Below are 107,016 nucleotides of genomic sequence, written 5' to 3'. Positions count from 1 at the left end.
GGGGGAAGGGGGGGAATATCTGAATCGCACACTCTTATTTAAATAGAGTGTGCTGGAACATGCAAGCAACAAGACAAGGAAGAAGGCAAGGTTTGCACTCTGCATTACAGAGAAGGTTCCTACCAAGAGCCGTTTGTAAGGCACCAACCAATCCTGCAAACTGGTACCTACCGGCTAATCCATTTAGTTGCCTATATGGAGCCCATGGGTTTGTCCCCAGGAGCAGTTTGATCCTAGATAAACATTGCACAGACCTAAGTAGAGGAGAATAACCAAAAGCAAGGTGGGTTTGCAGTAAAATTTGGTATATATTTTAGTTGTATAACTTTTGTAACTTCCGTAAGTTGGCCAATGACAATTGCTAACAAAAAGAGACTCGAAGCTGCCCACCGCCAACTTCTGCCAGTTCTTGCTTGACTTTTCTCGCTTTCTCTCTCCTCCCACAGGGAACCAATTCAATGCTTTCTACTTAGCATGTCTCCCATCTTCCACACAGTGTCACGTCTCAACCACCTGTGTCTTCTTTCTTTGCTAATATTTTCTAGCATGTCCTGCTCTGTCAGCTCCCTTACTCTCTCATTTGTTATTTTGTCTTCCCATGAAATGTGTCATGTCTTCCTTAGCCATCTATGGTGGGCAGCTTCCAGTCTCTTTTTGATAGCAATTGTCATTGGCCAAGTCTCTGCTCCATACAGTAGCATGCTCAGTATAATTGTATGGTATAATCTGACCCTTAGTTTGGTATAAAGATCGTTGTCAGGCCAGATGTTGTTCATCCTTCCAAAAGTGGTCTTTGCTTTTCCTAATCTCGTATGAATCTTTATCACAACCACCTTCAAATGTCATCATGCTCCCCAGATAGCAGAACTCTTCTACCTGTTCAATTTATTTTCCATCAGTGTACATCTTTGTATCGGTTGTCCAGTTTCCTACCTTCATCATCTTGGTTTTGTATGGATTTACTTTCAATCCAATTTTTGCTGCTTCCTGTTTTACCTCTGATGTAAGGGTAATCCTTCAGTTCCATGTCATATTTAGTAAACCAATGTTGTCGGCAAAGTCAAGGTCATGTAAACTCATCTCTGCTAACCCATTTTACGCTGTCCATGATGCCTTTTGTTGCTCGCTTCATCACCCAGTTTATTGCTAATGCCAAGAAGTTTGGTGATAACATGCACCCTTGTCTGACTCCACTCACAATATCAAACCACTCACTTAGGCCTGTATCTCATCTTAATTTATATCTCCTTCCATCATATTATGTTGATAAGCTTGTCTGGTATCCCATAACTTCTAGCAATATTCCACAGGGTCTCTCTGTGGACACTGCTTTCTTTAAAATAGATAGAATTAATTAAGAAGGGGTGTTACCAACCAGTAGCTTTTTCGATAATCTGTCAAAGAGTGAATATCTGTTCATAGTATGACCTACCTGGAGAGAACCCAGACTTTTCTTGTAATCTTTCATCCACTGCCACCTTCATTCTATTCAGCATAAAAGTAGCCAATTCTTTGCCTGGGACTGATAGCCATACAATATCTCTCCAGCTTGTGCACTTAGATAAGTCTTTTTTGGCAATGCCACAATGGTACCATCTTTCCAGTCTTGTGGCACTTGTTACTTTACCCATATTTTGTAACAGAGTTTTGTTAGCTGCTCAGTCAGAATTTTGCCTCCAGCCTTTATTACCTCTGCTTGCATCCTGTCAACCGCAGGATCTTTCCCCTGTTTAAGACCTTTGATGGTTGCTTTAATTTCATTGGATGTTATTGGTCTCTTCTATTTCTAACTTATCATTGGCATTTCTCTCCAAGCTGTGTGTGATCATCAGGTCTGGACAGTTTAGTATAGAATGGAAGTGTTTGTTCCATTGGCTGGCTTGTTCTTCACGCATTTTCAACACATGTCCATGAGAGTCCCCGCTGGGCACTACCTGTTACAGTCTGGTTCTTCCTTAAATGTCTTTCGCTATTCATAGAATCATAGAATATCAGGGTTGGAAGGGACCTCAGGAGGTCATCTAGTCCAACCCCCTGCTCAAAGCAGGACCAATCCCCAATTAAATCATCCCAGCCAGGGCTTTGTCAAGCCTGACCTTAAAAACTTCTAAGGAAGGAGATTCTACCACCTCCCTAGGTAACGTATTCCAGTGTTTCACCACCCTCCTAGTGAAAAAGTTTTTCCTAATATCCAACCTAAACCTCCCCCACTGCAACTTGAGACCATTACTCCTTGTCCTGTCCTCTTCTACCACTGAGAATAGTCTAGAACCATCCTCTCTGGAACCACCTCTCAGGTAGTTGAAAGCAGCTATCAAATCCCCCCTCATTCTTCTCTTCTGCAGACTAAACAATCCCAGTTCCCTCAGCCTCTCCTCATTAGTCATGTGTTCCAGACCCCTAATCATTTTTGTTGCCCTTCGCTGGACTCTCTCCAATTTATCCACATCCTTCTTGTAGTGTGGGGCCCAAAACTGGACACAGTACTCCAGATGAGGCCTCACCAATGTCAAATAGAGGGGAACGATCACGTCCCTCGATCTGCTCGCTATGCCCCTATATATACATCCCAAAATGTCATTGGCCTTCTTGGCAACAAGGGCACACTGCTGACTCATATCCAGCTTCTCGTCCACTGTCATCCCTAGGTCCTTTTCCGCAGAACTGCTGCCTAGCCATTCGGTCCCTAGTCTGTAGCTGTGCATTGGGTTCTTCCGTCCTAAGTGCAGGACCCTGCACTTATCCTTATTGAACCTCATCAGATTTCTTTTGGCCCAATCCTCCAATTTGTCTAGGTCCCTCTGTATCCTATCCCTGCCCTCCTGCGTATCTACCACTCCTCCCAGTTTAGTATCATCCACAAATTTGCTGAGAGTGCAATCCACACCATCCTCCAGACCATTTATGAAGATATTGAACAAAACCGGCCCCAGGACCGACCCCTGGGGCACTCCACTTGACACCGGCTGCCAACTAGACATGGAGCCATTGATCACTACCCGTTGAGCCCGACAATCTAGCCAACTTTCTACCCACCTTATAGTGCATTCATCCAGCCCATACTTCTTTAACTTGCTGACAAGAATACTATGGGAGACCGTGTCAAAAGCTTTGCTAAAGTCAAGAAACAATACATCCACTGCTTTCCCTTCATCCACAGAACCAGTAATCTCATCATAGAAGGCGATTAGATTAGTCAGGCATGACCTTCCCTTGGTGAATCCATGCTGACTGTTCCTGATCATTTTCCTCTCATGTAAGTGCTTCAGGATTGATTCCTTGAGGACCTGCTCCATGATTTTTCCGGGGACTGTGGTGAGGCTGACTGGCCTGTAGTTCCCAGGATCCTCCTTCTTCCCTTTTTTAAAGATTGGCACTACATTAGCCTTTTTCCAGTCATCTGGGACTTCCCCCGTTCGCCACGAGTTTTCAAAGATAATGGCCAATGGCTCTACAATCACAGCCGCCAATTCCTTTAGCACTCTCGGATGCAACTCGTCCGGCCCCATGGACTTATGCACGTCCAGCTTTTCTAAATAGTCCCTAACCACCTCTTTCTCCACAGAGGGCTGGCCATCTACTCCCCATGTTGTGATGCCCAGCGCAGCAGTCTGGGAGCTGTCCTTGTTAGTGAAGACAGAGGCAAAAAAAGCATTGAGCACATTAGCTTTTTCCACATCCTCTGTCACAAGGTTGCCTCCCTCATTCAGTAAGGGGCCCACACTTTCCTTGGCTTTCTTCTTGTTGCCAACATACCTGAAGAAACCCTTCTTGTTACTCTTGACATCTCTTGCTAGCTGCAGCTCCAAGTGCGATTTGGCCCTCCTGATTTCATTCCTACATGCCCGAGCAATATTTTTATACTCTTCCCTGGTCATATGTCCAACCTTCCACTTCTTGTAAGCTTCTTTTTTATGTTTAAGATCCGCTAGGATTTCACCGTTAAGCCAAGCTGGTCGCCTGCCATATTTACTATTCTTTCGACTCATCGGGATGGTTTGTCCCTGTAACCTCAACAGGGATTCCTTGAAATACAGCCAGCTATTCTATGGAGCTGCTTGAAATCTCCCCTCTGTGCTGTTTCTTCTGCCTCTGCAGCCTTCTCCTGAACCGAGGCATTTCTATCTTGCCTGCATCTCTTCTTTATTTCTATGTCCTTTTCTCTGTATCTCGTAAACTCCTCTAAGAGTTCTGCTTGTGTCTTGCACTGTTCCTTTTTTGCCTTCAGAGCTTTCAGCTCATCAGTCACTGACCATGTTCCAGATGTAATCCATGTATCTTTCTTTGACCCTCTCTGATGGCCTACTACTTCCTCTGCTGTCTCAAGTACCATCTTCCAGTTTGACCATCTGTCTTCCAGGCTCTCATCAGCCTGATATCAGGGGAGCTGGAACAATTTATATAGTGGGGGTGCTGAGAGCCAAACTATAAGTCTTGTATGTGAAGGAAATCACTTCAAGCGAAGAGGTGCTGCTGCACCCCCAGAATCCCTAGTTCCAGCGCCTATGCCTGGTACTTTAAAACATTAGAATGGTTGCTAAGTGCAATCTGGAATCTGATCTGCATTTCTTTGTCATTGAACTTCTCTGTTGCTATAACATTCTTTTGACCAGCTTCATGGTATTTTTTAGTTTAAGATGTAACATGGCCACTAAAAGATAATCTGAGCTAATATCTGCACTTCTGCTGACTCTGACATGCCTCAAAGAAGATGCCCATCTCTTAGATATACACACATGGTCTGTCCGGTTGACAGTTACATTGTCTGGTGATCTCCATGTAAGCTTGTGAATCCTCTTGAGTTGGAAGAGACTACCTTCTATCTTTAGGGTGTTCGTGCCACAGACTTTCAAGAGCCATTAGCCATTATCGATTCCGATGCCTTCCACTACTGTGCTTATGATTCCTTCCCAGCCAATAAAGTTGTTGCCGATTTGTGCATTGAAGTTGCCTATCATCAGCTTGATGTCGTGGTTAGGCACGTCATCTGATACTTGCTGCACCTGCTCCTTGAATGCATTATTTTCACTGTCATTTGCTGCATTTGTTGGTGCATATACTTATTATTGTACACTTGACATGTCTTGTTTGCTGCCCTGGCTATTATTAGTCTGTCCTTCACTGGCTCCCAAGTGTCTTCTCTATGATGTGATCCAGCGTAATTCCTACATCACATTTGTGTGTTCCTCTTCCTGAGTATAACACCATCAGACGCCATCTTGCCATTCCCTGCCAATCTTGTATCACTGACACCAGGTATGTTCAGATGGTATTTTTTCATTTCTCATGTAACCTGTGCCAGCTTTCCCATACTATGCAAAATATGCACATTCCACGTGCTGAATCTTGTTACAAATGTGGTTTTCAGGATTCAATGTCTCAAGAACTCACTTTCCTTTCTGCTTTCTCTGAGACCTGTCTTAGTGCATATGGTGCTCAAAATCCATTGTCCTCAAGTTTTTGTTTGACTGAATTGTTTCTGTTGCAGTAAGGGTCTTACTTGCGTGGGTCGCAAACCCTGTAAGTGCAAAGCTAAGGGAAAATTCCCAAGTCTGATAATTTTCACTGGGAAGTCCATTGCTCTGATGCTTCTGGAGCACCACAGGATCTTTGCTGTGGCAGCGGAGCCTAGAACCAGAGAGTGGGGAGCAAAAACTAACTCGAGAAAATTAGAGGCTTATTGGGGAATGGGTCTGTAATATGGGGTAATACCACCTCCGGTGGGAGGCTTGGTAGACCTGTACTGTGGTACACCTTTGCACAATGGTTAAGTTAAGGACAAACAAAGAACCTTAACTATGAATTTCTACATCCCAGGCTTCTCTTTAATGTATGCACAAAGGGCTTACACTACACCATCTCCGATCCAGCTTTATTTCATATAATATGTGTTATCTAACCTGCAACTGCGTTTGACTCTTTGAAGTGTTTGGGGATAAAAAGTAAAAATAGCAATAGAGCGGGGAAGAAATGAAAAGTTATAGGCAAGGGAGAAAAGGTTTATTTTCAATTTTGATTTAAAATGAGAAACGGACCTTAACTCTGCTCATAGTTACCTCAGAGTAAATCATGAATCCACTGCAGTTACTGGCATTATGTTGGAGTAAGAGGATGTAAATTGAAAGAGAATTGTCTCTGTGGAGTCAATGAAACAGAGACCCGCATGATAGCAGTATTAGGTGGCAGAAGCTGCAAAGGCACTTGAGCTAGCAGTGGAAAGACTGTGTAGACAGATAAGAAGTCTTACCTGAGGCAACAGGCACCACTGCTGTGTGAGGGTAATTCTTCAGCACCATATGGAGGGGTTGTTATGCCATTTCCCCTTCCTGCTGCTGGGTTGCACTAGCTGCTTTTGTGCTATGTCAGGTTTCAGAGTAGCAGCCGTGTTAGTCTGTATTTGCAAAAAGAAAAGGAGTACTAGTGGCACCTTAGAGACTAACCAATTTATTTGAGCATAAGCTTTCGTGAGCTACAGCTCACTTCATGGAATGCAAGTGAGCTGTAACTCACGAAAGCTTATGCTCAAATAAATTGGTTAGTCTCTAAGGTGCCACTAGTACTCCTTTTCTTTGTGCTGTGTGAGTGCTTGGTTGTTTTTTGGCCTTCTATTTGCCATTGCCCCCTGGTGTAAGTTAGAGCAGGGAGTGCAAAAGTGAGCTTTAAGTCCCTTTGCACATCTACACCACTGGATTGTGCTTGCTGCTGTTCAGCCTTATCCCAGGAGCACACTCCAAATTACAACATTTTAAAATAATAATAAAAAAGCCCCAACCTACACTTGACTTATACAGTCTTTCAGTGCAAGCGGCCTGGTGCACATTTGCAAGAAAATGTGCCTACAGCAGCTTAGAACAATTTCAGTGCAAGTATATGAAGTTTAAGCACCTTGACAGTACTTCTTTAGTACGGCCGTGATGCCCAAACTTTATCTGTCGCACCCTTCCCTTGCCAGTAATGGAATCTGTCCGCACCCCCACCCCGCTTCATACAGTTGGCTCAGCAGAGGAGCTTGAGCTGAAGTCAGAGCTGGGCTGGGGACGGAGCAGAGTGGAGCTGCAGCTGGGGCCGGAGGTTGGCTGGGACGGAGCAAAACTACAGCTGGGGAAGGAGTTGTGACTGGAGATGGAGCTGGACTGGGTGGAGTGTGGCAGGTCTGAGCCTTGCCCCTGTGGGGGCTGGCCTGGGCTCCACCACGTGCCCCCATGAATGTTCCTCCTCCACCCCCGTAGGGGGGGCATGCCCCACAGTTTGGGGACCACTGCAGTAAGGTATGTGTAGAGCAAACACCTACTTTTATAAATGTTCTACATTTTCTCTGTGTGAATATAATTAACATTCTTTTCCTTTGGGAGCTGGTAAACCCTTTGTTTTGTCTTACTTCACCCCTAAGCAATGTTGCTGAGGTTAGATAATTCAGGCTAGCTGTCACTGGAGTTCTATTTGTGGCATAGCTCAAAATGGGCTCTCAAACTCCACCTGTGGACAAGTTGATCATTCCGTTCACCTTTTTGGTAGTTGCCAAGGGTCCGTTCCCCTTCATGTGTAAATAACAAGTTTGGAAAAACAGCCCCACCTCTTTTCATTTGATGATTTAGATGTCAGACACAGGAGAAAAATAGGCTTTCCAACTTGTTTGTGGAGACACATTGTAAATTAATTTGCAGCCACACCAGAAGAGCTCTGACATCCTTTCACAACATAGATATTTTTCCATGGCCATTTTCTACTGATAGCTGACCTGCTTGACTCACTATTTTAATGAACATGGAAACTATAGACTTTCTGACATTTGGCAGCAGTGGTGCAAGTAGAAATCATTTCTGGCTGGTACTGCACTCATTGGAGGGATACAAGGGGGGGCACGTGACCTCCCCACATGACCCTCCATGTGACTCCTCCCCACCCTGCTCCCAGCCCAGGGCCCCCACGCTCTCCCCGTCCTCTCTGACACCCCCCTTTATATATACAAACATCATCATGCTTAACTACTCACTTAACTACTCACAAATATGTAAAAAGAAAAGGAGTCCTTGTGGCACCTTAGAGACTAACCAATTTATTTGAGCATGAGCTTTCGTGAGCTACAGCTCACTTCATCAGATGCATACCGTGGAAACTGCAGCAGACTTTATATATACACAGAGAATATGAAACAATACCTCCTCCCACCCCACTGTCCTGCTGGTAATAGCTTATCTAAAGTAATCTTCAGGTTAGGCCATTTCCAGCACAAATCCAGGTTTTCTCACCCTCCACCCCCCACACAAATTCACTCTTCTGCTGGTGATAGCCCATCCAAAGTGACAACTCTTTACACAATGTGCATGATAATGAAGTTAGGCCATTTCCTGCACAAATCCAGGTTCTCTCACTCCCTCACCCCCCTCCAAAAACCCACCCCCATACACACACAGACTCACTCTCCTGCTGGTAATAGCTCATCCAAACTGACCACTCTCCAAGTTTAAAACCAAGTTAAACCAGAACATCTGGGGGGGGGGGGGGTAGGAAAAAACAAGAGGAAATAGGCTACCTTGCATAATGACTTAGCCACTCCCAGTCTCTATTTAAGCCTAAATTAATAGTATCCAATTTGCAAATGAATTCCAATTCAGCAGTTTCTCGCTGGAGTCTGGATTTGAAGTTTCTTTGTTTTAGGATAGCGACCTTCATGTCTTCAAATCCAGACTCCAGCGAGAAACTGCTGAATTGGAATTCATTTGCAAATTGGATACTATTAATTTAGGCTTAAATAGAGACTGGGAGTGGCTAAGTCATTATGCAAGGTAGCCTATTTCCTCTTGTTTTTTCCTACCCCCCCTCCCCCAGATGTTCTGGTTTAACTTGGTTTTAAACTTGGAGAGTGGTCAGTTTGGATGAGCTATTACCAGCAGGAGAGTGAGTCTGTGTGTGTATGGAGGTGGGTTTTTGGAGGGGGTTGAGGGAGTGAGAGAACCTGGATTTGTGCAGGAAATGGCCTAACTTCATTATCATGCACATTGTGTAAAGAGTTGTCACTTTGGATGGGCTATCACCAGCAGGAGAGTGAATTTGTGTGGGGGGTGGAGGGTGAGAAAACCTGGATTTGTGCTGGAAATGGCCTAACCTGTTGCTCACTTTAGATAAGCTATTACCAGCAGGACAGTGGGGTGGGAGGAGGTATTGTTTCATATTCTCTGTGTATATATAAAGTCTGCTGCAGTTTCCACGGTATGCATCTGATGAAGTGAGCTGTAGCTCACGAAAGCTCATGCTCAAATAAATTGGTTAGTCTCTAAGGTGCCACAAGGACTCCTTTTCTTTTTGCGAATACAGACTAACACGGCTGTTACTCTGAAACCACAAATATGTAGTATTCAGTCTATTTATATGGAATATGAGATTTGGGTGAGGAGCCATTTCAGCATTTGTATGACTTATTAAAAGACAAATTTTAAGTAGAACTGTATCCTAAACTGCTTTATGGTATTGTACCCAAACATTGCATTTCAATGGGGGATTCAACTTCCTTTATAGGAGCAGACTCCTGAAACTCTTACCAGTTCACAAAAGTGGTCCATAGTCATGCAAATAGTCCCATTGTCTTCAATGGGTTTGATCAAATGATTAAGGGTTTACAGGGGATTAGGTTCCAAGTTTGTAAATTGTTCTGGATGAAACTGACAATGCCTGAGCTGTCAGATCAGAAGGCGCTTCATTCGAATAAAGGTGGGCAGATGTGTGATAAGTCTTAGCTCCATTGCTAAGAAGAGGAACATATTTTTCGGCAAAGTTCTTGGCAGATTCCTGAGACAGCTGGTTTAAGGCCATCAGCATTATAATCTTCGCTTATATTTCTCAGGTTTCAGAGTAACAGCCGTGTTAGTCTGTATTCGCAAAAAGAAAAGGAATACTTGTGGCACCTTAGAGACTAACCAATTTATTTAAGCATAAGCTTTCATGAGCTACAGCTCACTTCATCGGATGCATACTGTGGAAAGTGTAGAAGATCTTTTATACACACAAAGCACCACAAGTACTCCTTTTCTCCTTGCAATGTGTGTGATGGTCGGGTTGGGCCAATTCTAGCACGGGTCCAGGTTTTCTCGCCCCCCCGCACGCGCACTTGGACCCACTCTCCTCCTGGTAGTGGCTTGTCTGAGGTGGCCACTCTCCTTGCAGTGTGTGTGGTGGTTGGGGTGGGCCATTTCCAGCACAGGTCCAGGGTTTGACAAGAACGTCTGAGGAACCCCCCCCCCCCACGTTCTTGTTAAACCCTGGATTTGTGCAGGAAATGGCCCACCTTGATTATCATACACATTGTAAGGAGAGTGGTCACTTTAGATAAGCTATTACCAGCAGGAGAGTGGGTTTGTGTGTGGGGAGGTGGGGGGTGAGAAAACCTGGATTTGTGCTGGAAATGGCCCAACTTGATTGTCGTGCACATTGTGGGGAGAGTGATCACTTTGGATGGGCTATTGCCAGCAGGAGAGTGGGGTGGGGGGAGGTATTTTTTCATGCTTTGTGTGTATAAAAGATCTTCTACACTTTCCACGGTATGCATCTGATGAAGTGAGCTGTAGCTCACGAAAGCTTATGCTCAAATAAATTGGTTAGTCTCTAAGGTGCCACAAGTACTCCTTTTCTTTTTACTTATATTTCTCTCACCCACAAAGCTGGAAAATGAGGCATTTGTTTTCTTTGTTTAGCTGCTCCAGTCCCACTTAACAAAATGCATGTTAGACTAGTTTGGCTGCAAAGAAGAATTCTGTGTATACTGGGAACACCACCAGATTCCTGTAAAGCTGCAGAACTGGGCTGACAACAGAATCCAAACATCCTCTGGTCAGTGCAAGCAGAGGCATTCCTCTAATGAATTGGACTTGATGTGATGCAGTATGGATGTCATGGATAATTCAGACCAATGGGGAGAAACAAAATCAAAAACGCTGTTTAAACACCTTCCGTCCCCCCCACCCCTCCCGTCTTGAGGACTCCTGACCAAGGTAACAGCACAATACATATGCTAACAAATTTAAACAAAGCCTTTGTTTAAGTTTGTTAGCATATGTATTGTGCTGTTAAAGCCATTTAAAGAATGAATGCCCTCCCTAACCCCAGAGGAGCAGAGCGCAGCCGCACCCACCCTCCAGATGCGGGGCTAGCCCCAAGTCTTTCCAGTACCCCATATCCGCTAAAAATCGCTTGCTGGTACTGCGTACTGGAGGGTACCGCCCTACTTGCACTCCTGTTTGGCAGATACTGTAGTACAATCTGTGTGTGTATAGTGTTAGATTAACAATATAGAACTGTTTTTTTTTTTAAAAGCCAGGACTCCAGTAAGATTGCTTTACTAAAATTAATGTACTAACAAACAGAGGATGGTAACTTTTAGGGGATGAGTTGGCTACAATGAAACCTGGGGTGGTTAGAGGTAGGCTGGGACTGTCATTGGCTGACTGGAGTAAGTTTGCTTCCTATTCAATTTTCAGCCAATCTATTATATACATCAGGCATACCTAGAACAAATATATGCTTGTGTCTAATTTTATAGTGAGTGCGGGCCCCTCCACAGTACATCCCAGCACCTGATTGCCCTTTTTCCCATTCCAGGCTCTAGCAAAATTATGCCATCAGAACTTTTTTTTTTTTTTTTTTTGGTCAGGGGGGAGAGAGATGTGGTTGATTTGACAGCGTGTGATGAACAGAACCAGCAGCAGGACAAAACTTTCACTTGCCAGAAGCTCAGAGGATTTTAGAGCAAAGGCTGACTCTTTCTAGTAGAGACCTTCCCAAACACCTAAGGCTAAATCTTGCTCTTTTCCCCTTAGTTACTATTACAAATAATGATAATATGCCCAATATTGTTGCATCTGGGTGCAATGACAGGATAGATCAAATGCAAAACAGGCTTTTCCCAATAAGCAGGGGGACATACAGAACAAGCCCATCAAAAGAGCAAATAGCCTTCCCTGAAACGATTAGGAATTACTACTGTGAGAGGTGGTGAGGAAGAGTATTTGCCTGATAAGCACTTCTGTGATATCTGAGAAAGGAATGAACAGTGACACTAACATACATTATGTCCGCCTCTGCCAGATCTTACAGTCAAGTCTCAGCACTTGTGATCAACAGTATACAGCTGCTGGAACATCTAATAGTATCAACATGGATGTCTGACATTGTCTTCTGGTTAAAGGAAATCTATCACTGAGACTAAGATGATGTTAAAATAAAAAAAATGGTACAGAGTTTAAGCATAGAAGTGTCTAGTTATCAGAGAATAAGGTACAGATTATCAAGGGGTGCAAAGTTCAGTTTAGAATCAGATGGCATAAGGAATACATAATCTGCAATATCCCTGATTGGGGTTAAAAGGTTAACGGGTCAAAGTACAGACATTGAGATAGGAGGATATGTTGTTCATATAATGGCTATGTTCAGGTGTGGAGTATAATGAGTGGATACAATGATGAGGATGGATTTACCGTCATTTGGTGAGATTTAATGTTCAGTAAGTTTATGGTTCCAGTTCATATGGTCCAATGGAAAAAGTCTCTCAGTCCCTTTCTCGTAACTGATGCACGATGTCGTTCCAGCTCAGACCTCCTGGTACTGTCAGTGGCCGGTGATGTGTTCAATGTTGATGTCCCTGGACCATCGGATGGTGTCCGAGACCATGAGGTACCGCATGAGCTGTGCATAGCATCGACCGATCCCACAGGTCTGCAGCACACGTTCATTGCAGGGGTCCCAGGCACCTAGGGCTCCGACGATCAGGGCACCCATCTGCACCTCATAGCCCTTCACTCTCAGGGTGTCCGCCAGGGGGGCATATTTTTCCAGCTAATGAGCTCGGGCTTTGCGGAAGGCCGGGGTCCTGTTCTCAAAGGAGACCGTGACGTCGACGAGGAGGATCTTTTTCTGGGCCTCGTCGGTGACTACCACGTCAGGTCGCAACTGGCTGTCAGTTCCGGGGAGGGCGCAGTTCACAGCGACCTCCCCCAGGCGCGGTGCAGTGGCTTTCACCAGGCAGTGCTACTGTTATATCTTAGCCCAGTCCTAAACTAGATTGATTGGGGATAATAAAAAAAAAAAGAGTGATCTTAGCTGTGACTGGCATTGGCACATTACTTAATGATTTGCATTACAGTAGTTGCAGCTGTGAGGGAATCAGGTCCCATGACCCAACGTGTTGTATAAACGTGAAACAAAAAAACAGCCTCTACGCCTAGAATTTATAATCTTGGGGCATATCTACACTCTAACTGGTGGTGTGATTGCAGCATGTTTAGACATACCCAAGCTAGCTTTGATTTAGCTAGTGTGACTACATAGCAGCAAAGCCATAGTAACATGGGTGTCAGCTCAGGTTGTAAAAGCTTGCCCAGAGCCCTTGGTACTTAGTCAGCAGCTGGCGTGCACTGAAGCCTATGCTGCTGTGGCTTCATTGCTGCCGCTGTTGCGCTAGCTAGGCTCTGTCTACATATGCGGCAATCACACCACCGATTGTGGTGTAGACATACCCATGATTGTATAATGACAAGCCACAATAAGTGGATAAAACAAACATCAGTGCTGAAAGCAGGAGAAGGATGTAACCATGAAATAAGGTTTGCATGGTAAGTACGAGTCACATGTGCTGTTTGAAAGGATCTAAATACAGTCCAAAAACAAGGCCTGTCAATAGTAAGATGGGGGCATTTCCAGTTCTAAAAAGTAACATATTAACTGTGTGAACATCACCACCACCTTCTCAATGCCCTTCTCCAGAAAGGGAAGGTTTGCAAATGGGCAATAGGTGGCAAGGTTCTTATTGTCAAAAAATGTATTTATTTTTAAAAGGGCCAGACCCACAGCCTGTTGGAAGGTTGCCAGCAGTGCAGAGGCACAAGAGAAGATTGGGTCATGGGATAAGTACAGGAGCTCTTATATGCCGCCCCCCAGTTGCTGCTAATTTAGTTTGCACCGTATTTCACCCATAGGGACAAGCTGTGCCAGAGGAAGGCTCATCCCTGGCCCTACAGGATGGCTGCAGGGAGATTAACTCTGCTCACGTTGTGGGGTTCTGCTGGGGATGATAACTATAAATTCTGGTCAGGACTCAGTAGTAGCCCCACCAGCCCAGGCCTGGGAGAGGTGCTGAATCAGTATATTTCACAGCCACACCCACTCCTGGGATATCCTTACCCACTTTGTGTGCTAACCTGTCAACTCTGGAGCCGGGGTTGGGTGGGGTGGGGTAAGGAGAGAGAGAGAGAGGAGATGGGGTATTTTCAGGTATTTTACCCTGCTGCACCCACAATCGAGGCAACCAGCAGCATGAGTTCTGCCAGTGGAAATGAGGTGATTCTAACTCAGAAGGAAAAGCAAACCCCTCCCAGCCCAGCTGCTTAAATGATAGATTATGTATATTTCCAGTCAGAACAAATTAAAAGTGCACATGATTCTTACTGTCTACTTAGTTACGTGCTTTTAATGAGGAGATTTATTAACACTGCCTCTGCAGGCTGTAGTTCTATTGCCCATATTCTCACGTTTTGCGATAAAAACAGTTCAGTAAATATAAAATAAGGCTCTGTCTTGTTGCATCATTAAAGGGTATTTCCTAGGTGTAAATTGATTTGTTTCTTAAAACAGCTTCCTCTCCCCACTTTAATTAGGCACATTCATAATACTCCTTCTAGTCTACTTTTTTTTAAAAAGCATGTTTTTTTTTTTAATCAGTAGAACTTGGTTTGTCTGAAGGAAATAGAATTATTTCATTCACTATTTCTCCTTATTTAAAAAACTAAACGAATTATTTCATTCACTATTTCTCCTTATTTAAAAAACTAAACAAAAATCATTTTTTTTCTGCTGAAAAATCCTTTTCATGCTGTTCTCTTCATGGTTGTCTTCACACCCTTCCATGCCTGAAATGCTGCCCAGAGTTTTGGTTTTGCTATTATTGTGACTTCTTGGCTAGGTCCTTGCATTCAGACTGGTTATGTAAAGCACTGAGTACATTTTTGGTCACTAAATAAATAACAGTTTCAACACTAAGTGAAATGGAATAAACATCAGCCAGTTGAATTCTTTTCATGAATTTGCATTTTACAAGTCAATCAATTTGGATGTTACAGTGAGAACTTACGGCTGACCTATAGCTGTTTATCTACTGTTTTGTTGGTAGGAAAAGCAGAGGAAATAAAACCAGTAGGATGGGGTGGTATGTTAACTGTCATGACTGATAAACACACTTGTCTGTAACCTGACTCACATATCCACTATCCTCTCTTCTTTCAAATCCTGCCTTAGGACCCTCATGCACAGCAATGCCTAAATGAAACTGCCAACTGATAAATGGATGGGTAGAAGCCTGAGGTGTTATTTACGTAAATTATTTGGCATTATGGAGTTATGCATATCGCTGGCTTATGCAACCAACCATGCTTACTAGTGTGCCACTCATCCTCTCTTCCCTGATCCCCTTGTTTTGTTATTTCACTCATTTTTCATGTTTGTTTTAACTAGACTGGAAGCTGGACCAGGCAGGAGCCTGTCATATTATCTGTGTACAGTGCCTTGCACAATGGGGGCTCAATCCTGACTGGACTACTGTAAAATAAATGGTGATACTAGGCCAGTACTAATCTACTGCACGCTGCTAGAAAGCACTGTAAAGAATGAGGTACTGCTGATCACAGGCTGCCAACTACACCACATTATGTGGCCGTTTTCAATCACTAGAGACTAGATAGAGATCAGTTTTCAGAGCAGCCGTGTTAGTCTGTATCCAGAAAAAGAACAGGAGTACTTGTGGCACCTTAGAAACTAACAAATTTATTTGAGCATAAGCTTTCGTGGGCTACAGCACACTTCATCGGATACATAGAATAGAACATATAGTAAGAAGATATATATATATATATATATACACACACACACACACACAGATAAGTTGGAAGTTGCCATTCAAACTGTGAGAGGCTAATTTAGTTAAGATGAGCTATTATCAGCAGGAGGAAAAAAATAGTTTTTTTTTCTCCTGCTGATAATAGCTCATCTTAACTAATTAGCCTCTTACAATTTGTATAGTAACTTCCAACTTATCTATCTATCTATCTTTTTACTATATGTTCCATTCTATGCATCTGATGAAGTGGATTGTAGCCCACAAAAGCGTATGCTCAAATAAATTTGTTATTCTCTGTCAAGGTTCCTTCCCCACTCTGAATTCTAGGGTACAGATGTGGGGACCTGCATGAAAACCTCCTAAGCTTACTTTTACCAGCTTAGGTTAAAACTTCCCCAAGATACAAACTATTTTACCCTTTGCCCTTGGACTTCCACTGCCACCACCAAACTTTATCTGGGTTCCTGAGAAAACGTTGTTTGGAAACGTCTTTCCCCCCCCCAAATCCTCCCAACCCTTGCACCCCACGTCCTGGGGAAGGTTTGGTAAAAATCCTCACCAATTTGCATAGGTGACCACAGACCCAAACCCTTGGATCTTAAGGACAATGAAAAAGCATTCAGTTTTCTTACAAGAAGACTATTAATAGAAGTAAAAAAGAATCACCTCTGTAAAATCAGGATGGTAAATACCTTACAGGGTAATCAGATTAAAGACAGAGAATCCCTCTAGGCAAAACCTTAAGTTACAAAAAAGACACACAGACAGGAATATTCATTCTATTCAGCACAGCTATTTTCTCAGCCATTTAAAGAAATCATAATCTAACACCTACCTAGCTAGATTACTTACTAAGTTCTAAGACTCCATTCCTGTTCTGTCCCCGGCCAAAACATCATACAGACAGACACAGACCCTTTGTTTTTCTCCCTCCTCCCAACTTGTGAAAGTATCTTGTCTCCTCATTGGTCATTTTGGTCAGGTGCCAGCGAGGTTACCTTTAGTTTCTTAACCCTTTACAGATGAAAGGATTTTTCCTCTGGCCAGGAGGGATTTTAAAGGTGATTACCCTTCCCTTTATATTTATGACAGTCTCTAAGGTGCAACAAGTACTCCTGTTCTTTTTTTTTGGTAGAGACCACTACACTCATTTCACTTTTGCTTTAGTTCAGATCTGTAATTAAAAAGCTAGGAATTCTAACTGACTAAAGCCCCAATCCTGCCAACAAGTTATTTTGACAATAATTGAAGCCAGTGGGTCTACATGAATGTAAAATTAACCATGTGCATGTTTGTGGGATTGAGGCCTAATTTAACAGTTTTGCTTGTTATAGAGCCTTACAGTACAACAGATTGGACATCTGGTGGGTTAGAAATTCAGACACCTCCCAGTGTATCCACGCTTTTTAGTGGAAACAGTATAGACAGTTTTATGAATGTTACTTTGATATTTTATATTACAGGAGAACACAAGGTCACCGGCATCTGCACTCCTGCAGTTCTCCATCCTTCTTGATGCTAGTCACATAAAAATCCTTACATTTTCATCTTCACTACTTACACAGAACCCATTTAGTAATGCACATTGCACACTGTGTTAAAAACCAACATTACAACCTCATAAATGAGCCACACTTGGTTTGACCACTCCGTTAGGAAGTGCTGCTTTTTCAAGAGAAAGAGTCAGGCTTAACGAATAGCAATGTGCTTATGAGTGCTAGCTGCTCGGTTCACATGGAGCACCTTGCAGCAACAAACACTGCTGTTGCTCCTACCCCTGCTGAGAGAAATAGAGGTGCTGTAATTAGCACTTAGATTCCTAATAAGATTGACACTGTGAGGGTGGCTAGATTGAAAGATTTGCTGCTACTAAAAAAAGGATAGAATTTATCCGGGGAACAGCCATCAGGTTTTGTGCTACAAGCCTAGGTATAAACAACTTTTCCAGAATGGAATGAAATGAAAAATACAAACAAAACCCAAAGATGCAGTAGAACCACAGAGTTATGAACACCTCAGAAACGGAGGTTTTTCGTAACTCTGAAATGTTCATAACTCTGAACAAAACTTTAGGGTTGTTCTTTCAAAAATTTACAACTGAACGTTGGCTGAAGACAGCTTTGAAACTTTACTATGCAGAAGAAAAATACCACTTTTAACCATCTTAATTTAAATGAAACAAGCACAGAAACAGTTTCCTTACCTTGTCAAATCTTTTTTTAAAAAACGTTCTTCATTTTTTAGTAGTTTATGTTTAAACACAATATTTGCTTTTTTTTGTCTCTGTCGCCTGATTGCGTACTTCCTGTTCCAAATGAGGTGTGTAGTTGACCTGTCAGTCCATAACTCTGATGTTCATAACTTTGAGGTTCTACTGTATTTGTATCACCAGCAAATTTTTCAGAGATTCATGAGTGGAGCCTGCGATTTCTAATATTGCAAAGGATATTAAGATAATCTTTGACTGAAGTTAAACATGCCCCAAGTGAAGGTACTTTCTTCATAGTCATCTTTGACAGCTTCTGAGAATTAGAGGAGTGTGTGTGTTCTTTTGATCTAAAAATATGCAGGAAGGAAGTGGTTTTTTTACACTGAATGCTCTTCAACAACTTCAAGGAAAGGGTGGAAACTGATCATTGACCTCAACGAATTGAAGATAACTTTTTCTAGTAAATGTTGTACTGTATCCTTAAAAGTTTTTGCAAAAGTGTGAATAAGCCTGATCCTGTGAGGTGCTGAGTTCCCCTTCTGCCATCATCTCCTTAATCCCATGCAGTAGTTTTAAAAAAATGGAGATGCCATTTACGTTATGGGGGACTTTATACTGGGAAGCACTGACTGAAAAAGATTTGGAGGTTGTAGTGGATAGTGAGCTCTCAGCGCGACGCTGTGGCCACAAGGGCTAATGTGATCCTTGGATGCATAAATAAGAATCTTGAATAGGGGTAGAAAGGTTACTTTACCACATACTTTACCACTGGTACAACTGCTGCTAGAATATCCTGTCCAGTTCTGGTGTCCACAAGTCAAAAAGGGTGTTGACAAATTGGAGAGGACTCAGAGAAAAGCTAGGTGAATGATTAAGGGATTAGCAAACATACCTTAGAGTGATAGAGTCAAAGAGCTCAACCTATTTAGTTTAACAAAGAGAAGGTTAAGAGGTGACTTGATTACAGTCTATAAGTACCTACATGGGAAAAAAACATTCGGCAATGGGCTCTTCAATCTAGCAGAGAATGGTATAAAATTACCTGATGGCTGGAAGTTAAAGCTAGACATATTCAGACTGGAAATAAGACGTAAACTTTTAACAGTCAGAGTCATTAACCAGTGGAACAACTTACCGAAGGTCATGTTGGATTTTCCATCACTGACCATTTTAAAATCAAGATTGGATGTTTGTCTAAAAGATATGCTTTAGGAATTATTTGGGGTAAGTTCTATGGCCTGTGTGATACAAGAGATCAGACAAGGTGGTCACAATGGTCCCTTCTGGCCTTGGAATCTGTGAATCCATAATAAGATTTTTAAAACTATTTTATCAAGTAATTGGGTCTCTGACCCATAGCTGCATAATGCGCTTTTCATATTTTACAGTTTTGTGGAGTGTAGTTTCCCTACTTTGATTCTGTTCTGCTACCAATTCCAAAATGCATCAGCAGCCAAGTACATTTCTTCTGATATTTAACCTTTTTCTACATTCTCCTGTGAGGAGAGCACTCTGAGGATTATGGTACAAGATACAATGATATGCGTTTCCTCATCAGTCCCCACAACTTTACTTCCTACTAGTGTGTCTGTAATTTAGCGATTTCTCTAGTTAATGTGTACTTTTGCTTTGGATATGGTACATGAATTTCAGATTTATTTATAACTCTTGGGGCTTGGGGGTTTATGCTCTACTATGGTCCTTCGGGTGCCAGTCAGGTGGATAGCTCCAAAGTATCAAAATATTAGAAGAAATGTATACTGGGCTTGTCAAGGTTCCTCCCCCACTCTGAACTCTAGGGTACAGATGTGGGGACCTGCATGAAAAACCTCCTAAGCTTATCTTTACCAGCTTAGGTCAAAACTTCCCCAAGGTACAAAATATTCCCCCCGTTGTCCTTGGACTGGCCGCTACCACCACCAAACTAATACTGGTTACTGGGGAAGAGCTGTTTGGACGCGTCCTTCCCCCCAAAATACTTCCCAAAACCTTGCACCCCACTTCCTAGACAAGGTTTGGTAAAAAGCCTCACCAATTTGCCTAGGTGACTACAGACCCAGACCCTTGGATCTTAAGAACAATGAACAATCCTCCCAACACTTGCACCCCCCCTTTCCTGGGAAATGTTGGATAAAAAGCCTCACCAATTTACATAGGTGACCACAGACCCAAACCCTTGGATCTGAGAACAATGAAAAAGCATTCAGTTTCGTACAAGAAGACTTTTAATAAAAATAGAAGTAAATAGAAATAAAGAAATCCCCCCTGTAAAATCAGGATGGTAGATATCTTACAGGGTAATTAGATTCAAAAACATAGAGAACCCCTCTAGGCAAAACCTTAAGTTACAAAAAAGATACACAGACAGAAATAGTTATTCTATTCAGCACAATTCTTTTCTCAGCCATTTAAAGAAATTATAATCTAACACATACCTAGCTAGATTACTTACTAAAAGTTCTAAGACTCCATTCCTGGTCTATCCCCGGCAAAGACCCAGCATACAGACAGACACAGACCCTTTGTTTCTCTCCCTCCTCCCAGCTTTTGAAAGTATCTTGTCTCCTCATTGGTCATTTTGGTCAGGTGCCAGCGAGGTTACCTTTAGCTTCTTAACCCTTTACAGGTGAGAGGAGCTTTCCCCTGGCCAGGACGGATTTCAAAGGGGTTTACCCTTCCCTTTATATTTATGACACGCCCCCCAAATCTCAGCTAGGGTGAAACACTGGCTGGGATTTCTTCCTGGAGTTCTAGGAAAAACAGAGTTAATAAGACACATGCATCTCTAAATATACTACCAAGTACATAAAGACTAACAATATTTTCCACATCTCAAGGACGATTTTAACCAGTTGATTCTGGGAAACTTTCACGGGAGAGTGCATCAGCCACTTTGTTAGAAGCTCCTGAGATGTGTTGGATGTCGAAATCAAAATCTTGGAGAGCTAAACTCCACCGAAGAAGTTTTTTGTTAGTTTCCTTGACGGTGTGAAGCCACTTCAGTGCAGCATGGTCGGTTTGCAGGTGGAAACGCCGTCCCCAAACATATGGGCGTAGCTTTTCCAGAGCATAGACAATGGCGTAACATTCTTTTTCAGTGACTGACCAGTTGCTTTCCCTCTCAGACAGTTTTTTGCTGAGAAACACTACAGGGTGGAATTCTTGATCAGGTCCTTTCTGCATTAAAACTGCTCCCACACCAAGCTCGGACGCATCTGTGATTACTAGGAACGGTTTGTCAAAGTCTGGGGCCCTTAGTACAGGGTCAGACATGAGTGTCGCTTTAAGCTTGTTAAAGGCCTTCTGACACTTTTCGGTCCACTGAACAGCATTTGGCTGTTTCTTTTTGGTTAGGTCTGTCAGTGGGGCAGTGATTTGGCTGTAGTGCGGTACAAATCGTCTGTAATAACCGGCCAAGCCTAAGAAGGATTGAACCTGTTTCTTTGACTTTGGGACAGGCCACTTTTGGATAGCATCCACTTTGGCCTGTAGGGGGCTGATAGTTCCTTGACCCACCTGGTGTCCAAGGGAAGTCACTCTGTTTAGGCCTATTTGACACTTCTTAGCCTTAACAGTTAGTCCTGCCTCCCTTATGCGCTCAAGGACTTTTTGTAGATGTTCCAGGTGGTCTGCCCAGGAATCCGAAAATATGGCCACGTCGTCAAGGTAGGCTACTGCATATTCTCCTAATCCCGCTAGGAGACCATCTACAAGTCTTTGGAAAGTGGCGGGTGCATTTCGCAGCCCGAAAGGGAGTACATTAAATTCATACAGCCCGAGATGTGTGATGAAGGCTGACCTTTCCTTGGCAGATTCATCTAGCGGTACCTGCCAGTACCCCTTGGTTAAGTCCAAGGTAGAGATGAACTGGGCCCGTCCCAGTTTCTCTAATAGTTCATCTGTGCGGGGCATTGGATAGTTGTCTGGGCGAGTTACAGCATTTAGCTTACGGTAGTCCACGCAAAAACGTATTTCCCCATCTGGTTTGGGAACTAGAACCACTGGAGATGCCCATGCACTTTCAGAGGGGCGGATTACACCCATCTGTAACATATCCTGGATCTCCCGTTCTATAGCAGTTTTAGCTTGAGGAGACACCCGGTAAGGTTGGACCCTAATTGGGTGAGCATTACCTGTGTCAATGGAGTGGTATGCCTGTTCAGTCAGTCCTGGGGTGGCTGAGAACGTTGGCGTGTAGCTAGCGCACAGCTCCTGGATCTGCTGTCGCTGCATACGCCCAAGGGTCATGGAGAGGTTCACCTCTTCCACACCACCAGCACATTTCCCTTCGTAGTAGACACCTTCAGGCCACTCAGCGTCGTCTCCTCCCTGGGCTGTAAACTGACAAACCTTTAATTCTCTGGAATAAAAGGGCTTTAGAGAATTAATATGGTACACCTTAGGCTTTCGGTTGGAGGTGGGGAATGCTATGAGATAATTAACAGCTCCCAGGCGCTCCTGGACCATGAATGGCCCTTCCCACGATGCTTCCATTTTATGGGCCTGGAGCGCCTTTAAGACCATGACCTGGTCTCCTACTTTGAAGGAACGCTCTCTGGCATGTTTATCATACCAGGCTTTTTGCTCTTTTTGAGCATCCTGTAAGTTTTCTCTAGCAAGGGCTAAAGAGGTTCGGAGGGTGTTTTGTAGGTTGGTTACAAAGTCCAGAATGTTAGTTCCTGGAGAAGGTGTAAATCCCTCCCATTGCTGCTTCACCAACTGCAATGGCCCCTTAACCTCACGGCCATATACAAGTTCAAATGGGGAAAACCCTAAACTGGGATGTGGTACAGCTCTGTAGGCAAAGAGCAACTGCTGCAATACTAGGTCCCAATCATTGGAGTGCTCATTTACGAATTTACGTATCATGGCCCCCAAAGTTCCATTAAACTTCTCCACCATGCCATTTGTTTGATGGTGGTAAGGAGTGGCAACCAAGTGATTTACCCCATGAGCTTCCCAAAGGTTTTTCATAGTTCCTGCCAGGAAATTAGTCCCTGCATCTGTGAGGATGTCGGAGGGCCAACCTACCCTGGCAAAAATGTCTGCTAGTGCCTGGCACACACTTTTAGCCCTGGTGTTGCTTAGAGCTACTGCTTCCGGCCATCGGGTGGCAAAATCCATGAAAGTCAGTATGTACTGCTTTCCTCTGGGTGTCTTTTTCGGAAAAGGACCCAGAATATCCACAGCTACTCGCTGAAATGGAACTTCAATGATGGGGAGTGGTTGTAGAGGGGCTTTGACCTGGTCTTGGGGTTTTCCCACTCTTTGGCACACCTCACAAGACTGGACATAGGTAGAAACATCCTTGCCCATTCCCTCCCAGTGGAATGACCCCCCCAAACGGTCTTTGGTCCTGTTCACCCCAGCATGGCCACTAGGGTGATCGTGGGCTAAGCTCAAGAGCTTGGCCCGGTATTTAGTTGGAACTACCAACTGTCTCTGAGGATGCCAGTCTTCCTGGTGTCCACCAGAAAGAGTTTCCTTGTATAAAAGTCCTCTTTCTACAACAAACCTGGATCGATTAGAAGAGCTGAGGGGCGGTGGGTTGCTCCGTGCCGCCGTCCAAGCTCTCTGGAGGCTTTCATCTGCTTCCTGTTCGGTCTGGAACTGTTCCCTTGATGCTGGGGACATCAGTTCCTCATGGGATTGTGGACCTAGGCTTGGTCCCTCTGGAAGCAATATAGGGGATGGAGCTGTTTCTGTTGACTGTGAACCGCTCTCCGCTGGTGCACTATGTTGGGATTCAGGCTCCGGTTGAGCCTCTTGTGTAGGGTTATCAGCTGCTGCCAGTTCAGGTTCGGTGGGGCCCTCTGGTGTTGAGGTTGCAAGTACTGGATTCAGTGCTGACACGGGGTCTGGTGTTGGTTGTTCGGCTGGTTCCGGTTCTGGGACTGGTTCCGTCTGGGTCTCTGGGACTGGATCCACTACTGCTGTTGCAGACATTGGCCTGGGGTCCAGGTGCATCACCTCTGACCGTGTCCTGATAGAAGTTTCCGGAACAGAGCTAGGCCTCACGGCTTGTTTAGCCTGGCTGCGGGTGACCGTTCCCACCCTCTTGGCCTGCTTCACATGCTTGGCCAAGTCTTCCCCCAACAGCATGGGGATGGGATAATCATCATAGACTGCAAAAGTCCACATTCCTGACCAGCCCTTGTACTGGACAGGCAACTTGGCTGTAGGCAAATTGAAAGAGTTGGACTTGAAGGGTTGAATCGTCACTTGGATCTCTGGGTTGATTAAATTGGGGTCCACTAAGGAAGCATGGATAGCTGACACTTGTGCTCCGGTGTCCCTCCACGCGGTGACCTTCTTCCCGCCCACACTCACAGTTTCCCTCCGCTCCAAGGGTATCTGGGAGGTATCTGGGCCTGTGGACCTCTGGTGTGATTCCGGTGCAATGAACTGTAATCGGTTGGGGTTCTTGGGGCAGTTGGCCTTTACATGCCCCAGCTCGTTACATTTAAAACATCGTCCAGCTGATGGGTCACTGGGGCGAGGAGGGTTGCTGGAGAACGGGGTGGTGGGACGATAAGGGGTCTGGAGGGTTCTTTGGGAGGTAGGTGGGGCTTTGGGCGGCCCCCGGTAATAGGGTGTGGTCTAGGGTGGTCCCTTCTGGTCTCTGCTCCAACTGCGACCAGTTTTCTTCTTCTCTGCCACCTCCACCCATCTGGCTCCAATCTCTCCTGCCTCGATTACAGTTTTGGGTTTCCCATCTAGGATGTATCTTTCTATTTCCTCAGGAACACCCTCTAAGAATTGTTGCATTTGCATTAGGAAGGGCAAATTTACTGGAGAGTCAACACTTGCTCCTGATATCCAGGCATCCCAATGTTTCACAATGTGGTAGGCATGTCGGGTAAATGACATGTCTGGTTTCCACCTTAGGGCTCTGAACCTCCGACGAGACTGCTCGGGTGTTATCCCCATTCTGACTCTCGCCTTGGATTTAAACAGTTCATACTTGTTCATGTGTTCTTTAGGCATTTCAGCTGCCACCTCAGCTAAGGGTCCACTGAGCTGCGGCCTCAGCTCTACCATGTATTGGTCAGTAGAGATGTTGTACCCAAGGCAGGCCCTTTCGAAGTTTTCTAAGAAGGCCTCAGTATCATCACCTGCCTTGTAGGTGGGGAACTTTCTGGGATGGGAAGTGGTACTTGGAGAAGGATTGCTCGGGTTTGTTGGGATATTCCGCTGAGCCTTTATCTTCTCCACCTCCTCCACATGCTTCCTCTCTTTTTTCTTCTCCTCCAGTTCTTTGGCCCTTGCTTCCATTTCTTTGTCCCTTGCTTCCATTTTCAGCCGCATGAGTTCTATCTGTCTTTCATGTTCCCTTTGTTTTTCCGCAGCCTGAAATCTCGCTAATTCCAGCTTTTGTCGAGCCGTGGATTTTGTCATTCTAACCTCTCTGTTTTTAACTAACTTTACACCCAAGGTTTAGAAATAAACAAACAAAACTTGGCTGTAAAATTTTGCTGTGCTGGAGTAGAATACCTATTCTCTGATAGTGATTGTCAGCCTACAGAAAAAGACAATTCCCTTGTCTCTGCTCTGGGCCCAAATCAAAGCAAAAAACCTCCAACTACTTGGAAACCTGCTTACCAGCAGCCCAAAGGAAAAAAAAATTCCTTTTCAAACCTGTGCTCCTTGTAAAACAAAAAAATCAAAATCCTAAAAAAAAAAACCCTGCCACTTTTGTCTCCAGGCAAATGGGTAGAACACACACCCCCTATTTACTTTTAGGAAGAAAAGGGAAAAAAAAGAACTCTGGGTTGGAAGACTGTGAATTTCCCTGCAGGAGTTAAGTACCCTGCCTCCAGGCAAAGAAAACCTGCAATTCACAGAGATAATCCCCTTTTGTCTCTGCTTGGCCACAAAGCAGAGAAAAACCAAGCTGCTTTCAGTTTCAGCTGCTTTCTGGACTTCCTTTCCAAAGGAAAAAAAAATTTCCTTTTTAAAATCTGTATTTCTAGTTCAAAAAATCTCAACTGGATCTCAAAATGATTTCAGGTTAATCCCACCACTATGCCACCATGTCAAGGTTCCTCCCCCACTCTGAACTCTAGGGTACAGATGTGGGGACCTGCATGAAAAACCTCCTAAGCTTATCTTTACCAGCTTAGGTCAAAACTTCCCCAAGGTACAAAATATTCCCCCCGTTGTCCTTGGACTGGCCGCTACCACCACCAAACTAATACTGGTTACTGGGGAAGAGCTGTTTGGACGCGTCCTTCCCCCCAAAATACTTCCCAAAACCTTGCACCCCACTTCCTGGACAAGGTTTGGTAAAAAGCCTCACCAATTTGCCTAGGTGACTACAGACCCAGACCCTTGGATCTTAAGAACAATGAACAATCCTCCCAACACTTGCACCCCCCCTTTCCTGGGAAATGTTGGATAAAAAGCCTCACCAATTTGCATAGGTGACCACAGACCCAAACCCTTGGATCTGAGAACAATGAAAAAGCATTCAGTTTTTTACAAGATGACTTTTAACAAAAAATAGAAGTAAATAGAAATAAAGAAATCCCCCCTGTAAAATCAGGATGGTAGATATCTTACAGGGTAATTAGATTCAAAAACATAGAGAACCCCTCTAGGCAAAACCTTAAGTTACAAAAAAGATACAGACAGAAATAGTTATTCTATTCAGCACAATTCTTTTCTCAGCCATTTAAAGAAATTATAATCTAACACATACCTAGCTAGATTACTTACTAAAAGTTCTAAGACTCCATTCCTGGTCTATCCCCGGCAAAGACCCAGCATACAGACAGACACAGACCCTTTGTTTCTCTCCCTCCTCCCAGCTTTTGAAAGTATCTTGTCTCCTCATTGGTCATTTTGGTCAGGTGCCAGCGAGGTTACCTTTAGCTTCTTAACCCTTTACAGGTGAGAGGAGCTTTCCCCTGGCCAGGAGGGATTTCAAAGGGGTTTACCCTTCCCTTTATATTTATGACAGGGCTGCTAATGCATATGGCACAGTAGTCAAGTGCTATGTACAAGACATTCAAGAAAAGCTTTATTAATTGGCATTGCATTTAAAATGGATTAGAGTTAGAAATTTGATAATGGAGGGCTCTTCAGTCTAGCAGGCATAGCAAGATCCATTAACTGAAAATTGAAGCTATTCAAATTCACATTGGAAATAAGATGCACATTTTTAACAGTGAAGGTAATTAACCATTGGAATAATTTACCAAGGATTTTGGTGGATTCTCCATCACTGGAAATTTTAAAATCAAGATTGGATGATTTTCTAAAAGACAATCTCTAGTTCAACCAGAGATATACAGCAGGTCAAATTAGATTATTACGATTGTCTTTTCTGGCCTTAAAATCTAGGAATATGAAATTCTTTACAAAAATACACACACTATGTACAAAGAACATATTAAAATGTGGTTGTAATAACCTGACTAAGCAAAATGTGAGGATCTTAAAGAACATACATACTCTAACACACTCCACTACTGCAAATTCTATTAATATAACTTGGAGCCAAACAAGCAATTTCCTCATAAAATGAAGTTTTTAGTAAAAGTACCAAACCAAACCAAATAAAATCTTCACCAGTTTATGTGTGGTTTTTTGGTTAAATGCCTTGTAGGTCTATTAGGCATGAAGAGACTTGCTCCTAAAATGCTTACCTACATTAAAACAGCCTATTTTGGCTAGGCTGACAAATGATTTCTTCACCTGCATTCAAATGATAAGCATTTCTAGCAATACATTTCCCACATATTCACTTCAAGGGGGTAACTCCCTTTCAATTACCCTGTCCTGCCAGTGTAAATTGATAAACTTATCACATTACCATAGCATAGGAGAATCTCTGACCTAAAACTGGAAAATATTTTGATTATTGGGATTTAAGTGAATTCATAAAAAAGGCCCTTAGTACCCTTCTATGAAATATCTCCCAGAACTTGAAAAGTCTGGGAAAAGAAGGTTGCCCCCTGATTTCCATTTATTTAGGCATTCAGGTGAGATAATGACATTTTATGGCTTGTGATTGTATTTCAGTAGAAATAACTGAGCTCATATTAGCCTATACTTAGGGTATGCATACACAACAGCTTGGAGATGTAATTCCCAGAGTGGCTAGACAGACATGCACTAGCTCTGCTTGAGCTAGCATGCTAATGTCACAGATCTACAGGACTGGTGCTATGCCCCCAACTTTGGAAGAGTCTCTAGAAGGAACCCCTTCAGTGTGCGAGATCCTCTAGAGGGTCTCACTCTTCCTCCAGGGTAAGCCAGGTGGCTTCATTGCCTCCTTAGACTGGACCTCTGGGTCTTCAGCACTCCCGCTTCACACCGTGAGCTCTGTTTACTGCGTCCAACTGAGATAGACTCCTGGTAGAGACTTGTGCATTCTTCAGGGATTAATGCACCTCAGCAAACATTTGCAGTGACACTCAAGCAGCACTGACAAAACAGTAGGGTTTATTAGTCAAGTGGAACACAGCATAAGAAGTCCTCAGGTTAGCAGAGGGAACTGAAGGTCAAAGCATAGACCATTCTGGTTAGCCCAGCCAAGCTCTGTCTGTCTCTCTCTCAGGGCTGTGTCTACATTAGAGACCTTACAGTGGCACACCTGTACCGATGCAGATACGCTGCTGTGAGGTCTCCTGTGTAGCCTCTCTATGCTCTCCCATTGGTATAATTAAACCACCCCCAACATGCGGCGTTAACTATGTCAGTGGGAGAGCGTCTCCCGCTGACATAGTGCTGTCTGCACTGGTGCTTGTTGGTGTAGCTTACGTTGGTCAGGGGGGTGGTTTTTCATACCCCCCTTAGGTGACATAAGTTTTACTGACAAAAGTGCTAGTGTAGACATAGCCTAAGTCTGACTTCCTTGATCAGACTCCAGATGACAGCCCGGACTTCAGCATTCAGGGAATTATGCTCACCTTCCCTGCTGAGGGGTGGGAGAATCTAGCCTGGAGACTGGCTTTGCCATGGTTTTCACAGATTCTCCACTGAGATGGGGTCAGCCTCAGCCAGACTTTTTCCAATGATCCATTTAGTCTCAGCCAGCTAGGCAATATTCATACCTGTGTCTCTTAGCCTGCCCTGAGAGCAAACAGTCCTTTTCTAATAAGGCAGCTTATAGGGGAAACTGAAGCATACACAGGATTCATAAAATTATAACAGAAAATTCCCATGTCATCACAGCTAAAAATAACACTGAAGCTGCAACAACCCCAATCAACCCCCTGGGTACATACTTGGGTGGCTAGCCTGAGTTGCCATCAGTGCCGCTGTCTTCAAATTGCTATTTTTACCACACTAGGTTGAGCAGAGCTAGCACATGTCAGTCTACCTGTGCTGGAAAGAGCCCTCCCAGGTGCTGTGTAAACATACCCTAAACTATATCACACCCTGGCATATAACTGCAACTGTGAACTTACTGTCATTCTTTGACAGGGTTACTTACCTCAAGCACTTTGGAGGATAGGATTAGAATTCGAAACAACCTTGATAAACTGGAGAATTGGTCTGAATTCAACAAGATGAAATTCATTAAAGATAAGTGCAGAATACTTTACTTAGGAAGGAAAAGTCAAATGCACAACTACAAAATGGGGAATAACTGGCTAGGTGGTAGATCAATTACATGATATTTCTATTTCTGGAGATGAACTGATCATGATTTTTTCATTATACAGTCAGGGCAGTCCTTTAGGGTGGCTTACACAAAATTCACGATTCCTAGGAAATCTGACTGATTTAATCAATGTGAAATCATAAGAAATCACTCAGTGGCCACTACGGACCTGATCCAAAGTCTACTGAAGTTAATGGAAAGACTCCCATTGCCTTCAATAGACTTTGTATTGCCTTCAGTAGTCTTTGATTGATACACACAATTTTCAAATGAAAAAAAGCATGAAGACAAACTATTCCCATGGTCAGGTTTTACTGAGTCTCAGTTGGCTTAACACAAGCACTAGCTTTGTTCATTAATCAGTAAAGTTAAAGTTCTCACAAATAAGACTATATTGCTGCATCTGAATATTCACCATGAAGTGAATACTTATTTTCCCTTCCTAGAATTATTACCCACATAGATCAGGTTTCAGAGTAGCAGCCATGTTAGTCTGTATTCGCAAAAAGAAAAGGAGTACTTGTGGCACCTTAGAGACTAACCAATTCATTTGAGCATAAGCTTTTGTGAGCTACAGCTTGCTTCATCGGATGCATTCAATGAAAAATACAGTGAGGAGATTTTATATACACAGAGAACATGAAATAATGGGTGTTACCATACAGACTGTAACAAGAGTGATCAAGAAAGAAGAGCTATTACCAGCAGGAGAGCGGGGGGGGGAGGGGGAGAACGGGGACGACCTTTTATAGTGATAATCAAGGTGGGCCATTTCCAGCAGTTAACAGGAACATCTGAGGAAGAGTTTGTGTGTGAGGGGGAAATAAACATGAGGAAATAGTTTTACTTTGTGTAATGAACCATCCACTCCCAGTCTCTATTCAAGCTTAAGTTAATTGTATCCAGTTTGCAAATTAATTCCAATTCAGCAGTCTCTCGTTGGAGTCTGTTTTTGAAGTCTTTTTGTTGTAATATTGCGACCTTTAGGTCTGTAATCGAGTGACCAGAGAGATTGAAGTGCTCTCTGACTGGTTTATGAATGTTATAATTCTAGACATCTGATTTGTGTCCATTTATTCTTTTACGTAGAGACTGTCCAGTTTGACCAATGTACATGGCAGAGGGGCATTGCTGGCACATGATGGCATATATCACATTGGTAGATGTGCAGGTGAACAAGCCTCTGATAGTGTGGCTGATGTGATTAGGCCCTGTGATGGTGTCCCCTGAATAGATATGTGGACATAATTGGCAACGGACTTTGTTGCAAGGATAGGTTCCTGGGTTAGTGGTTCTGTTGTGTGGTGTGTGGTTGCTGGTGAGTATTTGCTTCAGGTTTGGGGGGCTGTCTGTAGGCAAGGACTGGCCTGTCCCCCAAGATTTCTGAGTGATGGGTCGTCCTTCAGGATAGGTTGTAGATCCTTCATGATGCGTTGGAGAGGTTTTAGTTGGGGGCTGAAGGTGATGGCTAGTGGCGTTCTGTTATTATCTTTGTTGGGCCTGCCCTGTAGTAGGTGACTTCTGGGTACTCTTCTGGCTCTGTCAATTTGTTTCTTCACTTCAGCAGGTGGGTATTGTAGTTGTAAGAATGCTTGATAGAGATCTTGTAGGTGTTTGTCTCTGTCTTGTTCATATACTCGTTCATTAGCCCGTTCATTTATAAGCTGACCAACCCAAGATGGATAGGTAAAAATAGTAAAAACTGTCTGACCCTTTCATAAGCCGACCCTATATTTCAGGGGTTGGCAAACTTTGGCTCCTGGCCCATTAGGGTAAGCCATGAGTGGGCCTGGACGTTTTGTCTACCTGGAGCATTCACAGGCATGGAGCCCCTCAACTCCCAGTGGCTGCGGTTCGCTGTTCCAGGCCAATGGGAGCCGTGGGAAGTGGCGTGCCACTTCCCACGGCTCCCATTGGCTGGGAACGGCAAACTGTGGCCACAGGGAGCTGAGGGGCTCCATGCCTGCAGACGCTCCAGGTAAACAAAACCACAATGTATTAGATATTCAATTCAATGATTCCATAGAGTTTAAAATCATCAAATTTTGATGTAGACCCGTTTATAAGCTGACCCCTGCTCTTTGATGCGTCACTTTTTTTACCAAAAATATTCGGCTTATGAACGAGTATGTACGGTACCTCCTACAACTGTACAATATTCACATATTTTAATTTAGGTTAATTCAATCATTGATAGTAGTCAAGTGCTATGGAAAATAAAATTTCCTTTTGCTTTTTTTTTGTAGTTTATTAAGAAAAAAGATCAAGCAGCAAAACTACAGAGAAAGTAAATAAATGTATGCAAATTCATCAGCTGATAGAATAGCTGTACAAGCCAAACTAATGACAAAGTCATCACAGCAAAACAAAGTAAAAACATTAATATAAAAACAAGCAACCCCCCAAAATGAGACACTGACAGAATGAGACATGGCATGACAAAATACACAAAAAATGGTCAGCATCTACTGGTATTTGCAATTGTGAATCACTAAGGAATGAGACAAACGTGGCCATATATTAACCAGAGGATCTCAGACCAAAAGATGTTAATAATACTGTTCCTTTATCATGGTTACACTTCCAGGGGATAAATGAGATTATAGAGTTAATTCTTTAAGACATCTTGGCATCGGATATATCCTGCTAGGAATTAGCTTTATATTTAGTTTGTCTAACTCTTCAGAGACATTGGGCCTTTTAAAATATTGCTTTTTAAAAATGCAGTTCCAATGAGATTGTGGTATTTTGCTTTTCACAACTGTCCAAATTCTTCTTAAAATTTATCCCTATTTTGTTCTTTAATCTCATTTATTATGTTGGCCTCTCATGGATTGACTGAAGGAAAAGAATAGAGTAGGGAGATGTTGAGTTCAATGAATGAACACATTATCCCTACGTTACAATCTGTGGTATCTTTGGTGAGATTTCTGGAAAACAAGAGAAATTCCACAAAGTGTCTGTGGTGTGAATTCTTGTAATCTGTGCAAATTCACTAACTCTTTGCTGATAACACAATCCGTAGTAGCATCACACAGAAACATTGTCTCTCAAAAACTTATCCTCTGCAGTTTTAAAGACTATATGGAAAATAATGAGAACAGACACTTTAAATGGCAACATGACAAAGCTTTATTCATTGATTTCCAACTGGTGTTAAACCACTCAAGACACAGCCAGTATGTTTATAAGACCACCACAGATATGACTACATTTGCATATTATGTCTAACTCACTACCATGCCCTCTTTTTCTTAAAGGCACTAGCTATAAATAAAAAACGAAAAACAGATAAAATTAGGGTAATGCCAGGAAACAACTGGTTGCGTGTATGGACGTCTACTTTCATGTTTGCACACATTCATGCTTTAAATGTACAATTTCAAAAAAAGTTTATTCAAAATAATAAAAAAGTTACCTTCATTTTTGGCATTACAACTGATAAAATGAAACATGCAGAAAAATCCAGGAAAACAGAACTCAGTGCATCATTTTGTCAGAATGAAGCAGTTCTTTATCACCTTTTATGTTCTGTGATTACATTCATAGTACAAGGCAAAAGCCATCTGGCTTCAGTATCATTTACCTGCTCTTCCATTCCTTCTCCAACATCTTTGGATAGTAAAATCTACTCTTGGGAATATAGGTTAAATTGTAATGCTGTGTTTTCAACAGTCTTGATAGTGCAGCAAGGCAAAACACAGCTGGTTGTATTTACTGTTCTATTTCCAGGCTATCCATTTTTAAATCAGGTGGTTTAAAGCTAATCATTTCTTCATATGTAATCTCTGGAGGGGACAAAAAAGAAAAATAGGTGTGAACTATCTGAAATACATAGCATTTAAGTAGTGACTGCATGTAGACCTTTAGCCTAAAGTAGCTGACAAGCACCATACAGGTTTCAGAGTAATAGCCGTGTTAGTCTGTATTCGCAAAAAGAAAAGGAGTACTAGTGGCACCTTAGAGACTAACCAATTTATTTGAGCATGAGCTGTATTGATTTAAAAAGAAAATATTCAAGGCAAAACAGAACACAGGTACAATGAAATTATTTGTATTTCTAACCTTACTACGGACTTAATCAAAAGCCTGCTGAAGTCAGTGGGAGTCTTTCCATTGGCTTCAGTAGACTGTGGATCATGCTCTAAGATATTATTTTATAACGTATTTTTGTTCAGCAGTTGACTACAAAAACACACTAGCCCTGAAAAGGAAATGCAGAGTATGCTGTCAAAGAGCTGCCAGAATGGCTTAATGAAAGACAAAATATAATATAACATGCAACCTTTAGAAAAGCCTAAACATGTTTATTTTAATGTACATGTTGCCATCTCATTTCTTTAGCTGCAGAAAAGTGTTCTTCCTCCATTTCTCAATCCATTGTATTCAAACATAAATGAAACACTTGAACCTCTGCAGTTACACTTTGTCCTTTGAGGGTAGTGCTGTAATGTATGTAGATTTAAGGTTTTCTTACAGGATATTTGTTTGCTGTACAGCATGTTAGCTCTCAAGCCTGCTTACACCAAGACTTGCCCAAAATGCAGTGTCATTTTGCCCTGCCTTCTTGCCCAGCCCCTTTTCTCTCCACGATGACAGCAATTTCCCTTCAGCGAGGAGCAAGTTACATCTTTTAACTGACAGAAAAAAAAAATCACAATTATGGCTCCTTTTTGTTAAATGCACCTTTTTCTCAAACTGGAAAGAGACTTTAAGGGCCTGATCTTCTCCACACTGAAGTAAATGACATATTTCACTCTGGCACAGGAACAAGCCTTTGATCACTGGCCAGTGTTTAGAGCTGATCAACCTGCTCATGTGAACTGGTTTAGTAAAAAGATCCATGTACTGGGGCAGTGAGAGAGAGAGAGAGAGTGTGCACGTATGCAGTAAGCATGAATGGCATTTCTTTAAAATAGTCTTTCAATGTTCAGTAACGTCTTAGAGCCGGATCCTGGCCCCTGCAGTAGCTGCTTTGCACTGCTCAGGTGGTGCAAAGCAATCATGATGACTGCTTTACTGACTACCAGAGGATTCCCCCAGTTGAAAGGAATCCCTGAGTTGTGTTACTCTGCACAATCCCCCATGTCTGGGATACAGGCGGGAACAGTTGGGCTGTCTCTGTGACCCAGTGATTGATCCCTAGCTCCTAGAATGGCCCCTCTGAGCCTAAGACAGCCTGGTATAAAAAAGAGCAGCCTTGAGCCACTGAGCCTTGCTCAAATGCAACCCCAGGGTCCAGGCCTTAATTTCTTCAAAACCTGGTGTCAGAGACGGTATTAGAAATGAATACTGGAGGCTGTGTATGCTATGCTTTTGCAGTTATTAAACCGCTTATTCTAGTCTCACGCCATCTATTCTACTGAGAGTGCAACTGCAAATGTTGTGCCAAAATGAGTGGAAGAGCTGCAGCAGCTAAGGAAGCGTACTGCATAATGCATTCAACTCCAAATGAGGTGTTCTGAGCCGTTGCATTCTGAGATATTTTCTAACTGATTAAACAGCCAGGAATTTCCTGGCTGCAAACCTCAGCAATATGTCCTGGAGACTTAGGAAGCTCTTAGGACATACCCTGAGAGATGCCAAGCACTTGTAACCCCCATTAACTTCAGGTGCTCGGTTCTCTGCTCAGCATCAACCACTTAGGGACTTAAGTTTGAAGGATAAAAAATAGGGAGAAATGTGCTATCAATTTCTTTTGGAATTAGGCCAATATTCCATTAGCAACTCGGGGAAATCCTTTATGTAAATGAGGTCTTCAGGGTCTCCCTATTTCGATGTAGCACTTACTGTGCTTGAGAAGCAGTAATAAATAATATTAATTGTCGTAATAAAACTTGTAGAAATTCTGCTTGCAGGAAATATTCAGGATCATATTATTCATGGAAAGAGATTATTTGTTTCCATCATGAAACGCTGTCAGTGTGGAGATGTACACGAGCCTGGAGTTTGTATGGATTAATGAGAGGACATAGTCTCTCTGCAGTTAACATTATGGGCTGGTTTCTATTAAAGTCCCAGTTATGATCACTCCTCTACTTTCATCTAGCCTATATCTATTAATCTGAAAGTTTTCTTGTGTTATCCTGTGCCAAGGAAAATCCATCCTGGAATGTTTAGAGGAAATCAGACAGGGCATTCTTGAAACAGGCTGGAAAATCAGTACAGTGCACTTTTTCTGAAATCTATCTTTGCCCCTTTTTTTTTGCCACATCTTTCAAAAACAATTTGATCTAGGAATCCAGAATTGGTTTATTCGGTTTTCTCTCAAGAAGCGTTAAAACTTTAGACTGTTTGTATAAAGATAATTGGGTAAGCACTTGAATTAATGCTACGTGTTTCCTTTTATTAATTATTATTATTATTCATAATATAAAATAAAAATAGACTTAACTTTACAGAATTGAATCAAAAGAAGAAAAAGCAACCCTGTTTCCCTTGGTATATCGTTTGGGTGAAAATCAGTTTTCTACTACATAGCGAAATGCTGAGTCAAACAAACCTGACTCTACTTGAATATGAGTTGCAGTTGCCTGCTGAGAGTTGAGTCACTATAAACATAAAAGCCACATTTTGAAAGTCAGCCACCTGATTAACTACCTATTAAGGCACCTAAAAGAAAGACTAATCTGATTTGCAGAGCTGCTGAACTGGCACTGGTGTTGATGGATGGTGAGGACACTCAGCACCTTTGAAAATCAGGCCACCTTCATTCAGGTGAATAAATATGGATTTAACTTTAAGCACCCAAATTCAAACATTTTGACTGGAATGTTCTTATTTGTTTTGTTGGTCTTCCTAGAAGGATTATTCTATTGTCATCCATTTCACATGTCCTGCTCTATTGACTACATGGATATAGTAGGACTTTTCTACTATCGAGATGGCTTTCATTAAATAAAATTACACATAAGCTCAGGCTTATCCACCAGAGAATCTCTCACCTGAGAGTTGAATAAAGGAAGCCAGACACCTAAGCACTTGGCGATATTCTGTCATTGCTGATTACGTTTTCTTTGAAGACTATTCCTCAGATTTTTATAGTATGTATCAAAGCAACGGAATAATCCCCCCCCGGGGCAATAAACTAGCTCAAAGAATCTCTATATGAATTGATGAATATTAAGGCGGTGTACATTTCAAAAGTGGAATCGTTAAATGTCAGTTCTTCTAAAGTTACAAACATGTTGTTAAGCAAAGTACAATACTTTTGTTCCAGTCTGGTCACAAATTTTGGCTGAAAAGCTTTAGCCTCTTGGGGGAAAAGAGCTGACTGAATTGGGCTGGGAGGTGGCAGTAGGGAGACAAGTGTTAAGAGGGAGGATCGTGTGAATTTTGGGGAACAAGAACTCCTAGGGTACTTTTTGTACATCCTCTCAAAATCTCTTAGGACTGCCTGATCCTGAACATATTGACCAAAAACCATATGACCCTTCATGTACTGCCAAAGCACATCTGAGATGCCATCCCTGATCTAAGTTAGAAGGGTAGCCGTGGGTTGTATCACCCAAAACTGAAATACCATTGCATAATAATTGGAGCTGCTTGCAGATAAAAGGATTTTCTCAGACAAATTTCTCTTTTGTCAAAAAGTGAAATTCAAAACGTTTCTATCAGTTCTAAGAATAAGTCATATGTGAAACAGGAACGACCAAGCCTAGCTGTCTTAACACAGGTGTTATTTCACTGACTTCAGTTGAGTTACTCTTGATTTTCACTGGTTGATATAAGTAAAAAGAGGATCAGGCTCTTAATTTCATTATTGTTGCAGCTAGTGGGATTCTCTCACTGGCAGGAGAAGTAGGATAAGCAGGCAGAGTTAAGGTTGTTTTGGGTACCTCAGCAGGAGTATTCTTTTTGGCAGTTAGGTGATGGATTTTTTTATTTTGTTTTTCAATAACTAAAACATTTGAAATTCCAGACTTTTAACCCACCCCCAAATTCCCCTGATTTGAAATCACCGTATTATTAAAACATCATCAATTAATGGCTGATTTACAGCCTTAACTCTACCTTACCAATGCTTTTGGTTAGGGAATATAGTAAATTCTGTGTTTGCTAATCTGTCCTTTATTACTGCTCACATGGGATATAAATACCAAAATATGAAAAATGTCAGATATAAAAAAACCTCAACAAAATACACATAGGCACTAAAGATTTAGGGCAAACAGATATTATGAGTAAAAGCATGTAAAAAGTTTGATATATAAAAATACCACCCCATTCCACTGTAACTCCTGCAATGAAGTGATGCTAGGTAAATAATTCAGTATTTAAGGCTTTTGATTCTAAAATGTGCATGCAAAACAGAATGTTCAAAATGTATTACTACACAGATGTTAAAGCAACATGCTGTTTTTACATGTTGCAGGATTCATGTCTCAGAAAACAGATCCTTCATAGAACTTTTTACAAAATGTGAGATTAGCGGTTTCATTTATTCCCGAGACCATTGACAACCAACAAGGGACGGTATTTTGTTATACCTCCCTGTCAAGGTTCCTCCTCCACTCTGGACTCTAGGGTACAGATGTGGGGACCTGCATGAAAAACCTCCTAAGCTTATCTTTACCAGCTTAGGTCAAAACCTCCCCAAGGTACAAAGTATTCCACCCGTGGTCCTTGGAATGGCCGCTACCACCACCAAACTAATACTGGTTACTGGGGAAGAGCTGTTTGGACTCGTCTTTCCCCCCAAAATACTTCCCAAAACCCTGCACCCCACTTCCTGGACAAGGTTTGGTAAAAAGCCTCACCAATTTGCCTAGGTGACTACAGACCCAGACCCTTGGATCTTAAGAACAATGAACAATCCTCCCAACACTTGCACCCCCCCTTTCCTGGGAAATGTTGGATAAAAAGCCTCACCAATTTGCATAGGTGACCACAGACCCAAACCCTTGGATCTGAGAACAATGAAAAAGCATTCAGTTTTTTACAAGAAAACTTTTAATAGAAAATAGAAGTAAATAGAAATAAAGAAATCCCCCCTGTAAAATCAGGATGGTAGATATCTTACAGGGTAATTAGATTAAAACACATAGAGAACCCCTCTAGGCAAAACCTTAAGTTACAAAAAAGATACACAGACAGAAATAGTTATTCTATTCAGCACAATTCTTTTCTCAGCCATTTAAAGAAATCATAATCTAACACATACCTAGCTAGATTACTTACTAAAAGTTCTAAGACTCCATTCCTGGTCTATCCCTGGCCAAGCACAGCATACAGACAGACACAGACCCTTTGTTTCTCTCCCTCCTCCCAGCTTTTGAAAGTATCTTGTCCCCTCATTGGTCATTTTGGTCAGGTGCCAACGAGGTTACCTTTAGCTTCTTAACCCTTTACAGGTGAGAGGAGCTTTCCCCTGGCCAGGAGGGATTTCAAAGGGGTTTACCCTTCCCTTTATATTTATGACACTCCCACATCTCCCTTTCAATGTCCCAAAACGAAATGAAGTACACTGTACTACTCTGTGAATGTGCTTAAATCGAATGAAGTTTATTCCTTACAAACCAATAAAAAAATTCAGATTAAAATATATTTTTAATAACAGACTAAAAAAGGAACAATGTGCGTTCTTCCCCTAGTTGTTTGAATTTTCCCATGAAATTCCTCAGAAATGGAATAGAAATGTCTCGCACACATTAGATTCTTTAATACAGTATACTTCTTCCATTGATGGGGACAAGAGTTATTTCCATAAAAGCTAGAGGAGAGACATGCATAAAAATCTTACAAACTGATAGGAAACTAGATCCACAAACTGAGCTGAGCAGCTGTGTGAAAAATTTTAAAAACCCTATCCCTGTCTTTTTCGTTTAGGTAGTAAATCAACATTTCAATGGACACCCTTCTACCCTCATCAAGGAAAACATGGTTTAACAAAAGCACATGCCCACTGCACTTGTCTGTAACTTCATTTCTTAAAAAAAGACAATAATCAAGTCAAGGAACCGTTTGGCTAAACAATGGCCAAACTCTCCCCTTCTCCACAGGTTACTTGAGTATAACTTATGTCGCTCAGGAGTGTGAATAATCCATACCCCTGAGGGACGTAAGTGACACCGACCCAAGCGCAGGTGTAGACAGCACTATGTCAGCGCGCCGGGGGAGGGCGGGGGGGTTCTCCTGCACACAGCTACTGCCTCTCATGGAGGCAGGAGTTATTAAGCTGACAGGAGAGCTCTCTATACATTAAACCTGAAACTTTACTGAAGATCTAGGTAACACTGCTTTTTCAATTATGTAAGCTATGACTCTCCGATTCATAGTTTAAGAGGAACTCATGTCCGACTATGTAGCCATTCAAAGAGTCCCTTCAAATTAAAAATACCAATAGCTAGTTTACAAAGGTCTAATCAGTGTTCAATTTAATCCACAGTATTGGTACAATACAAATAACAATGTTTAAGGAAAAAGAAAAATCGATTCCTCTTAAATGGAACCGAAATAACCTTTTAAGTACAAGTTTGAATGTATTACCTTATAAAATAAGAAATGGGCAACTTGCACAAGAAAGTGACAGTTCTTGCATTCAGAGCAGCATAAACCACAATTCTGTGCTGGAGTTTTAGTTCCTGGTATTCCTTCCTTTATGGTATAAATTTAATAGAGTACTTATCTATGCAAACCTCAGGTAATGCATTTTTTGTCAATATAACACAACCGTTTGAATGTACTGATGTAAATACTTCGCAGGTCTGAATGCACACAGCATCTCTTCTCAGCCAAAACTCCACTGACTGTCAGGAACATACTAACTAACCCATCTCTCACCCCTGGCCCCCAGGAAGCTGTAATACTTACAAAATGGCTATTTACATTTTTGTTATAAATAAGCTTCAAATATGGAATATATCCAAGGATTAAAAACTTCTATTCGAAGTTTAGTAAAGCATTAGTAAAGCAGCCCATAACTGGGCCTATATAGTTGTTTTACTTAGCAAAACCAAGGACTGTAAATGTTTTAATGTTAAAAATCAAGAACTTGTATATGTGGTGGAAGCAGCATAAACCCTCCCTCAATACAGCAGTAACATTGCCATAAATGCCTTAAGACTCAGAAGAAGCAGCTTCCTAGTCTCCAGAGAAATTCTAACAGAAAAGAGGCAAAAATACTATATCAAAGCTTCATAATGTGTCAGTTTCTTGTAATACAGAAACTCAGTTGTGATCAGATTAGAGGATCTGCAACTTCTTCAGTTTTGTGCGGGGTTTTCTAGTAAATGTCTACAAGCGATCATGCACAAATGGCTCTATTCCTTCATTTGGAATATTATTCTTCCCTAATAAGAACAAAATGACAATATTTTGCCATCTTTTAATGCTCTCCTAGCTAAAGCTGCAAAAATATTATTTCAATCAAGCCATTCTTTAGACCTACAAAGGAGATAAGGACATTTCTTTCTAAACAATCCAAAACCCTTGATTTCTCCCCTTTCAAGAATTTCAACCAGGTTAGCCTCACTAAGGAATGCTTTTACCTGAACCCATTAAAGAAATGCTAACCAAACAAACCTCTCAAATAATTCTTATATAAGATTGCCTATGCACTTAATTATTCAGCACATGGAATGAGCACACACATTTGCTGGAATGCAGCATCTGAAATATTAATTGTGATTTTCCTCAGAGAAATTGTTTGATCACCTAGATGTTTCTGCTTCTATTCATACAGTTAAAAATCAAAATAATTAAACTGAAATAATCAGACCACAGAATCAGACTTAGTATTTGTCTGATTTTCAGAGCATTAGGTATTTTCAAGGGCCATTTTCTAATGACAGATGAAGTATGTAGAGAAGAGAATGAGGAGAGCTATACATCTCTGGGGTGAAATTCATCCCTGTGCAGAGGTCCAACAACAAGGCCTATGATCAGCTTCAATTCTATGCAAGCCCTATTTTGAAGGCTTACGTGGCCCATAGGCCTTGGGCTGGGCCTTTGAACAAGGGTTAACAAGGGTTAATTTCACCATCTTTTTGATGCACCAGAATCTGCTGCTGCTGCATAAAACATTCTTGCTTTTTATAGAGAAGTTATCCCCACTTCCCAGTTTCAGCTCAGGAAGTGTTAAGCCAAGTTTGCCCCTGCAACCATTTAAAAAGAGGTTTGCATCATGAAGAGGAGTTAATTTTGTGAAAAGGAAATTGTTAAACTTTCCTGTCAAGGACTCAACCATCTGAGGAAATAGCAGACAAACAAATTAAGTACCTGTAGTTACAGCAGCAAATGCAGCACGGATTCATATTAGACAAGATATGTGCAAGGCAACACGTGCTGGCTTTGCAGCATACAAATTTTGTGGAGGGAGCAGTTGATGGCAATCATAGAATTGACAGAACAAGGAGCAACGGTCTCAAGTTGCAGTGGGGGAGGTTTAGGTTGGATATTAGGAAAAACTTTTTCACCAGGAGGGTGGTGAAGCACTGGAATGCGTTACCTTGGGAGGTGGTGGAATTTCCTTCCTTAGAGGTTTTTAAGGTCAGGCTTGACAAAGCCCTGGCTGGGATGATTTAGTTGGGGAGTGGTCCTGCTTTGAGCAGGGGGTTGGACTAGATAACCTCCTGAGGTCCCTTCCAACCCTGATATTCTATGATTCTATGAATCAGCTTTCATCATCTATCCAGAGGTAGCAGAATTATGAGACAGCCCTCCTCAGGTTAACAGAGGGTTGCTCTTCCCTGACTGGACACTGTGGCCCATTTCCTGCCCTGCATTAGCATAGCTTTACACCACTACCATAACTCAGCCTCTGTAGGATTTCACCAGTGTGGAGGGATTCTTGGGTGGCACAGATATAGGCAGCCAGTTTAAGGGAACATGATTGTGGGAGAGAAAGGGAAGATAAGAAGGCACTGGAGAGGATCCCTTAAACTACAGGTATCTCCAGCTGCTGGAACAGATCCTTGGAGCTCTGGGTAAGAGTGGAATTGGGACTAGCCATCAGTCTGCTCTCACTTACAACAGGGACCAGCTTCAGAACTGGGGGAGTGCAAAGATCCTTTACAGTTAGTTTTGCAGCACCCCTTCTGCACTGAGACCTCCCCAGTCACAGCTCAGGATCTAGTCTAGAGCAGTTTCCTCAAGCTCCCCCTTTATAGCACTCACATCAACATAGCTAAACTCCATAGAAGAGCATACAATTAACCAGGCTCCCTATAGCTAAACTACATGCTAAAATATGCTGTATAAACCAGCTCTGCCATATCCATTTTGTGATGAGGGAACCGCATAAAGGGTCAGGGCAGGATTCTCTGCTTGGGCCACTCAGCACTATGTAAGCAGTGCAAAGTGGCTTTAAATTGGCTGGAGACAGAATTCTTGCCCTCCCCCCCTCCCCTGCAAACCCTCCACTAGTCAGAGGTGAAAGTAAGCCGGTATGGCCCCGTACAGCGTACTGGCAAGAGCCGGTGCACCGGACTGGGGCAGCCCGGCTTCCCCGGGGGCAATTTAAATGGCCTGGGGCTCCCAGCAGTGGCTGGAGCCTCAAGCCCTTTAAATTGCTTCCAGAGCCCTGCTGCTAGAGCCCTGGGGTAGCAGCTGCGGGGCTCCGACGGTTATTTAAAGGCCTGGAGCTCCCCTGCTTCTACCGTCCCGGCCCTTTAAATAGCCGCTGGAGCCCCGCCACTGCTACTCCAGGGCTCCGGAGGCTATTTAAAGGACCGAGACAGTAGAAGCAGGGGAGCTCCAGGCCTTTTAAATTGTCCCCGGAGCCCCGGGCTGCTGCTGCTACCCCAGTGGGGGTGGGGCGGCACTTACCTTACAGGGCTCAGAGAGAAGGGGGCATGCCAGACTGGAGCTTCACTACACAGATTCTCCACTGGAGTATAGTCCCTTATGCCAGTAGTATACGTACACGTACGTTAGTACTGCCTTTGCACTGGTCAGTCCTGAACTAAGGGGCTGCATCCAGCTACATGAAGCCGCGTACTTTGGATGGAATACAGAATCAAAACCTTAGAGTCTGGGTGCCAATCAAAAATAAACACAATCCTCTGCCCACAGACTATCCCCCTGTGTACCGCTATGATAATTTGGGGAATCTGTCTATCTACCATTTATGAATTCTGGTTGGTGTTATGAAATTGCTGTATTTCTGAATGCCTGTGTATGTGGAACCCACTGTTTGCTGTTAGGGGCTGTATCATGTCTCTAAGTCAATCAGACCAGGGTCAGTGGTTGGTCATTAGACCTAAAATGGTTACCTATTCTGGTGGAATCACCTTGGGACAGTCTGTTGGCTGAAGCTGGGAGTTAGTTACTCAAATTTCGCTGAAGGGTAGGAGTAGAAAATCCCCAGCAGCAGCACAAAGAAACCAAGGGACTGATGCTGGCTTTTAAAAGCCACTGAGGCTGGGTGGGTCAGGGAGATTCAGGAAAGCTTTGGGCAGGAGAGAGGAGCATCCTGTTTAACAGCAGGATCAGCTGAGGTCAGAGAAAGTTAGCTGACAGAGAGGGAGAGAAGTTCCAAGTTTCTGAAGAGAAGCCATGAGCTGCAGGAGAAGGATCCTGGACACCCCAAAGAACTCTACAGAGTGGTAAGGAAACGGAGGCAGTGAAAATGCATATAGGTGTGTTTATTAGATCTGTGTATTCCTCATGGTAAGCAAAGGGTAATTGTGTTTAGAATCCTGTGCAAAGGCTGTCTGTATGTCTGTTGGCTTTCACTGTCATGTGCCCCTGAAGAGTTAAATGGTAAACACACAGTGTCCAGGAGGTGGAATCCTGGGAAAGGGTGTGCTTAAGGGATCTAAGTGTGTCTAAGGGATCACCTCTGGTCCCAGGGGCTAGGCAGTTGGACTGCGACTCTTAGGAGGAGGTGCTAAATAGAGAGCATGTGCTCAGAGAACCCAGCCAGGGGCAATGATTATTCCTGCACCCTCTCCAACTACCACATGGATGGGAGATTTAAGAAAGACTCAGGATGTCTTGTGCACTCCACTTTATCTTCCATGTTTTCAATTTCCTCCATCTCAAAAGGAATATGTAAAAAAAAGTCCAAAAATATTGAGGGAGAGTTTCTTGTTGACATGGGTGTGCTGAAAGGTAGAATTGCAACAGACCTTTTAATGGCCATAGCAGCTGGCCATGCACATATGGGGCCAAATTTCTGGAAGCCCACTATACAACTGGAAAAACAGTTTGGGCAAGCATTGAGGTTCAGATTCACCCTGTAGAAAGGGATAACAAAAAGCATACTCAGCACTTTAATCCCACATAATTCTTTTGGAATTGAAATGGTGCAAAAGCCACAGGCTGGCTCTCTACACAAAGGGAAACTTCACCCTGGGTGCGCACTCCTAATTTGCTTTAGCTTTTACTGTGATTGCATGCATAGGAAACCATTAACAGGCCATTTGTAGACACGTTTGCTATGACTGCAGAAGGGTCAGAGCCAAAACCTCACATGATGTAAACTGGCGTTGTTCCACTATCCCAGCTGAGGATCTGGCCCACAAGAGTCTACAGAAGAATAAAAGTACAGGATCCTTACAAGATCACTTGCACCTGCCTTCACGTGGGGCTGTGCATGTTGAGGAAAATCCAGTGATCAGATGATGGGAAGAGGGACTAGAACCAGAGGGGGGAAATACACACAGATTTGCCTTGTTATTCTGAAGTTTCTGACTTCAAGTTGTGTTGCAATTCCCTGGGCAAGAACCAGACAAAAACTGTTTTTTAAGCAAATACATTTTTTGCTGTTCGTTTGCACAGCTGCGTACAATTCTCCCTTACCTTTCCATTCATCTATGGTTCGTTCTTTATTCTCTATCGACTCATCATATAGCTCAGCCTCAGGCTCATCATCAGGATCATGATACTGAACAAAGTAAGCATGTGCGAGCGCTTCTGAGGCAGTTATTCTTTTATCACTGTCTAATATAAGCATCTTCTCAAGAAGATCTACAGCTAGGGCAAAAAAGACACTCAAATTAAATTTAAAACATGTCACGTGGCTAAAGAGAAAGTCTAGAAGTGAAGATATTTCATAGTGAAAGTTTACATACTACCTCAGAATCACCCTTTTCCTTGTTCTTGTTATTTAGTGCAAGAAAAAGGAAAAGTAATGGGAGAAAAAAATTATATCAGACACAAACTGTGTCTATATACACACAGTATATCATCATTTCTCCCAAGATCATGTAAAAAGCATTCTTTTGTGCAATACGGCCCATGGCTTATGAAGATACACATTCAGAGTAGAATTTTCAGCCATTAAACAGGCCTCTGTTTTAGTTGGTGCATGACATAGGTTATAATGGGTGCAAGTTAGGATTCAGATGTCTAAAATGACCTGATTTAGATTTCCTTCCAAGGCCCTGGCCCTGCACATGGATCGTGTTTAATGTTAAGCACATCAGTAGTCGTATGCTTAAAATTAAGCACGTGAGTGCACATGCTTAAATTAAGCATATGCATACGTGCCTGCAGTATTAGGACCAAAGTGACCTAAATTGTGAGTGCAAGATTATACTTGCAATTATTTGTACCCATAAAAAATGTTCATATGACGATTGTAAGGTAGCCTTAAAGGGGACAGTCACAGAATATGTACAAAATGTATTCATTCTAAATTTGCATAAACTATACAATATTATACATGTAAGATATTTGGAGGACTAAAAGTGGTTTATATATTATGTTTTTAATATACATATATTATAATTTATATATGAAAATGTAAGCAGTTTTATTGCTTTAACATATAAACGATCACCATTAGATTTTTTGTTTGATTTTTCCTCTTTAATGCATTATATTTCTTACTAGCATCTTTCTCAAATCACACTATCTGCTGCTTACATTTGTTCTAGTGGCCCAGAGAAAGTGGCAAAATGTTGATTCAGACAGTTTATCTTTTAATTCATTTGTATCAGAGAACGGCACTCCATTTCCCAGTTAAATTGTGAGATCTCAGATCAACACCTTATCAATAAACACGTTGCTTAACTTCAGTATATTTTCTCTATCAGACAAAAATACTAATTATTAAAAACGTTTCTGCTTTACCTTTGCATGGGATTAGAAAAACTGACACATTGTAACTTAAATTTTTTATTGTGAGTTGACGCAGAGTAGGATTAAACCCCGTATTTTTCTACAGATTTAGTTACATTTTAATTTGCTTATTGAGAATGTTGCCTCATTAATTCTCGGTATTTATGTATTTTCTTCTAACAGTGGGTCATATTTAAGAGGAACCCCATTTAAATAAAATATTGATGGCCTAATATGTCCCAGAAGAGTCGTTACATTCTAGGATCTTTGGTTTGAACCACACTGGAGCAAAAAGATGATGGATACTCATTTCAAATAAAACATTTTTGATCATTTTTCTGTTAGGCAGTTCCAAATTTTCTCTTTGCTCTAACTCTAGTTCTCTTTCTATCTGTGTAGCTATGCAATATTTGACTGGCTTTTATTTTTTGAAAGCAGCCATTTGCCCTCTAATCCATGAATTGCTGTTCACTGGGAGCTACCTGTCTATTCTTCCTACCCAGAAAAGGGTCTGAATAGGCTTAATTAGAGTAAAATGGTGGTTTCAGAATCAAGAGGTTTGGTAATGCTTATGACATTGCACCCTGTTGTCATTCGGCTGGGTTTAGTATAGCAACAGTAAAACTTGAGCTCAGATGCTGGTGAAGGAACCAAATTACATCAGTCTGAAAACCCTAACAAATTCTTACCTAATGGGTTGGCACCACGAAATACTGCTTTCAAATCCTGTTGAGGCATATGTGGTAGTGATTCAATGTATTTTCTAGCCTGGGAATAAATCAAAGCATATATACAGATTACAATTTTGCTCAATAGTAAACATGGCAAATGCTGGAAAATAAAAATCTCTAATTGCTACATTTCCTACTCATGGAAGACATTGTCTACAGAAACTCATTGTGTGTAGGTACAATCATCTTTATATGTCTATAATTATAAAGCCCACAGGCAAGAGGGTTTTAAAAGGTGGAATTTTCCCCTTAAAGTTAAAGTTATAGTTATTTCACATGGAAAAACTTGTTTATGTTTTCATCTACCTGCACAACTGGTTTATCACCATAGATCCTAAAATAACCATACTATCTGCCACATGTCTTTCAACCAGGAAGTCAGCATATATCTCCTTTCAGTTACCACTGGCAAAGATGTACTAAACTACCCACTCTCAAATACTAATGTTTAATCAACTAAGGATCAAATCCTGACTTAAGATGCCTCCAAGGTGCAGAGCCTCAGGACCTTTGTAGCTTGCCTTGGCTCCATGGATGTGGGGGTGAATTAGAATCCTCAGGGCCCCCACCCTAGAGACAGCCACATCGCACATACTCAGCTGCCCAACCCACATATTGCAGGCAAGGTGCTGGGACTTGACATCATCCAAGATATTGCTTTCCTGATGTCCAAGCTGATGAGCAGCTGACCTACTGGTTATGGGACAGAGGAGACTAAATGGGGATCTTGAGGGTAGACAGAGAGACCCTTGCAGATGACAGCTCTGAAAACGGAATTGTCAAAGGAGAGAGGACAGAGCATCCCTGCATGCATGAAAGAGAGTCTCTGAGAAAACTGTAGTTTCTTTAAGGAAGGTTGTTAATAGTACAGGGATTTCATCCCTGACCATCTCTCTTCCCTATACATGGGTTATTTCCCCTCTTCACATGTTACTGCAGGAAACTGAGAAACCCTCCAGGGCCCCACAGAAGACAGCAAGAGGGACAAAATATGAAAAGAGCTGCTCAAACTGGCGGTGAGCTCATGCCGACCAACTCCCTGGCTCCTGCTCAGAGAGCAGGCACTGAGACTTGTGTTTTCTTTCTCCTCTGGATCCGACAACCTTCACGATCATTTGGCCCTGCATATCCTGGTTTACACAGTAATAAGAGGTTACTGTGAGCCTTCCTGGTATGTACTCTGGGTCAGGACACAGCCACTGGAAAGATGGAATCCTGCTCCTAGTTCAGTTCTCTCTGTGTGACAGCGCATCACTGATAGATCTCTAATTTCCCTGCAATCTTTTTAAGCTTTTCAATTGTTATGCACTAAAACAAAAGATACTTTAAAGTGTTCTGAGAGGTCATTCCAAGACACAGTCTCATTCAAAATGTATCCAAGTACAGGGTTAATCTTTAACTTACATACAACAAACTTGGGAAACCAGAAGTAGAAATATATTTCTTTTTACTTTCTATTTTACTGGAAGTTGTCAAGAGGAGTCAGACCAATATGGCTGCCATTACTAATATATTTCAATATATTTTCCTCTTTTTATTATGGAGGTTGGCAACTCAGCTTTCTAAAAGTGTGATTGCTCTTACCAGTGGTAGCCAGTCATCTACAGAGAGTACAGGTTTAAAGGACAGAGAACAGGATTAATTTTCCTTCCCATGGGAATACATCCCTGAAAGATGTTGTGCACGCCTGGGAGATGATGCTGAGCATGTTCTCCTCCCATGGTTGCTGAGAGAGCTCAGCACCTCAGAGAATCAGACCTTTAGGGACATATGTTAATATAACTTGCTGTGCAGTTTTAAAATATATAGCGGTTACACTTTCTTGCATGGAAACTATGGGGTAAGATGGAAATCAACCATTACTCAACAGAAATCATCAGACTTCTGTGCATTTGACCTTATTTGTGCCTAATCTGTGCTGGATTTATTCACATCCCAATTTCTCATTTCAAGAATCCATCAGCGATTGTAGGGGACCAGGCCTGTTTTGTCTTCCGGCTACTGCTAACTGAGACCAATATCAGCATGGCTGTACCTTGTTTACTCACCAGCCTTTCCTCCATGTCCTTGTCATCTCCACAGAAACCCACCTATTGGAGCCCAGAGTATTTAAATAATTCTGAATCTGGAAATACTGAAAGTGGGATTATGGGCTAACCCCAATTTAAGACATCAGATCTACAAACTAACTCAGAGACTTGTTCTGAAACATCTGGTGAAGTTTATATAAAGATTCCCTCTATTTTTCCAATTCTTTAATCCTCTGTTTATCTCTGAAAATAAGTTTGGATTCTCCATTTAAGTCTTGATCCTGCTTTGAGTGGAGCGTAGCTGGGAATGCACAACTTTTGCTCTTCAGGACAAATATGAATGGAGGCCACAAGCAACATTAAAAAGTAGACATAGTCCTCTGAGCAGAAGTTGAAAAGTAAAAGGAACAGGATGCATGCAGGGAACGGGCTCACTTGAGGAGATGAGGAGGTAAGTGCTATCCTCAGCCTGAAAACAATGTACACAGTTATGGATCAGCTTCCCTGGCATTACTCCAGCTACGAGAGTGATGTAACTTGGAGGTCATTAACTGGTCATTAACTTGCAGGACTCTCATTAACTGGGGTCTGCTGCTCTTGGTTCTCCTGTACTCTCTATGCTGCACAGCACTTCTTCACTTGTACACACAACTTCTTTAACCTGCGATGTGCAGGGTGAAGCTATAAGGAAGCAAAATAAAACCTTCTTCTTTACCTAGATTAAAAAACTGACAACAGGTTTTTTCAATGTATGAGAGAAGAGGATGGGCTTCCATTTTAAATTTAGAGAGAGAGAGAGAGAGAGGGATTTTAACCAAGAGCCAAATATTCTGAGAAACTGGTGAACACCCGAAGGCCTCAATGACTATGCCAGGTTGCTCCATTGTTTTGTCTGACCAGTCAGGCTAAAACCTCAAGGACAGGCCAGATCTCTGTGGTAACAGATCTCTGTTACGGCCAGCAAAGGCCCTTATACTATTGCTGCTGATGGTGCCCAAGCTGCAATATAGGGCAAGCTCTGGGGCTGATCTAATTTGTGCCTCCTGGTGCCATTTCCCCTATGGGGCCTGCAGCAGTGAGGAATCACCAAGCACAGGTCTCCCTGTGTCACACTTCCATTCATCTCATCTTTCCTGGTCCCCAATATGCCCCCACCCCCGCTCCAGAATTCCCCCTGTCCCAGGGCTTCTTTGGAGGTGATATAGAGATGGCTCTGCCCTGGGTAGAGGTGTGTGTTCTGCAGTGGGGGGAATACACCAAAGGAGGGGGGAGTCATAAAGGAGGCAGGGTTTGTATAGACCTGTTGTGACTACTTTGGAGCAGCTAGGATACAATGCAAGGGTTGAATTCCTCCCCCCAAAATTCCCAATTGCTTGAGAAAGATCATAATTTTAATAATCAAGTTTTAGATCTACAAACAAACCAAAATACAAATTTTTGAAGCTTCTTAAACCTCATGTCCCATCACATGATCTTCCAAGGAATCACAAAAGAAACCTTTGCAAAAAAACCCATGAACTATAAAAAGGGGAAAAAATAAAAATAAATAAAGAGAGATTCCTGGCATCCACTGATTAAACTTACTGGGCTTTAGTCAGTGAACATCTAAGAACATGCAATTGTTCGTTATTAAACGAGTTTCACATCTGCAGATAAGACAGTAAAATATTGTGTAAAACTCTGTACAGAAATATCAAACAAATATTTGTACAGGCAAATTAGTGCCCAACTGGGACACTCTCACAAAACTAAACAGACTTGCCCTCCAGATAAGGCATAGTCTTAGGAATTTAACCTTCAAGGAAATATTACCACCAGAAATAAACCCACCCTTTGGGGCATGCACACGCGAACACACACACAATCTGACTCATTAAGGTGGCTCTAAAACAAAAGAAACGAACTACGAAAAGATAAAAGCCACCATAATAAGAAGTCTACTCTCCCCATCAGTGAGCCCACAAAATTACTCTGAACATTCATGAGTTACGTACGATACGCCTCTGAACCTAAGACAGGTGCAAAGCACAGAGGTTTGTACTACACTGGCCTCAAGAACAACCAAGTGACCATGCATTGGAGAACCTTCCCTACATTTCTTGGCTGGCCCAATCTCTCAGCACAGGGTATGGAGGGAGAGCCAACGTATCAGCTAATTCCTGCCTCAACTCTTCCCAGGAGCCTGAATGCTCACAAACTGTGGAGCTCCCCCAAGCCCATAACAGTTACATTTTAAAAAAATAAACAGCTGGAAGTTGCAAGAAAATGGAGTGTTAGCCTAGCTATGTTAGTTTCCTCAATTGTTCAACAGATATGAATATGCTGGTAAGAAAAACATTAAACACACACAAAGGCCAAACAAACAAAAAAAAAGCCTTCACAGAATGAGAAATAAAGCACTGTTAGAAATCCAGCAAATTAGCAAAAAGGTGTTAGACCAGCTTTATTTACTTGTCACCTACACAGCTCTTATATTCTGCATTAAGTGTTGCAGTAGCACATTGAAATAAACCCACCCTTTGGGGCATGTACACGCGCACACACGCACAATCTGACTCATTAAGGTGAAAAATATTAACTGCCTGTGTGACCAGTGTGTGACAGTCCATGAAAAACTAAATTATTAACTCAGCTAAATTATGGAACGGTGAACTCACGTGTTCCGATGATATTTTCTTGAGGAGTTCAGAACTGGGTGTTCCCACAACTTCCATTATTCTCTTTAGTTGGTCAATATCTGCAAGTATTCAAGAAAACTCCAGGAAAGATAGTAAAAGTAAGCAACAGACAAGCCTTTTTGTTTAAATAAACCCTGAAGTCCTGCACAGATGGTCAGATCCTCAGATGGAGGAAGTGACACAGTTCTATTGATTGCAATGGAGTTAGCCAATTTATACCAGCTGAAGATTACATCCAGAGTGTCTTCTTGTCCACTGCCCAGAACCTCATGTATTCATTTACACCTACGGACTATGAGTGTAAAATGCTACCACCAGTGTGAGGTCCCAGTTCAACACAGTCATATGCCTAACTTTGAGTTGGATGGGACTTAAGCATGTGCTTAACAATTTCAGCCTATGCTCAAGTGCTTTGCTGAACCGGGATGACTGCTGACTCGGGGGCTGAGTGGAGAATTCTGACAGGGTAGCATATTACACCCATTTTGCACTGGGGCAAAGGAGCGTAGAACCAGGCCCATAATCTTTAAAATGTACATTTTCTGAGTTCGTATATGACCTGAAAAGTGAACCACATTAACACTTCCTTTAGTGATTCAAGATTAATTTAAAGTCTCAGTGAAGTTGATGAAACACTGTAACTCTAGATTGTATTTTACAAGAAAGAAAAAAAAACTGGTAAGTCTATATTTTGCAAAAATCCTATTTTTGCAAACAATACACACCAGCTTACCAAAAATAGTCAGAAACACCACCTTAGTCAAGGGATGCAAAGCAACAGGTATTATTAAGAACATCTGAGTGATGCCCTCGTGCCATTGTTGACAATAGAGTCTGATTGATTTAAACACCACAGAAAGCTCAATGGCAAGATGTTACCATGTCTTAGCTGTTTTTCAGGGATCTATAATATCATCATGCCTTTTCCACACCTGGCCATATTGTAGATTTAGCTGCAATGTTCGGATTTTTTCGCTTTTCAGAGTAGTGAGAACAGTCAGACCTGGTCTACACTACACAGTTAGGGTGACGTAAAGCAGCTACTATGAAAGTGCCCTTTTACACTGACATAATGCCACCTCCACAAGAGGTGCAGGGCCTATGTCGGTGCAGTTAGGGTGATGCAATGTGAGACACTGCATCACTTACATCGGCTGTTGGCCGTCTGGTCAATTTCACGGCTCCAGACACTGACAAGAAAGCTGGGCAGCTAGAGCCCAGCTGCCCCTGGCTCCACGCTCCCAGACTGGCTGCTGCCCAAAGGCTCCCAACTTCCCACGCAGGGAGGCAAGAAGTCCAGGTGGCTCCAGCAGGGAGCTGCGTGGAGCGGAGAGTCCTGGCTCTCAGTCCCCCTGCAGTCACTGGAAGCGCTCCTGGTGAGGATGCACACCACCAACAGAAGGAGGGTAGAGTGGACATCAGCCACTACAATAACGACTGCAGTGGCTGCAAGTTCACCTAACACAGGTCGAGTTAGGACAGTAGCGTAGACGTGCCCTTAGTGTGGAACACAACAGAATCTGATGTACACTGTGCCTCTGTTTTGAATGCAGAGAGGTTTTCTGATGTGATCTAGCAATCATTTCTTTATCTTACACTCTCTTCAGTCTCTATTTTTACTTCCTCTACATTTCCTTTTACTATTATTCTACTCTACTCAGCAATGGCCTTTTCTGCCCTCCTGTCAGTCAGAGAAACAACACAGGCTGCAATAGAGCCCAGCAATATTGCACCATAAACCATAATAGTCCCACTACTTTATGTTGGAATGAGGGATTTTTACGTTGCCTCTCTTGCCTACATACAAATAAAAACAGCAGTTCTACAACAATAAGTGACATGCATATTAATTCAATTTTAATAAATTAGGGTGACCAGACAGTAAGGGTGAAAAATCAGCACAGGAAGTAGGGGGGTAAGAGGAGCCTATATAAGAAAAAGACCCAAAAATCAGAACTGTCCCTATAATATCGGGACATCTGGTCACCCTGTAATAAATGCATGTTGTTTTTGAGAAGCTGCACAAATGAAAGAAATCAATCCTTCTAGGTCATTATTTAACTAGGTCATTATTTAAATATCAGGCATAAAATAAAGATTGCATGTAGCGTCTTGTGGTTTAAGAACATCTGTTATTGCTTTTTCTTCTGATGCTGTTACATTCAGCAGTTATGTATAGTAAATTGAACTATTAGCAAAGCTCAGTTTGCTGTATTGAAGGCTTGTTACCTGGCAGATATAGCCTTAAGAACATTTTGGCGATTAGAGAACAGGAAGAACTGTGGTGCATTTGCACTTTATGTAACTGCATTTTATGTTAAGGATACAGTCATTTCCTGGAAAAAGAGCCTTGCCTTTCAATAGCTCTGCCATGATGCATCCCACTGACCAAATGTCAACTGCCAAAAATAAGAAGAGAGGGATATGCATGATAAACATAATAAAAATGGTTAAATGCAGTTGCTTTTTCCTGTTGTGACTATATTGTTTGTAGTTTAAAAATAAGTATCTTACTTTACCTGTTTGATTATAGTGCATCCAGTTTAACATAATTTCTGGAGCTCTGTACCATCTTGTTGCTACATATCCAGTCATTTCATCATCAGTTTGTCGGGCTAAACCAAAGTCTAAAATCTACAGATGAAAAAATTTCCAAGATTTCTCATTATTTTTATTATAGGAGTTGATTTGTTCCCTGTTCTTTATTTCTGGCTTACTTCAGCCGTTAAAACACCTCAGCTTGCAATGAATTCGACCCTCAACATTTCATACCCAGCCCAAGTTTGCTCCCCAGCTCATGCTTTCTGGTAATACTAAGAAAGATGGAGTCCTTTAATGACTAACAACCTGACCTTGATGTCAGTGGACCGACTTATGCGTGCCCCATTAAAGTAATCAGGGCTACATGTTGATGCCGGGGTCTCTTCATGGTAATATGACAGTAGAGTTGGAGCTTAAATGGAATTGGACCCTTTTACACAAACTCTGAATTTGACCTTAAATTTAATTTTCCTGTAACATTACATTGATAGCAATAATCACCACTAGTATATCAGAGCTGAAGAATATCAACAAAGAAAATTAAGCCTGAATTGTATAAGTATAAAATGCCAACACCCAAAAACATCAGATTATGACATGTTAAAAGCACAACTATATTACTTACAAATGCCCCAATGTTCCCTTGTTTCCTTAGCTCAGCGACTTGTGCTTAGGCCTTGTAACATATATAGCATTTATTCAATCACACACATTTTGATGCCACTAAGAGAGGCATATGTAAGTTGTATAAGGAAAAGCTCAGAGTACCATCTAACACCCCACTGAAATGAAAAGGGAGTTTTTCTTAAAAATAGCACACACGCATTTGATGGCACAATATTGCCCGCTGAATGCCCCCTTTTGGAAAGCTCATGTCCAAGAGAAAGCATTATGTTTCAGTATATTTCTTTGCTTTCTGCTATCTACTTCTTTATTTGGGATAGTCAGCATGCTAACAATGACTGTGCTGTAAAATCATTCCTAAATCCAGAGGCACTGATGGAAAATATTCTAGTCCATTGACCCAATCAACAGAGGTATCAGCATCTTTCAAGTGAGATGGGAAATAAAAGCACCTAAATACTTTTAAAAATCTGGCCCCCACCACCACTATCACAGGACACGCTCAGCACCTTGTGTGATGGGATCCAATCCTGCTCTTGTGAAGCCACTGGCAAAACTCCCAGCAATTCCAATGGGAGCAGGAAAACACTCAAACTCCCTAGTGATAATCCAGTTTTAATGTTATGTTACGTACAAATATTCCTCTTTAAAACAGCTACTTAACTAACCTGATTTTAATACATGTGATTAATATATATTAAAATCCCACCCTTACTTGTAATATACTTTAAAAATAACTTTTCTATTTATTAATTTTCTCTAAGTAAGCAAATAATGAATTACAACATCTGAAGCAAGAGCCATATGAATAACGACTAGACTCTGCAACACTAAGAACATAAGAATGGCCCTACTGGGTCAGATCAAAGGTCCATCTAGCCCAGTATCCTGTCTTCTGACAGTTGACAGTGCCATGTGCCACAGAGGAAATGAACAGAAAAGGTAATCATCAAGTGATCCATCCCTGGTCGCTCATTCCCAACTTCTGGCAAACAGAGGCTAGGACACCATTCCTGCCCATCCTGGCTAATAGCTATTGATGGACCTATCCTCCACGAATTTATCTAGTTCTTTTTTGAACCCTGTTATGGTCTTGGCCTTCACAACATCCTCTGGCAAGGAGTTCCATAGATTGACTGTGCGTTGTGTGAAGAAATACTTACTTTTATTTGTTTTAAACCTGCTGCCTATTCATTTAATTTGGTGACCCCTAGTTCTTGTGTTATGAGAAATAGGAAACAACACTTCCTTATCTACTTTCTCTACACCAGTCATGATTTTATAGACCTCAATCATATCTCCCCTTAGCCGTCTCTTTTCCAAACTGAAAAACCCCAGTCTTATTAATCTCTCCTCATATGGAAGCCATTCCATACCCTTAATCATTTTTGTTGCCCTTTTCTGAACCTTTTCCAATTCCAATATATCTTTTCTGAGATGGTTCAACCACATCTGCACACAGTATGCAAGACGTGGGTGTATCATGGATTTATATAGAGGCAACATGATATTTTCTGTCCCATATATCCATCCCTTTCTTAATTATTCTCAGCATTTTGTTTGCTTTTTTGACTGCCGCTGCAAATTGAGTGGATGTTTTCAGAGAACTATCTACAGTGACTCCAAGATCTCATTCTTGAGTAGTAACAGCTAATTTAGACCCCATCATTTTATATGTATAGTTGGGACTATGCTTTGCATTTATTATCAACATTAAATTTCATCTGCCTAGTACAAGGAAAGGGCATTTCACAGCGATGTGTTTTCACATTTTTCCACAATTGATCATTTCTTGCTCAAATATGTTGGTACACTTTTTATTTCCTTTTTGGCTATGCCTTAAAGCACCACCAATTTAGATTTTCCCATAACAGTTTGGCATCATACAAGCGAATAAGTAATGAAAAAAATGAATGTAACCCAGGCAAAAACTAGGTGAGGAGAGAGGAGATTGGGTGGTGTGTAAATTCTAGAAAAGAAGATTTAAAGTCTTCTTTGTCACCGTAGAGTATAAAGAATAACATGGACTTTTATAAAGAGAATGATCAGGCAAAGACTTCCCATAATACCTCAAAAATGAGACTCCATATACAGGTATGAAAATATTAAAGGCCAGTCATGATATTTGCTGAGCTTCCTCAGCTTCCACTGAGGTGAACAAAAGCTGTATGTGCTTTAGTCCTCAGGTTAATTGCACTGTACTAGGTGTGTTGTCAGCTACTGTGATTTTGTTGCAGGTCTCATGAAATTTGGTGTTTTCTTTCAAATTTCAGACTAAAGCCATCATCATCATATCTCTGCTTTCATTAAAAAAAATGAAAATGAAATGTGTTCTGACTCTGATGACTGTGGAGAAAGGCTTGAAAAAGTGAAGAGAGTGTACCCTAAAGGCTCAGAAAACTCTAAGCTTTTTGGGGTTGGGGCTGTCTTCCTGTTCTGTTTATACAGCACTTAGCACAATGGGGTCCTGATCCAACATTAGGGCTTCTAGGTGCTACAATGATACAAATTTTAAACAACCAACAACAATAGTCCAGAAAGCCAAAAAAAAAAAAAAAATTCCACACTTTATTTAAAAAAAAAAAAAAATGATTTTTGGGGCCTGACTCATGACTTTTGAATACCTGGGGTTGGTAATACTGGTGTTTGCATTACCAAAGTACCCATTTATATATTTCAGCCAGTTTAATCGTTGTTAACTTTCTATAAGTGTATGTCTTGTAGGTGTAGGGTAGTTGCGGTATGTACTGCTTCACCTCGACATCTGGGGCCAGATCCTGGAGTCTTGTCACTTTGAGTATCAGCTAAAATTTTGGGCCCTAAGCCCATTTTTTAACCTAAGTGCTTCCTATTCTCAGTTTTTAAATGTGAAGAGGATTTTTATTCACAGTAAACAATTTGTACATGCTACCTGAAATAGCGGTTAATATCTGTATCCTCACAAATATTGTTAATGCAATTTATTTTTTATCTGCCAGTAAAGCAACAGTAACTAAATACATGGATGTGTACTAACAGAAAAATGGCAGTTAATGTTGGTTCAGAAAAGTTCTAGTTCCAGAGATATTACAAGAACCTTCATCACAATAGCATGAATCCTACCCTTAATTCACAGTCTTCATTTACAGCTAGGTTACTGGGTTTCAAGTCCTGTATCAGAACAAACACAGCGTTAGTCATGCACACCTAATAAGGTTAAATTAGTATTGTAACAATATCAAGCCTGACATTGGGCAGTGCACACTGCATTGATTTGTATTCTCTAGCTAACTGAACTCACCCGGTGGATGATTCCAGCTGAGTGAATATACTGTGGAATAAAGAAAAAAAAAAAAAAGATAAGAAAGCAAGATTAGAAAAAAAGTGGAAAAAAGGTAACAGTCACTTGTTCTATTCATATTTTTTTGTCCTCTATGTTTGGTGGTTTTATATAGAGTTAAGATTTAGATCAGGAAACATTCCTATCTGAGCAGCAATCACAAATACTAATGGGCAGGTAGCACAAGTGTCACCAACTTGCTCCTAGATGTAAGTTTTCTCTCTCTCTCTTTCAAATATGAACACCTCAGGAAAAAAACTAACCATTAAAACTACACTGATATCCTTAGAGCTGTAATACACACCCTTCTATCAAAAGTTGATTGACTATATAGTATTTGATAAAAAGACATTCATTTCATTTCAGTTTGGACCTCCATTTTGATCATCTGGATCCACATGCCGCCTTCCTATGCAAGTCAATGGATGCATACCCTAGCTACCAGCTAGAATCTTCACACACAAAATACATGGCTGTGTAACTGCATTTTTATTGAAGAGTGGTGATGGGTTCACTGCAAGCAGATATTCATGTGCTCATTTTAAAGGGAGTCCTTGCTTTTCACAACAAACAAGAGGAAAACACAATTAGGATGCTGATAAGATGAAATCTGATCAAGGACTGTTTTAAAAAAGAACACTTCCATCTTTCAGGTACAACTTACCTAAAGTTTGAAGAGCAACTGTACTTTGAAAAATTACTGTATATATGGCACCTTGGGGTTTCACGTTTATTGTCTCTCAGTGTTTCCTTGTCAAGCTTTGATCAGTTACAAGTACAAAGATGCATTTGTTTGTTATAATTTTCAGCCCTGTGAATTTGCCTTGGGATGTGAAAGTCAAGATGGGTTTTTTTCCTTCTTGGCATATCAACAACAGTAAAGAGGGCCTAATTAGGCCTGCAGGATCTGATTACTGAGGCCAATATCCAAGAGAGAAATAACCTGATGTGATTTTCTTATCCAAGGGGGAGTTTACAGCACTGACAATTAGAAAAATAGATATATATTTTATGTACAAATTGAACTGATTAGCTATGAATTTACTGCAAGTCTATAATCTTGTAATCCCACTCTACCATTTTACAAATCATAGGCCCCAGTCCTGCAAATGCTTACAGAGGTGCTTAACTTTACACACAAGTAGTCCCACTGAAATTAATGTGGCTACTCACGTGTGTAAAGTCAAACTTGTGGGTAACTATTTGAAGGATTGGGGTCTTGTCTTTAGTTCTGAAAGGAATCTGGGGAGTTCTAAATTTACTATGGTTTATAAAAATAAATCACCAGAGATGTCATGAGTATTTGTAAGTCCATTCAGCTCTGAAAATGAATTTAAATATTGCCCTTGCAATGAAATATTCATTATTACAACATTTTGGTTGCTGAGTATAAAATAAATGCCATCATGCAGTGTGTACCTTAAGACCTCTAAGTAACTGGTAGATGAGAAACTGTATATGGTCATCTGTTAGCTTCTGGCACTTTACAATGTTATTCAAGTCAGCACCCATTAAATTTGTCACAAGATACCTGTAAAAATAAAAACTTATTTATGACAAGCAGCAGGTAAATCTAATTTGTTTAATTTCATAGTAATTACTCACTCCCGTGCATATGCCTTCTCCATCCATCAATCGTGAGATAAAAATCCCTTCCTTCCCAAAATTAGGAGTTTAATAACCTGCCAAGCTAAGAAAAGATCCTTACAGTCCATAAGACATTTAATGTCTTTTTGCCAGACAAGTTTGTACAAACTCAGTAAGTTGGGCAATTTAAGAAAAAAATATCATATAACAATGGCAGTTCATAGCCATAGGTATGTGGTCAGTGTATTCTCACTGCAAATGTAGCAAGCCAAACAATGATCATAGAACAAGAAAACTGTTGGCCAGGAAAGACCACACTGAATCTATCTGGGTTCCCATCTGTTCCCACTGAAATCAAAGGCAAATCTCCCATAAAAATGTCAGGCCTGGTTTTGCTTGTAAGGCTCCTGCTACAACACAGATTCCCTTCAATGAGTAGAGATGGACAAAATTTGAGTCCCTTGGGAAATTCTGATATTTTGAAATTAGCTTTCATCCTAAATTGGGATGAAAAGTCCAAATTCACAGAATGGAAAATTCTGAAAAATTTCTATTTGGAAATACCAGAATGTTTGATTCTGTATTTTTGACTGAAACAAAAACGTTTTGACATTCCTGAATCAAACGTTTCATTTTTGTTTGTCAACCAAGATTGAAGTATTTTGTTTTGACTCTGTTCAACATTGAAATGTGTCCACTTGAATAACTATGGTGCCTCATGGGAGCTGTATCTCAGGTACCTCATGCCCTTATCACATGAGTAATCCCATGAATGGAGAGAGCAAGGGTTATGTGATCAGACCCCAAACATCCAGGCTGATACTTATAAATGACTACGTTTTAAAAACAAACATTTGAAAATCAGTTTTTTATTTATTGGCACTTCAAGTGTTCAAAGCATTCTATCAGCTTTAAACCAATTAATTTACCAGCTCTGTCTTAGATTCTAGATTCTGAGAGTGTAATCCTGGCCCCGTTGACATCAATGGGAGTTTTGCCATTGACGTCAATAAAGTCAGAATTTCACCCAGTGTTTCTCCTAAAAGACTGAGGGCCTGATTTTTCTCTCACTTGCTCCTGATTTACACTGGAGTAACTCCACTAACGTTAATGAAGCTACACTAGTGTAAAACTAATACTAGATGAGACGAGAATCAAGCCAAGAGATGACATCACCCACTGCAGAATATTTTCCTGCATTCCTTACATGGCTGACGTCACACATACTGCCTAGAATAAACAATCCACATCCAAAATGAGGTTAAGGTGATCAGACCACAAATTTAGTGGGACATACAGAAGATCAAATCTCATGCCAGGTACAGTAATAGAGTCCCTGCAATCTATTAAGTACCACGCCTTAAGGCCTTTGGGCAGAATCCCCTTCCCGTTTTTTGAAAAGGGGACCAAAGGCACATTAGTCTCTCAAAGCTCATTTTGGCTGTAGCTAGAACAGAAAACTGTATCTGTTTTCCAGCAACACTGCCGCATCTATCTTCATATCTTACCAATTAGTCACACTAATGTTAAATTTTACTTACACTTCATTAAAATTTTCTATTGAAGTTGCTGGTGTAAAAACATCTAGTAATCCTATAACCTGAAACAGAAAAGGGGATCTCCTTTTTATTTCAGAAATTCATGAGATAACACATCATTTACGCTAGCTGTCCTTAGAATCCCTGGAATTATGCATATGAACAACATGATTTCACCCTGAATATTTAACAAAACCAGCATAGTAGTTGGATGAACCTGAATGGAGATGACTGGTTTTTTGTTTTGTTTTGTTTTTGCCTCGAGAAGAAAAATTATCTCTCAGGGCAAACCAAAATTATATTACTTTATGAAAAAATGGAACAAGACTTCAGACAATCTAAAGTCAAGAAGAAAGAGACCTAATCTCCCATTTGTATGAACAAAATTGTATAGAACAAGTAGTGTATGATTTCGATTTGCTTCTGTTGTACTTAAAGCTAAGTAATGCTTTACATGTTTTCTTGTAACCACGTTTACTGAAATAATTGTAACCTCCCTCCAGCATACTTTTCCATCTACTGTAACACCACTTCTCAACTATAAGTATTGAGTAATTTCCTCTCAGAGACTGGATTCATTTTCATTTTCGTTTAAGTCTGGGAAATTAACAGCATTCAGACCCCAATTCAGCAAGGTACTTAAGCGTCTGCCTAACTTTTAGTAAATTGGCAGTCCCATTGAAATTGATGTGACTAGGTTTAAAGTTAGACACATGCTAAGTACCTTGCTGAATCAGGGCCATAAATCCTAGCAGCCTGCACCCAGGTCAAAGACCAAACCCAGTCTTCTGATAAGTATGTTATATTCCCATTAACTTCAGTGAGAGCTCTATGAGCATATATGCAAACAGAATCTGGCCTTAATTTCTCAGTAGAATCCCAAACTGACAAATGCAGATCTGAGTTTTATTTAGGTTCGATGCTTTACTCTGCCCTTCTCTACTAGTGTAACAACATACTTTCAACAAAAGACAATTTGTTAGTGTCTATTAATACCCATTGACTTCAATGGAATTAGGATCAATCCCTGGAAGAGCAACTATTTCTTGGAAAGGCAGGGATCACGTATACTTTACCAATATAAGCGTAGGTAAAGTAAGTTAAACTTTGGTTTATAAACTTTCATTTATAAAAACAGAATGCAAAGTACAAACTCTTCACTTACATTTTCATGTTTCATGTGCTTAAGCAACCTAAGCTCTCGATAGGTCCTTCTTGCGTGAATAAGTGACTGAAAAGGTCTTGAAAGCTTTTTTACTGCCACCTTCTGTCTTGTTTTGGTATCATAAGTTGAACTAAGAGAAAATTTAAAAAAATTAAAAAACATGATCTACCCTGGCATTGCTAGGACCTCATGATGTAACAGTCCAAAGACAACTTGAGAAAGTTTGGGTTTATGATTCTATTTCCTCCTGCTTTATCACCTGAAAGCGATCTCTGGGAGAGCTATTTGGAGACAACCTCCAATATTCAAAGATAGCTCTCTTGCAATCTTCCTAACAAATTGCCAACTCCTAACGATATTGTTCATCCCTAGGTATTACCCTGTCCCCATCTGGCATGGAAAATAACCAGAGAATTAGCTTCATTAATTTTGCTTTCCAACTCCTGCCCAAACTCAAGGCGCTCTCAGGGAATATAAGGATTTGAACTCTAGCCCTTAGTGAACAGACTGGAGCCTTTAGTAATTACAGGGATGCTGCCACACTGTCTAGCAAATATTAATTATGCCTAGCAAGCATTTGCATGGTATATGACATCTTCACAAATCTACTGACACCAGATTAAAATTTCAAAATAGCCACTGTCAGACTATAAAAGTTGCCTCAGGAACCATTATTAACAAACAAATCACCAGTATAAATGAATTTACATGGAATTAGGGCTCCAATCCCACAAACATTTAAGCATGCACTCAATTTTACACATTTGAGCAACCCACAGTCTTCAGCAGGAGTACTCAGATACATAGAGTTAAGCATGTATGTAACCATTTGAAGGAATAGGGACTTAATTTTCAACACATTAGTAAGTCTACATAACCAATAGCAAGCCCCAAACAAATACTGCTCATTATGTTGCGAATGAGGGAAAAATTCGTTCATTTACACTTTACCTCCTGACAATGCATAGGACATTTGAAAACTATTTGTTTGGTTAATCAATAATCCAACTCTATTTAATACCATCTCTGCATTTTTACTTTCCCCTTAAAATAAATTCAGTTCAGCTAAGAAAACTGTGAAGTTGCCTACTGAAAGTGTTGATAACACAATCTGCAGTTGCTGGAGACAGCATGAGCATAAAGAGATAATCTTTAACACATTATTTTACAGGAATCCTTTCACTGAGTAACAAATCTAGTTGAAAATTCAACAACAATAGTATGTGTAAGAGTGAGATGGCAATGGTTAGGAGTCACACTATATATTTTAATGGCTCCCAAAATTGTGCTAAGAGCTCCTGCATAAAGACGTAAGTTTTGCCATAAGTAGTTCACAAACTAATGCCCGGTTCCTGTACTCCATGTGGATGGAGCTCCACATTTGCATGGTACCTCACTGAACTGAATGGAGCTCCATGTGGAGCGGAGGTCTACTCATCTGAAGCCCGTCACAGGATCAGGACCTCTTTTCTGACTAGACGCAAAAAAAAGGGGCAAACAAGACAATGGGGAAAAGTAAAGTAAAGGAGGAAGAACCAGGGCAACATCAGTAAGATTGTTAGTCTCTAAGGTGCCACAAGTACTCCTTTTCATTATACAACTAGTTATCTTAGATTACATAGAAACTCAGCAAAGACCAATGCAAAGCAGGATGGAGCAATGAATTTGTTTTTAATTATAGTTACACTGAAAGAAGAAGTAGACTTAATCAGCAAGTTTTTTGTAGGGATCAGCGAAGAAGTGAGTCAATCATGAGATGAATGAAACAAATAAGTGATTATTTAGTCAGATAGTTTGTAAGCATCACAGAACTGGATCTTCAAGAGGGATTTAAGGGTGGAGAGGGTCGTGGCTCTGTAGAGCACTCCGGAAAAGAGACTCCATGAGTAAAGGGAAGAAAGCACAGGCAGTTGCAGGAAAAGGCTGGCATCTCCGGTGAGGAGGCGCAGGCAGAGTGATATGATAAGAGACTTGGCCTGACAAGTTGGGAGGAGGCAGAGTTATGTAAGACATGATGGTGATAAGGAGACACAATCTGATGTGATGCTTGAGCAAGCAGAGGGGTTCAGACATGGGCTGGTGTGATCAGAAGTACAGGCAAAGAAGGTGATTTTAGTGGCTATGTTTTTCATGACTGGAAAAGGGGACGATGTGGATAGGAGTAAGTCATAAGAGAAATATGTAGCCACATGCCTCATTAGCATGATGAGGACTAAACCTAAATCCTAGGGTGAAATCCTGACCCCACTGAAGTCAATGAATGAAATCTATTGATTTCAATGGGGCCAATATTTCACCCCATGTCTCCTCAGGAATACCTATTCTTCACTTACATTCTAGCTCTTTTAAACTTGGCACATTTGTGAGGAAGGAAATGGATACACAGGTGGCTTAACGCTTACTGCAGAGCACTGCCTAGCAGGTAACTGACCTTATTTGTGCCAATGCATATACCTCCACTCATACTTTTGCTGGCACCCAAAAGCCTTGCAGAACCTGGGTGCTCTCTACAAGGACTTAGGAAGACCCATCATTCTGATAAACATCTTCTCCCCCACTTCAGTTCAATTGTGGGATTCAGTAGCTTGATAAACGCTCAACTTAGTGATGGATTGCTTTCTACCATTTGAATGAGTCAGAGCTTTCAGATGGTATAAAGCATTGCTTTTTAGCCTCAGCAGTTCTTAAACCAGCAGGTGCTTAGACCAGATTGGAACAGAATGAGGGAGAAAAAGCAAGTAGCGACCCGTGTTGTGGGACTTTTAAAGCAAAACTGTGCATATAAAATTAATGCCCATGATACTCAGTTGGTTTAAATTGGCACAGCTCCTGTACAGCCAGTGGACTGCACCAAGTGATGATCTGGCCCATTATATTTTTGAAGTGTTTCTCTCACTTGTCTCACCAGCTCCCCCATCCACGTTGGATATTAAAACTGAAATTTGTGAAATCTAGTTTCCTTTCCACCATTTATGCTCTTCACTGTTTGCATTTCATTCACCTTGGACCATGAAAATAAACTATTCAATTTTGTTACTGCATATTTTTAGTTTCACTTTCTGGTTCTCAAATGTTAGCAGGCTGCGGTGATGTTCAGGCTGCAAACACTGCTGGGAAATATTTCTTTAAGTGGGCTTTTCCCCACAGAAATTCAAAAGCATTAATTTATTGAAAACATTGTCATTGATGTTATTTTTATAAAAGCTAACTCTGGGACCTTAAATTATTTTAGCAGTGTCCCTTTCAGATGTGATCTCAGTCAACCCAGAACTCTCAGTGGTTATAGGTATTTATTTGCTATCTGGAAGTGGTCAAGAGATATCCAGTTGAGCAATAGTGTTGTTTTGGCACTGTTCAAAACCGTCTGCTCCGTGTAATTTTAAATCACTGCTTAATTTAGGGAGACTGTTTCAGTGTTGCTTACTCTCGTGATATTTAGTGCTTTTCTGAAAGCCCCAGCTGCTTAAATCAAGAGATCATGTGAGACTCTGAGCTTTCACTTCCTAAAAGAAGTAACTTTCCAGACTTCATGGTTGCCGAGAAAAGCAACAACACATGAAGCAAGAGTAGCTGAAAGAAGAGTAGCTCAGAAACCAAAAGTCAAATGAAAAGAACGCAAAATGTAATATTTTAAAACAATCTCATGATTTTCAAACCAATTTCATGATTTTGGAATCCTGACTCATGATTTTAGAATACTTGGGATTGGCAATACAGCTGTTTATAAATAAAAAGTGTGGTTTATGCTTATGAATTGCATGACATAGTAAAAAATAATTACATGATCATTTTGAATTCTTGGTTTATTTCAGTGTGCTTCTGAATCAGTTCAGAAGAAACTAATGATTTTATTTTATAGCATTTACTTATATACATTTACCATTCCCAATCATGAAATTTGGTTTCTGTACAGTTTTGATGAATGTTGATTTTACTCATGTTATGCCATAGAGGTGAGTGAAAATGACAATGTGTTTAGTTTTTATAAAAAAAACCTCCTGCTAAATAGAGAAGATATCACAAAGTTTACAAACATCAGTGTCTTGGAAAGGACCCAGAAGAGACTGCTCTTAAAGCAGCCACTGTTTACCGAATTATGGAGCGTAGTCTTGGGAAAGAGCACATACGCCATCAATCCAACCACAAGGAAATGTGCCATAAGAGCAATTGGCAGCACGGCAGAATCAGGAGGGGGCTATGTTGCATTCCCAATGCAAAGAAACGAGCATTTCCCGTTGTCAGCTTTGGATAAGCAGTGCCAACAAACAAGATAAACTAACACAGGGAACTGAAATATTCTCTTCATCTCTCATCCCCAAACAAATGCTTTATTATTTTATGGCAGTTCAAGGAAGTTAGTGAATGCAACTTTCAGAGAGCTACATTTACCCTACAAAGCACAGAGTGCTTCTTTGTCTATTAGGAAACGCACAATTAGGTACAGGTACATGCATAAGAATAAATCTATAAAAAATATGAAAGGTAGCAAGACAAAAGGAGAGAGGATGAGTAATAGTCTTCAGCAAAACAACATACTAATCTCATTGCTCCAGGAACAACCCTTACTTCACCCTACAAATGGTGATGCGATATATTATGGTTTTGCAATGCAGTATCACTTGAATATTGTTCCTACATGCCTTATGTAATGCTCACAAGGTTTGTAAGAACTTCAGCTTTGCTTTAACTCCAGCACAACTAGTGTCAATTATTTAAGATGAATTTACAGCTAGCATCTGAATGCCAAAACAGCTATTATGTTAACTTACATTGCATATACGGTATTAAACATATCATAAAATTGCACATATTTGCTTCTTATTTTTCTATTTAGTCATGTCTCCTTATTTTACTGGCAAAGAAACGTAGTTCTTAACTACAAACATTAACCAATGTCAATATAAATCTATTACCAACACAATTTATAAAATAAAAATAATCAATATACTAACTATACTCAATCTTTGGGCTACAGGGAAGATTTAGTCTAATCTTTGTCTTTTAGACCTCCATCCTGCAAACACTTACGCATATGAGTAACTTTACACATGATTAGTCACACTAAAGACTTTTTTGGGGGAACGGTTATGACATGACTGAAGTCATTGGGACTAATCACATGTAAAGTTACTCATGTGTGTAAATGTATGATGGGTTAGAGCTTTGGAATGGTTAGCTCTGTTACTGCAGGGACCATGTGGTATTTGTATCTTATACAGCTTTTGAAAAGGCTGCCAGTGCTTAAATAATAAAGATCTGTCACCATTGCAAAGCTAATATACTATTGAAGATCAAGCTGCATTTTATTCTACCTTTCATTGAAAAAGAAAACTGTCAGGTAGCTATAGATTATGGAATACGAAACTATAATTAAAACTGTCAGCTTCTAAATTTACTTTTTTTTCCTTTTTAAAATAATGCCATCAAGATGCATGCATAAACCCAAGCAAGCATAATCTCATTTACATTACCAATATCCTTCTTTTCCCTAAGTCCTCCCATATCTTGTTCGCTTTCTCCATAATGGTAAAAATTTCCAGAGGCAGGTCTTGGGCTCCTAAGTCACTTTTGAAAATCCCACACTTAGGCCATAAATATAGACTTAAGAGTCTAGAAATATTGGTCATTATGCCTAAATTTAGCCCCTGATCTTGCAAAGAGCGATATGCAGTGAACCAGGTGTTAGATCTTAAAGGTCTTTGGGACAAGGGACCCTGTTTTACTCTATTTGTAAATTGCCATGCTCATTTTGGCACTGGATAAACAAGTAACGATGTTATTAATAGTTACAACGCTGGGAACTCAAAGAAAGCAACTCAATTTCCAAAAGCAGGCTGAATTAACTGTACTCTGCCAAAACAAGTGCTCATTTTTGGTATTTGTCTTTACTGAAGGTTGTAGTTCCCCAGAGCATCATTTTTATAGTTACTTTTTTCACCAGAACTCCAGAGGGTCCTGCTATAAGCACTACGGAGCCACCCCTGTTTCAGTGACCCTCCCCTCCCACCCAGATCCTTGCAACCGTACAACTTGGTTGTCTCCTTCCCCTCCATGGGAAAAGCACTCAGTCCGTCTGGTATCAGCACCAGGGAACCAATTCTGTCCCAATCCCCCCACCCCAAGTACCCGCACAGCATTTTTCAAACTCTCCTTTTTTCCTCCTTGGAATCATTGTCCATCTGCTGCTCACCCATGGCTCTCATCACACCCTTGGTGCATCATACCATCCATCCATCTCCTTCTCCTCCTCCCGCTTCTTTCCCCTCACTGGTTCCTTGTTACTCTCTCCCTCTACATGCTCCTCTTCATCCCGATCTCTCCACTCTTCCTACCAGCACAAATCCAGATCCCACATCCACACCCTATTCTGCCTTCTCCTCCTCACCTTCGGCGACATTTTCCCCAGCCCTGGGCCTCCCTCTTTCCCCACCCTCTCCACCTCCTACTCTCATTTCTGCCACCACTGCTGCCCTTCTCGTGTCCCCATTTGTAACCTCGCGCCCATCCTCCTCCTTCTCCTCTGCCTCTCTCTGGAACACCCACTCCATCTCTAAAAAAATTCCCAGCCATCTCCAACCTCTTCATATCTTGCTCTTTCCAGCTCCTGGCTCTCACAGAGACCTGGAGCCTCTCAACTTAGAGGCCTCTTCTTCTCCCATTCCCACGATGAATCAGCCCAGGTTGGGGGTGTTAGACTTCTCTTCTCCCTCTCCTGCTGCTTCCACCTCTTCCTCTTTTGACCAGCCTGCCCACCTTTTCTCCTCTTTTGACCAGCACTGCATCCAACTCTCCTCTTCTTTGCCTCTCAATGTTTCTGTCACTTATTGGCCACTGACTCCTCCCCATCAGCCTTCCTCTCTTTGACTCTTGGCTCTGTCTTCCACCACTCAGTCTTCTTTTGTTCAACATCTTTATTAATGATTGGAATGATGGGATGCACCCTCAGCAAGTTCGCGGATGACACTAAACTGGGGGGAGAGGTAGATATGCTGGAGGGTAGCAATTGAGTCCAGAGTGACCTAGACAAATTGGAGGATTGGGCCAAAAGAAATCTGATGAGGTTCAACAGGGACAAGTGCAGAGTCCTGCACTTAGGATGGAAGAATCTCATGCATTGCTACAGGCTGGGGACAGACTGGCTAAAAAGCAGTTCTGCAGAAAAGGACCTGGGGATTACAGTGGATGAAAAGATGGATATGAGTCAACAGTGTGCTCTTGCTGCCAAGAAGGCTAACGGCATAATGGGCTGTATTAGTAGGAGCATTGCCAGCAGATCGAGGGAAGTGATTAATCCCCTCTATTCGGCACTGGTCAGGCCACATCTGGAGTATTGTGTCCAATTTTGTACCCCCCACTACAGAAAGGATGTGGACAAATTGGAGAGAGTCCAGTGGAGGACAATGAAAATTATTAGGGGGCTGAGACACATGACTTATGAGGAGAGGCTGAGAGAACTGGGCTTATTTAGTCTGCAGAAGAGAAAAGAGTGAGGGGGGACTTGATTGTGGCCATCAACTACCTAAAGGGGGGCTCCAAAGAAGATGGAGCTAGGCTGCTCTCAGTGGTGGCAGATGACAGAACAAGGAGCAATTGTCTTAAATAGCAGTGGGGGAGATCTAGGTTGGATATTAGGAAAAGCTATTTCACTAGGAGGGTAGTGAAGCACTGGAATGGATTACTTAGGGAGGAGATGGAATCTCCATCCTTGGAGGTTTTTAAGGCCTGGCTTGACAAAGCCCTGGCTGGGATGATTTAGTTGGGGTTGGTCCAGTTTTGAGTTTGGACTAGATGACCAATTTGGACTAGATGACCTCCTGAGGTCTCTTCCAACCCTAATCTTCTATGATTCTATACTCATCCCTGGTGACTTGAAGTTTCATGCAGATGACCCATTTGACCCCTTAGCTGCATGTTTCCTTGTCATCACCTCTTCATTTGACTGGCAGCCCTTGTTCAACTCTCTCTGTTGCCACTCACCAAAAGAGCATTCACTGGACTTGGTCTTCACCAAGCACTGCTCTCTCTCTGATCTTTTCCCCCTCTCCAGTCATCACCTGGTCTCTTTCAGCATGACCCATCAGTGCTCCTTCCCTCCCCCAACACTGTCACTTGACCATTCCGTGACTTCCAATTCATCAGCATTGATGACTTCTCACCTGTTCTCAGTTCTCTCTTGCCTGCCTTCTCTTCCCTTTCTTCCATCGATATGGTCGTTGATTCTCTCAATTCTTCACTCGCCTCCACCTTTTGCTTTTCCTTCCCATCACAAGCTTTGCCCCACCAACCCATAGCTCTGGCTTGCCCCCCAACATCTGTTTCCTATGCTTCTACTCTTGTGCTGCAGGGCATCTCTGGTGGAAATCCTACATCCAGGCTGACTTCCTCCACTATGAATTTGTTCTCACCTCTTTCTGTTCTACCATATTCCTAGCTGCTTAATTGAATCCCATAGTCACAATCCCAGCTACCTTACTTGCCACCTTTGACTCGGTCCTCAAACCAGCTCTCCTGCACCTCCACTATTCTCTCTGCACAGGGTCTTACCAATTTCTTCCAAGAGAAAACTGACAAATATAATATGACTTTCTCTCAACACACCTTTCTCCTCTTTCCCACCTTCCCGCCTCCAAATTGCTCTTCTTCCATGGCGCAGATGCAGAAGTTCTCACATGCTGTCCTTTTCTGACCGTTCCATTTGCCCCAGTGACCCCATCCAATTTCCTGATCTCCCTTGCACCCACTCTCATCCTCTTCCTTATTCTTCTCCTTCAACACTCATTCTCCCCTGGCTCCTTCCCCTCACACACAAGCCTCAGTCATCTTCAAAATTGTTTTTGTTTTTTTAATGGGAGAGACTAACATCAAACCTACTCTTGACCCACTTCCCTCTCCAACTACCACCCCATGTTCCTTCTCCCTTTAATTTCTAAGCTCTTGAAACATGCTGTTGGCAGTCGCTGTCTGGAGTTCCTCTCCTTGAATTCCATCCTTGACAGCCTCCAATCCAAATTCCAACCCTTGAACTCCACGAAAACTACTCTCAGTAGTCACCACTGACTTCTTCCTAGCCTAAGCTCAGAGCCAGTACTCCATCCTCATCCTCAACCTGCCAGCTGCCTTTGCAACAGTTGATCACACTCTTCTTTTTGAAATCTTGTCCTCCCTTGGCTTCCGTTTTTCTGACCTCTATGGGTTCACCTCTTACTTCTTTAATCATTCCAGCATGTCCTTCAAAGGATCCTTCTCTTCCCCTTTCCAACTTTCTGTTGGGGATCCAAAGGACTCTGTCCTTTTACCTCTTTACTCCAGACCTGTCTCCTTCTGTCCAAACTAAAATCTCAGCTTCTATCTCTGACATCTCCTTGTGGCTGTCTAACCATCAGTTCAAGCTCAATGAGGCTAAAACAGAGCTCCTAATCTCTTCCTGTCCCCTCCTTCCCTCCATGCTACCTCCCTTCTCGATCGCTGTGGACAACACCACCATCCTGCCAGTCACTCAGGTCCATAACCTGAGCGTCTTCTTCGATTCAGACCATTCTCTAGATCCTCACACTCAGGCCATGTCTATGTCTTGTTAATTCTGTCTGCCTCTCTAAGATACAGCCTTTACGATCCATCCACACAGCCAGCACTCTCCTCCCGGTTCTCAGCATCTCACATCTCGATTACTGCAATATCATTTATTCTGGCCTTGGCAATTGTAATCTTGCCCCACTCATATCCATTTGTAATGCTGCTGCAAAGATCATTTCCCTAGCCTATAGATTAACCATGAAACACCTTTCTTTGCAACCCTCTGCTGGCTCTCCTTTCTCTAAAGCATCAGTCATAAGCCACTTGTCTTCACTTCCAGGCCCTTCACAGCTTATTCTCACCCTATTTATCATCTCTTATTAGCTACTGAGATGCTGACTTCCACCTCTGATCAACACGTGATGCCAGCCTCCATAGCCTACTTGTTAAATTTTCAAACAAGCAACTTCATGCTCTCTTCCATGCTGCCTCACATGCTTGGGAAGGAGCTCTCAGAAAAAATCTGAATAACTAATGCATTATCCTTCTTCAGACCCCTTCCTGAAACTCTCCTTTGCCATGATGCGTACAAAAAACATGACAACCGTTAGGATGCGGGTGTGCTGTGACCACCGCCCATCATGCTAACCAACATCGTCTCATTGTTTCCTTGTGCACCCTGTAAGTCTGTATCCATCCACTGTCTTGTCCCATATTTAGATTCCATGCTCTTTCGGGCAGGGTCCATCGTTTTGTTCTGTGTTTGCACATTGTCTTGCACGGTGGGATCCTGGCTCATGACTAGGGGCTCCCAGGCTCTGTGGTAACAGAAATGAACAACAACAAACAACAACAAAAGCTATAATTCAAGGTCCCCAAGCAATCAGAATTCAGCTGTGCTAGTGTCAAGATTCACCATGAAATGGTGGAGACTGAATGAGAGCAGGAGAGATTGTGCCAAACACCCAAAATGGCAGAGCTGTCACAGAGCAGAAAGAAGGCAGACTCTGCTCGGTTCATTTTTCATCGTACCAGGATTGTCACTCAATTTGTACCACGAAACAGAAATGCAAACTCAAGGGAACAAATCAGTCTGGAGCCTGTCTCCTGGCAGGAGTCCTTCCATTTTCTGTACAAAATGTGTTAGAAAAAACCCAAATCCTCAGCAGTAAGTGTCCCCTTGCTGCCAAAAGAGATGGTTTTTGTATCTCTTTTGCCAGCCTTGCTTTGAAATCAGTCTACAACACCTATAAGTAAGATTCATATCCTGCAATTCATGACAAAGCTTTGCGTAGTCATCTTCAGTGAGAATCATTATCCTTTTTAAAACAAAGACCTCATCAGAACCAATGTAGATGTCAGCAGAACCATAATTAGGACCAAGTTTAGCCTTGATGTAGGCGGTGTCCCTCCAATGAAGACAATGGAGATAACCCTCGCCAGGGCTGAATGTAGGCCCAAATCCTGCAAAGGGATCCCAATGAGTGCACCTTTCAGACTGTACAAAGCCCACTTTAGTCAACTATCTCTGCAAAGGCCCACTGGTGCAGATATGATTTCAGAATCAGAGCCTTCGCCCTTGCAGACCCTTCAAGTCTTTGGCTCTCAAATATATCTATATACAAAAAGTGCATGTATTACTCTGAAGTATGATCACTTCTGTACTCTTTTAGCATTCAAATAAGCAGGCACTTTTACAAATGACACAAATTACAGAGGTGACGTTTTACTTAAAGTTTAGTGTTACTGTACATTTAGTGTTCCTGTACATTTACATACATTTAGTGTTACTGTAATTTATACTGTATTAATATTTCCATTAGAAATAGATATTTCCCGCGGTTTAAAACTACCATAAAAAGGTGCTGTGGGCTAAAAGTCCTCAAATAAGATCTTAACTCAGGAGTGATTCTATTTTTAGCCAAAGGTGATTTACAGTCTAACAATTTAGTACAATTTTAAAAAATACCAACAACCTCCCCCGCTCCTCCCCAAACACTACTTAATGGTCTCTGAAGCAGTTTTGGTGCTCTTAACACTAAGACAATTTATGAAATGCGTTTGGTAAGCAATTACTTTATAATTTAGGCTCCAGTCATGCAGTTCACTGCACCCCCAAGCTGATTTTAAAGTAGAATCACAGGATCAGGACCTTAAACTTTAGAAGTTGGGAGCCTTAATCCTATTGCTTCACCTTCCTTCCAATGCCTCAAAACAAAGTAAGACCCAGTTCAGGAAAGGATCTCTTTTCAGGATAGTATGTAAGCTTAACTTTAAGCAAATGCTTATGTTTCATTACAGTCAATCAGACTTAAGCATGTGCATCAGTGCTTTTCTGAATCAGGGCATATTTTATTATAGTCTGTGGAGAATGAAAAAGTTATGTGTATTTTTTAAAACAAAAATATGCACCTCAGTTACCAGTGTGATATTATCCTGCCTAAATATGTAGAGTTAAATCAAAGGAGGTCGTAAGAAGGAAACCAACAGGAAATGAAACAATGGCTAAAATAAGGTGCCATCATAAAGAATATCAAGGGTCCTTGAGGAAACAACAGCGAAGCTATTGATTGGGGAATAGCTGCCTGGCTCCAGCTAGTCTGGCAAGGTGTACTTTTCCCAGGCCTGCACCTTGGACCCAAAGGGAAAGCTAAAACTTTAAACGTGCTGACCTAAAAGGGAGGGGTGGGAGAAGTGTGGGTGGTCAGCATGCTGACAAGGAGACCCACTAGGGGAGACAGTCATAAAGAGCACGCTGCAGAAGGCAGTCTGTGCCTGTACCATACAGAGATGGGTTAACTGGGCAGAGGAGAGCTTACAAAAGCTGGCAAGGAAAGATTAAGATATAGGTATGGGGAAATATGCATATAGGCTTTGTCACGTTTACTGTTTGAGCTGCATGCTGTGTACCCTTTGAGTGAATAAATAATGCTTTATTGTGAAGAAGCTGTTTTTGAATCACTTTAATCAGCCGCTGTCACAGGCTCCTGGGGGAAAAGTTTTACAGGTGGCAAACTCAATTGGGCCTGCTGAGTTAAGAAGGTTGGGAAACAGGGTGGGGCTGCACCCCAGACTTCAAGTCTAAAGGCATGTCTGCACTGCACTCCACTAGTGTCAGCATGCAGGGCATGGGCACATGCCACAGTAAAGAGCTAGCTGTATCCACACTGCATGTGTAGCTACCCACAGCAGTGAAAGGCTCTGGAGCTGTCAGAACCTTTTCCTGCTGCCTCCCAGGGGTGGGGTGTACCTGGCCTTTGCAGCTCCCTACAGGAGGCCCCGCAGTCCTACTACACCCCACCCCTGGCATCAGCAATGTGGGAGAAACAGCAGCAAAGGTGGATTCTCCAAGCCTGCCTAGAGAGGCCTCTTTGGAGCAGTCACTTTGGAAACCACAGAAACCTGGTTCTCCAAAGGTTAGAGGGACTAGCAACAGCCAATCTGGGCCTGGCTGGCCTAGATAGAAGGAGCTACCTGGTCTTAGCTGCTCTCTGGGCAAAGGAGCCTAACAATCAGACAGACTTTATGGCTGAATTTACTTAGCTGGGATTGCAGAGAGAGAAGGACCTGAGCACACTGGCCCTGGGATAGGGCTGGAGATAAAAGGGGCCTAGTAGGATGAGGCCCAGGGAAATAGCACCAAAGGACTGAAATCCGCAGTACATGGCTGCTGTGTACAGGGTCCCTGTACTGGAACCCAGAGTAGTGGGTGTGCCCAGATTCCCATACCAGACAGGTAAAGTAGTGTAAGCCCCAAGAAGGAGACAGGGCTTATTTGGGAGCCCGCACAATGGGCTGAATTTAAAGGGGCCAGAGCTGGTGCTGAAGATCCTATTGAGGGCAAATAGACTGTTTATTTATTGGATTCTTTAGTACTCCAGAAGGGTTTCATTGGGACTTTGTGACTTGGCCAGAGGTTGGCTGGCAGCCTGCAGGAGGCGCCATGGGTGAGAACTGACTGTGAGAACTGACACACCCAGCCACTTGGTAGCACTCAAGAAGTGAATGACCCTTTACTCTCCCGTTGCCAAAACTTTTCCTTGCTGCTGGAGCCTGTGGGGTATCACTCTGCTAAATATAGCTGTGTAGATGGGGCAGGCATGGCTTGGACATGTAGACAGTCATGTAGTGTACATAACCTAGGGATTCAAGTGTGATTTTTACCCAACTCACCTAAGCAGCGTCTTACCAGCTACACTGCCATTTAGCCCTGTGCTAGGGGGTGCATATAGAATACACACGCTACATACAGATCTAGCACAAGTATAAATAGCAGTGTAGATAGCAAAGCACTGCTTTGGTGCCTCGAATAAAGACATGCTTGAATCCTGTGTGTATGTAACCTGCAAGGCTCTCTACTCATCCAAGCAGTGCCTCCCCATCCACACTGCTATTTTAACAGTGTAGTGGCCCATTGCCACAGGGAAAAGCTCTGGCAGTGGGGAAAGGCTCTGGCAACTCCTGCTAACAAGCCTTTCCCCACTGCTTCCCCTTGAAAGAGCCTTTCACTGTCATCTGTAGCTATACATCTCAGTGTAGATACAGCCTGCTTTTTCCTGCTGTGTATAGCTACATGTTGCCACAAGAGGTATGCAGTGTAGATGTAGCCCAAGAGTGTTTGGACCATTGGGGTTCCACCCTTGAAAAAGGTGAGGGAAGCCAGGCCAGTGAGTTGAGAAGTGCACTCGAATGGGATAAAAAGGATTGAAAACAAACTTGCTCTGTAATCATGACATAGTCCAATTTTATTTTATTCTTCCTAGAACAGAAACAAGATGCACTTCAGTGCACTTTCCCATCCAAATGGGCAGATATTACAAAATGGACTTTGGGACACTGGGGAGGGGAGGATACAAAGTTAACAGAAAAAGTGTAGTTTAAATCCAAAGTGGTTTTAAAACTCACAGAGTAGGGATGAAATCTTGGCCCCATTGAAGTCAGTGGAAGTTTTGCCACTGAGAAGTTAGAAGTTAACCCTAGATGTTTAATGTGTATGCATTTCTTCAAGAAAGGGATCTGTACTGAGGATGCTAAAATGCATGATGGTGTCACAGTTACTCTAATTTATTTTTATTATGATATGAGTGGTTATAGTTAAAGATTGCATAATAGTTTCTATTTTAATCTCTAGTTATCTGTCACATTCAGCTTCCTGAAACATTCACTTTCTGGGCTGATATGTTTATGCTTGGTCTCTGCACAAAGAAATTTTGGGAGTAAGTTTAAAACTAAAACATTTCAGTGATTTTTTTTCTTATTTTTATATATTCAAAAACAAGTTTTCCATTATATAAAAATCCTTGCAACTTTTTAGAAATGCAAACAAACCCAACTCTCCATGTTAAATGGCTGGGCCTTGAAAGTGGATATATGGCATCATGTAAACAGCCCTAAGTGAGAAGAAATGCCGTGGAGTATTACTCAAAAAACAAATTGTAAGTTATGACCCTTTGAAGTTTATGGGACCTACATACACCATATCTTATTTGTTTGTTTTTGTGCTAAGCTTAACGGACCTGATCCTGCACCTATCAAAGTCGATGATAGAACATCCACTGACTTCAAGGGTGAAGGCTAAAATGCAAAGTTCTCAGCTAAGGAAGACTGTGTAGCCTACATCTGCAGAGTTAATTGATGAAAATACAGCATAGGGGTGCAGTGCCTGAGGCAAGGACTCCACAGAAGTTCTTTGCTCTGAAGTCCAATGGGGTACTAGGCAGGTCTGCTATATGCTTTGTAAAGTTTGCAGGAACGAGCGCCACTCTGATGTATCTTCAGTGTGAGGAGACTAATCTCTGTGGGTCAGAGATTATATTTTGCATCTGGTACAACATCAAAGCACGTTGCCAGCATTTAAATAAATACCTAGTGAAAGGGGCTGCAAAACATTTGTTTTATACCAAAATCATTTTGAGCTATAGGACCACAGAAATACCTGATCTCTCCCCACTTTATTTCTAATTCTACTTTAAAAGCTTACATGTAGTCATACAAAATTTAATTCAAAAAAAGTCACTCCAAGGCTGAGAAGTTGTCTGATAGAATCTTCACTAACATGATTTAGCCCAACATATTGAATGCAACAATTACAACATTTTTTTACCCAAAAGTCCCTCAGATGCAAGTAACAAGTTACATTAAAAGGGGAAGATTTACAGGAAACAGTTACCCTGAATGAGAAAGGAGGGGAACATCTTACTACGAATAAAGATTTGTTCCAATACTGTTAAGAAACATATGATTCTATTAAAAACTTTTATCCTATTTCAAAGCCAGTGTTTGGATTTCAAGACTATAGCTTTGATTCAGCAGTTGCTTAAATGCAGTTGATTTCAACAAGACTTAAGCATGGTTTAAGTACTTTGCTGCATAGGGTTGGGATTAGTCATATAAAGGGGCAGAACACATTAGTCAAGAGAATGAATATGCTGGTTATCAACATATTACTGATTCCATTGTGTGGAAAACATTCAAAATATCAATGCATGTTAAAATTATTGTACAATGTTTTTTCTTTTCTTTTTACAGACCATGAATCCTTTTCTCACAATGATGGGCTTTTGTTCACATCTATAGTCTCACTGGGGTCAACTCATGGAACAACGCAATCTTTGGTCCAAAAATGAATATTTTAGCAATAAGCTCTTACCACCACTTTCATTTCAGATGCACTTCCCTGCTTTCTCTCTCCTAATTTCTATGCTTTCCCATTTGTCAACAGCTAGGAATTCCTTAGCATCAGTGAGCGGGGAAAATAAGTAGAAGACATTGTAAATTCTACCACAGCTGAAAACAAACCAGCTGTGCAACATTTGAAACACCACATGTTTCAATTTCCTTTATTATGACTGAAAAGTTTTTGACATTACACTACAGATTTTTCTTAGAAATATTTGAGCTTAAGGAAAAAGGACAGAACAATCAGGTGCAATTAGAAAACTAAAAGGCTTGTTTTCCAACTGCAAACTTAACTTAGTTCTCAAACTAACAGAAAAAACCCGAATCCTCAGACTAAGAGCTATGGTTTAAACAACTTGGGAACAGAGATATTCACAGAATTGTGTCCTTAGTTGGAAGAAAACGTATGAATGATCACAGAGATTTTGTAGAAAAAGGAAAAACCTGAAATCTAGTCAATTCTAGAAAATGAGTTAAGAGAACTTCTAGGTAAAACACCTGCCCTAAGATCACCTGCCAATTATTTTGTGTGGTGTGTGTGTGTGCACGCGCGGAAGGGGGGGGAGTTAATCACATTTTCCTATTTTAAAAATGTTTCTCTTTCCCCTGTTATGTGAAAGACCCAAACAAAAAGGAAACTGACAATACAGGGAAAGAGTGAAACTGACCATTCAGAAGGTTTTGTCAAATGCACAAAACAAATCAATTGGAAACAAAATTGAGAACTTTTTTTTCATTAGTGTCTTTGATTATAGTTATGATAGGAGTTTCGTTGTAAATAGTAGGCAAAATAATTCAGATAGAGGTATGGTTTTTAAACTGACAGTGACTTTTTAAAGAGTTAGTTCTGAAAATGATTTGAAGTTTCTACAGATATAGTTAAATATGAATCAAATAGAAAAGTAGCTTGATCCTGCAGGATTGGAAGCACAAATTAAACGAATTCTGTTTGATAGATAACTGAGCAATTATTAAAAATGGAAGTGTTTAATGGAAAGGACACATCATGGATCCCTGCACAATATTAATAATCTACAGTCTTTGGGTCCCATTCTGCCATGATTTACAATTCGACTGAAGTCAGTGGGCAAAATTCTGTTCTCGTTTACACCGATGTTGATCCAGAGTAACTCTACTGACTTCACTGATTTACACTGGCGTATCCAAGAACTGAATTTGGCCAAATAAGACTGTGTGGGGTATAAGACAGAGCAGAATTTGACGTCATGTGCTTCTCCATATATCCTACTGATCACCTCAAATAATGTTTATCACTATATCATTCTCCTTATTTCTTTGTTCTCCACTCCTCTGCTGGCACTCTGATTAACCTGTTTGCCAGGAATCACGTAACTCATAGAAACGAGGTATTATTTCAGACACAAATATGGAGCAAGTGAGTTGCAGGCAAAACAGGTCACACAATAACCCTAAAACAGGCATGACAGAATGCAATGAAGGTTCTCATAACATTAACAAGGAGAACTTTGCTATTCATGCAAAAATCTCTCAGCACTAACACTCTTACTCTTCTCTGCCTGACTCTAAAGAAGCAGCCAGGTTTTATTTCTGATTCACAGAGACAATGACTCTGCAAGATTCCTGGTAGTGTTGCAATTTTCACTGAGCTAAAAGTGCACATAAAATGAAGGCTTCCTCCTTGATAGATGGATGGACTCTGTAAACAAACTCCTCATTGTCTCCCTACACCTAAAAACAGGTTTAAATGAGCCTGGAGGTATTTTTAGGTGAAGGTCTGAGGTGATGTAACAGTGTTATATCAACTAGTGAGCAGGCTCCTGAAGGGGTGGAAAAACAGGGGCTCTGGTGATTCACCCACCTAAACTTTTGTTTAAAAAGAGCAATGGTAAGTTGTTCGAAAGGCAGCGCTAGTCACCTTCACCCCCTAAAATGAATGCACCAGATTCCCCCCACCCCACAGCAGTGTGAATAAAAGGGCCATCCTAGCAAACTTTAATTCATGCATGCTGCTCAGCAGTGAGGAAAGTCTTAAATCTAGTCTGGGGGAAGCCTCTTTTCAGTAGCCAGAATGACCCAGGTTACCCTTAGCAACCCATGAGGAATTCCAGAGCTCAACATTATTGTGAGAGCTTCAACTCCAGCTCTCCCTCCTCCTAACCCTCGTGGGGGGCGGGGAAGAGAAAAATCACACACACAGATCCTCTGTGTAGAATATATAGGGTAAGAGAGCCTACAGTATTAGGATCTATAGCACACAGTCATATAAAGAGCCTACGGGCCACAGGTGCTGGAACTGGGGGTTCTGCCCCACCCCCTGGCTGGAAGTGCTTTCCATCCTACATAAGGTTCAGAGTTTGGTTCAATGGCTCTCAGCACCCCCACCACACAAATTGCCCCTGCCTATGGCTACCCTGCATCGGCGGCTATCCCGCATGGATCACACAGAGAAACCCTCCCGCTGTTACACACCCGGCCCGATCCTGGGCGTATCACAAACACACCCCAGTGCCGGCCTTGCCCATACCAACCCGGGCCTAGCGGCTCCCCATGCAAACGGCTTCCGGGCATTGTTTGCGCCCAGCCAGAAGGCTGCCAGCCGGGCAAACCTTGCCGGACAGGTCGGGGAGGGGGCGAGGGGGAGCAGGGAGCTGTCCCTCTGCCCGGGGGCCCGTCCTCTCCTGCCCGCCGCCCGCGGCTGGCACCTACCACACAGAGCCGTAGGCTCCGGAGCCCACCGGGGTCAGGTTCTGGTAGCGCTGGGGAACCTCCCACACGGTCTTGTTCAATTCCTGCTTGTAGAAGCCGCCTCGCTCGGACATTTTCCGGAGCAGCCGCAGGAGCGGCTCGGCAGCCAGCGCGCTCCAGCTGGAAAGAGCCGCCCGAGCCAGCACCGGGCGGGCACCGCCAGCGGGGGCTGGGGGAGGGACCAGGGGAGGGGCAAAGGGAGGGGCAGACGGCAGGAGGAGGGGAGTAGAGAAGAGAGAGGCGGAGGCGGCGGGGGGGGGGAAGCACCTAGAAAGGTAGCCAGAAATGCAAGCCCAGGCCCAGTGTCACAGTATCTCCCCCCCCCACACACACACACACACAGTGTGACAGCAAGGGGCAGGGCAGCATTACTCCCCCTGACCCTGGCACAACCCACGGACACAGCTGATCATTTCAGAAAACGAAGCAGGGAGGGTGGGGGAAAGCCGGGCTGAGCCTGGAAGAGCCAGGGCACCCCCCACCCCACCTCTTCCAGTTCAGCATGGACACGAGAGAGAAAAGGCGGATCTGCTCAGGCAGTTTTGCCAAATCAGCTGTTCACGTGTATGAGTATATTATTGGGGCTAGTGTACGTTTACTGACACGCTAGGAAGCTGTTCCACAACCTAACCGATCTGGCTAGCAGCAGGTTTTATCTTGTTGCCAGCTCTAGCGATTTGATCGTGAATCTCATGATAAATAGTATTTTTCTTGAAGCCCCAGCGCCTGGACTCGTTTGATTATCTTAGACTTTCAGCTTCCATTTACAGAACTAAGTTTCTAACCCCCAGGGTTAAAATGAAAAGCTTGAAAAACACATCCTGTAAAGGCTCAAAAGCCACAAAGCAAATAAAAAGAACCCCAAGTTTATTTTTTGTTACTATCTCATGATTTTTGAAGGCAGGAAGTTGGCAATATGGCAATATTCACCCTATATTTACCCATCCTGTAGTTACTTCCCATTACTTCTTACACCCCCATGTGGCTCTAAATAATGTATCTTCATTTTGTGTTTACAGTATTTAAATATCTATAGATTTCTATGCACCCCCTTCTCAATCATCACTTACCCAAAGTATATATTTAATCTTTCTTCATTAATCCCCTTATAAATCCTCCATTTCCCAGATCACTTTGCTCTGAACTCCGTACAGTTTGACAATAGGGTCACCAACCCCACTGCAGGGTGTCAATGTGTATTGTGGTACATCAGTCTCTCAGCTGTCTGCTAGTGTGATGGGTGTATCATCAACCGGAAAACAAGTGCTGTAGGCACTCCAAGCCCTGGGGTCTTCAGGTTTCAGTTGGATTGCCAAAATACCCTGCCTACACTTTGCATAAAACAGGATTCCTTCACTAGGTTTGCCAGAAATAAATATCGCCAGGGACACTTGCTTAACAGTTTCAACAAACAATGCTCAAATAAATTGGTTAGTCTAGATAAGCTATTACCAGCAGGACAGTGGGGTGGGAGGAGGTATTGTTTCATATTCTCTGTGTATATATAAAGTCTGCTGCAGTTTCCACGGTATGCATCCGATGAAGTGAGCTGTAGCTCACGAAAGCTCATGCTCAAATAAATTGGTTAGTCTCTAAGGTGCCACAAGGACTCCTTTTCTTTTTGCGAATACAGACTAACACGGCTGTTACTCTGAAACCAGCAAAAGGTAAGTTCATCCGCTGAAGTGAGCTGTAGCTCACGAAAGCTGATGCTCAAATAAATTGGTTAGTCTCTAAGGTGCCACAAGTACTCCTTTTCTTTCTGCAAATACAGACTAACACGGCTGTTACTCTGAAACCATTCAACATTTAGCAACCCAACCAGTCCCAAGCAGACTGCAAAGAGCTACAAAAGGATCTCACAAAGCTGGGTGACTGGGCAACAAAAAGGCAGATGAATTTAATGTAGATAAATGCAAAGTAATGCACATTGGAAAACATAATCCTAACTATACATATACAACGATGGGTCTAAATTAGCTGTTACCACTCAAGAAGGAGATCTTGGAGTCATTGTGGATAGTTCTCTGAAATCATCCACTCAATTTGCAGCAGCTGTCAAAAAAAACCCACCAGAATGTTGGGAATCATCGAGAAAGGGATAGATAATAAGACAGAAAATATCATATTGCCTCTTTATAAATCCATGGTCTGCCCACACCTTGACTACTGCATGCACATGTGGTCGTCCCATCTCAAAAAAGATATATTGGAATTGGAAAAGGTTCAGAAAAGGGCAACAAAAATGATTAGGGGTATAGAGCGGCTTCCGCATGAGGAGAGATTAATAAGACTGGGACTTTTCAGCTTGGAAAAGAGGCAACTAAGGGGGGATACGATAGAGGTCTATAAAATCATGAGTGGTTTAGAGAAAGTAAATAAGGAAGTGTTATTTACTCCTTCTCATAATACAAGAACAAGGGGCCACCAAATTAAATTAATAGGTAGCAGGTTTAAAACAAACACAAGAAAGTATTTTTTCACGCAACACAGTGTCAACCTCTGGAACTCCTTGCCAGAGGGTGTTGTGAAGGCCAGTACTATAATGGGGTTCAAAAGGGAGCTAGATAGATTCATGGAAGATAGGTCTATCAATGGCTATTAGCCAGGAATGGTGTCCCTAGCCTCTGTTTGCCAGAAGCTAGGATTGGGTGACAGACAGGACATGGATAACTTGATGATAACCTGTCTGTTCACTCCCTTTGGGGCACCTGCCATTGGCCATTGTCAGAAGACAGGATAGTGGGCTTGATGGACCTTTGGTCTGACCCAGTATGGCCATTCTTATCTTCTTATGTTCAGTTGGGGCAATCTAGACAAGGGGTGTGAAGGTAACAAAGTCCAGGTACCTTCTGGCACAATCAGGGTATGCATGTATCCTACTCTTAGGGCCTCCAGCCCTGGGTCCTAGGCTGCTTCATATTCAGCCTTCCCTTCATAGCGTGCTCCCAGGCTGCTGTCTGTGTCAGACCTGCTGCTCATCCTTTCACGAAGCATTTCTACCTGTCTCGGAGTCTCATCCCCCAAGTAGCACTTCTTTCTTGCGCTGGAGGGATCATGGAGCCCTCTCCTGGGTAGATGGTGAATTGAGAGGTAAAAATGCCCAGTAATGAGCCAGCAGGTGCATTACAATAGCTTGTTTTTCTCAATATCACCTTTCCAGATTTCTAATAAAAAATCCCAGTGCAGCCACACCAGAGCTATAGAGAAAAGAATGATCACCCCCCCCCCAGCCTTTTAAACCTTTTATACTGGCAAATTGCAAAAGAGACACTCCAGTCTCTTTCAGAATTATTGCCTGAAGAGTTTCTCCCTCCCATTAAATGCTGGATCATTTTTCACCAGATGTAGTATCTTGCATTTTTCCAAGCTGAACCTACCCTTGTTACTATGTTTCTAATCATTCAGAGGTCCCTTTATATTAATTTTCCCTCCTTGTTAGTAATTGAAATCACTCTCAGTTTAGTATTTGCTCTGAGTTTCTGTCAAGGTATTTATATTGCACTCACCACTGTATCTGTCTAATTTAATTAGCATACTGCTTATATGATGTTCTGACTAGTGGAGATGTTCTTAATAATGAAGGTGTTAAAAGACTGGACCCAATATTGATCCCTGCTATACTCCAGTAAACACCTTCCCCCAATTCATTACGCTGACACTTTTGTTATTTCCCTTTGCCTACGTCTTTCATCCACTAGTCCATCAAAATGAGAACATTTCTATCCCACTATTTTCATTATTTTTTTCAAGTAAGATTTTAGGAAACTAAAATCCTGATATGTTAAATCCCGGGGAGCAGCCATGGTCTAATAAATAGAGCACATAGGAATCTGGAGATCTTTTGGCCAGAAAATTGGGGCTGTTTCCAACAAGGTGGGGAGCATAAAAAGCAGAGGGGCCCTGACAAAGAAAACCCTGCCAGCAGCTTTCATTTTATGTTGAGGGAGGTCAAACATCTCTGCTGAATTCAGCTGTGGTCATATGGCGAAAGGAGAGTGGCAGTTTCACAGATAGGCAGGTCACAAGCTCTTTAGAGATCTGGGCCCCAATCTTGGAGTTTTACACACATTTAAAGTTAGGCATGTGTGTGAGACCCCAGCCTCATGTCAAACTCACACAAACTCAATTTGGAAACTCACAGGCACCCAGTGCAGATTGGCTCTTCTTGTGCACCCCTCTATATTCATGGTGAAGGACAAATGTTTATTATAAGAGTCACCAAAGCCATAGTCTGCCGGAGAACAAGTATCTCACTCTTTTTTCCTCTGATATATTGGTAAAAGCCCTTGCTGACCACATTACAACACCTTTGGTCCCTCATTTCTTCTGAATCAAACTTTAGTGTTAGTGTTAGAAATCACTCTTTTAATATTTAATGCAATTTAATGGTTGCAACATTCATATTAATAATAAACATGCAATCTCAAAAGGAGGAAAGAATGTTGCTTGAATACCAAAAAGATGGCATCTCCTGGTTGGAAATGGAATTGTAGCACTTTAATTCAGTGTGGCCTTCTGGAGTGCAGGTCTGGGTGTCAGAAGATCAGAGACCTACTTCTGCTTTCAGTTACACCATTCTAAATCCGGTGGAACTCCATCTAAATCAAGGGATCAGAGTGATTTCAGAATGAATCACTTTGGCTCTGTTTCCAGCTCTGACACGGACCTGCTTGAGATCTTGGGTGTGTCAATTAACAGATATTTCCAAATCCAAAAATGTGGATAATTGTATTCACACCCCAAGCTCTCTTACAGAAGTATCGTAAGTAGAGCTGTGGGGGAAGAGGATTTTCCTTCCCATGAAAAATGTTGAGATTTTGAATTTTTTTACTTTCCGAATTGTAACAAAACAAAAATCAGGAATACCTTGACGTTTTTCATGGGAAGGGAAGAGAAGGCTGGAAAAATACTGTTTTGGGAGAACTGACATGGAAATGTTTCACCTTGCTAACTGCGTGCCTGGTGGGTAGGTGGACAAATATCTGGCTCACAAGGCTCCATGACCGCATATCTGGTGGGCAGGCAGGCTTCCAAGCTCCCTGTTTCATCAGTATCCCAAGCTTCCCAGGAGCCAGGTAGTCTGAGGAGCCAGCCAGCAAGAGAGCCAGGGAGCCCTGGCAGCTGGAGAAAGCAGCTCCCTGGCTGCCCACCTGGCAACCAGCTGGGGAACAAGGGATCCCACTAGTCAGCCCAGGCTGCAGAGGAGCCAGAGAACCTGGAAGCACTGAGAGCCCCAGCAAACATTCTGCCTTGGGGAGACAGTTCCTGCCAGAGCTCCTGGACAGGCAGAAGCTGCACAATCACTAATACTCCCATTTGTGAGGTGCAGTTTTCTAACTGCAGATGGGGACTAAGCCATTGTATATGGGCAGGGTGGAGTCTGGTGGGGTTCCCAAGGAGTCTGGGAGCTGCAGAGCCTCGGAATAATTTTCTGATGGGGGTAGTGGGGAGAAGAGGGAAACAAGATTTTCCTTCAAGATTTTGTGGAAGTTTAATTTTCCATTAGAAAAAATTCAGATGGAAAAATTCCAACCAGCTCTCTAATTGTAAGGTTTAATTCATTAAATGTTTATAAAGCTCTGAGATCCTAGAATGGAATATATCATCAAACCACACAATATTTGAGTTACGTTATTGTGGTATATCACAATTATGCCTTGATTGGTAAGTGCTTGAAATTTCAGAGACCTTATCTACATAAGTATTTTTAAGGTGGAAACCTTGTCAACATATACAAATAATAGAAAGGCAGCAGGACAGAGTTACTGGTGCAATAGGGACCATTCCTTGGAATTTCTTGCATATAGCTGATCAGCCATTACACTGTGTTAATCTAGGAGTTTGCATGTTTGTTTGTTTTGCAATAGTCTGTATATCTTTGTTATTGAATTTCAAAATATTTGTGCATAAGCTCTCAAAGTGGTAGCACTAGCCAGCATTTCAGGTTTTAACAACATATTGACTTCCTGTTTCCTGCCAAGTCCCTACCTGGTAACCTTAGGGTATGGTCCAAGGTCCACTTCTCCAATCTAAAAATGTGCTGTCTTATTACAAGTTAGTCATGTATGTTAGATATAAGAGAAACTCTGTTTACTGTTGTAAGGGTGCTAGTGAGTCTCTCTTGTAGAAAAATTAGCCTCCTGAAATTTTCTAATTGAAGACACCAGTTTCAGTCTGCTGCCACTAGATAGGAAATCCACTGAGAAATCATGCTATTGAATGAAGATTTAAAATGTAGTTGTGTGGATGATAGGCCTAATATTAGACATGCTTCATTCTGACTCCAGTGGATAGGGTTCTGGCCTGTTCAGTCATGTCAATGAGGGCCTCTCAGGGTATGAACTTGCAGAAGGAGGCTGCAATGAACCAAATATATACACATTTAATTTAAGATAATTCCACATTAATTGAGGCCAAGGTCAAGGCATCATGAAACAAGTCCAAGATAGGATAATAACACAGCCTGTCCACTTTTTGCTCTGTATCTGACTTGCAAGACATATAGTAGTATTGCAATGCTGCTAAACAACACCATGATATTGTATTCTCAGGCATGATACACCACCATTCTGACACTCTCACAATATGGACACAGCAAAATTTGTAGACATAAAGGGCCCACTCTTGCTCCCATTCAAGTCAATGGCAACATTTTCCTTGATTTAAATGGGAGCAAGATCAGATCAGTAGATGTTAAGGCCAGAACAAAACACTTTTGAGTCTGATCTCTATGACACCGGCAACAGATTTCACCCAGTGATCCCAGCATAGAGTACAACAACCAGGGCCCTCCCTAGCAATTATGGTGCCCTAGTCAGACTGAGCACCTGGGCACCGCGGAGGGTCTGGGCTGAGCTCAAGGCCTGCGGGGCTGGGGAGGCAGGAACTGCGGAGGGCCGTTTTGGGGGGGTGCCACAGGCCCAGAGTAGCCTGGGGATTAACGGGGGGCTTGGGTCCGGCAGCAGGAAGCGCCCCAGCCGTGTCACTCGGGTGGGTTGGGGAAAGGACCGCCCCCCTGCACTCCCCGGTGGCGGGAAGTGGAGCGACCCGGCCCCAGCCCGCTCCGCTTCCCCCGCCCCGGCCCCAGCCGTGTTGCTTGGGTGGGCGGGGGGCAGGAGCGACCCCCGCACTCCCCAGCAGCCGGAAGCGGAGTGACGCGGCCGGCGGAGCGGAGCAGGCTGGGGTCGGGTTGCTCCATTTCCCGCCGCTGCTGGTGAGTGCGGGGTCCAGCCCGGCCCCTGCTGCCGGCGCAGCCTCCCTGCTAGTCCCCCAGGCTGCGTCCATCGCGGGGGGAAGAGGCCGGGCGCGGGGAAGAGGAGGAATGGGGGCGGGCCGGGGGCGGAGCGCGGGGGAAGACTAAGCGGCGGGGTGGAGGGAGTTGGCCCAGGCCCCACACACCCCGGGGGGCGGCCCTGCCCCTTGCAGTGGGCACAGCCCGCGGCGTGGCTGGCCGGGGTTAGGGCTGGCCGCCGGAGCTGCTGCCGCATATGCAGCAGACAGCGGCCTAGGGCACCATGAAATCGGGGGCAATTTGGTGCCCCAAATTTCATGGTGCCCTACGCAGCTGTGTATTCGGCGTATGTCTAGGGATGGCCCTGACAACAGCTAGTGGTTGGCACATCAAAGGGCTCATCGTAGATTGGTTCTACCTTTTTAGGATGTATGACAAAGATGTATATTGGGATGAGACAAGCCTGTTTGACTGACCAATATGTGGTCTCCTTTGGCCCCACCTCCCACCCCCAAAAGGCCATCAAGTGCCCTTAACAGAATAACTATGGGCCTGGTCCTGAATACACTTACATATGTTACCTTTACACACATGAGCAGTCTCGTTGCTTAAAATTATTCCCATACCTAAGTACTGTTGTGTCTATTGGTCTTTTCACAAAAGCAATATGAAGAAAACACATGGGCTCAGTTGGGTCTCAAGTAACTGTTTACTAATGACAGGTTTGAGAGTAGCAGCCCTGTTAGTCTGTATCCAGAAAAAGAACAGGAGTACTTGTGGCACCTTAGAGACTAACAAATGTATTAGTCTCTAAGGTGCCACAAGTACTCCTTTTCTTTTTATGTTTACTAAATATACACAAACATGCAAAGCCTATCTACATATATATTACTGCTCTGCCTGGCTCCTGTCAACTTCTAAAAACAGAACAAGGTGAGCACCAGGTAAGAGCCTGCAAACTATTTAGAGGGATACTACCCTATTTCAATAGACCATATACTCCTCCTTTAATGTAAAAGGATATATAAAAAATTACAAATCCATTATTATTAAAACTATTATCTCTAAATATATAACATATTACAAATGAAGGCTTCTCACTGGATACGTCTCATAGGCATCAGAACAACATCAGGAAAAGCATTTGCACTTTCTGGTGTAGCTGTATCAGCAATGTCTTCCTGCTCTGTACTGTAGGATTCATTTATGGAAACAGGGACATGAGACTCACTGACTATCACAAGTCATTGTCTGTGGCTGTATTGTACTCTTGGTCTTTTCAGGAGGTGTCAGTAGTGGAGAATCTCCTCTGGAACTTATGTTTAAAAGCTTATGTGTAAAAACATAAGAACGGCCATACTGGGTCAGACCAAAGGCCCATCTAGCCCTGTATCCTGTCTTCCAACAGTGGCCAATGCCAGGTGCCCCAGAGGGAATGAACAGACCAGGAAATCATCAAGTGATCCATCCCCTATCGCCCATTCCCAGCCTCTGGCAAACAGAGGCTAGGGACACCATCCCTGCCCATTCTGGCTAATAGCCATTGATGGACCTATCCTCCATGAATTTATCTAGTTCTTTTTTTATGCCTGTTATAGTCTTGGCCTTTACAACGTCATCTGGCAGAGTTCCACAGGTTGACTACATGTGTGAAGAAACACTTCCTTTTGTTTTAAACCTGCTGCCTATTCATTTCATTTGGTGACCCCAGTTCTTGTGTTATGAGAAGGAGTAAATAACACTTCCTCATTCACTTTCTCCTTACCAGTCATGATTTTATAGACCTCAATCATATCCCCCCCGTAGTCGTCCCTTTTCCAAGCTGAAAAGTCTCAATCCTATTAATCTCTCCTCACATGGAAGCCATTCCGTACCCCTAATAATTTTTGTTGCCCTTTTCTGAACCTTTTCCAATTCCAATATATCTTTTTTTTTTAGATGGAGCGACCACCTCTGCATGAAGTATTCAAGATGTGGGTGTACCATGGATTTATATAGAGGCAATATGATATTTTCTGTCTTATTATCTATCCCTTTCTTAATGATGCCCAACATTCTGTTTGCTTTTTTGACTGCTGCTGCACATTGAATGGATGTGTTCAGAGAACTATTCACAATGACTCCAAGCTCTCCTTCTTGAGTGGTAACAGCTAATTTAGACCCCATCAGTTTATATGTATAGTTGGGATTATGTTTTCCAATGTGCATTACTTTGCATTTATCAACACTGAATTTCATCTGCCATTTTGTTGCTCAGGCACCCAGTTTTGAGAGATCCTTTTGTGGCTCTTTGCAGTCTGCCTGGGACTTAACTATCTTGTGTAGTTCTGTACCATCTGCGAATTTTGCCACCTCACTGTTTACCCCTTTTTCCAGATCATTTATGAATATGTTGAATAGGACAGGTCCTAGTACAGACCCCTGGGGGACACCACTATTTACCTCTCTCCATTCTGAAAACTGACCATTTATTCCTACCCTTTGTTTCCTATCTTTTACCCAGTTACCAATCCATGAGAGGACCTTCCCTCTTATCCCATGACAGCTTACTTTGCTTTAGAGCCTTTGGTGAAGGACCTTGTCAAAGGCTTTCTGAAAATCTAAGTACACTATATCCACTGGATCCCCCTTGTCCACATGCTTGTTGATCCCCTCAAAGTATTCTAGTAGATTGGTGAAGCATGATTTCCCTTTACAAAAACCATGTTGACTATTCCCCAACAAATTATGTTCATATGTATGTCTGACAATTTTGTTCTTTACTCTTGCAGCAGAGTTTTTGCTTTCATATATTTTAAGGTTCCAGTACCATCCTGAAACACATCAGCTGCCTTTTCCAACAGTTCAGCTATTTTTTTGGTTTTGACCAGAGCCCATAATTTTAAAAATCTGAATCTCTCTGCCATTCTCTATCAAGTATCACATGACTCCCTGACTTCACAACATAGAAGTTTGGCCTATGCTGTTTACAGTTAGATGTTACCTTCATTATAATAATGTCCAGGAGAATGAAGATTTCTCATGTATGTCTTTTCAGAAACATTATGGTTTACAAAAGAAAAGGAGTACTTGTGGCACCTTAGAGACTAACAAATTTATTTGAGCATAAGCTTTCGTGAGCTACAGCTCACTTCATCGGATGCATTCATTTTTTTCCACTGAATGCATCCGATGAAGTGAGCTGTAGCTCACGAAAGCTTATGCTCAAATAAATTTGTTAGTCTCTAAGGTGCCACAAGTACTCCTTTTCTTTTGCGAATGCAGACTAACATGGCTGCTACTCTGAAAACTATGGTTTACTGCATCTTTACCTCTAAATAGTCTCAATAGTTCTGTTGTGTAATTGCCTCTATAGCAAGATCCTATATCAAGATTATTTTAAGTTTTATTGCCTTCACTTATAAATAAATGCCAAAACCCCTTTGCTGACTGTTTTCAACATGAAACATCTGTAGAGATGCTATAACATTCTCAGTGAACTCCACATTCATCAGCTTGTAGAGGACAATCAGAAATCCTCTGGTATTGCCCTCCTGAGGTGGTGATTTTGCTTTTTGCACTGACCTGAACATTTGCTGCGTACAACCCCAATTTGTTAGGGTTTGTACAGAGCTTGTTCTTGAACTAGCAATAATGTTCATTGTGAGACTGTTCCCTTCAACAAAAGCACAGTCTTTGAGTGTTCTTTGTGTTATTTATGCTTGACCCCAGTTTATTTACTGTACAGACCACTTGCTACTGTTGTAGCTGCCTGGCATATTTAGTACTGTTTTCATTGACACAGCAATTACCAGTGTACAATTTAGGGTCAAATCAATTTCAGTAAATAACCATTTTGGGTTGCTTCATTTAGCATACCACCTACTAATCTGCCCCTTAATGCATCATTAAATGATCTCCAAATTGGTACTGCTGTTAGTTTCTTAATTTAGCCACATTCAAAAGTTGTTTCACTCTTTTTTATATTCTGTTTATAGAAGCAGAAATGCTCTGTAGTCACTAGTGGCTTTGGATATAGGATGTGAGGAAGACAGCTCTGACAAGTGTCTTCTCAGTGCTCTGGGTATATTATTCTTCAGTTGTCTCATTGCAGAAGCCTGCCAGTCTCTCTCATGCTCTGCACAGATCAAGGGAAGGGAACTGAAGCCATTAGGCCATTTCCCTGCTTTCCCCACAAACCAGAGAAGGTGGCAGCCAGGAGTTGTGAACAGGAGGACTGGCTGCCACTAACAACCGCTGCTGAGCTACTGGTCACATGTTAACTCTCCCAAAATAAGCAGGTGAGACCTACATTTTGCATTGCTCAGTTACTGAATCACCTGCATTTGAGGGCCTGATTCTCTGTTCCAGTGCAGCCACTTTGTGTCCCTTTAGTAGCATAAAGGGGCCATAAAGTTGGAGAATCTGGCCAACTGGGAATTCCATCTCTATGTGGGGAATCCCCAGATGGCACAGCGTAGTGTATTTACAGTTCAGCTATTCCCAGGTGCCTGAATGGCCTCTTATGGCTGGGGGTAGCTGGGCATAAGCATTAGCAGTTTTGAACTGGCTCTAACTTACATCTGGGCTGGATCAGCCTCTGGTCTGCCCCAAAATCAGGGAGCTACAAAAGTGATGTGAAACTACTTTAGTCCCCGTCACCTCTTGGGACTTCTGTGCTGAGCACAACTCATCTCTTACCAGTACTCTTGAGCATCACATGGTGTCAGAAGCAAAATCTTTGTAAAAATGGAGCTAAGACAACCACCTTTATTTCTCAGTCTGGAAGATAACCGCACCAGAGAACTAGGGGGGAAGTAATTGCAGTGCTTCAAGCCCATATTTCATAACTGTTATAATAAAGGGAATCACAGTCTTTCTTAAACAGAAGATGTTTATTAGAGAACACAGCTACAACTACAGACATAAGCACAGCTTGAGTCCCAGCTTTCTCGCCCTTATTTACCAAAGACCATAACCTGCCAGGAACTCCATGCAGCACACATCTAATATCATCTAGATAAAGGCAGTATGATGTAGTGGTTAGGACACGACCTTGGAGACCTGGGTTCAATTCCCTGGTTTTCTGCAGACACCCGGTGCGACCTTGTGCAAGTCACTTAGGGATCTGTGGCACAGATTCCTTTCTGTAAAATGGGGATAATAGCACTTCCCTATCTCACAAAGGTGTGGTGAGGCTAAATGCATTAAAACATTATGAGGTGCTCAGATATTATGGTAAAGGGGGCCTCTTACAGGGTTCACCGCTGGTCTGGTGCTTCCTCCTGGTCACACTGAGGATTACATCTTGAGGTAGACACTCCCTTCTGCCGTTTGTATGCCATTGTTCCAATGCTGGTCTGCAGCACCTCTCACTCCAAGACCCTCATCAATGTCCTTCATGACTTAGGCCACCAGCTAGGTCACTGGGCATTCCTCATTCCAGCGTACAGGCTATCAGCAGTCCTAGGCAGTCTTCCCATTCACTGCCTCAATTCTATGTCATATCCTCAATAACTGGTAGGGGAACACAGGCCCACCCTTTACACTGGATTCCTATCTAGGGACGCTCAGCAGTTCTGGGCTCTACCCACTCAGCCCTCACTACCCCCATCCCAGGACTTCTTCCTGGTTCCCCCCCTTCCCTGGGAATACCAACTCTAAACACTCCTCTCTCTTCCCAAGGTGTGACTGCCCTTTCTGAGCAAGGGTCCCTGTCTGTGGCTTTATACAGTCCGCACCTGTTCCTGCACAGCTGAGCCTGCTTTCTAATTAGCTGCCTGCATCCTAAAGCTCCCCTGTTTGCAACCTAATTAGCTGATTGGGCCCACCTGGCCCAACTCATCTCTTGCAGGGTTAGTGTGGGGAGCTCACCCCATCAGAGGCCCATGTAAGTACCTTAGATAGATAGAATCATTGCAATATCACTTATAACAATAAACTGTCTCACAGGAGATATCTCACCAGGACCAATGCCACTGGCTCTGTATGTCTTCACGAAATCTAGAATGCTGCTGGCTGTACTGCCAGAAACAGTAAAAGCCCACACAATCACTACAATGAAAAACACAGGCTCCAGGGGGAAACAGACTATTTCAGTAGGAAGTGTTTTGAGAACAAGAGGTGGCTGTTATCAGAAAGTCACTGAGTTTCAATGATAGTGGTTATTAATAGATGTCTACCAATTGTCGCATCTACTGGGGAGGTGGTGAGTTGGATCAGTTAATCTACCCTAACCTTCATTCTAGAGGTTTTATTTGTGTACTTTATAGGGCTGTCGATTAATTGCAATTAACTCATGTGATTAACTCAAAAAAATTTACTGCGATTAAAAAAATTAATCGTGATTAATCGCACTGTTAAACAATAGAATACCAATTGAAATTTATTAAATATTTTGGATGTTTTTCTACATTTTCAAATATATTGATTTCTATTACAGCACACAATACAAAATGTACAGTGCTCGCTTTATATTTTTTATTACAAATATTTGCATTGTAAATGATAAACAAAAGAAATAGTATTTTTCAGTTCACCTCATACAAGTACTGTAGTGCAATCTCTTTATCGTGAAAGTGTAACTTACAAATGTAGATTTTTTTTGTTACATAACTGCACTCAAAAACAAACAATATACAATTTTAGAGCCTATAAGTCCACTCAGACCTACTTCTTGTTCAGCCAATTGCTAAGACAAACAAGTTTGTTTACATTTATGGGAGATAATGCCGACTGCTTCTTATTTACAATGTCGCCTGAAAATCAGAACAGGCATTCGCATGGCACTTTTGTAGCCAGCATTGCAAGATATTTACATATCAGATATGCTAAACATTTATATGCCCCTTCATGCTTCGGCCACCATTCCAGAGGACATGCTTCCATGCTGATGATGCTCATTTAAAAAAAATGCGTTAATTAAATTTGTGACTGAACTCCTTGGGGAGAATTGTATTGTCTCATGTTCTGTTTTACCCACATTCTGCCATATATTTCATGTTATAGCAGTCTCGGATGATGACCCAGGACATCTTGTTCATTTTAAGAACACTTTCACAACAGATTTGACAACACCCAAAGAAGGTGCCAATGTGAGATATCTAAGGAAAGATACAGCATTCAACCCAAAGTTTAAGAATCTGAAGTACCTTCTAAAATCTGAGCGGGACGAGGTGTGGAGAATTCTTTAAGGTGTCTTAAAAGAGCAACACTCCGATGCAGACAGAACCCGAATCACCAAAAAATAAAATCAGCCTTCTGCTGGTGGCATCTGACTCAGATAATGAAAATTAACATGCATCGGTCTGCACTGCTTTGGATTGTTATCAAGCAGAACTCATCATCAGCCTGGACACATGTCTTCTGGAATGATGGCTGAAGCATGAAGGGATATATGAATCTTTAGCGCATCTGGCATGTAAATATCTTGTGATGTCGGCTACAACAGTATCATGTGAATGCCTGTTCTCACTTTCAGGTGATATTGTAAACAAGATGTGGGCAGCATTATCTCCTGCAAATTGTAACCATACTTGTTTGTCTGAGCGATTGGCTGAACAAGAAGTAAGACTGAGTGGACTTGTAGGTTCTAAAGTTTTACATTGTTTTATTTTTGAATGCAGTTATTTTTGTACATAATTCTACATTTGTAAGTTTAACTTTCATTATAAAGAGATTGCACTAGAGTACTTGTATTAGGTAAATTGAAATATACTATTTCTTTTGTTTTTTACAGTGCAAATATTTGTAATAAAAATAAATATAAAATGAGCACCGTGCACTTTGTATTCTGTGTTGTAATTGAAATTAATATATTTGAAAATGTAGAAAACATCCAAAAATATTTAAATAAATGGTATTCTATTATTGTTTAACAGCGTGATTAATCGCGATTAATTTTTTTAATCGCTCGACAGCCCTAGTATTTTATTAATTGCTTGTACTGGGTTGTGGAGAGTGGTTTTGGTTTCTTTGTTTTGTTCCATTTGATTTTTTTTTAAAGAAAGTTGTACAATAGATAGCAGCCACTGGTATCACTAGCAAGTGACCCCTTTCATGTGGGAAGGTATGACTGTTAATAACTTTGAACTGTCATATGATTGGAACCAGGAAATAAAAACAAGTCTCTTACCAGTACTGCCACATTATTACACTGTTATTACACCAATCAATCCATTTTTATATTGAGTTTTAACATACAGAAAATTTCAACACATGCAAACATTTCTAACAGTGGGGACAAGGATTGGACAAGTATCAAGGATAGGAATCAAATCTCCATTTTAGCTTAGGGACCATCCCTTTTTGTGCCTAAATCGTCCAAACAAGAACATTTCTGAATAGTTAGCAAAAACATGACACTAGTTATGAGCCGCCCACTATAACCTTTCAACAAAGCATAATAAATGATTCATAGTGATATGAACTCCTCTGACACAATGCACAGCCAAGACAAATATTATGGTACAGTATGTTACACTTGATTAAAAGGAATGTTTTGGTACTTAACATTTGACAGGTATTTGCATAAAGGAATTGTTTCAAGCTTTGCATATGATTGAGGAAACTTTAAAAAATAATATCCCCCAAAAATGAGTGTTTACAGCCCTGTTTTCCTTTTACTTCCCTTCCCATCTGTCACAGGGCAGCCTACACCGACATGCTTGTTTTAAGGCACCCATCACTATAGTACATAACTGTACATTATGTTCCAGACTCACATAAAGTGGGCCACACTTTTCACTTCCCCTTCCTCCACTATCACTGCATTACTAATGTAAGGAGGAGATATTCCTAGGTGGAGGCCACCCAGAAGGAAATTGCCAGGTTGATTTGGAAGCTTTGTTAGTTGCCAACTTCATCAAAGAGATGGGTCTTGTTGCAAGTGATAAGGTTTTGGCTCAGTGAGCAACAGGAGCGAATTCCACAGTCACAGGAATAGACTCTCAATTCAGAAAACTCTGACCCAGCCCCGCAAATGCCACCCTGGGGAATTCCTCAGATGAAGTGAGCCTAACAATTTCAGATGCTGTGGTGGGGCCCAGAGGGAGGGACAGTTTTGCGATTGTGAGACCCCTGATTGTGAGATTGTTAGGATAAATAAGACCCAAGACCTTGAATGGCTTATGGCACTAAAACTGAATTTACACCTTTTAGCATTTTATAAGTTTAGGCAAGAAAATATCTTCATTCTGAAGTATTAAAACCTTCCATGAATAGTCAAACATTACAAGAAATTATGCCCTGTTCATCTTTTCATTGGATTAATTTAGACTGCAACACATGGAATGACCATGACTGGCCAATAACAAAATATATGATACCAGAAGACTTTAAGATGTGAGAGAGAGGCCTAAAGCAAGGGGCGTTCACCAAATAAAGATGGAAGCTTGAAATGAGGCTGGACTTGTAAAAATGCCAGTCCATTAATTTATTTTGCATAGACTTTCATGTCTTTTTTTTCAGACAAAAACTGAAGCTCATGGCAGTCTACAAATCTAAATTCCCCAGTAATTGGCTGGATGCTATAGCTTCAGAGATACCATACACTATGCATAATAAAGCAGGCCTGGAACTGCCACTGTTTTATTGTATAATGTTCAGAATAATACACAGAGACTCCTTTTACATCTCTTAACTTCACAGCTAACAGTTCATCACCAAGCAATGCGCATTTCACAGCTGCTTTATATTTTTTGTCTATCAGTAGCTGTTGGTATCCCCTTCTGTGATCACAAATTATGGTTTCCAAATGATAGGATATATTTAACAAAAGGGATGGTAAAGTGAAATCTTCTGTATGTACAACTGATAGCTAGAATTCAGTGAGAATGAGATCTCACATCATGTCATCTATGCTGCTTACACCACATTATCATTAGTGTTCACCAGAGTAATACTTCTTTTGCTCCTTATAACTGCTGCTTGCATACACTGTAACATTTGCATGTTTTACACTTTAATTCCAGGAAGTGTACTGTCTGAACAGGACTCTGCTAATGAAAAATGAGGCTTTCAGCTTCTGATCTGCCATGTAACTGCCAGAAATGTAGCCTTGACATGCTGACAAAGCCCCATCTTGCAGCTCTTCCCAGAAAAACTCCTGTTGAAGTCAAAGGAAGTTCTGAACAAGGCCTTGACTAAAGGCTTCAGAGTGAGATGCAAGTTTATGCTCTTTCCAGATTTAGTCCTTAAATACGTATTCATTGGAAAATGCTTTATTGTTTTATTAAAGGTAATTAAAGTGTTACAGAAAATAGCAAACATAACCCCACCGCACATGAGAAGAATAGAACCGAAATTCTGCATGTGCATAATCAAGCAATGAAGTTAAAAAGTGTGTAATATCAGAAAAACTGGAGCCAATAGTGTAAACAATTATCTATCTGCTTAATCTTTAAACAGAATGTATTGATTTCATACAAAAATGTATTACAGCAATTGATTAATTTCCTTTAACAGATCAGTTTCCTACTGCCTACAGTACTTGCACTGGATATCTGTACCTACTAGTCACAAGTTCATTTTTTTAAAAATCAGGTATTAACCTAAAGTCTGCATTTAATTTCTACTTAAATTTCTATTTATGGAATGGGCTGTGGATTCTCTTAAAAGATCTATTTCACTTATGAGTGTCCCACTTTCTGGAGTGGTTCATGACCATGAGTGCCAACCTCAGGGCAGACTGTCAAGAAGCCGAGCAGAGATCCCAAACTGGTTGTATATTCTATAATTAGATTTCACTAACCCAGTAACAAGTGTGAACTCCTAAAGCACTATAACAGTTTACCGTGGAGTCACAGACAGTCCCCTTGGGTATTCCAGTCTATCCTGCCACCAGGCAAGCTGGACTTAGTGATAGATGGTTGCTCTACACTAAAGATAACAAAATATTCAGGTTGCTTCCAGTCCCAAGAGAGCAGTCACTTACTCCATGTCAAATTGTACCTTAGATCTCTCACCAAAGAAAATGCTTATAGTCAATCCTGTAATAAACTAACTCAAGATTTATTAACTAATAAAATGAAAAATGAAATGAGAGTGTTATTACAAGGTTAAAGCAGGCAAACATATATACACAAATGAGTTACAGTCAGAATGTCTGTATGTCTTGTTTTTGTCTTCTGAATGTCTTTTAAGGCTAACCCAGATTGACCCCAGGGATCTCTGCTTCTGTTTTGTAGCTCCAGCCCTGTGAAAGTCCAAACAGCAAAAGACAGCGGAAAATTTTCCTGATCAGCTGTTTTTATTTCCTTCTCCCAAATTTCAAGCAGATAAGAAGAGCCCTTTTGCACTTTCTTCATGGGTGTGAAAGGGCAATTAGCAAAGTTTTTGTATTGTTATGTCCCACAATGGCCCATTTAGTTTTGATAGGCCTTCTTGATGGTTAAAAGACAATCCCGCCTAACTGTGTTCACAGTTTCAGAGCAAACATTTTTTACAGTTATAAAGCTGAAACTTAAATATTACCTTATAGCATGTGATAAAATTTTACCTTATAGCATGTGATAAAAAAACATTGTAAGTGAGATTAATGCATGCAGAAACTGACAAGCATTTCATAAAGTCTAAACACTAAACATACTGTTATAAGTTCAATGCTCATCTTAACATTACTAACACAGAGGTGAAACAGCCTGGTTTCCGGCAATGAATTTGTGAAGGCTCAGCTGAGACCTAAAGCCTTGGCAAGAGCTGGCACCTGGTTTGCCAGTGTCACAATGAGTATTCTTTCAAGTGGACTCCATAGGATTTAACTGAGATAAGATTTGTCATCTCAAGCCATGTCTTCCAAGATTTAAAATGACAATCCTGTTATTATTGGAGGAGATTTTCAAAGACAAAAAGAAGATTTAAGTGCCCAGGTCCCCAGCCTCTGAAAACTCTTCCACTGTGATTTGTATGGCAGTAGAACTCAGAAGTCCCAATCAGCTCTGATAGGGGTACTACATGCATACTGAAAACAGACTCAGCTCCAAAGAGTTTCCAGTCAGACTGATCTAGATCAAAATCTTAAAAAAAGTTCCCAGGTGTCAGACTTTTCCTGACCTGGACAAAGTTAAAAATGTTAAACTTGCCACTGAGTTGTTTTTATTGCTGGAAAATATAATATTTCCCTTTCTTGAATAATACGTACGCCCACAAATACCATATTAAAATTCACGTATTTAGAAAAATACTTTTCTCTCTTTTGAAAGGAGTTCACTCAGCACAAACAACCTGAAAGGTGTATCCTAGAGATCTAGACTCTTATTGTTCACCCCTATTAAAAAATCTGCAGGAGGGGTCTCAAAGGGAAGAACTCTCAGGGGGGGCTAAGAATATTCTCTTAGCTCCCCCTCCCCAACTTGATGCCTTTGGGGGAAGGGAGAGGCAGTATTTGCCTTCCCACCATGAGGAAAATATGGTAGGCTCCACCCCCAATCTGACAGATCCAGGGAAAGCCATCATCCACTCAGAGGCCCTGTTCTGAGGCCCTCCTCAATTGCTCCCATCTCCTGCATTCTCTTCCTGGCTCTTCGTCATTACAGCTCCATTGGAACCACATCACCAGGGATTCACCTTGGTCGTGACTTCTCCGAGAGTGACCCAGAATGGAGGTATCATGAAAGAGATAATACAGCCCCAGGGAGAATCTCTGGGCATAAGTGGAGAGATGAAATGCATATCCCCTGCCTATTCCTGTCATGCCTTGCCTACTCTCCACTTAGTCCCCCTGCCACGAATTCATGGAGAGGCCCCTACAGGGTCCAGGAGCATGAGGAACTATGCTGCAAAGGCATCCAATGGCAGGAATGATCTGTTTATGGAGAATCCCCTCCCAGCTGGGACAATCTCACTGTTGGGATTTAAAAGAGAATATCTATTAGGAACGTTTTGATTATTGACAGAAAAGAGTCTTCATTATTTTTCAATAGTTCATCGACAGAGTTTAAACGTATCAAGGGCTGGTTTATTACTAACATCCCCTGACAATACAGGAGAAGTCTTGAATCATAACTTACCTTATTTATGTTGGCCAAGTCACCTTCTTGGTGACAAATCATTAACTAAAGACCTCAAGACTTCAGGCACAAAAGGACACTTCGCTAGAGATCACATTCTTTATTTTCCCTCCCAAAAAAACGGGGAGTTCTTCTCACTCCTGAACTCTCTCTGTCCTTCCAATGAGGTAACAGTACAATCAAGTTTGTGCACCGCCATAAGCAAAGCAAAAGATAATGGCTTGATTCACTGGTGCTTTACAGCCCCTTTGACCTGGGTATGTATGCATGTGCTATGGGGTCAAAAAGTCAGATGATGTGAATACTGCCTGCAGAAAGAGAAATCCCCAGGAGGTACAGAGTCAGTGTAATAGCTCTGTGGCAACCCCCAGCGCAGGGGGCATAAAGAGAATGTGTCTACATTCTGCCTGTTTCCAATTGCCAGAACTGTCCCTTGGGGTCAAGGTGGCACCTAGCTGTTCCCAGAACAAGGGAAGTGCAAAGAGGATATAAAGCCAGCTTTACCATGCTGCTTCTTCCCCTGCTTTGCATTCTGCACTGAGCAGTGCTAGGGTGGACCAGGGAATCAGGCTCAATGTCCCCAGAGAAACAGCACAATTTCTTCTTGCTGAAAGATGTCCTCCATGACATCAGCCTTCCTACAGTTGCCACCACCACCAGAGTGGATTCACAGGTAACACTGGATGAAATTCTACTCTTAGTTAAACTTAGGCAACTCCACTGAAGTCAATACTCTCCATCATTGCTTGATCTCCATCAGTGCTCTCTTAAGCCAATGGGGATGTACATTTGAAATTGAGAGCAGAATTTGGCCCAGTGTCTTAAAGTCTTTCTTGTTAATTATCAACAAATATTCCTCTCAGTTACATCAATGCAACTCCCCGTTGGCCTTATAACATTAATAAACATTAGCAATCCCTCGTATTTAACCATTACTTTGGTTCTGAGTATATTTTTTAGTTGACAATATTATTAAAGATCCAGTCTGAACTATGTTTTTAATCTTTTTGAAAGTCTATCATGTCCCGAGGCCTGTATCCGATCAAGCTGCTCTTTTACAATTCTGGGTCAAATAATTCAAAACAAAGTGTTTAAAAGACAGAAAGAATGAAAGCAAGAAAGCACAAATTCATTGGGCTCACAGTCAGGCCTTAGGTTAGTATCAGAAGAATATTCTTCTGCAACATGCAGGTCTGTTTATGGAGAGTCACAAAATTTAGTAACTCACCTACCCATGAGTCATTTTTAATGGAATACTGTCCATAGGATGAAATGCTAACTCAACTCATGGAAAGATATAGGATTAAAAACAGCTCTACAAACTAAACTTTGGTTTATCTATGTCAGCGTACTTCCCATGAGTATCAGTAATTACTGCTACTCTGACTTACATTTTCTGCATCAACTACAATTGTCTGTTGCACAGTACATAAGTTAACATTTTATGTTTTCAAAGCAAGAACCAAGAAGTTTGAAAGAATAAAGCCTACCCAGTCTGAGCACTGGAGTTTTAAAAAAAAAATAGTGCAATCATGGTACAAATCATTCCACAAATTACCAATTTATCAAGCATCCTTTAAAGAATTTGCATCTTTCTATTTTGTTTTACACATAAAGTTTCAAGCTGATACTTTCATAGTGGGTGATCTACAAAGGTCTATACAAAGCGATCGGGTGTGCTGGCCGTATAGCGTATAGCGAGAGATGTCAAGAGTAACAAGAAGGGTTTCTTCAGGTATGTTGGCAACAAGAAGAAAGCCAAGGAAAGTGTGGGACCCTTACTGAATGAGGGAGGCAACCTAGTGACAGAGGATGTGGAAAAAGCTAATGTACTCAATGCTTTTTTTGCCTCTGTTTTCACTAACAAGGACAGCTCCCAGACTGCTACGCTGGGCATCACAAAATGGGGAAGAGATGGCCAGCCCTCTGTGGAGATAGAGGTGGTTAGGGACTATTTAGAAAAGCTGGACGTGCACAAGTCCATGGGGCCGGACGAGTTGCATCCGAGAGTGCTGAAGGAATTGGCGGCTGTGATTGCAGAGCCATTGGCCATTATCTTTGAAAACTCGTGGCGAACCGGGGAAGTCCCGGATGACTGGAAAAAGGCTAATGTAGTGCCAATCTTTAAAAAAGGGAAGAAGGAGGATCCTGGGAACTACAGGCCAGTCAGCCTCACCTCAGTCCCTGGAAAAATCATGGAGCAGGTCCTCAAAGAATCAATCTTGAAGTACTTGCATGAAAGGAAAGTGATCAGGAACAGCCAGCATGGATTCACCAAGGGAAGGTCATGCCTGACTAATCTAATCGCCTTTTATCATGAGATTACTGGTTCTGTGGATGAAGGGAAAGCAGTGGATGTATTGTTTCTTGACTTTAGCAAAGCTTTTGACACTGTCTCCCACAGTATTCTTGTCAGCAAGTTAAGGAAGTATGGGCTGGATGAATGCACTATAGGGTGGGTAGAAAGCTGGCTAGATTGTCGGGCTCAACGGGTAGTGATCAATGGCTCCATGTCTAGTTGGCAGCCGGTGTCAAGTGGAGTGCCCCAGGGGTCGGTCCTGGGGCCGGTTTTGTTCAATATCTTCATAAATGATCTGGAGGATGGTGTGGATTGCACTCTCAGCAAATTTGCGGACGATACTAAACTGGGAGGAGTGGTAGATACGCTGGAGGGGAGGGATAGGATACAGAAGGACCTAGACAAATTGGAGGATTGGGCCAAAAGAAATCTGATGAGGTTCAATAAGGATAAGTGCAGGGTCCTGCACTTAGGACGGAAGAATCCAATGCACCGCTACAGACTAGGGACCGAATGGCTAGGCAGCAGTTCTGCGGAAAAGGACCTAGGGGTGACAGTGGACGAGAAGCTGGATATGAGTCAGCAGTGTGCCCTTGTTGCCAAGAAGGCCAATGGCATTTTGGGATGTATACGTAGGGGCATAGCGAGCAGATCGAGGGACGTGATCGTCCCCCTCTATTCGACATTGGTGAGGCCTCATCTGGAGTACTGTGTCCAGTTTTGGGCCCCACACTACAAGAAGGATGTGGATAAATTGGAGAGAGTCCAGCGAAGGGCAACAAAAATGATTAGGGGTCTAGAACACATGACTTATGAGGAGAGGCTGAGGGAGCTGGGATTGTTTAGCCTGCAGAAGAGAAGAATGAGGGGGGATTTGATAGCTGCTTTCAACTACCTGAAAGGGGGTTCCAAAGAGGATGGCTCTAGACTGTTCTCAATGGTAGCAGATGACAGAACGAGGAGTAATGGCTTCAAGTTGCAGTGGGGGAGGTTTAGATTGGATATTAGGAAAAACTTTTTCACTAAGAGGGTGGTGAAACACTGGAATGCGTTGCCTAGGGAGGTGGTGGAATCTCCTTCCTTGGAAGTTTTTAAGGTCAGGCTTGACAAAGCCCTGGCTGGGATGATTTAACTGGGAATTGGTCCTGCTTCGAGCAGGGGGTTGGACTAGATGACCTTCAGGGGTCCCTTCCAACCCTGATATTCTATGATTCTATGATTCTATGATTCTATAGTATTTTTGGCCTCAGAGGGTTGGCATCCATAGGCCTTGATTCAGGAAATAGCTCTTTTCCTGAAAGCACTTCAGTACATGCTTAACTTTAAGCACATGCTGAAGGCCCATTGATGTCAAAGGTCTTATGTGCTTATCTTTAAGCATGGGTTTATGTGCTTTCCTGAACTGGGGCCATAAAGATTAATTTTGATGTAGATCAGAAAATCAGACGTACTCTTCTCCCATGTAAACTAGTTGTTGGAATTATTATTATTTATGCAGGGTATATCCATACCACCAATGTAACCATAAATTCCTTTATTAAATCCAAAGGCCAAATGGTATTTATACTAATGCTCTAAACTTGCCTAAAAAATAAAAAAATGACTGCATCCAAACAGTAACAAAACATATGTAAGCATTTGATCAAGATACAAACAGGCTGAACCCAGGGATGCTTAGACCCATATTGGTTGGCTCCAACTTGGTCAGGTGGGTATTAACAACGAACACTTTAACAGTTTACCTTTTTATACCCTGTAACAGAACAAGTGATGTCATGAATAACATGAAGGGGAAAAGAGTCCAGGAGAGCTGGTTATATTTTAAAGAATCCTCATTGAGGTTGCAGGAACAAACCATCTAATGATCTCACAAGCCAACTAATGATCAGACCTTAGCTAAGGTGAAGTTGAAGATGAAGCAGTTTCTTATATAGTCTTTTATTTCCTGCACCTGGTACCCAATTAACCTTGTTTTATTTCTATTACTTCAGCCCAAACCTTAAATAAGATAACACTGATATTTTGAAGGGTCACTACAAGTTTAAATACAACTCTTCTTTCTCATGAGCTTGTTCTTTATTGTCGCATGCTTTGGGCCTATTGCGCATGCTACTATCCCAACTCAATTTAAAACCATGGTTCATCCAAATCTAATGTGGGCCTGCGTTCCATGAGGTGAGCTGTAGCCCACGAAAGCTTATGCTCAGATAAATTTGTTAGTCTCAAAGGTGCCACAAGTCCTCCTGTTCTCTTTTCTCTAATATGTAGTTCTCAGAGTGTGATCCATGGCACATGTGCTAGTGGTCCACAGAGAGCTGGTTGGATACACTGGTCCTTATTCTCCTCTCACTTAGCCCAGTGTAAATCAGTAACTCTACTGATGTCAATAGAGTTGCATTGAAGTAAGCAGAGATTCAGGCCCAATGTGCTGGCTTTTTCTTTTTTAAGCTTCCTTTACAAGTGATCAGGCGCCCCACGGCTAAGGTGTAGATGCCTGTAAGAGCAGTTGGAACCAATGACCTAGCTTACTTGCCTTCAGCAGAGACTGCTGCTATTATGCAGGAGGAGAAGAAAGAGGAGCCACTCTCAAGGACTTGAATCACTATGGCAACGGTTCCCTCTAGCAGGAAATAAACGTTACAAGAGAGGGGACCCAGGT

At 41.9% G+C, this 107,016-nt stretch overlaps 1 protein-coding gene and 1 long non-coding RNA gene across 6 annotated transcripts; one reads left to right on the top strand and one right to left on the bottom strand.

Moving 5' to 3' along the window:
* Positions 1 to 32,814: 32,814 nt before the first annotated feature.
* MAPK11 (mitogen-activated protein kinase 11) lies at positions 32,815 to 81,983 on the bottom strand. 5 transcript variants are annotated; one of them, XM_077834581.1, is made up of 13 exons: positions 81,800 to 81,925; positions 73,083 to 73,251; positions 62,921 to 63,050; positions 61,759 to 61,817; positions 60,050 to 60,161; positions 58,592 to 58,621; positions 58,414 to 58,461; positions 54,666 to 54,780; positions 54,474 to 54,545; positions 52,126 to 52,205; positions 47,397 to 47,475; positions 45,445 to 45,618; positions 32,815 to 33,488 (listed from the first exon to the last, which is right to left on the bottom strand). In XM_077834581.1, the coding sequence occupies exons 2-13, from the start codon at positions 73,202 to 73,204 to the stop codon at positions 33,415 to 33,417; spliced, it is 1,095 nt and encodes a 364-aa protein (XP_077690707.1). In that variant the 5' UTR covers positions 73,205 to 73,251; positions 81,800 to 81,925; the 3' UTR covers positions 32,815 to 33,414. The 5 variants fall into 5 exon arrangements, with proteins under 5 accessions (XP_077690707.1, XP_077690709.1, XP_077690710.1 ...); XM_077834583.1 differs by lacking the exon at positions 73,083 to 73,251 and having other exon boundaries at positions 81,800 to 81,983; XM_077834584.1 differs by lacking the exon at positions 58,414 to 58,461.
* A 6,952-nt stretch (positions 81,984 to 88,935) lies between these two features.
* Positions 88,936 to 100,895, top strand: LOC144259562 (uncharacterized). The gene is made up of 3 exons (XR_013344859.1): positions 88,936 to 89,054; positions 91,011 to 91,072; positions 99,023 to 100,895. It is a non-coding gene; the product is annotated as an uncharacterized LOC144259562 (long non-coding RNA).
* Positions 100,896 to 107,016: the final 6,121 nt, after the last annotated feature.

The sequence above is a fragment of the Eretmochelys imbricata genome, chromosome 1 (assembly GCF_965152235.1).
Source record: "Eretmochelys imbricata isolate rEreImb1 chromosome 1, rEreImb1.hap1, whole genome shotgun sequence".
Taxonomy (NCBI): domain Eukaryota; kingdom Metazoa; phylum Chordata; order Testudines; family Cheloniidae; genus Eretmochelys; species Eretmochelys imbricata.
This window is presented reverse-complemented; position numbering and strand designations above follow the sequence as displayed.

What these genes read in the sequence shown, in the direction of transcription:
- MAPK11 (XM_077834581.1), bottom strand. Translation starts at nt 73,204, where the DNA reads ATGTGCAAACACAGAACAAAACGATGGACCCTGCCCGAAAGAGCATGG. An exon ending in GAAACAATGAGACGATGTTG is followed by an intron (nt 63,051 to 73,082) that starts GTTAGCATGATG and finishes ATTTTCTCTTAG; the next exon opens with TTCAACTTATGATACCAAAA. An exon ending in TCGTGGTGCCAACCCATTAG is followed by an intron (nt 45,619 to 47,396) that starts GTAAGAATTTGT and finishes TTTTTGCCCTAG; the next exon opens with CTGTAGATCTTCTTGAGAAG.